General features: G+C 29.1%; 3 protein-coding genes across 6 annotated transcripts; 1 reads left to right on the plus strand and 2 right to left on the minus strand.

Annotated features, from left to right (window-relative positions):
* Positions 1-4,428: 4,428 nt before the first annotated feature.
* Positions 4,429-86,585, minus strand: LOC132924604 (uncharacterized). 4 transcript variants are annotated; one of them, XM_060989029.1, is made up of 9 exons: positions 86,431-86,585; positions 49,574-49,655; positions 16,265-16,601; positions 15,831-16,185; positions 15,550-15,672; positions 15,262-15,400; positions 14,012-14,316; positions 10,516-10,968; positions 4,429-7,360 (listed from the first exon to the last, which is right to left on the minus strand). In XM_060989029.1, the coding sequence occupies exons 2-9, from the start codon at positions 49,644-49,646 to the stop codon at positions 7,022-7,024; spliced, it is 2,124 nt and encodes a 707-aa protein (XP_060845012.1). In that variant the 5' UTR covers positions 49,647-49,655; positions 86,431-86,585; the 3' UTR covers positions 4,429-7,021. The 4 variants fall into 4 exon arrangements, with proteins under 4 accessions (XP_060845012.1, XP_060845004.1, XP_060844997.1 ...); XM_060989021.1 differs by having other exon boundaries at positions 86,398-86,585; XM_060989014.1 differs by lacking the exon at positions 86,431-86,585 and adding an exon at positions 77,460-77,865.
* Positions 86,586-100,908: 14,323 nt separating this feature from the next.
* LOC132932395 (soluble calcium-activated nucleotidase 1-like) lies at positions 100,909-106,608 on the plus strand. Its single transcript, XM_060998756.1, has 4 exons — positions 100,909-101,067; positions 103,298-103,805; positions 104,405-104,769; positions 106,328-106,608. The coding sequence occupies exons 1-4, from the start codon at positions 101,065-101,067 to the stop codon at positions 106,538-106,540; spliced, it is 1,089 nt and encodes a 362-aa protein (XP_060854739.1). The 5' UTR covers positions 100,909-101,064; the 3' UTR covers positions 106,541-106,608.
* A 6,185-nt stretch (positions 106,609-112,793) lies between these two features.
* LOC132932456 (RNA-binding protein FUS-like) lies at positions 112,794-117,105 on the minus strand. The gene is made up of 3 exons (XM_060998839.1): positions 116,853-117,105; positions 115,948-116,370; positions 112,794-113,381 (listed from the first exon to the last, which is right to left on the minus strand). The coding sequence occupies exons 1-3, from the start codon at positions 116,944-116,946 to the stop codon at positions 113,086-113,088; spliced, it is 813 nt and encodes a 270-aa protein (XP_060854822.1). The 5' UTR covers positions 116,947-117,105; the 3' UTR covers positions 112,794-113,085.
* Positions 117,106-126,592: the final 9,487 nt, after the last annotated feature.

The raw sequence follows: 126,592 nt of genomic DNA on the forward strand, positions 1-126,592 counted from the left end.
AAAATACGATGATTACGTCGACCGATGATAGATGTATTATGTTATGAACCTACGCAATGACATAACATTAAACATGTTATGTGGTTTGTAATATTAAATATTATAAATATATTATATAATAGTTTTTTTTTTAAATTTTAAATATTTTTTATTACACAATCTGTTAAAATAAGTAGAACAATAAGTAAATGTGATGAGAGAAAAAATACATGTTACTGAGGAAGCCTCCCAGTAGAAAAACTTATAAGTGTGTTTATATATATTATATAGTATACGAGTTAAATAGATTTATATTAAAGTTGGCGAATTTAAGTTCGTATAATAATTTCAATATCTTCCTTTAGTACAATATTATATTATGCTGTTGACGGTGAGAAAAACGTTTGTAAGAAATTTAGGATTTGCCACGTACCTATTTAATGATATTCAATTCACGGAGGGTTGAGTAACATAAATCTTCCCGGATAAAAGTATAAAACTCAAATAATAATATTATCCTCGAATGAAGCCATATCGCCATATCAGTTGACGTGGTGTATAATATAATAGAGGCTTGTTTTATGAAATTTGCATTTATACTCATTATTTGCCCCCTACTAAATAAAACACGAGTTTTAATAATTTTTGACATTCAATTATTCAAGCCTTAACAATGCATTATTTAAACATTTCATTTTTTTTTTAAATAAGACATAAAAATATGGCAATTGCAATAATTATCATTTTATCTTATTTTTATTTCATAATAACATTAACTACATACATGATACGTCCACGGTAATTTATAAGTAATTACAAATTTATTATTTACTAAATCATGCAATCGTCTTATTTTCGTATAGGTATATGTGCTAAATAAAATATTAATATTAAAAAATAAAGTACTAAAAACAATCCTTAAGGCATTTTATTGAAATGCCAAAAACATTTAGATGTCAATAAACGAATCAAGTTTTCATCCACAAGGCTGAATCAAATTAAAATGACATAATGCTATGTATTGTATAGTATTGTTTCTTTTCTTACTCTCAAACCAAATCAATGGTTTATAGGAAGCCATAAAAAAGGATTAAAAGTAATAATGTGTAATGGGATTTTAATCATAATTATGTTCACATTTCTAAAGGTATGAAACATAAAAGAAAAATAATTTTTAAACAGAATAAAATATAAATAAAAAAAAGAAAATATTTTTTTTGTTAAATATCCTATTCAAAATTATCTTCACGGGTCTTAACGTGATTAAAAATTGTATTAACCTCATTCCGAAAACATATAAACGTTTTATGAAACCATTATTTTATAATACTTTAATATTAACGGTTAGGTAAGTAAATCAAAATGGTATTAAATATTTAAGCAAGTTGAAATTTAATATGTCAAATAAATAAAATAAGTTTTAAAATAGAAGTTGGAGATGTATATTAAGGTACAAAAATTAATATATATTATTTACTGAGATTTTATGAACTATTAAGTTTTATAGTAAATAATATAATATGAAGTGATTATTTTAACGAAAAACAATTAAATAATTAAAACGTTCGAATTGTAAAACATTTGGTTTTTTTCCCTTTTATCAAATTAAAAGTTAAAACATCAATATGAACAATATCATGATTATGAACAAACTGAATGAAATCCGATTGTTGATAAATGCCTTACACATAAATAATCTTTATGATAAACTGTTATTATAATAGTAATATGGTATAATGTATTATTATAAGCAAGAAATAAAAAATTACAGTTGTATGTCAAAATAATCAAAACTATTACATTTTATTTTAATCGTATACTACTACTATTATTATAATTATTATTTATATTACAAGAAACCAACAATTGCAAACTAATTTACGAATTATATTAAATGCTTTTCAAATTACTTCTGTATAATATAGTGCATAAGTTTGACTGGAACTTAGTTACGCCATATTAATATTTCCGGTGTCTTGGATTTGTACATCTGAAACTCTACAATATGTTTGAATGTTTGAATATAATGATGATTCATTTAAACATCTCCGCCAGATACATAAATATATATAAATATAAAATACAAAATCTTACACATTACCTGTACAGTGGACCTTGTTAATTGACAAAAATTAATTTATTAATTAAAATTTTGATTTAAATGTGTAAGAAATAGTATGCAAAAAAAAATGTACTGAATAACGATTTCTGAAAAGATTGAGTCGAGTTAAATTACGAATTGTTTTTAGTTTTTTTTTTAAATGTTTTCATAAAGTTATTTCCTAAGAGTTTCTATCAACGGCGATATAGGCTTTTAGCAAAATAATAGGGTTTCTATGGAACAATAAAAGATTGATTTAGCCACGAGAAGAAAAACTCGCTGCGGTATTATTCCACAATATCCACTAAAATGTGGGTATTCATCAAAACTTTAGATACAATCATATATAATATTTCATTTTAATCAGATTTCGTTTATGTAGGACGTAGGTACTTAAGTGTTCTGCTGTGCTTAAAATAATTTATATTATACGCCGAAATCATAAAATGTGTCTTTCTTAGAATATTTAATTATAATAATACGATTAGTTTTAATAGATCTAAAATAAGATTACACAGTAGTAGCAACCCACTAATACTAGATAGTTTTGATTAAAATCGAATAACTATATTTGTATAGTTTATTATTTTTAATTTAAATAAACATAATTGTTATTTTTAAGAATTAGGGTTGTCACTTTTGATAATTCTCGGGATCGATTGCAAGTAAAGAATATTCCGGGAATAGGCCAGGATTGAGAATTACCGATTTATTTTTTTGCTTTTTTAAAAACAACAATTTTAATATTTAAATGAAATATACTACTGCTTAGAAGTATGGTGTGTAAACCATAATTTATTTCTACAATTATTTCTGCACAGTCCCTGTAAATTCCCACACGTTCTACGAATTTATTTATTATTATTTCATATTATTAACTATTATTATTACAAGAAAAAACTTTTAACAATTTAATACACACTCACTATTTCAAAAAGTTTTAATTTTTTAAAACACTTTTTATATAATTTTGTCATTGCAAAACAACTATTAAGAAAAAAATTACATTTTTGTATCAAAGATTATAACTTTTTGAACGAAAAAATAGGTTTTTAAATCAAATTTTTGTTATTTTAATTAATTATAACTTACCAATAGGTGTTTAAAATTAAGCTAAATCGAGTAAAGTGACTCATGAGTACGCGGCCAAATTTCGATCCACTATTTATTTGTTCATCTCAATTCATATTTAATGCACTTATTGCTTTAGTGTGAGTTTTATAAATATTATCTTTGGCGAGGAACTTTTTGGTATTAGATTTTTTTCATTAATAAATAATGATTTACCATGGAATGAGTTATGGACATAAAAAATTGTTTTTACTCATTAAAATAATATTATTACGTTTTTTTACACGTGTTCGTAATTTGAAATATTATGTTTTATTGTTATAGTGTCTTACACTAATATTCTATTACGTATCATATCGTGAAATCGAAAAATCAAAAATCGTTTTCCAAGTGAAGAACGCGTAGCGACTAGAAAGACTGCAACATATACATACCGGTCATCCCGCTCATATTTTTTTTTTTACAAAGTGGACTTAGGAGTTTACCCTTTACACAACGCTATTGCCAAGCGCACCCCACAGTAGTCAAATTTGTTTACCGAGCCACGTGCCGCATCGAATCTCCTTGATTTCAAGTCACGTGGAGAAGAACAGCGTACGGTCGGAGGGCGATGCCTCTGCGCGAATGTGTTCGGGTTCGATGAAGAAAAGCCGTACGAAATTAATTTCGAGTTTCAAAAACAAATAATGGTATAGCTTTGTTATTATTACTTTTTTTTTTATTTTAATGCAAATAAAAAAATATGTTTAAACAAACCTTGTCCATTCGATTGGGATGAGTTTTTTTTCCAAACAAATGATAGTAAATCCTTTAATCGCTCACTCCGAGCTATGTTTCTTATTCTGTCGTGGTTTGCGTGGAAAAACAACAAGTTTTTAACATTCCCCGAACAAATGTCTGACGCGTCTGTGTGTATATGCGTACATACGAAATTCCACTATATAAATCTTGGATTATGTTTTTAAATTGCATTACTGGTAACCACCACTACCCTCGCACTAACAGGCTAATTTTTATTTCTTAAACCTCTTGGAATTAAAAATACATAGAGAGTAGGAACGAGTAAAAAAGACGGAAAAAAAGGACTGTGGAAAAAAAAGAATTTAATTAAATCGGTGGCTCTCAATTCTTAGCAGCCTTTTTGGATTTATAAACGACCCTCTTTTGTTCGTTCGAATTTTTTTTTTAACATTCATTTTTAACAGACACAATTTGAATGGGTGATAGGATGGGGAGTTATAAGTAAAAGGTTTCTGTTGAATAACTGAACCAACCACTGTTAAAATACATTCGTTGTATTTGGAAATACATATATAATATGACTTTAAAATAAATTAATAATAGTACGATTATTTTATCATTCTAAACTAGTAGAACAAAAAAAAAAATATTATAATCATTAAATAAAATACAAATAATTAATAAATAAAATACAAAAAAAAAAATCAATAATAATAATAATAACGCTTAATTGTTACCAACAAAACCCTAAATTACTATTCAAAACACTTTATTGTATAATGTGATAATATATTGTATTATACAGTTTAATAATATTGTACATAATCGCTTTAAATATAGTTTAAATTAATAAAACAAACAAGTAATATAAACCGTACATAGAACATAAATCTTTGGTTTCGATGATGTAGATAACTTAACATTGCCTATTGAAAATGTTGTGATTTATCCTAAGGCCTTAAACGTTTAGCGCTGATAATAGTCAAGCGTATACTGCGAAGGCGATTCGTAAGAGTAGTCAAAAATTATAATATAATACAAACAAAAAAAAATAATAATAATAATAATAATAATAATATAAAAAATTTAACAACAAACTATAAAAAAAACCAACAAAAACCATAAGCGAGAGATCATATATTGGTCCGATCTACAGATAATAATATCGTTTCTGTCGTTTCTGAAGAGTCGGTGTTACAAAACAAATCGAAAAAAAAAACAAATTAAAAAAATTTTCCATCCTCTGGATAATGTTAGTATAATATATGTGAAAAGAACCGCGATATCTATACAACTGTGTGTTATACGTATATTATAATATTATTGTAACTGTACACGTCATGGACCTAATATCGACAAAACGGACTGGGCTTCATAAGAAATCGTTATGATATTCGTCTGCCTCGGTGACGGGGCAGAGAACCGGACAGTCATGTAAGGTAGAGGAATCATCATCCACGAACAACGGTGCGAAAAATCGATAGTGCGGAGTTGTTGCGCGACGTGTGATATTCAAACCGCCGGAGACCGCGATCTCGGACATATATATATATATATTATATAAATTATTGGGGTCCGCTTAGGAACAATACATTTTTAGTACGTATACGACTATTTATTCCGCCATCACAATGCGCGCGAACCAGTGAAATTCACGGTTCCTAATAATGCATTGGTTTAATTTATGCGGTTAAAAGCTTTAAAATCTAAACAAAAATATGAATATTTAACGGCTATCACAAATAAGACTACGACATATTATTACTATAATACATTATTACCATTATTACACCTATGAATATATCTAATATATTTTTTATGAACGCGACGAAATTTCGACTTGTACCTCTACTATATACGTATGCACTCGTCGGAGGAAAAGCGGTCGAGAGCCCCACCGAAACGTATACGCGTGCCGCCCTCCTCGAGCGGCCAAGAGTCGCCGCGGAGATGACGGGACGCGCGTCCCGACCTCGGGTCCTAAAAGGCCGTTGACCCGTCGACTGTCAAAACCGTTCGAATACTGTGGTGCCGGAACGTGCACACGGTCAGGCGACGGCCGACGGATCGAACGCGTTTACCGAAAACCAATACGTAACTATACATATTATATATTTTCGTTTTTAATTGCACGGCGACGGGGACGGGGGGGCTACGACAGAACGAGCTGCGCATGCGGGCGTTCTCTGTATTATTACGATTATATACTAATATATCATATCATATTATCATATTATTATCATGACGAGTGCGCGTTATTTACAGCGGGATCGCGTCGACGTACGGTCGCGTTCGAGCTCGGCGATCGAAATCCAACGCGAAGAGAGCGCGCCGACGAACGCGTATTATATATTATTGCGAGACGTATACGTATCTGTGTGTGTGTGTGTGTGTGTGTGTGTGTGTGTGTGTGTATACGTATCGTCGTAAATCGTTATATATATATAATATATACCATCTATATAGTATAATATATTGTGTAAGCTTGTACTCTGGAACGAATCCGTTCTCCTCGAAGCGCGCCCAACGGTTTCACGTGAACGGCTCGGACACGTGAACACGTTGTCGAGCCCACAACAGTTATTTACTAAATCTTCGGGAGCACTATAATACGAGTACGAGATATCGAAGATAAAAAAAACACTATTCATCGACATTTTTAACGAGCGAGCGCTTTTATATAGTATGTGTATCATCGTGTGGTTGTGTATATAGGAGGGATAACGTTTTTGACTAGCACGACTAAAGGGACTAAACCGAAAGCAAAATAAACAATAAAAATGTTCGACCGCGAAGACAATCGGCGAGGGTCGTGGAGATCACCACATAATAAAATATTCACTCGTTTTTTTCAATTTTTTTTCTTCTTAAGCACGAAAAATATTAATTTAGTTTAATTTTTTTTTCATTTTTACACGTGATTTAATACTCGAATAATACATAATTATGTCATAGTAGTATCGTATACACGAGCTGCCGCGGTTATACCTATAACATATTATCTTTATCGTATAAATATTGTATATAATTTGTATAATAATTTACAACATTATAATATATATAAAATTATTATAATATTGTTCATTAGTGATTTTTTTTTTCAAACAACAACGCCGGAACGATGCAGCATTAATCGTGATTGAGATACGTGGGCATGGAGAATTGATCTTTCGGCGACATGGCGTCGTACAGGGACATCTTTAACCGCTTGCACTTGGCCCGACGGTTTTTGAACCAAAACTGAACGTTCTTTGATTCGAGTCGCGGGAACTTCTGCCGGTATGGCATCCGGTTCAGCTCGTCCGTGTACTTGGCGATCAGGCTGTGCGATGGGTGCGTGTTGTGCTCGAACCACTGCTCGAGCCGTGGCACCTCGCTCACTGGGTCGATAAACGTCCGGTTCCGTTTCCGGCGTTCCTCGGCCAGCGCCGATAGATTCAGGCCTGCCGCGGTGGCTGCTGACGACACCTGTCAACATACGCAAACAATAGGAATTCATTCGACGTTCGGTTAGGTAGAGGTATGTTTCTAAAATAATATACTGGTATTACGTATACCAGTGTCAAGCCAAATACTATACAATCTTACCCCCCGAAGAACCCACTACGTAATACCAAAAATATTTTACGTTAATATTTATACACCTAAAACTTACATAATATAAAGGTACTAATGCCGTCTTTCAAATGAAGTGAAAAAAAATATATATATATAAATAGTAATAATAATAATAATCAAAATTAAATTGTACAACATTCTACTTTACCGTTGTAATTTTATTTTTAACTCGTCATTAATTTCCTTTGAGAAATTTATCGAAGGAGAAAATATTTATAAATATCTTCTTCCACAAACGCATGTCTTGGTAAATGAAAGACAAATAAAAAGAAAAAGCTTAACCAAGACAATAGATTATGTGTTTTAAATACGTAGATAAAAAGATATTTTTCATTTTTAATTGAAATAATTATTATTATTTCTGTTATTTATAATTTATAAATTATAAGCATAACATTTCGAGTACAAACAATGTAAACAAGTAATTACATAATTCACAAAAAAAAGACGCGATATTGTTTAAAACATATTTTGAAGTACTGCGTAGGCAGTTTTGCTACGTTTTTTTTATACTTTATATGTTTTATCAACTACAGTCGAATAAATCGTGTTATCAGTTTTTGCGATAATCGTTAAAAAAAAATACTGCGGTGTTTTTTTCTGACAATAATCCGTTAGAATATTTTTAATTTTTATTAATTTTCGAATACTAAGTTTTAATCTCGGTGTACTAAAATATACTGTGATTAAGTATTACTATATTATTACTATTTTACTTTTTTTCGAGTATTATATCAATTGCTTTGATTGCTTCAGTTGATAACTTATCAGCTATAAAGTACTTGATATTTTGAGTGAAATTAGTATTATTTAAAGCGGATTCTCAGAAGATGGTTTAACGATTAAAACACTTTTGACTATCTAAAGATTATCCGTAAATAATTACTTCTTGGTTCATTATTTGCGATTTATATAATTTAATTTTATGTTTGCTGATTAAACGCACTAAAACTTATTATTTATACAAAGAAAATAATATATTATGTATTAAACTGGCGTGTGTTTTCACAATATCTAATACTTTTCGTTCGAACCACTGTTATCTGCTAGATAAATGTGGTTCTGAGTGTTCTGACTAATACATTGCATTGAAATACTCATTAGTCATTACCTTTCAAACAAGTAAAATATATAGCTTAGTACCTATCCAAATTTTCATAACTTTATTCAAGAAATTTATATCAGTTTCGTGTAGCGTATCCCACAATAATACAATTTAACTATTCGAAATCCTGTAGCTCTTCGTCAGTACGCTCAGGGAGCAAAGATCACGACAATTGTTTATTTTTTCACTTCAGTAATTATTATTCAATAACTAAATTATTACGATATAAATTCACTGTAAAATATTAAGCGACATAGACTTTTTTAAATAAGTAATCTATAACAGCGTTTCCCAAACCGTAGTCTCAGCGACCGCCGTACCGCAGTAAAGGGGGTTTGCAGACAATATAATAAAATATTAAAATCAAAAAACATAATATTTATAAACAAAATATATATTTTATCGTTTATCTAAAAAATAGGTGTTGTTTGTTTATTAAATATTAATGAGTTGATATTTGGGTGTGTAACTTTGTGAATATTTCAATATTTGTTTTGTTCGTTTCATTTGTTAACTATAGGTATTGTGAAATTTATATTTCACTATGTAGAGTTCATGAATTATTACCAACTTCATAACATACAATTGTTTCGTTTCAAGCACTTGGAAAATTATGTAGTTTATATTATGTCGTCAAGCTTAGGTATACTTTGTTCGGTTTAAGTTAACTATGAGCAAGAATTGGTTGTTACGTTTACTTGTTACTGATATTTTGTATAATCCTACTAAAGAGTTTTTTTTATAATTTATCATAACCACGTCAACCGTATCCCTTATTAGTTGTTTTTATCAATTTTTAAACACTACAAACATGTCAAATTTTACAAATTTCCATGACACGTAATAATAGTAAATCTATTTAAAAACAAAAACTATCAATTATGATTATAATACTTTACTCCGTTACATAGCCGAGTTAGAAGGGCGGTTACTTTGAATATTTTATCGTGACTTACGCAATACCTGTCTTGTTTTAGGTTTCATCTGGGTTATCGTGAAAACTATAATATTGACAATTAGGTTATACCATTATTTTTATCGTTTATTAATATCATTAATAGTGATTTTTTTAAAAAGTATTTTAAAGATAAAATTTAAGTTTGTAACCTGTCAAATAAATGAAAAGTATTTATTAGTGTTGGCGGTCACCGGCAATTCATAATAAATTACGAATTACTGTAACTTTTAATGTAATTTAATATTTTCTACAGTCACCTCATTCTCGTTAGTATTTAAACGGATTAAATAAATAAACATTACATTAAAGTTAATATTAGAATATTATACACAATATAATATAACAGAATATTATTATAATATATATGAAGAAATAAGAATATACAATATGTTGATATCGTGGTAAACGCGATAACCCGGAGGAGTAAGGTGTAGATATTAAAGTGGCAACGGTAACTATAAAGAAGTTACCGGGAATATCACTCGGTATTTGATTCGATTTTGGAGGATTAAATACCGAGTAAGATTTAGTTTTTGCTTAGAATCGACTGTAGCAGAAAAAAAAAATTTGTTTAGTTTTAGTGAGAGTTGTTGTGGATGTAATTTGGCCATCATCTATATCCAAATCGAATACGTCATTGCGATGGTGTAAGTGTTTCTAAACCGTTTGTGTTATGGTGACACTCAATAAAAAATAAGAATAATAGGTAATATTTAATAATTTTGATTGGTAATACAAAATATGTGAAATACATACATATATATATATGTATGATAATGCTCATATTAGAAATTATATCAAATACATATTCGTTTTTGAAAACCGTGTCAAAAATATTTTTATATTTGGTGTCATTTACTTTGTGACACATTTGGACTTATTCGGCGACACATTTGTGTAATAAGTATACTATATTATTATGTTAAGTGCACGATGACTTACCTGTGACTGTTGCGATTGAGGCGGGGGCGGAGTGCCGGTCTGCGGTCGGCGGCCCATATTGAAGCCGGGCAAACATTGGCTCATGTACATGAAGCTGTGGCCGAACATTGAATTTGGCACCATCGAGAACCCGGGCCGGACCAGTGGCTGGTGCATATCGGCGGCGCGGTGGAATAACGGCGGGGGTGGGGGTGGTGGCGTCGTTTGGCGGTGGTGTCCGGTGGCAACCAAGTCGTCCGGGCTGGTGGTGCACGACATCGCTGACTGTTGTTGAGGTAATAACCGTTTGCAGCTGCTGCCAATCACGTCGCGATCATCAGCTCCACCGTCAGACCCGTCGTCGTCTATCATGTCCTCGTCGAAATCCTCTTCATCCTCATAATCGTTATTGTTCAGTCCAGTGGTCACTGTCGTCTTATCCTTATCCGGCGGCTCTTCCTTGATAACCATCACCTTTTTCAGAAATTAAAAATTGTTCGGTTTCAGATTCCGTCCAGACCAGTTTTATACGAGATTTAAGAGTATATTGTCCAGATAGGGCAATTTGAAATGTACAAAATACGCTAATAAGTGTTGTTTATTTTCAAAAAAATATTTTTGGACACACCATTTGAATAATATATCAAATGCAAATGGTATAGTCTAGCTGGATGATTAGAATTTGTCTAAATAATAGGGAGAGGAGGAAATAATATCGTATTTAGGCAAAAGTTTTTATGAAAAATGAAAATGATTTTTATCATAAATATTAAGGTTTGAAAAGTATGTTAAGTAACTTGATTAAACTCAGATTGGCCATCGTTTAAATAAAAGTGCATTACTTCAATTGCTAAAACATGTTACAGTTACGTAAAGTCGAATCTAAAAGTTAAGAGAGGCCCAACTTTGAAAATTGCCCAATAGATTGTATGGTTAGTGTATGATATTATCATGATTAAAACGGCCAATCAGAATGAAATAAAAGCTGCACGACACGATAAATAACGTAGTTATGAACTCAGCTTTAGAGCTAATTTTAAAAAAAATGTCAATATAATTTTACAATAAAAAAATGAAAACAAAACATTTAGGTATACATTGAAAAAAATCTTAACTAGATTTGTGTTGGATATATAAGTAGTCAACCTGACACTCAATTTATATTTTATTCGTGTTTTTACATGTGCTATATTTATGTAGTTAGTGTCATAACTTACTTATTGTACGATAATGAATTAATGAACAATAACAGAATATTTTTAATACACATTAATAGATTAAATATTAGTTTATTACTTAGTGTGTTTTATTTCAAGATTATAAAATTAAGGAGTAGTGGAAGTGTTTTTAATTTGTTACGGTCAGAGGTATTAATGTGAGAAATTACGTCATCGGCCGGGAAATGTTGAAAAACTATACATTGCTCGGCGATTTTCATCAACGATAAGTTGTATATTGGTCATGTAAATATATCCAACCAACGCTGATTGTGGACCACTAACCAGTCCAAGTAGTTAAATCTAAATTTATTTCCGTACAGCTCTATACGTCTCCGACTGATAGAAATTATTAATTATTGTAGTACATAATAAATGGCATACAATGAGATTTAAATAGCAGTGTCCTATTTTAATTTATTAGGAGACACAATAATTATTTCTAGTTTTGTGCAATGATTATTTTCTATATTTTTAGTCTATAGTAAACAAACACGGAAATACAAAAAAAGAGCAATTTGGCGAAGGTTTGATTGGTACGCATCATAAATAAAACAATTGTTTAGAATTAAATAGGTATAACAAGTCATAATTAATTGTTAATTGGTTATAGTGATTTATTATACAAAAATAATTTATTTTATAATTAGTTATGATTTGGTTAATTTATAATATTATAGATGAGGTATAACCATAGTAAAGCCAAAGTCAATCAAAGTTTTGGCTTCTGTTTTACGTGGCTCTCTGACGCCTGCAAGCCAAATTATTTACAACTTAAAATGAACTACCTATATAATATAATTCATATTGCAGTGTTACACATGTATTATGATATGTGATATTCCCATTCCTTTCGTCTTATTAAAACTACGTGCCCGGAATTATTTTACGTGTGTGGAATAAATTAACCAACTGTAGGTCACAAACAAACGTTTAACTCAACGACCGGTATTCGCAATGTTTACCGATAATCATGCCAATAACTTATTTTTTTTAAATTTCGGTAGACGAATAAAAACTAAAAGGAATGTGAACTAGTAACACTTTTCAAATCTGTATGGTCGACAGTTGTAGATATAATTTAATGTTTTTTTTTTCAACTGCATTAATAGATTTCATTTCGGGAATGATTTTTTTTTTTATCAAAATTATACTATAATATAAATGGTATTTAATAAAATATCTTATTGTTTAGCAAATAAATTTAAAATAAATATGAGATATTCACATTTGTATGTTGGACATTTGAAATTTATTAATATAATATTATGATGCATTGATGACATAAGCACCTTCAATAAAAACGATATATTTGTGTTTTTATGAATTTAAAAAAAATTATAATGTTTTATTATTTAAACAAACAAGAATAATAGATATATTATAATGATATGAATATTGAAATATGTGTATATTTGTTTTAAGTAGATAACAGTTAAAAATTAAATTATGTAGAAACTTAACTATATTTATTATTTTTAAAAAATATTTTAACAATCATGTCAATATTTTTTTATTGAAGATCTATTATGACTATAAAATTATAATCTTAACTATCAAATGGGAAATTTTATACATAACAAATATTATATAATAATATAAATTCTTATTCATGTATATGAACTTACCAAAAGAAGTCTTAATATTTTAATAAAAAACATAATAATGATTGTAAGTTTTAACAAAGTACGCGTGTTTGCCATAGCCCAATAATGATTATAACGAAAATCAAAATGATGACCAACTTAGGTATCGAAGTGATAAAATCAAGAACAACCGTGAAAACAAAACACATTATAAAATATTTATCTGTAAATTAAAATGGTCAACAATAGTAAAAAATACGGTCTACTCCGTAAACGAATGCTGAAAAATGTAACAAACTAAACGTGACGTTAAATTATTTGGTGAATGCCATAGTTACTATACATGAATAATGTTTATGCTACTTATTATTATCATTGCCCATTTGATATATTTAGAACTGACTTGAAAATTAATTTTTTTTATCAAAATATAATAATATTATATTGTAATATCGATGTCGATTGTTGAATATTTCTAGTGTTACATTACAGACTGAATGATCCTGGAGTCTTCGGATAATCTCTAAATAATTACAATGATATTTATATTCGATTTAAGCGAAGAGCTACGAACTTAATTCACAAACAGTGATTTTTTTTTTTTTTTTTAATTGAGTACTACCAATATAATATTTTAGTCAGACTGTTATAATAATTGGTATCATTTACGAGACAACGTTTCGTCGGAATAATAATATAACATCAATGGTTTACCTTGTGTTCGGGGCTCTGTTGGGAGTTGCGCGATTGCGGTCTTGGCGACTGCGTTTCGCCGTTACTAAACCGCCCGTGCGTGGTCAACGATATCGGCTGTTCCGCGGGCGGGCTCATCGGCGGTTTTGTGTCGTCGTCGTCGTCGTCGTCCCGGTTGTCGTCGAACTCCTCGTCATCGTCGTCTTCGGCTTCGCTCACCGACCCCTGTCCGCTATACGACTTGCCGCCGTGCTCGCTGGGACTGCTGCTCTTACAGTAACCGTTCACGTTGCCGTCGTTGTTTCCCGAGTTTATGTCGGCGGCGCCTGCAACACAGTCAACCGCACAAATATAATAACACACCGGCAACAATATAGTGCTTTATTATTGTAACGAGAGATAGGCCTTAATGTCGGTCGGCCGTGTCTATAGAAAACACGCAAGCGATGTCGCCAAATCGCATTATTTCACGCGGATTACGGTCGTATTCAACGTAATATTGTATAGGTGTCATAGTTGTTAATATACGTACGTATATATTGAGATATTATAGCACAGTGCAGTAATTGCAGTAGTTTTGTAGACTCACCCCAATGCCTTACCACGGATGTTTTTATACTTTAGTCAGTATAGGTTTTCATACTTCGTACATTGTGATGAAAAATCAACGATTGATTTTACCCAGAACAGTTCAAAGTCCAACATCGTACTTACTATACATTATAGTCGGAGAGTTTACAGAAATGTCGAAACGAAGTACGTATTATTTTAATTTCCAAGAATATAGCCTAAACGATGTATAATACTATTAATATAATATTATGTACTATCATATATTTCAGAAGACGCGTTGTAAACTATGTTATAGAGAAATGATATTTATAATTATTAAGTGTATATTGTGTAGCTATAAGTTTCTAGTGATAAAAAATATTAAGTTGTGTACTCGTGTTTAGAATAGAAATAGCAATACAATTTTCTCATCAAGAAGATATTTTATGAGTTAAATTTCGACGTAGATCGGTATATAGGTATATGCAGACGTCTATGGTAAGAAAATAATATTTATAAGCGTTATTATTATTTATTTTTTAATCATTTATAATAGGGTAGTATTATTGTTAACACCTAAATACAACTACAACTCAAGCAATTAGAAGTGTACGCACGGCAACAAGAAAGGTGTGTTCTGTGGTGCTCGCAGCTTTTTGTATAGAACAAATCTCTTACAACGGTACTGGTATAATATACTGTAGTGTAAGTATACTGACCTGAATTTGTGCCGCGTACTTCAGCCCGTTTTTGTGCTGCCCTGGCGTTTTTAAACCAATATACGACGTTGTTGACGTCTAACGGCTTACGACCTTTACGCGATTCCAAATTGTTCAATTCACTCACGTAGTGGTGTATCTTTTGTTAAAATAATACCAAACATCGACAATTAATATAAAATACATCAAATCACATATAACAATCAAATATTATGTATACGTTTATTATACATTATATTATATTATTATTATTATAATACGTGAAATTTAAATGCAATATACACATACTTGTTGTCTACTTGGATGAGGATTTTCAGCAAACCAAGCTTGCAATTTTGGAAGTTCAAGTTCTGTATCGAAGCTAGTACGCATACGCGTTTTTTGACCTTGGAACTGATTTTGAGAAACGGGCTAAAATATATAATATTATATATTTGTTAATGCGATTCAAATCATATTACTAATTAGTGACAACACAATTATATTCAGATAACACAACTACACAATGTGTTGAGTACGGTAAATATAACACGGGAGGTATAATATAATTATTGTGCGAAATGAATCACCTGGATACTGTGTGTCTTGGGGTCTGATTTAGGAACAATACAATTAGTGGGGTTGTCTTGCATATTAGACTGTCTCGGTGACGATCCGTTACGATAAAACATGTCTCTCACTGATTGCGGCAATACCGATGGCTGTATTTTGGGAACGACATTTGACGATTGCATTATCCACCATTGTTCGAATTTTTTGTACAAGTCTTCTGGGAAATCCGGACAAGCTTGCCCGACCTTCATCATCTGTAATATTATCGCTTCGTCCAGGGGACATCCTGACGCTGTTAACTGTGTTTGGCTTTGTACCAACAGCAGTTTTAACAGTTTATCTTTCAAATCGGAAAATCGGTTCTTCGCTTCTCTACAAGGACAATAAAAATAATATTACAGGTGGTTGTCGTCAATTGCATATTGAAAAACAATAATAAACCATAACATACCTGAACACGAGTATTCTCAGAGTGGCTAGGGTAGTGAGTTCTCCGAGAACATCGTTCACTGTCAGTACCGGATCCTCGGCGATCGTGTCTAGGTCTAATGGTAACCAATTTTTGAGCACTACCAAGCCTTTCGAAGCCGCTGCCGTGTCCTTAGAATAGCCCAGGCGTACCAACGCGGTTTCTGTCAAGTCTCTAAACGCAGTATTATTTGGAATGATAACGAATCTGTCCAATTCTACGTGGCCTTTTGATCGATGTAGTGTCGGCGAGTGCTTTTGGCTCCATTGATAAACATGGTTAATCGATTCCACTACGCAATGCACTGGTATGGATTTCGCTGAAAAAAAAAATAACGGAACGTTTTTTTAAAAATAAAATATGATTTTAAAACAATACGCGATAGTAGGTACACGATACATAACTATTCGGTATACGATACGCGCCTGTGTATATTATTATTATTATTATTATTATGTGTATCAGGCGAAGACGTATTTATAATGTTAATATTAATCTACAGAGTTTAGTTTATAATTCTTCGACTAAGCTTTAAGCCAGTTGAATCTATATTCATTCTAATCTAAAAACGGGTTTCAGACACGGTTCTTAGGCCGGAGTTTAAGGACGGATTAAATTTTCATTTGAAACACTTTGGAAACTATGGTATGTTTATTGTATTCTATCGCTCGAGCTGCAATCTTGGAAACAACACTGATTTTTATAAAATTAATTTTTATTCGGCGAAAGCAATAAAACTATTGAGAGTTAATAATAATATAATGATTAATATTGGCAATAGCTAAACCGTTTATTTAAACCGATAATTTATTTTTAATTAAATATTTTGTAACTATTTAAACATTTTTTTTTAATAAATTGATTATTTTTTAATATATCGAGGTCAACAGAAAACTATTTATATGTACATACAATTTTTTCTAAAAATATTTTACGATTTAATTATTGAAATAACTGGCTTGTTGAATACTTTTTATTTGAAATTGATCACTTATTAGATACAAGCATGGTCGGTATTTTTTTTAGTAATTTTTCCAATAATTAGCAAATATGTTATAATATTTTATAGCTACGTAAAATGAATAATTAATATGTAAATTAAAATTAAAACTAAAAAGAACATATTATTAAAATAATTCAAAGTGTAATGGAATGCGCAAACAATGAACCATCGTCGACGGTGTTGTTTCTATACCTACAATACTACTACTATGAGGTAGCACTAACGGTTCAGATACGTCACTGTAAAGGGGGTACATCGAGCAGAAAATCGAATTGATGCCCAATTATAATTATTAGGGTTCAGGCAGGTATATATCCATTATCCATTATGCACAAGCTACTTAAATATTTATGATATACTATTATATTATTATAACTACACGCATAACGATTTATATTTGATGTATCGTATCGAATGTATCAAAGGTCGTACGTATATAACTGCCGAGTTGAAGATTAAAAAAAAAAATAATAAACAAATAAAGCAGAAACCATCCAGCGTTTCCTAGAGAGATAGCGTTTCGTCTCGACACATCCGACATCTATAATGCATCTACGTCTGCGGTGGCATCCACGACGAGGAGAGTCCCTTCCCCGGATTTTCCGCTAAAACGGAGATGACACTTTGGAAAAACTTTTCAAAACCAAAAGTTGACAGCCCGATAAACAATGCGGTGCTGATGGCGGGTCCCAGTGGCAGAAGTATACCTATCGTGCGTGTCTATCTGACTGGTTGGTGTTTATTATGTGATATTATATATTACGCGGAGGTGTAAAGCGTTTTCCATTATTAGCCGGCGCGGTTTGCTCTCACCGACGGCGTCGACAATAATATAATAATAAGCTCTTATCGGAAGAAACTGAGCGCCGCGTTTGTACGTGTAACACAAATAACCGGATCGGCGGCGACGCACGGGCATCTCTCCACCCTTTTGTGGTGCAAACGGAAATGAAAAACAGAACCGACCGGGCTCGACGGGAGACACGGAGTGGCACGCGGTTAGTGAAAGAGTGAAAAAAATAATAATAATAATGCTATCCAAATGAAAGCAAGGGGAGCGGAAAAAACCTCGTTATCTGTTTTTAAGAAGAAATTTTTACCAGATTTAATAACTGTCGCGTGGCTTTGCCGCCGTGTGAAAAACGTTATCTCTCCAACGCGAAATATTGATTTGTTGAATGAAACGAATACAGGGCAGAACAGTAGTTCTTTATGGATGGTGAAAAAAAATAATAATAAACGAGATACACCGTGTGTTCAGTTTTCGCCCGGTTGGTATTGTGTTAAATGCCACGAAGATTTGATACCGGAAACGCGCGAATCCGGCGCGTAATGTGGAATATACAAATGTTGTCAGGATGTGGTTGTTTTTGCTTTTTTTTCCGAAGGGGATGCTATTTGGTTACGAAGTTGTTTTTAGAATAACACAATCAGCTCTTATTGTTAATATGTATATTTTTCCAGTATAGATCGATACTCTTTAAGTTGGTAAATATTTTTTTTCATTTCGTAAATACGTAATGCGTGTACATTGTACAGCCACTACAACACAAGTAATACGTAGATGTATAACTGTAACATTATTATTTTCAAAAATATTTACATTAAGCTTTGAATACCAACCCGAAGTTCAACTGCGTTAATGTGTAAAAATAGATACATTATTTTTTATTTAAACGCGTAGATTTTTAAACTATAATACACATATTATTTTATAATTGTAGAATAGAAGTTATAACATGGTGTCGAAATACTGTTCTTCTAAGATTTATATATTTATAAATGGCTATTTTATTTTTATCGATCACAAAAAAAAAACAGCGTAAAAGGCAAATTAGTTAAATCTGATTTCGTGACAGCGTTGATGAAATCATTACAATATTAAATGTGGTTGTGGGGGAAGAAGAATACAATATTTTGAGAAAAAAAAATTTTTTTACCTTTAATAAATCATAAATATTATACTTACTATTAAATTGGTACTTTTTTATATACAACATACGATTAGTACTTAGTACATTTTGTTAATAATTTAGTGATTTTTAATTAATATTATATGATTATTTCGTTATCTATCGGATATTCATTGGTGTGTATAAGATTTTGGTCTTATTGCTTTGAATAGCTTATTTGAAATTTGAGTAATGTTTTTTTAACTTTTTTTTCTAAGGTTGTAAGGAAAGAGGCATTATTTTTTTGAGGATTGTTAGAGTGTCGTTTCTTTTTAAACCATATTATTTCAAATCGTTCAATAATCAATATTTACACATCGTCTAAATAATAACGATTTTTTTTGTATTTTTATGATTCAACAATATTTATGTCGACATGAATTTCAAGCTATTGCCAACTTAATCTATATAATTCCTTCCGTAGTGCTAATAGTAAAATAAATTACTGTAAAAGCAATATAAATATACAATATACTTTAATACATAACATAGTGATCACTCAATGATGAAGTACACTCAACACCTACTTTTTTTTTTAAATTTATGTTTAAAAATATTAAAACAGCCTATAACGTATATGATCGTAACTAAAGAATCGTAATTCGTAATAACTTAAATATTATTATTAAAGTGTTAATAGTAATACTTTATATTAATACAATATAGAAATTCGAGTGTAATTGATTTGGATTTCCGTTTGCATAAAATTGTTTATAATATTTACACAACAAAAACGCGATAGGTAAAATTTATGTTTATATTTAAAAATATGTACATACCAATATAAATACAATTAACGTCGATCGTTAATTTTACATTTAAAATAATTTGTTTTAATTCGTTACAATGTGCATTCAATTTATTACAGATTATCTATAATATCAGAATGTCTGTAAAAATCAATTATAATATTAATCAACGTGGATGAAATATAAACTAATATAGATATTTTATAGTTAAATCGTGTAATAATTGTTTACGTAAAATACATTGAGTAAGTACCTATATTTTTATTAAAATGAAGAAAAACAAAATTAAACTTTGATAATTATGTGATAGACGACGAGGTTACAAAATATAATAAAGTCTGAAATTAATAGTTTTTTTTTTTGTTAATAATTTTAATTTTGAACAATAACATTCTTAATACATTACAATATTACATACGTAATTTATACGGTTAACTTGATAAAATGAATGAATGAATAAACTGGCTATTAGAAAAATTTAATTTATTTTGAACAATTTTGAGTAATTATAGTTTTTAAAAATATTTGCCAACAAAGCTACTATAAAGAAGACATTAAAAAAAAAAATAATAATAATAATTAGAGATATAAGCTTGCACGAGTACTTCATATATCAAGGTTCTAAATCTTCTTATTCAAATTAATACAAATCGGATAAAAACGTACTTTTTGTATTAAATGTTTCAAATTATGGACGTTTGATCACAGATAAGTATAATACATATGCGATCAATGTTATTGAAAATAACTGTAATCAATAGTTTTATAGAATAACATAAAGTTGGGTAAGCTTAAATCTGAACTGATGTAATTTAAGATTTTACTGAATCGGATTGAACATAGACATGCTTATAAAATGTTATCGATATAATAGTATTACATAGGATAAAATAATTTCTATGCGATGATCATTATTCATTTTGATAGATCGCCATAAAAAGTAAAAATCGTTCTAGAAATGTAGTTATTAACTTTGTTTATAAAAACGACGATGTATTATTATGATGTATTTAAAGAAAAAAAATATGTATATGCATTGTACTGTTAATTTGCGTAGGTATAATACATACTTTGTTCGAGATTGATTTTAAAGCACTGTGCGTAAGCCGATCATCGGCGTTAAATCGTATTTATGGTTTCCTGAACTCAGAAAACATAGACGATGTTGTATATAATTATACAGGAAAACTGGCAAGAAGACACGTGAAAAGCGTGACAGAAGAGAGAAAGGAAATGGCAAGGCGGCAGGACCGGTGCTGGATGGAGAAACGAAAGGCGAAGAGGTTAGTGGCATCTTGAAATTATGCGATGAGATGGGTTCTTATTAAAACGTATACACTGTGGTGGGATGGAGCGGAGAGGGACCGGTTAAAGCGGATACAAAGAGCTTAACAGGGGCCCGTTTACAGGAGCGAGGTAAGATAGGGAGGATATATTGAGAGAATGGGAGAGAGAGAGAGAGAGAGAGAGAAAGAGAGAGAGAGAAGAAAGACAAAGAGAAAGAGAGATAGGTCGCTAAGTACTCTGATCCTACCGATTCCGTTGATCCCGAACACACACACGCACACGGCCCAAGCCCGCGTGGTACCTATATATATATATATATGTGTGTGTAAACCAAAATTTGCGATGAGCATTATCTCTTCGGTTAGGTATATTATAGAGCGACAAGAGCCGATGGTGCTGTGGATTAAAAATAAGAGAAAAATATACCCGACGGTGGCGGAGAGAGGCGGACCGCGCAAGAGGGAAAAAATTCACGATCCCCCGATGAAAAGAGATAAGTTGGAGGGATTAAATTTACACGCGCGCGTGTGTGAGTAAACAACCTCTAAGGATTATTGTCCATTCATATCGAGAAATGCTACAGTATATACAAATACGGTGTAGCGTAGGTAGGACGATTGGCGTGTGGGACGTTGCGGTGAAGTGGGTAGGAAGCTGCAGGGTGAAGGGGCCTCTAATAATTCTCTGTACCCCCGTGGCCCCGGATGTTTAACACGTTCTCGCAAAATGTCTGCTGGGAGAGGGCACACAGAAAAGGTTGCATTGTTAAAACAATTCCCCGTGTCCCGCCACCACCACAACCACCACCACTAGCCCCATCATAACCTAACCCAATCATTCCCCGTCCGTAACACTGTTTGTAAGTCGCATAAGGTCGTACCGTTAAACTCCAGAGAAACAGGGATTAAAGATTGGGGGTGAAAAAAAATAATCACGGAAACCCTTTCACTTTAAATCCAGAGCAAGTCGTGTGCGGGGCGCGATACGAATAAGTTAATGCACGTCAAATTAATGTTATACAACATTCAATATTATAATTAATGTATACGTTTATATTATTGTGTACGGTACGATTAAAACGATATTTCTGCGCCGTTGTTTATCGGCGAAATCAAATAAAATGGATTAAAATAATAATTCATTAGTTTCCTTATAAGACAATATAATATTATTATAAATTTGATTACGTTAGTGTTAGTCGTCCTCTCTTGGGCTGCTCATATTATCTACAGTGAACCTGTATAATCGTACAGGAGTTGTGTAACGAATCACGACCTGTATTAAGTTACAATTAATAACAGAGCGATACTATCCAAACTGTTTTACAACAGATTTCTCTCTAAACTCCGTATTCTTACCCCCTCCCTCTATTTTCAAACCCTACTTCAGATTATCTAGATTAAAACGGAATTGATGCAGAGATCTCGTGTAAATCGAGGCAAATATGAATTTAATTTTACAATTAATAAATGTCACTGAACACGGGCTCTGAATTATCCCTGCAGTCCCTTCGTCCGGTTATATTAATATTGTGATATTCATATCAAATTACTATAATAAGACTATAGGTAGGAAATAACGTTGTAATTCTTAAAAGCAAAAAACATAAAAAAAAAATACCTTTAAATATTACCTACCCAATCTATAAAAGGGTCATGAAAATGAATAATATACGCACACTCAATTAAAACCCTACAAAACGCGCAATGATTCAAAACCGTAATATTATATTAAATTATTCGGATCAGTTGGTATTTGACAATTATATTAAAATTCCAACTTAATCGTTTTTAAGGCTTGATATTAATAATAAGAAATACAATGTAATCACTTGAAAAATATATATTTATTAATAAATACCAGTTAACCGTGCGAAATGTGATAATCTCAAACGTTAATATTGTAATTTATTGTAATTTCAATCCGTTTTTATTGCGTTATGATATTATATACTCCGTTAGGTTTAATCGAGCTTAGTTTCGGAATGGCCAGTATGGAATTCATAATAAGTATAACACTTTAATATCGAATTACATTCCGGAATGAACACTGAAAACACCCATTTCCCATCAACATTTTTGCATAATATTAGAAAAATTAAATTATATATAATATTAAGAATGAAATAATTTGTTTTGTGGTATATATATATATATATATGTATATATATATAATATTAATTGTTGTTCTCGATATGGCACGTATTTAGAAATGTCGTCAACACCGCACTGCAGCCTGGGCATGTGAGTTAACATATTTATTTTAAGGGAATCTTCTCGCACCAACGTCATAATTATTACAATATTCGCGGTGAACAAAATATTACCGGTTATCATACATTAGATTTGATAGGCGATTGTGACGTACGACGAACGCATAATATATTGATAACCGCTTTGAAGTCATAATATATACTGCTGTAGCGGTGGTGGTGTTGGCAGCGGAATGGTTTAGTGTCACGATGATCGAATATAATATTATGTTTTTAATTTATTAAATTATTTAGTTATATTGTTATTATTAAATTTATATAACCTATTTATACTTTATGGTAAACAATACGTTTGAACATATTTTATAATTGTAAAAAGTACGAATAAATTTATCCATATACATGCAAATTTATTCGTATATCGTGTAAATAGTTTAGATTATTTTAGGTGGATTTTAAAATTGTTTACGAGATTAATTTGGTTGATTTTAATTTAAGCACTTGTTAACGTGTATTCTTTTAGTTAGATCTCTTTTGAAAACCACGGACAACAACATTGTCTCGTCTTAAAATATTAAAACTCAAAAGCCTACTTAAGAATTATATATACCTGTGGTAACTAAAATATGATGTTTATCATTCGTGTTTAATATGCAAATTTGTAAAAAAATATTAAAATCGGTAATAATAATAATTTACTAGAAAATTGTAATTTTATAAAAACTATTAAACCTGGCACCTATATGATAATTGATTGGTGTGATAGATACTTTATCACCTACTTATGAATTAGTTGTGACATCATGTTAACCGTTAAGCACTATTTGCTCACCTCAGTAATATCCTCAGTAGCTTATCGAAACTGTCACTAACTTTATAAATAATTTTTATCAATATTGTTTCAAGTGAAGTTTTCTGTTACAATGGATATTCGTAACAAACAATACGAAGAACATTTATCTATAGTTAAATACATATAAATACTATTTCTTAATAATAGTAAACTTGCAAATTTAATTTATCTAAATGACTATAATACTTACATCGCGTAACTTCAAAATATATTTACGCAATTTCAATGCATTTATAAAAATGTATTACATCTCAATTCAAAACAAACATTGAATGTTAAGATTTATTGTGTACGAGCCTACCTACTAAATGATATTACGTTGCTAAATATAACCACGTTTCGACTGTGCATAATATGATGTACGGTTCACAATTTTATGAAAAAATTACATAAATTTTCGGATTTCACAAACGATAGTTATTTCGAAAATGCGCTTATGCGTGTGGAATTCGTCTCATTTGTTTCACCGATTTGATTTGGCACTATTATAATATAAAAATAATGATGCAGTTAATGTAGTGTTGATGCCCGTGGTGGCGATTTACATAATATTTCGAAATGTTTTTCAATCCGTCGTCGAGGAAGACGTATCGCCAGCTGACGACGATCGATAAAATTATTATCATTAAAATCGGTGTATTATGTGGCCGTCGTGTTATTCTGCTGTGGAACACTCTCGCGGGCGCGGCGGCGGTCGAAGGGGGAAGAAAACACAAAAACGAAACGGACCGCCGAAAAAATGCACCGATGACACGCGCAGTTCCGCAACACGACTTGTCGGAATGATGACGATTCCCCGCCACCGTTTTCTTTAACTCGGCGTCGGCGGCGTCGGCGTTTTCCGTGGCGTTTTCGTACCGGACATTTTCACGGTCACGAGACGCAGGAACGCCAAGGTGAGCGATTCGGCGACGACCTTCCTACTTACCTGGGCCGCGTAAGTACACACAGATATAACAATATTATAATATTATGTGTACTGCACGCGCATTCCTGGCCATCGCGTTCCGGATGGCCTGGAAAAACGACTAATAATTTACGCATTTACCCGCAACACACTGCCGCTGCAGCAGCCGTATAAATATAGGTATACACGTATACATTTACGCATTATCATTTATTATTATTATTGTTATTATTATAACACACTATTTCCACGATCCGAATCCACGGCGGAGCGGACGGGGAGCGGGTGCCCACGCGCATTCCTGGAAAATTGAAATAAACGCGTTTTTTTTTTTTGTCGATACGAATTCCGAATTATCCTCAGTCGTCGTCGGCGGCGTTCCGATCTAATAGCCGTCTCGGCGGCGGCGGCGGCGGCGGGTATTGTTCGACGAGATTTCGGTAGCGATTCTCCATAAAACACTTGTCATAATAATATAATAATAATACTATAGACGACGGCGATGGCTTCGCCGGTTAATCACGTAGGTATAATACGCGTCGGGACCGGCGTGGGTCCGGCACACGGATACGCGAGAGAATCGGTTTTTATTTAGCGGTTTCGATACGGCCGGTATATAGGTATAATACACGTCGTCTTAATTATATGTATTTTTTTTCGCATTTCCACCAAAACACACCGTCGTCGTGCGCGACGGTGATTAGCATTCCTATGTATATTATTATCGTTTTAATTGTGTTCCGACTGCTATTATATTGGATATATATATATAATAATATTAATATATTGCCTGCTGCAGATGCTGCCACCGCGGTATAACTCGTTTCCGGTGCGGTATACCCTCTCTCGTCGACAATCAACCGCTACTAACCGCGTGCATTATGCGTACGTGTTGAAATGGAAAATACGAAGAGAGGTTTTAATTGAAGTTTTTTGCTTTTTTTTTCCCCCCGTTGCTCCGTCGAGCACAAATCTAACACTGTGAGACAGGCAATAAATATTACAATATTATAAACACCGAGAAATCATTTAACCGCCCGAATTTTTCGCTTCTTTTTATATCTGTATAGGTATTGTCGTCGTTTTCATGTAGAATTATACTGAGTGCACGTTTTTTTATTATTCGTTATAATTTTTTAACGAATATTTCAAGTGAAATATGATAATACTCTAGAGAATTTTTAATAATTGAAAAACGTATTTTTACATCTTATTTAAACTATATCAACAATACCGCGATGACACGCGTAATCAGATTTCATTATAGTGAATCGATTTTGAATTATTTTAATAAAACTCCGTGGTAAATCAAAAGTATTAAAAATGATTAATGAATTTATTTTAATTTTCGGCAAACGTCTTAACATCGAATGATTTTAATAACGTAATGAAAAATACAATTTTGAATTTAATTGTACACGTTATATTTTACGCTTCAGCAGTTTCAAGTTTATGTCAAAAGATTTTCCCCCCTAATGAGTAAGGAAAACCTATAATTGAACATTTTTATTCAATTTTTTTTCTTATAATTTTTATAATTAAGTGTTTCGACATAAGTATTAAAAACTACTAAAATAAATTTCTTTTTGAGCGTAACAGTTAAACTCGATTTTAAAGTTTTTTTTCTAAATCGAAATAACGATAGTATAATAAAATGTAGTTTACAAAGTGTTATCGGATTATACACCTATACAGATATAAAGGTAGAAGAAAGGCGACACATTTTTATTCAATATTTCGCGATATAATTTAATTTTTGAAGTGTAAAAACTGTAAACTAAGAGTTAAGAGCTTAATTACTATATTTCTGTGATGTACATACTAGAAACCGTATTACTACTATCATAATTTTGCTTTTGTATTGACACTATGAAATGTTAAGTAAACATTATAAGCTACAATTTGGTTTTTTCTTCTTAAAAATTCTTTAAAATTAACAATGTTATTAATATTAGTGAATGTATAACAATAACTAGGTATATAGAAAATAATAGCGTACACAGTATTACAATACTATTATCATAAATATTTTATATCGAAAAATTATTTCTTCTGAAATTATTTCCACACAATATTTTATCATCGGGAAATATATTTAACCAAATGAATTGTTTTTAACAGTAAGATCCACGCGACACGATAGTTTATTAATTTATTATATCATGATGATGATCTGACTTAATGTTAATTTGTAACTGCAACCGCAGTTATAATACAGTTGATCAATTTACCGGCCACAGCGATGTTGCAATGTAATCGGAAACTAGTGTCTGGATCGATATCGACGTAAATATATACAACTAAAGTCGATAATATGTTATGATTTTTATGACATATACATAATAGTGTGACTCCTGATATGATCAGGATATGTTGTGCGACACTCGGTAAAACGGTAACATCACATGTACAATATCATTGTCCGCAAAGCGCCGCGCCGTTCTGTAATACAACGAAGGAAACAATTCCTAATAATAACGTAGTCGTTGTTATTATTAATATCGTGTCCAGAAATATTAAATGGCATATACTGGCAAGCAGTTTATTAACGATATTTCCACCCCACCCCATCCCCTCATCTAACACCTGGCCGATTGTACAACGTACATATTATAGTAGAAATCACCTAAATAGCCCGTTTGTCCGGCAAAATCCCATTTAATCCAGATCGGCCGGCCTTTGCTAAATCCGAGTAAGACTATTGAAATGAAAACGCAACTGACAACTTATACACAAACACACATACACACACGCACGCACAACGCCATCCACAATCATCCGCCGGGTCCCCGAGTCTGATCTTATACCGATTGCCGCCACCGAGAGTGAGTTTCGTCCCTCTCTAGCCTTCGTTGATGCTGCAAAGGCCGTCTTAGCTTATTTATTTTTACCGCCACCCCTCCACATCACCAGTAATTCGGTATACACACGCACGTGTATGTATACATATATAAATAAATATATATATGTATAACATCGCATGCGCACCACACGCTAGCCTTTTCCCTTCTCTCTAAAAGGTTTTCACGAAGGCGATTATTACGTATGCAACAGTATTTGTATTGTATAATCTCGTTAGCAGAGGTTTGGGTATATATAGGCTCCACGTCCTGGTGAAATCCTTTTACTCAGATCGGCTCTTTGCCGAGTATAGTCTGTGTGTGTGTGTGTAACGAGAATCGCAAGCGCTACACGGTGAGAGAGGCGCTCAGACACATTGCGGGTCTTTCGGTATACGTATACACACGGTGACGTTTCTACGGTTTTATATTCGGTTAATGTTGCTTCTGCGTCTGTTTTTGTTTTCTGGAAATCCATAATCCTTTGATGACACTCCATTTGCATGCAACCACAGCGAACGGCAGAGCTTTGCCCCGCGCCTAAACGGATTTCGGTAATATTTTATTTTAGTTTTTTTTCTCTCTCTCTCTCTTTCTATCCTCTTTCTTCGATTGCTCACCCCACTCGCGTCGTCCTTCGCTCTCAATCAAAAGCTTTCAACGTCGTCCTGTGTTTTTCTCTACCTCTCATCCGTCACAATAAGTGTGTCCAAAAAAGACAAAGGATTATAATACAGTTCTTGGAAATCGTAACATCAAAAATACATAGATGACCATCTGCAGTATCTGCTCAACAGCTAGGGATTACCCGAATGACACATTTTAAATCAAAGTGGTTTTCATTAAACGATCAAACGGAATTGCGGTATCACGTAGTGATTTTAACTAGAATCCGCTATATCAGCCTTTGAACATCACCATAGTACAGTCACGGTATAACTTGACTTATGCACGCAAATATCTATAAAACACGATCAACAAAATACATATATTGAATTGTGACTATTGTGATATAATTAATATTTTAGAATTTAGAAATTTTAACAAAACTATTAAGTTTTATTTTTTCACAGAATTGGTTTTTTTTTTTTAAAAAAAAAAGGATTAATAAAAGTTAGTACCTCAATATTATTCGAATTCATCAGTCATTAATAAATTATGTGCCTTAGTTTTAAATTATAATACAACTGCTGTTAGTAATATTTATCTACACCAGTTTTTTGATATTACCTATATTACGTTGCGATGATATCATAAAAATCAAATATTTTAATATGTAAATTAAATAAAAAATAAAAAAAAACTTATTATTTTTACTGCAAGTACATTTGTAAGACAAATTAAAAAATTTAACACAATCATTTTGAATTAAATTTCATAATATTCTCTCAGAATCTTGAATGGTAAGTTAATATTTTTTACTTATAGGTACATTTTAGACAGACAATATTTAAATCTCAAAAGCCGAAAAAACAAGTTATAATCTGTAAAACTAATGGATTAACAGCTAATGGTAATTTTTATGAAGGTTTTCTATAAATAAATTTCACATTGATTAAAAAGTAAATATGATTTTTAAATTTTATTTTTCAAAAAATCAAATTATTAAATTGTGATTTTTGTTATTTTAATAACGGTTATGTACTTTCATATATACCTACATATTTATTTTTGTTTGTTATTTGAAACATCGGCCGTAATATTACATCGTATATAGAAATACGTATTTTATACATAATATATTGAAATAAGTATATTTTCTTCGAATACTTCATATATTTGTTATGAGACGTCGTCCGTCAGATAGAAATCAATTTTGTATACCAATTTCGCATATCCTTTATTTCCTTCTCGTTGTCTCCGCAAAACAATATGTAGAGGTTAGCGTTTGTCAAACGAACTAGGTCTTATATAATATGGAACGATGGTGTGGCAGCAAGGGAGAAATTTCCAGAAACGAAAAGGGGAGTGGGGCAAGTCAAAGGGATAATATTCTCCCGTGGGGAAACGTTCGGCGGGCTCGTAAGACCTCTCTTCTCGGGGGTAGGATGAGCTTAATCCCTTCGGTCAGCAAGACCACATCTATTTAAGCTACACCGAGGCACGGCTTTCAGGCTTTCCCCGAGCATTTAGCTTTATCCGGCTTTTGGGGCTTTTAATATCGTCCGTCCTTTTGTTCGAGTCGAGTAATACTTTTCCGTGTACACAGACTATTCTCTAGTTTTTATGACGGTTGGTTAAACATATTAAAAAATATATATATACATCTGAGTGGCAGGTACATAGTATTGTATATGAATAATATACGAATTCAGTTTCTTAATTTCACTTGTTTTTGTACAATTAAAATAAATCTTGTACATGAGATATGTATAATAATGTTTTTCTTTCTTATAACAATATAATATATGCATGGCTTTTGTACACTGAACACAAAAATAATGTTTTAAAATCATGATAATATATATTATTATATTTATTCATGCACGATTTTTATTTATCATTCGATTATATAATCCAAAATTAAAACAACGACCGTCGCCGTAATCCAGGATAATTAGATAAACGGATTTCCGGATAATTAATTTTTTTTTCCATAACATTATTCCCTATTATATGTCCTATAATTATATATTATAGGATGTTCTGCATCCGGTATGCATACATACATAATTTAATTAATTGTTCTAATATGCATAGATATTTAAATAGCAATATGATTTTACTTGTCATTTTAATATTTTATAATTTCTATGTTGGTGGATACGCAATAAAGACTATAACTTGTGTAAAATTGATCTATTTTTAAATCTTTTCTTATAAATAATTATAATCGAACAATAATCATAATATTATGTCACACAGATATAAATTTATAATTTTCGGAAGTATTTTTTAGCGTAAAATTGTTGTGAACGATCTGACGTCTGTATGAAAATAACTCTCGTATTCATTCGTTGCCAAAATAGAAGTCATAGCGCGAGTGTCCTAGCAGAAATTATTGAACGGAATACGCGATTGCGAAAAAAAATGTTCATAGGATTTGGATAAAACCCAATTTATCATCATAACGATTTATTTTTGAAATTAAGAATAAAATAAAAATCACTTTATGCATGAAATTATGATCAGTCATCCATTTTATAAAAGTTTAAAAAGTAGAACAAGAAATAGGTTAGCTCTAATATTCTTTATCAAAAATGCAGAATTAATTTCCCACAATATGTCGGACGAGTAACAATTGATTTCGGGTCTATATTGGTTAAACGATCGTCTGAAAATTATTTGCAATTATATAAAGTTCATAAACCTCTTAAATCTTCATCATCGATGTGTAATATTTTGACTTACGAGGTGCTATATAATTACATATTTATTATAATTAATTGTAACTAGACGAGTTTCACATATTATATGCGTATAATGCACATAATTGTACGCGTGCACGACAGTTAAACTTGGAGAGGTTCCAAATCGATAGCGCAAAACCGTGTATCGTATTACTACATGCATTTTATTTCAAACACACCGTAATATTATAATATTATTATTATTTTAAATAACAAAAACACAGAAAACACACGTGTATAATGTAGGTACCAAAAAATACACGCTATATTATACACAAAAAAATGTATACCATACACATCATACGTGTAATATAAACTAAATATATACCTATGGCCTATACATAATATGAGTAATGATTTAATATAAAAAAAAAAATCTGTTTGCAAATCGTCGTTTTGTTTTCCGTGATTTTTTTTTTTATCATCAAGCTATATACATACGGATATTCGGCAGAGTATTATATGATTATAAAATAATAATGTACAACGATTTTATTATGTGGGTTGTGGCTAAAGCTGTGCGTGTTATCTACTTCCTACCGACTATATTATACAACCTATGCAGATAATCCCGTATTGCAGTATTGCGTAGTTATAGTGAAAACGCGACATTTTAATGTATAACGTTTTATTATACCATCGAATTACCTTAATTACCTAATTACCTTTTAAAACGAACGGGGAACGAAACATTTTTACGAACGACATTCAGTATTTCAGTCATATTGTACTTCATCAAACGAGACAGATTTGACTTATTAATATCGTTATAAATGTTGCTCGCATTTTTACAACAGAATCCCGCGGTGAATAAAGGTAGGAAACGTGAATTTGGACGGGTAGCTATATATTATGATAAACAGGTTGATTGACCTATCGTACCCCCCTCCCCTTTAATTATTTATTTATTCAGGTTTTTTTTTTTTTTAAATAAATGTATATATATTATGTACCTATACACTTTCCATGTTTTTAAATACTCTGATACTTCTATACATTTTAATCAGATGGGCTTTTGTTAATTATAATGCATCAAAGTACAATTCAAACGAATAATTTCTATAATTTTAAAATTTAAGCACTAAAAGATACTAAAGATATTAATCCTAGGTTAGGTTACCTAACGTAGTATGACAATGACACAACTGAACTGACAAACGTAATCGAAGCATGCGATCTACCTAAACGACGTACACGTACAATGTATTACCATGGTTATTTTAATGAATATTGTTGTGATGGTCTACTGGAAAATAGTTCTATAAATAATATAGTGGTGTGATAATTCTCAAGTCCGTTCGACGTCGAATTACTGCGTCTTTCGGATTAGCCCGTGATCGGATTAACGATTCCTTATACCTTATACTATTATAGTTATACAGTAATGGCTTAACTTAAAATACAAAATAGATCTAATATTTATGTAGTCTAGCCAGTCTAGGTATTACTGATTGCACGGTTTTCAGAAACTATTTAGGTAATATTATAATATTATTATATAGTCTTCAAATCGTTATAGCCTCCATATCATTAAAACTATATAGGTATTATTATACAGTACATAATAATGAAATATATAATTCAATGAACGCTCGTTCATATTTTAGTTTGTATACCTAGATATTTTTATTTTTAATCATCTACTCAATAAAAAATAAAATCGACTATAACATGCAAATTGCATGTAATTGAAAATAGTATTTTTGTTGTGTACTCAAAAACTCAAAAGTCTATTGGTCAAAATTTGAATGAATTCGTTAAGTATTAAAGGAAAATATGGTGACTGTGCATGTCTGGTGAACTATCCTGTATGGCGATGTATATACAAATTTCGTGTCGAGTTGTATGACGGATACGGTGGTGTAGGAGTTTTGTTAATCAGCAAAAACGCATCTCCGTTGCACACTTGTTGCCTCCGGAAAGTTCAATACACGCGTGCCTAAGACACTATAATACAACAATGATAGTGTTCTAATAATTTCGATTCGGAATTTCTGCACAGTGTATATTATAAAATCGCTACAGAAGTTAAGATCGCTCTTCAAAGTTACACGAGAAATTAAATCGAACAAGAAAATAAAAAATACATATTAATATATTATAATAAATGATGTAGTACAAAACGAAACGTGCTGGTCTTACCGGCGAATTCATCAGGCTGTGACGTAAGCGGCGGTTCTTGCAGCATTGCGTTCGGGTTCCTTTATAGTGTGATCGGACGCACGTGTTCGCATTCAATATCGGTGTTATAATTTTATTTTTGTTGTACTCGAATCGTCGACGTTTAAACACCGCACGACAACGGCGACAGTATACCACGCGGGCCGTTTGACCGACCGAGACTAAAGCACGACCGCGTTCACACACACGCACAAACACACACACGTACACGCGCGCGGTGAGAGTCGAAAACCCGTCCGGCAACGGCGGATGAGGATTGTCGACGACGGGGACGGAGAGAGTCGGTGGCGGCGGCGGGAGGATACCAGAGGGATTATCGTGTGCCGTTCGGGGTGAAACTTTGTGTGCCACTGCAAACGGTCGGCGGTGTGGAGTGCAGGCCGGGGGTGAGATTAGCCGGGAATATAGCAACGACCGTACCCCGCACCGCCGCCGCCACTGACGCGCCCTTAATCCGGATTACGGAGGCAGCGGCGGCGGCGGCGGCATCCCCTCTCCTCCTGTCCTCCGACCGGCACCACCTCAGTGCTGCCGCCGACGGGACGACCGAAACCGAAACGTACAACTGCCGCCGTATACAGCGCACAATAATTTATTACATCATCATTATTATTATTATTATTATTATTATTATTATTAACAGTAGTAGACAGTATTATTATTATTATTATTATCCATCTATTCGTTATTCGTAAAATACGCAAAAATGCAAAAATATTACGAGACGTGTATTACAGTTCGATATTACGTTCAATACGCAAAAGCCCGAAGGAAAATTCATTTGTATCTCGTTTATGCGAACTCTCTGGGTCTCTATATCATATTATATTAAAGCGCAATATCAGTTCACGTTTTGAAGTGGTGTTTAGAAGAGATTGAACGTTTACCGCGCATAAAGCGTATACGAAGAGGGTGACCGAACGACCACAACGGTTGACATTCAATATAATATACTGCAGTCCGGACGGTGTCTTCGAATATTTTATCATCGTTCGACCGAAATGAATTCCTATACAATAATACGGAAAAAAAGGACAGACCCAATAATTGTATAATTCTGCATTCATCATAACATAATAATATAATAGTGTAATATCCTTTGACCACTATATATACACGAATAATATAATATTACGTATAGCAAAGGTATAGGTCATGAATCTGAGCGCACACGAGTGTCATCGGTCACTATTGACTCCATTTTCGACGACAATAATATGTTATAAGATATTGCATTACGGTGACGGGTAGGCAGGTGCACGAGTCCGTTATTGGTTCGGCTCGTACATTGAAACCCTTTTTTTCTTACATCGCTGCAACAGTAAGAAAAGAACGCGCAAACATAAAAACGCCGTTTTGTAAATTATTATTATATGGTGTTTTTCTATATTTTGACGTCGGGTTGTATATTTCGGCGCATTCCGTTGAAAAGACTGTGTACATTTTACACGCGTAGAATATATAGACGGTTCCTATAGAATTATGAAAATTTATCACCCCGTCGCCGTCATATAGCGCATTCACTGCACGTGCGTCTGCGTGAACCCGAACCATGAAATTATTTTCTGACATGACCAAGCAGTACCTAACCTATACCCATCAAAAGTGAATTTTTTCGATGCATATAAAATACGAACATTGTTCTTCTACATAACCTATACTTACGTAATGTGTGCCCGTTCTTCACGCTATTCCGTTTTAAGCTAGTCGACGAGTCATTAACGCGTATTATGTCAAACAGACAGTTCTCGCTAATAGAACGGTTATTCTAATAAATTAAAAAAATTTTAAAATCGATTGTATTTTCACGTAAACTGCACGTGTGTACATCGGCACATCAGTGGGAACGTATTTTTTTTTTTCTGTTTATTCTGACGATTAGTTTTTAAACCGACACGCAGAGAAGGCCATTATAATATGTAAATAATTAAAATACACATATTACGAGTATAACAGCATACGACTGTTGGCCATTTCCAGCCAAATGTATACACTCTATAATTCTATATTATAATTAAATGCCACAATGACTCAATATTTCGCGAATACTGCAAAATAATTCTTGTGTCGACGGCTGCCAACAACCACAGCAGATTAAAATGATATATTAGTATATTACATCATTAAAGATAGAAATACTTTAATATTTACAGAACCTACTCGTACACCTCATAAAGTTTCACATGACTCAATAATTTGAATAATTCGTTCATATTTATATATATATATATAATCAGTGATTGTAAATGTACTACTGCGATCGACTCGACACCTGCAGTGGTTTTTTTTGTCCGCCGTTGCGACGAATTTGACGAGTTTTCGCATGGTCAACAGTTTTTATTTTCGGTGTTACGCCGATCGAAAAGGGTAGTATATTCCACCACGAACGATGACTAACAGGCACTATTATCGCTTATTATTGCATTATTACGCTGCGCGATATTATAGGTGTATATTGTATATAATATGATATAGTCGCGGTAGGCGGTCGTGGAAAAATAACAAAACCCATCGTCGACTAATCCGACGTGGCTTATTTGTATATTTTTTTTTCTCGTTCGCACGCCATAATGCAATGTATATTATTATTATAAATTATAATGTTGTTGTACTCCGCAACGTTATTCGCGGACAATTGCAGTTCGCCACGGTCGAACGTGATATTATTATTGTATATATAATATTATGGTATCCACGCGTATCCGTTTGCGCTCTATTCGCGGCTTGTCGTTCCGCCATTTCTTTGTACTGCGATTAATATATTTTTTATTACGTATAGGTACGCATCACGCAGCGTGTTAAACACGGCAAAAGTAAGTACCTCCTCTAAAAATGGAGTGAAATTGGCAAGCGCCATTAGTGTTTTCTCGATTTTCACAAGCAGTCCGATTGTCACGGAATATCGTATTATTTATGACTGCTGCACATTCCTGACGGATTCCTGACCCTGCGGTGACGATGAGGTAAATCCTCGTGTTTTTTCAAGTCGTGGAAACATTATTATTTTACAAGGATCCGAGGAAATAAAAAATCACCAAATGAAAAACGCGAATAATATTTAATACGCACGCAAGCCAATGATTCAAACAATAGGAATCAATTCAGTAACGGTGATTCTTTTTTTTTTCTGTTTTGTTTTACTCGAGTACCATAAAAACGATTGTCGATAATTTAGAAATCCGGAAAATCAAGTTCAAACGTGTATGGGAAAAACTGTAAAAATAATCGACGCAATAACCGTACCAACGGCGTGGCAGCTGCCATACAACACATGGTATTATTACATTATCAATCCTTATAACAACAAATCAAACCGGACAATAAGCATTAATCGTAATTATACATAGATTCCATCCTTTAAAACTATTGAACCACAATGTGGAAAAGTGAGTCCGATGATATTGTATGGGATTTAAATTTAAAGCTCATATCGTTTGAAAAATAAATCATTACATATAGGTACAAACAATGAGTAGGTATTTATTAAATGCATATCACAATGCATTAAAAATTTTTTTTATTCACTGAAAAACAATAACGCATACAAGAAAAAAAACACATTTTAAGAACGCTTAACAGTATTGTATACACTATTATTGAAATAAGTATTATTAAGTCGTAGTATGGTTAACGTAATAATATAATACATTTCCAATGCTTATTTGCATTGTAAGAAGAATGGCAATTTTAAAAGAATCGATCGATATTTTTAATTTTCTAGGTATTATATACAACGATTATGTCTTAACTAATATATTATTATGATACTAACGTGTAAAATTGTAAAAAAAAAATAATAAGATAGTTGCGTAAAAATACAATGACGACGTGAAAACAGAATTTTTATTTATTTATTATTATTTTTTAGTGCAGAGGATCGTAATGTGAAATAAGAAGAATCACAACAATGGTTGTATGGAACTATTATAATAGGCTAGGACAATGGGTATACTACTTAAATTACTTAGAATATATATATTATGATAAAAATCCGGCTTGTTTGGAAATCGGATTAACTTGGAAACCAAAATAATTCGCCAAAGAAATAAATCTGGATTAAGACTTGGCGTATATATTACGTGCAACAGGATTATAATAATAGTCTGATAAAATGATTCTGGGTTAGTATACTACTGTTTGGATTACACCTACTTAGTATGCATTCAATATAATATTGTTTTTATTCATATATAATATAATATATGTATATGAATATACGTACGGTACGCGTTTATCCGAATCCTCGAGTCGACAACCTGCAGGCGGAGGTTCTTTAAAATCGTCGTCCGGCTGTCACTGAACAACGTAACTTGGCGTTTAATTTATGCGGCACTTACTAATCCGACGTTTAGGCGACCCGCGATATAATATGGTTTAGTGATGACGTAACATAGTGTTTAAATGCGAATGTCGTAGCATAATATATAACATATTGTGGATAATTCACGCGTCGTATGCACTGCAAGCGTAATAATAATAATATATACTCTAACAATAATATATGCATCGATTTCACACACGCGAGATGTCGGCGGTGGATTAACCCGATACAGGTACGCCAACGAACCTCAGAACGACGCCGCCGCGATCCAAATTTGAAACGCAATGACCGAGAAAACGTGTTTTTGAACGCGCGTAAACCACCGGCAGTGCACCTATATATACGGTCGGTCGCCGGTATATACACGTAAAGTGTGCATATAACACACGAACAACTACAACTTACTATCGTTAGCCCTCACGACGTCGTCGTAAAATCGTTCTGTGCGTGGGGGGTATTGGGTATTTAAGGCGATACGCGTTTAGTTGGTCTTTTTTTTATATAAATATTTTTTTTTTTACTTTTATTCCGTTGAATATCTACTACTGACGAAATACACACACCGTTGTATATACGCGGAAAAACAGTCACGTGCTGCTATATATACATATATATACGCCCTTGCACCGGCGAACAGAGATTATCGTCGCCCGGATTACTCGACCGACTCTCAGGCATTTCGGTCGGTCGAGCACACTAGTCCGTGTGCTGTATATCGTAATCCTTATACCGGTCACACACACGCATACACACACACACACACACAGATATTATCGCACAAACATATACACGTCGCGTGTGTTTATGTACGTAATATGTGTGTGTGTGTGTGCGTGGTCTTTTGTTCTACACCAGCAGCAGCAGCAGCAGCAGTATAGTAGTGCAGAGTAGTCTTAAGTGTACGTGTGCGAGTGGGTGAGAGGCGATGTGCGGGGGGGGGGGGTGAGGACGATGGCGAGGCCGAAGGGATTTAAGCCGTTATCCCTAGCGTTCATTAGTGCAGGATTACCGGGTCACCCGGGCAAATACCCGGACGGGCGAGGGCTATTAGGAAACGGATCCAGCAAATCCGGATTACCTCAAGGGCGCTATGACGTGGAGGTGGTGGTATATAGCTGGGTATACGCTAACGTACGGACGTATATGTGAGTGTGTTTGGACGAGTGCGTGTGTGCGTGTGTGTGTATGTGCAAGCGCGCGTGCGGTGAAGAACGGGTGAGCGGGCAAAGTCTCGTTAAATCGCGTGTCCACCGCCGCCGCCGCCGCCGCGATGATTTTTCTTTCCTCGGTGTCTCATTCGGATCTTTCCACCGCGTCTCCTGCTCACATCACCGTCGCCGACACAAACTCATATCTGTTCACTTATATAAACTGCACCAATTACACATTCGAAGACCAATACTATTTATATATACATATGATATATAGTGTATATACTCTAACGCATATATATATATATATGTCAAAATTCGATAAGTCCCCGAGGTATTGGACGTAACCGTATGTCTATATATAGACGTCGGTTTGAACATAACTGTTTTGCTCTTCCGCAGCGGACTTCAAAGCGATTGGTTAGGGTCGTCCGATTTCTATAGAAAATAACAATTTTGAAATTGTAGCACTGTATATAACGGAGAGAAATCTACTACACTCATCTAACGGTTTTAATTTTATGTTTTATTTATTATTATTGTTTTGATTTCTGAGAATTATTTTAATGAATAGTTTCGTTGCCTTTAACTGTCTCAATAATCTCCATCGACTACTGTGTATAGGTATACCTAAATCCAAATGCAGACAATAAAGTATGAATTAATTATCGCTGTTGCGTTATTTATGAGTACCTATCATAGTACTTACCGAGCGTTTTCAAAAAATCAATTATCCATACATAATATTATATTTCCTATACATATATTACATTTATTTAAAACGTAGAAAATTAATATTATCATAAACCATAGTGATTATTAGACAAATGGTATAATATTGTAATAATCTCTAGCTCTTTCGTTTGTACCGTTTCCGTTACTTAGTTAAATTACTATATAGTTTTAATTGCTAATCTCGAGGATAATTGAGTAGGAAATGTATCTTTTACGTGTATACTCCTACTTAGTACTTGAAATCGTTATTTATTTATTTGTCATCAGTATAATATGATATTGAACATTATTGCATCTAATTTTTAATTGTTTCGATTAGCGCATCGACTCCGATAATTGGTTTTAAAATGTTCCTATATTGTATAATGTTATACTTTAACACCTAACTAAAACGATATAATAAAAATGACAGTTATGGTTTTGTATTGATCTACATTACGCATTTTAAATAAAACAAAGTAATGACAAGTTATGAACTCTGTAAAATTCTAATAATTCTTCATCTTTTGTTCTTGCATCCCTAATTTTTCATCCCCTTTCAACTGTTGCTTTATATTTCCATGCAGTTAAAACTCCCGCTAAGTGATTCCACATTATTTTTTACTTCGTTACGACATATTGTTTTTGCAATTGTCATTACAATATGTAATATATAATAATAAAGTATATGATACAATTAGCATACCTACCAAAGTAAATACATGGCGAAATCAAAAATAATTTATGTGTATAATATAACTTTTTGACTCTTAAAAAAGTAAACACTTATTATCTTAGAATACATAAATCTTTTGAAAATTAATTTTATTTTTACCATTATTTTTATTTTTTTGTGTAACGAAAATATATATACCATACAAATATTATAACAATATAAGCATTAAAACAACGCTTTTCTACAGACTTAACATTTAAAATACTGATAATTAAAAAATTATTAATTCTAAATTCAATATTTATGTAGAGTTACTTATATTTTTTGTTATTTTCTGCTTGAAATGTGAAATTAAAAATATTTTTATTTGTCGTTTAATAAAGCAATAATATACAAGCTACATTTTTTTTCTCAAAATATTGATTTGAAATTACTTTAAAGTTAAATTATGTAAAAAAAAATATTTTCGAAATTGTGGTGTTTATACTTTATTGTTCTCCCAAGAATCATCCAATGCACTTCAAACACATTATAATAAATATTGATATTTTGAATGGAAAAACTGTCTATGTATAAACTTATTCCCACGGTTTAAGAAGGATTTATCTAACTATATTGATAATTGTACTTCACATGACACACTTTTCCCAATAATGTATTTATAGTAATATTATATTCAAATATATTACAATATTCTTTTTTCTACTACTAATAAGCGTGATAATGCGCCGTATTGTGACCATCTGTGAGGTCATATGAAGTTTAAATGGGTTTAAAAAAGGGTATAGTTAAATCACTACCCTTTTTTGAAAACTATTGAAACGCTTTAAATCGGGATGACCTAAAATTGAGAAAATAATATACATTTTGTATGTTTAGTGTAAGTTATAATGATAGTTATTATGTTATGTAAGCAGTCAAAGGTCAATAAATTGTATTAATGCCAGTTTTGACGTTATTAACAACGTTATACATTATATAATATATTTCGTTTCGTTTGTTTAAAACATATTGAATAAATCACAATTTACATAAACATCATATTATATTTTATTGAATAGTTATACTATAATAGTGCTTGTAGTATATACTATACATACATCAGTGAAATATTTAGTAAAAATCTAGAAAACGTTATAATATATAAAAGGATGTTAAACCGTGAATTTGAAGATGTATAAGTAATAGGTATCAAGTTTTCATATTTTACATAAACCAAATCAACATGGTATCTTAAGTTGAAATATAAATTGTTTGCCGTTGATAAGATATGGAATCTAAATGTTTGAATTTGGTCTTAAAATCTAACCGTATTTGTATGTATGCACTATGCAGCTATAAAATTTGAATTTTTTTGTATATTAATGATGAATAATATTAGTTGGTAGGTTTCTACAGTTCTACATACTATATCCAGTGTTAACAAAAACTTTATTTTTATTTTTAAGATTGTACAATTTTTAAATATTTTTTTATAACAAACACAACTTGTGTTACACATGCAATATTTAAGATTAATAACAAATATTATCATTTAACATTAATATTTACCAAGAATCGACAAAATAAATTTTTTATAAAATATTATACTGGATTTATAAATACCAAACAGTTTGGAAGAATTGAAAAATCTTTATTATCGGTTCGATTATTTGGTTATTGGTTATAAAGAAATGAAAATGAGAGGCGACTTGATATTTTTGTTCGATACTTTTTAACATTTTCGGGTACTTTGGTTCGATTTCATTTACTCCGTAAATTAAGCACTCGACGACATTGAGATAGATTTAAACCAAAATGCGCGTTCGATGCGATGTGGCCATAATTATATTATTTATAATTTATGTACCTGCTGGTCAGTATGTCCAATATTAATTCAGTACACAGTCACATAATACGATAGTATAGTACCAGGGATTCAAATATATCAAATCATCTACCTATAGTGGCTACGACGGATACGTATAATAATCTGCTTGCCGGGTCACGGGAATAATATTATTTTATATCGATTAGATCAATTCACCGTGCGATGTGAGAGAGGAGACGACGGGTCGCGTTCGTATACTATAATATAATATTATATAACGTATAGGCGCATCTAATAGAGACGATGACAATATAATAATAATATTCGGGAATAAAATAAATATTAGATTGATTTCGTCAGACTTGGCATTTTTTTTCTCAAATATAAAAACACATATACGTAAATTTACTGTATAATATTTTAATTATATAATATTGTCCGGACGCTCAACGGTCACGATATCAGATACCATGGATATATATATATTATATTACACGCGTCTGTATATACGATCGGCGGTCGATCTGATTGTTGAACTCAGGTGTCTACGAGAACACGAAATATACAACAAAACACAACACACACACCCACACATATTCACACTACTTGTAGACGGCGACACAAACAGTGCTTATATATATTATTATAAATATTATATATAGTGCACCCGACGCAGATAATCACATTAAAGTTAATAAGGCGCGCGTTACGGGCACTCGGTTAATAAGTGCTCCGTGTTCCTCGACGGTATAATAATATTACGTATAGTCCGATTGTGTTTTTACTTTTTATTTTTATTTTTTCACTTTGCCCATACGTCCACTACAATATATGGCGGTTACCTACAAACATATATATATACACGTCGTCTGTCCATTATTATTATAATACAAGGCGCCAAAAAACCGTACTTGTGCTCGCGCGTGCGCGTGTGTGCGTGCCCGTGTTCGTATATAATATTATATCGTGTAAGCGTCACACACACACACACACACACACACACACACACACTCACACACGTGACTGAGAATTTTAATACGAAAATTCCACACGAGGAAGTGTCGGCTGGAGCAGAAAAAAAAAATGTATATAAGATGATAATAATAATAATAATAATAATAATAATTGGTCATCGAGAATATATCGCGTCGTATAGGATATCTGCGAGAAATATGCGTACAGGCGTCGGCGGTTTCACGCGGCTAAATGCGAAACAATCGGGTATTATGCGTTATTATTGTTGTGTATTATATACGATTGTGGCGGAGATTTTTTTTTTCTTTTTCATAATCTATAGGTACACGACAGTGGAAAAAAAAAATAAGTAAAACGAAGAGTGCCTACCTGCAGTGTATAATAATATAATGTTATACATATATATAATAGAGAGATAATAATAATCGGTGCACCGCGACGAATGTGCATCGGGCACATTCACATTGTCCGTACCGGCGGCGACGGCGGCATACGGTGAGTATAATATAGCAGTTGGCAGTGGCGGCAGTGGCAAACTGCCGGGTTTTTAGCGCCGCGACGACGTCGGCCGCCGCCCGGACCGCCGTCGCATGCGTATGCGTATGTGTGTGTGTGTGTAAACAATGTGGAATTAACCTTGGCCAGGCGTCGCGCGCGCGAGCCGAAGACGTCTCGCCGGCGAGTGTTGAGGTAATAATATTGTAGGAAAATAGAAAATAGAAAATGAGATGAAAAAAAAAAAAGTGGCGACGGTCGCCGGCTGCGATACGGCGGGCACAATAATAATAAAACGTACGCATTCCATCGGGTGGCGGCGGTCGCAGATACGCACATTAGAATTCCTTATCAGCGCACATCACCTGGGAAACATCCTTGAGTGGCGCGCATTTTTCTCGGGTTTTTGTACCTATTTTTTTTCTGTTTCACTTGAATTTCCCCGGGCCGTTTAAAATATACGCATTCCGCAGTCGGCGACGGCGCGCGTCACGTGTTGATAACTACGCGGAATTTCGGTGTTTTTTTTTTTTCTACTAATCTTAAGGTCGGAAAAACGGAGATTTTCCTCTCCCGACCGCACACATAACAATATTATAATATAGCAATATAAATAATAATAATATTATTATCATATTATGTACACACGCCAACGGAATAATCATTATCATTAACGATTCGTGTGACCCCTCCCCCCACTTAAAGATTTTTCCACAAAGTCGCCGCCGCGGCATCCGTAACCCGACGGTCGTTTGTACGATATCAAAACGAATCGAACAGCTGATACTCCACACGCGCTTATTGTATGTATGATTATTTCATACGTATAAAAATTAATAAACACGAGAAATTGATAGGAAAATAACACTACCACTTTACAAATAAATAATAATATTATGATATGAAATGTATAATATACGTGTAATCGAGTTTTATGCGAACGCAAGTTCATAATAATCAGTATAGAGCGCATAAGATATTACGATTAAACATTAGAAAACTAAATAATTTGGTATTATTTCTGGAGCGTAAAAAACCGTAGAAAAATACATAGTTAATCGATAAACAATATTCTCAGTCGTAGATATTATGATCATATACTTCATTCATATCCAGCCATACTTAAATTTATTGGTCAGTTATTACGATTATTGTGTTGTATTTAAAAATGTTTAAAAAAAAAATTGTTTAATGTTTATTATAATAATAATATATGTATACTTGTATTACGCGTGCATCATAATTTTATCTTTAAATTGTATTTAAATATTTTGAATTGACTTAATATCTTCGTTTTAGTTTTATAATAATGTACCTACTATCGGTCGGACAATTTAGTTAGAGCACTAAACATTTATATTATGGCATGTATATATTGTATTATAATATCGTTACGGTTCACTGATACTATTTTAAGTTAGAATTTAAGGCGATTACAGTAGGCAACAAGAGAACACCAGATCCATACTATTTTTATCAAAAGCATGTTCACATCAAAATATTGAATAAAATATACTATTGTATAATATATTTTAATCCATTTACAAAATAAAACAATTCCCCAGGCGCGATGTGTTTGCATACAAAAATGAATTTAATATTTTTTATATTATTAGATTATAATACATATTTTGATTAATTTTGAATTTTTAAATTTTTAAAAACACATTTTTGTAAAATTGTATTTTTTTCTTAATTTGAATCAAAAATATCATTGAGGAAATACCATATAATACTTACAGATTTTCAGTAATTTATAGAGGCTGTAGCTTATGTAAATGATTAATGGCTAAAACTTTTTAACCATATTAATTTACATTGAAATTCGAATAATCCAAAATAAATAAGTTTCAAAACACAAATTCATCAGATTTTATTAGTAAACAATATACCTATACTAACTTAATAAATAATAGTATGTGATATATTTCTTTAAAAATATCTAAATTGATAACTTTAATATAGGCATATTACATCATAAAATTATACTACGAAATACCAACAGAATTATTTATGGTTTTATTTCTTTTATTTTTCGATTGGATTAATCAATCTATAGAATTATTGTACAATAAACTTAAAAGAAAATATAATTTGGCTTAACATGAAGGATTGACGTGAAACGACACTCGACATAAATTAGTTTTAAATTAAAACTCTAAAACTTATAATTTTAGTTTTATGATTAATATTGTAACATTATGTGCGTTTTTAATATTTCAAGTCGTATAGGTTTGTTGACTTTGAATTAAAATAATTAGAAAACGATTAAAACAGGTTTGAGTTAATATTAGCTCTAATAAATTTGGTAAAAACAAAAAAACGTCGTCATTGGGAAATAATGATTTCGATGTTTGAGTTTTAATTAGTTTTAGTAAATTTAGTGTTATTATTCAATATGATTACCACTTTAATGAGTTATTAGCAAAAGTGGTTGTTATATAATCTATAAAATAATTAGTAAAAATTAAAACACAGTCAATAGAACTGGATTGAGGTGTTAAGCAGTATTAGACACATTCGTATAATAACAAGATAGTATTTAAAATAAAATATGCAACTGCGCCGTTAGGTCATTTAAAAATATTTATGGCCTACATCCCACCATGCCTGCCATATCTCTTAATGCACTGTAATTAATTACTTCGCCAAATATATTTTTAGCTTTATTAAAATTTGTTTATTTTTCATTACTAGATTCATCCGTGTACACTATATTATAATCGTAATCCAAATGATTTATATAATACGCACATTTTGAGAGCAAAAAAAAAAAACGAACATGTTTTCGTTTTAATCAGTTGCTATAATCACGGTTTTTAAACATAATTAGAACGACCGTCGATAATTAAAATAACATCGGCAAGATCGCCGGCGTTGATATCAATAACGTACAATGCATTATAAAGCAGAGACTACTTTCGATATTCCGACTGACGGTAATTGATTAATTGAAAACCGATCGTTATATATGTATATATATAGATTTTTTTTAATTCGCAGAAATAAAACCAACGTTAATTCGAGAAACACCACTGTACTATAATAACTGTGTGTACACACACCGTTCAACGAAATGATTATTTCGTATTTTAGAAATTTGTGAAAGGCGATTACAATATTATTTTACACTAAAACGTTCTCGTTTGACGATATAATTTATTTCGATATTCTTTCGCAAACGCTTATCGATATAACACGCGTATAGCTTTAGCGTTACACGTCGTACGAGCTAGGCGGCGACCGCCGTGTCCGCGTATCTCCGCGTCTACGAATTGCTAACGATTTAATATAGGTATCTGCGCGTAGTAGGTATACGTACATCGGAACGGAAACACGTTGATGTCTTGAGCCACGCGGACTTAGCGTGTCACGACACTTGCAGGAGGCGCACACCACACTGCAGCAATCCCAGCGGGGATATATTATATTTATTTGTATATATATATATATATATATTATATTATACGCGGAGTTGTCATACGACCCGGAATTCAATCAAAACGCCATTGTAACCGCGGGTCGAGTCATTTAAATTCAGATAAGCCTTTTTGGACAAGACGTTATTACACTGTCCAAGAAGACCCGGGTCCATTACGGGCCGTGCCCAGGTCTCTAATTATTTATCCACGCTCGGACCGGCCTAGACGATGAGCTGACCACCGCCACCACCGTCGCAGCCGCCGCGAGACCCGCAGGTGTCAGTTTCCAAAGCCTCAGAGTCTTAACCGGGTGTCTAGAGGTGAAGTCCGAATACACAATAATCCTGTTACACGCCGTCGTAGTCTCGTCGTCGAGGGATCGGATCGTTGATAACGGCTGAACACCGCTACGAGTCCGGCGGCGGCGGCCGTGGAGGCGGGATCACGCGTTTCCGTCAAAAATATTGATATTCTAATAAATCGTCTGTATAATATTATTCGTATACGCTCTATACGTAATATACTAGAGGGCGTACAAGACGTAGGAGTCGTGTGCAGTGCATATTTTTATTTTCGTTTTGTTTTTGATTTCTTTTTTATTATTATTATTATTATTCTACACGCAACAATGACCGAGTTGTTCAGATTTAGATTAAATAAATCCATTGATTACGTTTATTTTATAAAACAGACTGTATGCGCGCGTATTTACGACCACGGAAACGATGCAAACATCCGGTTCCGTATCATCATAAAACTGACACAACGCCATAAACATATTACATAGATTCGATAATAAAGGTCGCTTCGGTATATACGCAGCTATGTCTCCAATGAACCCTAATTCCGTATAATAAAAAATATCGCCGACCGCCAAGCACCTAACCGACGAAACTTATTTTTTTTCCTACACGATTTCACTCTCTGTATATTTATACTCGTTCTATACCGTAATTTTTCTTAACCCGACACAATAATGACCTCTGTATAGCTATTTTAGCTATATATGTAAGTACAGTAGCCATTTGTTGTTTGTTTTTTAAATTTAACATTAACAATATAAACAATTTTCTCCGTATTAAACAGTTAAACAATGTATATCTAAAATAGTAAACTAAAGAGTATCAAAGAAAGAACACGCTTGTTTAGTTTAGACACATTTAAAACCCAAAAAACCTACAGCATCGAAGTGTTGTGTTCATTTACTCACAGTATGTTTTAGTTATTATAAAATACGGTGTGCATATTATAATATTACATATTATATTATTGAGACAGAAATAATAACACCAAATCTTTAATCGGTTAAAAATAATGACGTCGTTAGTTTTTTTAATCTTAGTGGGTTTTTTTTTATTATTGTTAACAGCCATTAAAAACATTCGATCAATGCTTATTTAAGCTATTAATGCTGTCCCATGTTCAAATAACTCTATGGATACGACCTTAAAAATTACACAGTGCCATCGTTTAGTCTGTAACTGGGTGCACAATCAATATAAACCGACCGATTGCGCGTTCACCGACCACCGACGACTTCACCCAACACACCGATCGGTTGACCGGCCAACCGAACAATCTTCGGGATAAGACAATACAAACAGTCTCCACGGTTCGACGACCTAATCTTCGGGTCAGGTGTCAATATGCATTATTTATAATAGCTGAACCACCTCGGAATTTTAAGAGTACAAATATTATTATTTTCACAGTTGGTAATATTGGCATTGATTTATTTATTCTCGGTGATACAAATTTCAAAAAAACATATATATACCGACAAACTTTTGAGATTCTTGGCGATGAATTAAATGAACCAGTATTGGTTATACTGTATATGTTATATTATAATGAAATGTGTCTTTTTGCTTGTAAAGCTGACGTCATCTTTAAGAACAGTATACAAATACTCCAATGATTAACGCCGAAGGTGATTTCTAACAGAAAATTGGATTTAGTTGATATACATTTTTTTATAGTAATTTAAATATATACATTTTTTACAAAATTCGTCAAGATCACAAAACTACGTAAGTTATTTTGTAGTTAAAAATTCATAACATTTTCGATTTTAACGCCTATGCTAAGAAATTTAATACAAGATTTCAAATAATAAAAATGTTTCCATAGTTTTTAATGAGATACAGACATTTTCAAATGGGTTTTGTTATTTTTATGTGATTAAAAAAATATATTAATTATAATAATATAAACTTGAAACATTCCATCATTATTAATTAAATAATCATTTTTTATACACAACGATCTTAACATCAAAAATAGATGCATTATTTTATAGACATTTGAATTTCAAAGTTTTACAACCAGAATACATGCAGAATTGTAAAATAAAAGCATCCCTAAAATAAATTATTATTATAATAATATTGTACCTGGTCCGAGTTGTCCGTCGTTTGCGCTAGAGACCGGTGAAGTGGATCCTTGTAAGTGTGGCGTCAATGACATTGATTGATTCTGTACAAAAAAATCACATTTATTGTTTTTTATTTTATTATTCTTTTTAAAAATCACTTATTAAAATAGGTATATTTATATAAAATGTGAGCACAGGCGCTTAATATACGATACACCGACGACATATTTGTAGACACTCAATTTATGTCGTCCGCAAAAAAAATATTTAGTATTATAATCATAATATAGTTTAGTAATATAACGTGCATAATCCTCAATTTAGTCAATTCATTTTATTAGACTTTATCATTATTAATTATTACTACAACACTACCTATCAGTTATTATTTTTGCTTTTACATTGTTACTAAAATATTGTCTTTATAGCGTACAAACTTCTAATTGTTGGGTGTCATCCCGTAATGAAATATACAAATGTAATAAAATATATATACGACGACGACGATTAGGTCTTTTCATATGCGCCCACTATACGCATATATAAACTCGAACGACAGACGGTTCTTTTCTTTTGCGTTTCCCCTCGGCGGGGTAATTTATTGTTTTTTTCATTTACCGCAACCGCGCTGGATGTGTCGTCTCCCCAACGAGTTCAATCAGTCAAAAGGGAACCGATGAACCGTTGTTTCCTTCCTTTACATTGTCACAAGGATTAACGGCTTCCTCGGCAGTCATTTTTCTACACTCTGGTTTCGATGCAACGCCGGCGGCGGAGTTTGTCACGGTCTGAGGACGACGCCGATTTAAAACCACTGCAGTCCCGTTTCCGGTGATCGGCACCCGCGGTAATATTCGTAGGTACGCACTAAGTCTCGCACAAGTTATAATATGTATTATTGTTGTATAATTGTATATTATCGTACAAGTGATAAAGAACCATATATTTTACGAACATATTTTTCGATTTCGATGTCAATTACAGTAGTTATATTATTTTATATTTTGATTTTATTTATTTTTTGATAGCAAATTCATTTAACGATTTGACCACAGTTTTATGGCTAATAAATTATAAAGTAAATATAAGTGGCCAAATATTATTTAATATTATTCATATTAATTTTATTTCTATAAATAGGTATTTTTATTATTTTTTTTTATTATTAAATATTATGTTCGATAAAATAATAAATACATAAAAAATTGTATTATGAGTGCAAAACAAAAAATCACCAGTAAACTTATTTTCAATGTTATAATATTGATTTTCGTTATCAATACTAAAAAAATATCGTGTTTGCATCACTTTAGTAGGTGTGGAATTTTTTACTATTGCATATTATACTATATTAGTATAAATTGTGTACGTAGCCCAAGTCCGTATCATACGCGTTTCGCCGTGAAAACATAATTAACAAACCGTTAACCGTTGATATATCTAATCACTGCTGTTATTGATAAAAAAAAAAAAAATTAAATCGAAACCGCGTCTGATTCTCGTCATATTAAACACCCTGTATACCTATGGTTTCATACATACATAAGATAGTATTGTATTTTGTGTTCGACGAGCTGCTGTTTTTTCCGACCGTGTAACAATAATAATAATAATACGTCATACACATCATATTATTACGATGTATAATGTGTATATATATATAATATAGTATACGTGCACTGCACAGCGTAATACACATATTATTGTACATAGTTAAACTGTGATAATTTGCAAAAATCGACTGGTATTAAATTTGCATTTGGTCAGCCCAAGTCGTGTAGTATATTAAATATAGAAACTGTGCGCACGAGTGAACCCGCTTAATGAATTCGACCACCATTATGAGACAGCAATAAAAATGAGTTAATAATCCGCGGTCCGCGGCGATAGTTTTCTAAACCGGGGTTAAGTGATGTCAACGACTAGAGGCCGAATCAGTAAGTCTTCTTCTTCTTATTTATTTATTATTATTATTTTTTTTTTTTAGTGGGCTATATAAACGTCGTTAATTCTAAATGTTCCAATCATATGTTGCTTTATTGCCACGTTTTACTCTAACATATTCACCGATATACAGATATATGATATACGTAATATCTATACTTATTATATAAATGTTACAGAAAGAATTTTTTTATGCGAGATGATATATTATCGTTTCTCGAACAGTTTATGTATTTATTGTAAAACACTAAGATTGCCAATATTATAGATTGCAGTAGCATATTAATTGTCTACATAAATATCGGTTATTAAGCTATAACGTCTATACATGGTTTGTTACACAATATATCAAATAAGCGTTAAAGTTAAAAGAATGTAGTTCCAAATGAGTACAATGTATTTTATAAATGTGTAAAGCCTAAATGAATAAAAATTACAACAAAATTAAGCTATAACAAATGTATAATTTTAATTAATCCTTTGTATATTATGAGTAGTTAAAAAATGAAATTAAAAACGAGTGTTGTACGTTAAAAAAATCACAATTTTATCACTATTAATATGTATCTTATTGAGTATTTGGCTTCAATAATCGGGAAATTGATTTTGTTTCATGTTTTGGCTCGTACCTTATAATTATTGTAATGTAATAGGTATTGCACGCGTTTACGTTTTAGTTTCGTCAACATGAAATATAAAATACGCGTGAGTGCTCTCCGTCGTAACAGTTTTGCATTGTGCTTGGTTTATACGCCGTCAATAAAATGAGCGTTTTTTTCTGACAAAATACAAAAGTTTTAATTAGTTTAGATACTGAAATTATATAGGTATATAAAACAAAATACTTTATGTAATATTAATTGTTTTTTTAGGACTGATGTACAGATAAACAGAAAATATGGACTACATCAATACTTAATTTTAATATTTTGCTAAACGAATTCAAACATCGATAATCTTATGTGATTATCTCAAAAACTACACCAGTTAATTTTATATAGAATAAAAAAAACCACTTAAATAATAAAAATTTGTATTACTTTATGGTATATCAATAATATTTTAGTACGTAAATTACAAGAATAGGGAAATTTTAGATGATGCCTAATGCATGCACAATGTAATTAATTATTTTAACAAATCATTAATTATTATTATCATCTCTTTATCTGAATACACTTAATTAATATGCCATTTTATTGCGATGCGTTTTAAACCATTTAAGATGCTCTGCGGTGACTATCAATCGTCAAAATATTAAAACGAAATCGACAAATAGCTATATGATATTTTATTATCCACCCATATTGTGAAATTGTGAGACACCTAGTTTGTGTTTTGTTGCCAGTAACCACGAACGTTGCAATTAAGAATAATATTAATTAAATCCATACCTAAGTATTCAATATCTGAATTTATTGAAGGCTATTTGATAAATAATAAAAACGTTTTATTATTTTAGTTAGTTTTATATTTTTTATAATGCTATTATTCGCTAACACAATTATCAATAAACAATAAAACTACTGCTTTTTAAAACATAATTAGAAATTAAAATATTAAAACGTTTAAAAATGGCTAATAGTAGCTAAGTATTATGAAATTATGCGACCATGATTTTCGTGTTTATACTACTCTGACGTTATACAACACCAGTTATTGTTATTATATAATTTTGTCAAACCTGCGAAGTTTAATGTAGTTAAAACTTCCGATATGTTTACTGTACGCACACGGAAGGATTAAACACTGAAACATCGCTTGATGCTCAATAATAGTGTTATATTAGACTAAACGTGACATTGTAGACCTTACTCTGTTTACACGTAGTATCTAATTATTATAGTTAATTAGAATTTCACGTCTGTAAAGTATCAGCTTAATAATATCATTTTCTTCCTTAGCTCTAATATTTACGATGCCGTATAATTTTATATATTATATATAATTTACATATTAAAAAATAATGTCAAAAGCGTATCCTGACTGGTATTCAGTGGTATTGAACTAATGGTTTTTCGTTTTCGCGGAATTAATTTATTTTCTTTTTTTTTTAATAATACCTATAGTTAATAATACTATACAAATTATAATTAATACATTATATTATTGTTATTCATTTAATGACACAAATCATAAAATCAATAAAACTATGGCTAGTATATACTTATATATTATAATAATGATAATAATTACATAGGTGCGTCATATTATCTGTCCATCTGATACAGTTGTATTATATAAGTTACTAGGTAGGTATTAAATAATAAAACAAAAATAAATTGTTCTTATTTATAAATGATAATATTCAATATAAATACAAAAACGTATCAGTATACAATATACTTACATACGAATATATAGTGCATATTTTTATGGTATTTGTCATACAAAAAGTGGTGAGGTTCGTATGCGAGAACAAGTACCCCCTACACGAGTATCTTTAAGGTATAATAAAAATAGCACCGAAAATAATTACTTATGTTATGATTAAATTAAAACCCTAACTAATGCTATGTAATTATTATTACAAATGATAATATAATATTATAGAGTACAACAATATGACTTGAGAATTCTTATATATTTTTCCCATCTATTCGTAATATTAGTAAGTTTCCAACTCGGCGTGATATCATGTTATTATATAGAAGTAATATACCTACCTTTTATACATATGAATAGGTTAATAATGAAACTGTTGAACTAATATATACTCAACACCGTAACTATCTAAATAGGAATGATTGAATACCAATATGAAATTGTTCGTGTGGTGCGAGTGGCGGCAAAGTCGAATCAAATACACCTAATAATGGGACAGATTTAATTTATTTATTTTTCTAATATTTACTCCCGACAGTCGATATTTTAAGGTGAATACGGAGTTATATGCTAAACTTTAGTGTAATAGTTGAATTGGAAGTATCGAATTAAGCTAAATACAAATAGAAAAAGAAATCCTTAGAATCGAGTTATAGATTATTATTAATATGGTGAAAATTCTTTGTATAATTTATTATTATTATTATTATTTGCAATAGATACCGTAAATTTGTCCTTTGAAACTCGGAACGCATGTTTTAATAAAATATTAAACAAACGAAGAAAAACCGTCATGTATGCGAAAAGAATAGTGTAAAAAAAACGAAAAAGTGATTACCAAACACATTCCGTCGTATAATATTATGTAGGTACGCAAACGATCGATTTTATTTTATGTAACGTCGAGACTCGTTTAGACGATATTATAAGACTGCTTAGTATGACTGCACGACAAATCACGTTTACGTTATAGTATATTATTGTTAGGGAAATGTAGTAAATGTACACGATACATTATATGGGTATAGAATTTGGGACAATATCAATAAGTCGCAGTGTCGAATACGCACCACTGTATACTCGTATTATGCGTCCGGATGACAGCCGTACACAATTGATATAGATAATGCATGTATGTTACGGGCAATATGTGACACACGTTGGCCAGTGTATGTGCTATGCTTTATACCCGGTGTTACTGTGCAATTCATTAATAAACTACTATTTTGCCAAGGCGGGGTAATACTTTTCTCGAGTCGAAGTATACTTTACCGGTATTAAATTGGACATGGCAACTATAATTGTAAAATTAGTTATTTGAACCTATCGAATTTAAAAATATATAATATTTCGCGTAAATGTAATTACTGGTTTTGCTTAAATTATAGTACAGAACTATAACAATTAATATTATCTGATTGTCTATATATTTTTTTCTGTATTTTAGCATATTAAATATACATACACAATATCAAATTCTCGATACTATCTTATCTCGTCATTTCCCGATAGTTTATTTTGGCCGTATCGTATTATGTAAGTACTGCTATTTAATATGGTAGACACATGTGATTTTGAATTTTTGTCAAGAATAATATTTAGTGTCTAAAAATATGTGGTTAAACGTTAACCGGAAGTTTGAATGGTGTAAATAAATTATGGACATTTGTGTTTGGGTATCAGCCTATTGCGGCCCAAAGTGACCTTTTTTTCCTTTTTCATACACCGATTATGGCCAGGTTAGGTAGAAAATTCTGTTTTTAGTGGTTATTAAAACTAAATAAATATCATGACTGCATCTAATGTATTTCATTAATATAAAATATAATAAATAAATAAATGTATTATAAATATAATATAGCTAATTCACACGAGCTAACAATATTTGGCACAAATGATGCTTTCTAGACCATTAAAGATAAAAAATATCAATAAACTACAAGATTTCAAACAAAAATATATCTAATTTTGAGTTTATAAAATAATGAGTTCTTAAAATCAACCTACCTATAACATTAGGTATATTTTTTTCATTGAATGTCTTGTAATAATTTGACTATATGCATAGCATTAAGATTTTTACTTATATTATATTATAACAAGTTGATTAAATTAGAAATAACTATAATAATTTTCATAACTAAAAGTTTATATTAATTATTTATAAGTAATGATGTAAAAAATTAAATTAAATTTTATTCTATTTTTATTTAGCCGTATACAATATTTTATTTATACGTAAATATATTATTTTGAGAACCAATGCATGTTCAGACGCAATTGGGATACTTATAATTGGTACGCAATAGCGCTACCTAAAAATAAAGATAGATAGGTATTAATATTTAGTAGGTATTATTAGACTTATTTATTATACTTTTAATAACCTTAGTAGTTTTTTTACACTTAAAGATTTAAAAACTCATCTCAACTGATATTGAGATTGCTAACACAAATAAGTGGTTGAAAATCAACATTGTACTTATCAATGAGCTGTGCATAAAATGATACAATTTACAAATTCTTATAACTTGTTTTCAAATTAAAATATTGAAAAATATTTCAACAAAATGCAGACGATGTTGCTAATTATATGATATTGTTAAATTCTGTCCAATATCAAAACTAAACATGAACAGCAGAACGTAAATAATGTTGGTATTATCAAGTTTATATGCGCATTGGAGTTAAATTGATTCCATAAGTTAAATAAATAATGAGTACCTATATGATTCAATGCGAATAAAATAATATTATCATGATATTAACCGCGAGTTAATTTAATCTAGTGAGCATTCAATATATTTTAGTTTCTGTTGTTTTATAATTCATAACATTCAGAGAAAGATGTATAAAATATAGCCTAAACAATTATTATTCTAGACCTACAATAAATAGTTGTGGCCTTGTGGGTTGCTATAGTGGACAAAGCTGAATAGTGCGAATAGTTTACGTACAATCGTATATTACAGCTGCAGGCTCGCAGGGAGAGAGCTTTTGACAACAAAAGTAATCAATTCAACAGTCCGTACCTCAACAGCTTAGATGTTTCATATCTCTGCCTAAATGTATACATAAATTCACAATCGTTTTGTAATGGCCATACATCGAGTTTCCTTACTCCGATTCACCGTTTATGCTATTGCATTTTTATATTTATATATTATATTGTACAAACGTAGTTTTAATCAATAATATAAAACACAATTCAATTTATAATATCAGAACATCTATTGTGGATCATCAATCGATATTATACAGAAAAGAACAAGTATCTTAAGTTTGATTAAACTTAGATAAATCATATAAAAATACAATATTATATGAAACAAAATGCAATTCTATTAGAAATAGTCAGTTGGGCTATACATTTATAAGCCTATAGTATCGACAACAATATGCATGCAACTTTATAAAATACATTTTTTATAAAGTCTAATATTGAACAACTATAGACTCAGTAAAATCATTTAACTTTTTATTATAATAGAGTCATGTAATATAGATATTAATTTTAAGTATGGAGTTTCTAGCTGTTATTATTATACTTAGCGTTGGTTATTTTTTTTAATCTGGAAAAAACAAATATTTCTATAATATAATATTAATATAATAATATTTTTTCTACTGATACTACACATGATGGTTGCAGAAGATGCTACGTTGCTCGTACCACTTTAAATAATACGTATATTATTATTATAAACTGCACAATTTCGTTTGGTCAACGACACGCAGTAGCCACGAGTTGGCGAAATAATAATATTATGATATTATATTATTATTACATAAACAGCCGTGGAATTAGAAATAGACGACAGGCGGGGGCGGGCGGTCGAATGTAATAATATTATGTATGTATACCCACGTCTTCACTTATATATTATAGCCGCCCGTAAGAGGTGATTGTACCGACGATAATCGGACGAATATTCTGCCGCGTAGCAAAAATCAAAAAAAAAAAAACAAAAAAAAACAAAACAAAAAAAATCCGACGTAAATCGTTCGACGATTGGCGTGCAGATTGAAAGAGAATAATAATATAATACAAAAAGAACGCCACAACAACAACAATAATAATACTTAGAAGTACGCTATATTATATCCGTAGCCAGACCGGTGCCGGTGGTGTGAGAGGAATGGGCGCACGGCGGCGGATTTCCACGGTCGTCGACGAGTGGATTTCAACGAGGAAAACTGGTTTCCGATTTTTCCCATGGAATTTCCACGGCCCAATAAGATAACCGGATCGGGCGGCGGCGGTAGACCGCGAGATCCGCCCCGCCGCCTCTGTTTGGCCACGCCCGCGCGCACCCAAAATTAGGTTCACTGTACCCGTTTGCGCGGGCCAAACATTACTATGACGATAATAATTTGATATTATTATAAAATACATAAATTTTGAACATACATAATGTGTACAAACCGTGTTTTATGGTCGGATTATTTTTTTTATACGCACAAAGTATAACGAGTATACTTATAAGTGGTTTTTTGTGTGAAACGATGCATAATAAAATATATTATAACGACATAATATATTAGTACAAATTATTATTGAATAAGTAGACTGATAAATAATAAATCAAAATCTTGTTATTTATACGGTATTGAGACAAATTTTGTATTTGATTTGATTAAACCTAATCAGCAGGCTATAGGTAGTAGTAGTCGATGTTACTCTTACACGTAGTATCTATAATATTATAATAATGTGAATTCTAATGTAGACACGTGACACATAATTAAATATTGGCGTAGTAAATAATCATAATGTATGTGTATATATATATCTATCTATATATATAATATCACTAATATTATTCGCACGCAGATTACACGGTTGAAGACTATATTACTACTATTATATTATTACTAAGATGTACCATTATTGCGATAGGCACAAACAACGTTCCTGTCTCTTTAAATTATTCTATAGGCACGTAACGATATTGTAGCATATTGTTATTTTCTATTATAGTATATAGGCTATAGATATCATATTATGTACCTACTCGTGTCACCTAATGAAATCCAAGACTTTATCTGGTTCGTTATTTTCATTAGACAAATAATAAGTAGTACCTACTAGGGCTCTGATCGACCTATAAGAAAGTCTAAAAATACATTCAAATAATATAATTTATTTTTATTATTGGTAATACTATAGAATGATTATTTGATAAAAAAAAATTAGTTGAAAAATATTGAATTAACAACATTTATATTAGCTGTAGCCGCTGTAGGTAAACGATAATGTGATAAAGCTAATACTCATGGTATTTTAAAACTACTCTAAAGGTTATAGAATAAAAATATAAAAATAAATACTAAACATATAGTCGAATTTTTTTTCCGAGCTCTAATTATATTCCATAATGATCTAAAAAATAAAAATGCAATAAAATTTAAAAACTGCTAAATGTACAAGAAATTCATTTTTAGAATACTATAAAAAATATTGGTAGCTTGGAAAATATCATAAAGCAATCAAAAAAAGGAAACAAATACATGGAAATTCAAGCACACTTAAGTTATAATTTATAACACTCTACCTACAATTTGTATTTCTTTCAACGTTTTAACGTCATCTCAGTCGTCATTACTTCGCCTGGTCGCTACCGTTATATACATAGACGTAAGTCCATCACAGCGATTCGACACAACCGGTCGCGCGTTGCAGCGAACGATGATAAAATTTAATATTATTATATTTGTATTCTTCTTCTTCTTTATTCGCCCACGCGTATAATAATATTATAAAACTATGATAGCGAAACGGCAATTGTTACAGCTGCTCTCTCCTCCCCTGTGGTCTCGTTTAATTATTCAATTACAGCAATTCGATATTGTTCTTCTGAGGCTGTTTGTCCAGCGCTTTTAAATCGCCTACCAAATCTAGAAAGTGCGATCCGCTTATCAAGGAATATTTATGCTTCCTCCCCATTGCAATATTCTATAGTCTATACTGCATATTATAGTACATTACATTAGATCATAATTTATGCAGTGACACTCAACTCTATTGGAATTTTTTTATAACTTAACTGTGATAAAAAAAAACACTGAACCTAAAACTGAGAACCAGGATCTTTAAAAAACCACAAACCAAAGCCAAAAACAGATTTTGGTATAACTTGCTTCGGCATTGATTTATTATACGAGTAGCTATATCTCATATAATTCGAATAAAATTACTATTAATTATGTTTTTAGAATTTTAAAGAAACCAAATTAGTATAGTATATCGAATGGAGAATATCTAAACGTATTAAATAATTAGCAGTTATAAAAACTAATTTCACAAAATTAAAGTATTATTTTTTTTATTTCAATGATTTTTTATGTTAGATAAAAGTGATAAATTCGTATTCTATGAACTGATAGAACTAGACTAGGTATTTTATTTTATTATTTTTTTAACTTATCATATACTAGTCATAAATTGTAATAAATGAACGTATATCTACCTCACATTATAATATAAAATATCCATTTGTATAAATAAAATCATAATCAATTACATAAAAATAAAAATTCTTAACGATCTGCAAAGTATAAATAGGTACTTAATTGTGAAAATGCCTTTTACACTAACATTATATGATTGTGTATTGAAACTATAATAATAATAATAATAATAATAAAATATTATATTCCCAACAACCACTCGATCAATATTAAAAACACATTAATTGTTTAATAACAAAAGTAATGTAAAATTCAACTTATTTAATTGTTACTTTTTTTTCAATAATTCAATTAAAAAGTAGTCAGATTTGCAACTTTCAACTAGATTAATTTAAAATATATATATACATTATTGTATAGTTTTGTTCTTTAAATCGGCATTGTGAAAATATAAATTTATATTGATTCATATTAGTTGAATAACATTAATATAATATACGTTTTAAATATATTATAGTAATAACTTGTATGTCATGTTTATAAGATTAGTCATTTTTTGACAAGAAGTAAACGAAGTACAAAAAATGTTATTTTCTTATAATATTGAATTTATTTAAACCAAAACCAAAAAAAAAAAAAACTCGTTAAAACAGTAAAAATCTCCTTATAAAAAATTCGGTTCTAAACGGTATTGTCCTCAAAATGTCACACGACGCTTATTAGATAAAATATTTACTGTGCATTACTCTATAGTGACGTATGTGCAAATCGAAATTCATTCACATTGAAAATGATAGGTTTAATTCGTTGTTTATAGTTACCGAACAACAATTTAGCGTTAAATTTGTTTTTATTGGTTTTTTTCGTTTTGGATCGACGCCAAAATATCCATATCGAATCGCGTGGCATCGGTGCACCGCGGATGACAACCCACGAGCATCACGTATGACACACGATTCGGTTTCGCAGAAAATCTAATAAACATACTTACATGTAGGCACACACGTCTTTGCCATAATCAAATTGTCATAAGACGTTGCACCTACACCATACGCACACACTTACATATTGTATATAATATATATATGCTGGACAGTGTACCAGATATTTTTTCCAACACATTCCGTTACGCGAACTCCACGAATTTAGTTTATTATATTATATAGGTACGGCACTTTTATATATATATATATACACACAGTGTCAGATATTTCGGTATTATTATATATTATTTCTTTATTTCATTTTTTTTCACGTTTTCGCAGCTCGCCGATTCGGTGAAATGGTATCCATTGTTTATCTGTATCGGACATTGGAGGATAATTTTTTTTTCTGCACCTTCTGTCCGTCCAATAGTTCCAAAACGCGAATCCCATGGCTAAATAGGCGTACAATTGAGGACGCTTTTGTGTCGAACAATATTATATGTATATAATGGGTAATGCGTATAATGATAATAATAATAATAATATATAATGTACCAGCTATATCTTCCGCTAGCTTGCAGCTATCGTTTTGCTGGTAGGTTCCGATTCTATATTTTATTTTTTTCGTCGGAAAAGGATTTATGTACAAACAGCAATCGGCTATGGTTTTTACATCTTCGGTTCTTTCGCATTTATTATTATTATTATTATTATACATAATATAATATATAGGTATATATCTTTTTCAGTTTCTTCCTATTGTATTCGCACGGTGTAACGGGACGTCGCTGCAGTAGCAACAGGCGAATAATTGATATAGTTAGTATAAGTGTACCTACACACATTCATATATATATATTTTTTTTATAAATGCCAATCGCACATCATAAAATGGAGCACCATCGTCGTTACCACCGAATCTGAAGACGTTTTACGATCAAATACCGTCCCGGTATCTATACAGTATCTATAATATAATACAATAATATGGCTGTGTGTGTGTATATATATATATATATATATATATTATACGTATAATGCATATACACATTACACACACATTAATTTATAATACTTTTATTATTTACAAAATGATTCTACTATACACAATATTATCGTATAATATGGTCTCACGGTGTAATTTTTAAACAATATTTTTGATATGACCACGTGTATATAACAACTTTAATAATACATCAATACCTACATTGATACATATAGAATATTATTGACTGTATGACTGTACATATAAGGTATAACATATTATATATCTTGCAGTTGAAATAACTACATTATCTCGATTTTTTTTTTTTTTTGTTAATAATAATATTATTTACTACATAATATTTTTTTTACATTTATATTGACGGTCAAAAACTTAAAAATGTTCTATGAGGTACATGCGTATTAATCATCTTACAAATATTGCTTTTTTTATATTAACTAATAAAAAACAAATTTATTTTTTAGATTCAACCTGAAATCAAATTAAAAAAAAATATAGATGTGATAGGTTATTACGTATACTATATTTATTAAAATAATTTAGAACTTAATTATAAATTATTAGTTAGTCCAAGAAGATTAAAACACTTAAATTATCGTTATAAATTATATTTTAATTTAAGGATTAATTAATGGTTAATTATAAATTAATTATTGTAACTCCAATTTTAAAATTAATATATTGTTTGTGTATGTTTAATAAAAAACAAAATAATTAAACTTACATTCATAATATATAACAGTACATTAATTAATCTAACACTCTGGTTTAACTGCGATTTATCTTAAATAAATGTTTATCGGATATATTTTAACAAGTAGCTATTTAAAATGATAAAGAATAATATTTAATTTTATCAAATGAGTGTATTATTGGTTTATACGTTCGTTCGTTATAGTACTATTTTATTTAATACAAATACTCATAATTTTAAACATATATACATGATTAATTGATTAAACTTTGACCTATTAAACTAACAAACGTGTTAATCTGAGAATTATAAGCTAAATAAAAATAATAATGTTCTCAGACTTTTTACTAATTATATACAGAGCGATTCTTTTATCAAACTTTACTTTATTTTTTAAATGACAACATATATTCTTAACTGCATATTCTGAACACTGAAGCAAAATATTTTTGAACTATTTCGATACATAAAAATAGAAATTTGGACGAGCAGTGTATGAGTTATAACTTTATAAGTATTTAGAGTTTATGTGAGTGGAGTGGGAATATCTGCTCAACAAAGCATTAAATACTTATAACTCAATAACTACTCTACAGGAATTCGATTTTTATGTATCCAAAAACTACAAAAATTTTTCTAATTCAGAATATTAATTTAAAAAAAAAAAATAATAAACTTAAAAATTATAACTTTAAAAAATATACTTTTTAAATGTTGTTTTATTTTGACTGGAAATTATGTAAAAACATTTTTTTCGTTTCAAAAACGATAATAGATTTTAACATAATGAGTGTTGTTTGATAAAAGCATCATCAATATATTCTACAGTATAGTATAATATACATACTTCTATGGTGTACATATTATATTACATTATACAGAGTGTGAAAATACATTTTAATAATGTTTAAAAAAAAAAAATAAGTATAATATGTCATACATTTTTAAAGATAGTACCTAGTTATAGTATTGTATATTTTATTTAACCACTATACTTAATGCATACCTAACTTTTTTTTGTAAAACTTCATGTATAATTTAATATAATCGTACATTAAAATATAATTGACACTTTCAAACTATTTTTATGAAAAATCATTTTAATTATTTGATCTAAATTAGTTGAAATCGTTAAACATTTTACATTTTAAAATAAACAGTTTAATACAGAGAATATAATATTATATGACATTACAATTGTATATGATAATACAACAATATAATTAGTTATAAGTAAGAACAAAATTTATTATATAATTAACCTAATCACTCTCAAAAAATTCTTCTAAAAAGCCAATAAATGCCATAAAAAATAAAATGTGATTGCAATAATATTACACTTATAAAAAATAGCAAACATTATTATTTTTATCACAATAAATTAATTTTCTCTTAATAGCTTAATAGCATTATGATATCATTAAATTTTGGCCAAAAAAAAAAAAAAAATGAGTCGTCACTGATGATTTCTGTGAACTACATCATCGAAGGGCATACTATTAATTATTATAAACATGCAAAAATATAAAACTAAGATTATTTTTCTACATTAAATCATTCTTTGAACTAACTGTTAAATAGCATTACATATTTGCATTAAACTCAGCAGAATTTCTTAAAATAATATATTAAATTAGGTACCTTATTTTACAATAGGAACTGGAAATACATATACTAAAAATTAATAAAATTACCTAAATTTTTCTTTAAACTACACTAATATCAAAAAACTTTGATAATAAAAAACATAAGTTACAATTTTTAAATATCCATTAGTTACCTAAGTAGAATTTTGAAGTATTTAGATTTATATTCTAGTGTATCCTACCACAACCCTACAAAAAATGCACTTTTCTTTAAAATTTATATTCTACTTACTTATTTCTGAAGAAGAAAACTTGATACAAAGTTAAATATAACAGATAAGTATAACGCGTATAATCCTATATAATAAAATGAATTATCAATAAATTTAGTTTATTATTGAATTATAGATATTTATTATTCAATAAGAAAATCACGTTGTAATTAAATATGATTCTGATTTTTAATTAAAATGAGGTCTATAGATAATTTTTTTATACAAATTATTGATATAGTTATTATATTTTATAAAACACAGTACGCATACATAAATTATTCTAATAAAATAGTATATTAAATGTTCATATAATTAATCTGATTCTAAAAGTTTAAAATAGGTTGATTGATAATTATTCCAGAATAAACGCGTAAGTATGGCCATCGATTTTTTTTTAGTTTTTATTTTGAATACATACCAAAAATATATAAAATATAAAATGTATTATTATTTATTATATTTAAACTAATTTAATACAGATTATTCAATACCATTTTAAATATCTGTTACAGTTTCTAAATGCAAAACATTAACAATGAAAACGTTCTAAAATGTACCTACCTATTGTAACCATATATATATAATACATAGATATCACGTCATGTACAGCATACTATATAACTGGACAGCACAATTACACAACTAAAGCACTTTTAAGCATTACATTATAAACATTGATTCATATTATTTTTAAAAATACTTAACGTTCTAACATTACATAATCTGATGTCAAAATAAGAACACTATTTATATATTCATTAAAATGATTACAATTTTAAAAATACATAGTGATTTAGGAAATATTCGGTTTTTTATAATAAAAAAAAATTATTTACGATTAAATTTTAAGTGGCTCTCCTTCAGCCTATTTTGATTTAAGAAACATAGTTAAAAATATGCCTATCGAAGTATACAGTAATAAGTCATACATCGGGTATTATTAATATAACCCACGATATAAGTACATTTATAGTGCAAATATGCAAATTATGTTATAATTAAGTACATAAATATATTTTAGAGTTGTTTTATCACTACGTTTGAGGTGTAAAGATGTAATATCCTACATACTTGTATTAATCACTCTTATTAAAAAAAATCTTTGGCGATTCTCACGGTGGTTAATGTTTTACTAAAAGATTATAAAAAAAAATTATAACTTATCCATATAGGTATATAAATATGTATAACAGTGTTATGCTTAATATAAGTAGTTAATACATTATATTATATTGTTGTATACTTGCAGTGTATCAACATCGGCGATTACGGTTCATTGTCGGTTTGTTAGCCTCTCCAAGTAACCATATTTGTTCCGTTTCGTATAATAAAAAATTATTAAAAGTATGTACACGTCCCGGAATATACATATATATATAAAATATATATAGCATTACAAAACACCGCGAATAATCGCCGCCTCCGCGGAAAAGACGATGGCGGTGGAATAGAGTAGAAAAAAATCCCAACTAATTTGTCATTGTACACCGATCGTGTGACGGTATTTTTCATCCGTTGCCATTATTATCTGGTCGTTTTCTCATTTTATTCTTATATATATATATGTATTTATTATGTTATTATTATTATTATTATTATTCGTCATCTTCTTTCTGTTCGCAGTCAATTTTTTTTTTCGCTGCGCTCGTTATAAGGTATTATTTCTCTTCTTTATAGCAGATCATGGTGGACCGATCCGAATCAGCCAACCAAGAAGAGGCGATTTTGAAACGGAATAATCGAATACCGTAAATTGTATTTTTATTTATTAGCGTCGTCCTGTAGAATAAATATCTGTTGATACGTATATATAACATGTATACGTACACCGAAGAACGGGTGCAATATACAACACAATGGTATCGGAAAAACGTTGACACCTTTTTTCCATTTTTACAATGTCACGGTGTTGTTATTTAGTTCTGATTAAGTACCGGGTTTTCACCACCCGCGTACTATAATACAGCCACTATAATATATCTATATACTTATCTAAATTCTTTCCACAAATAAATACAAACATCGATCATTATAAGCTAATTTTCACATTTGCTTTTTCTAGCACTTAATACTATAAAATATCCATGTAGGTATATCGCATACGCTGTATTATATACAATATACATGTAACGAAGTATATAATTTATCATAATATGGCGATATTGATTTTATACGTATGTCACCACGAATAAATATTATTTAAATAAATTTATATGTGAATATCACTGTCCACTATATGTAGTGATCTGGAAGAAGAAGATAGGCGTATTATACGATTTTATATATATATATATTTTTTAAGTACGACATAAGATATAAGACTCTTATCTTACTACAGTAAGATATCCGTTTCTACTTTCTCTATAATACTGTATGATACCTTATTGACATTCTGGATGACTGATAGTAATAAAATACGTATATGTGCACACTGAACAGTTCTCAGTATTCCACAGCTTTGTATGTCATCCTGTATGCTCCGTATAATATAAACGTATCTGATAACTAGGCTTTCATAGAAAAGGTTTTATATTAATCAAGATTCTTTGTGAATTTTAATTTTTACAACAGTTTAAAAAAAATATTACTATAACAAGATTCCGCCGATATAAATTTTGATGAACTTGGAAAAATAGTCTATTTATTTAGTGGATATTTAGTGGAGTTTATCCCCCAAGCGAAATATGCCTTTTATTATATTATGTTATAATATAATATTTATCCGTACGCAACATCGAGAATTTCGTAATGTGTTGTATGTTTTCCAAGCGTACCGCCAGATGTATGATAAATGTATATAGTGCGTAATTAGACTATTTTTTAAAATGTGTTTGGCGTAACCCGTTTATTCGAGAGAAACTTTAATCAATTTTTTTGGATATACGTCATCGTCATAGCTCACCAATTGAACAAACATCGCATATCGAGTTATATAGAACATTATCGATTATTAACATTTGATCCAAACTTAATATTACATTAAACTAGTTTGAATTTATTAAAAATAATTTAAATAATATCATAATAATATATAATATATAGTGTTGGTATACCATAACAACAAATGCAGTGTTTTTGATGAATTTTATAAATGTAATAATATATATTTGTCATCATTACATAGTCATACGTAAAATCATATAACTGAAAACAAAAAGTCTTAGTTTGTTGAATAGTTTTTGACCCCCACTCATCTACAAGAATTCAGTCAGTATATATATCAAGCTTAGGGTTCAATTAAATAACAACAAAAACGTGTTAGGTACTGTATTCACCATAAATACATAATATATTCGGTTAAATACACACAAAATAGATTTAAGATATTTCAGTTATATATAATATAATATTATTTTAAATTTCTTATACGATGGCTACATATCAACATTGTTAAAAATTAGTAATTATAATATAATTATTTTTGTATTTATTGTTAAAATATCTTGTTTTCTTTGCTTATACAAATTGAATGTATTGTTATACGTAAAGGTGCTCCCTTTTTTTAATAGAGTATCAAGTACAAATAATAAAGCAACTGTTTTATAAGGTATGATTAGACATTATTGATGCTCAGTTCAAATTTATATCTCTTTTTTTTACAGTAGTTACTAGATGAATACTTACTTTTTTACGTTAAACTTAGCAACAAAAACAATAACTGATTTACAATAATATATTTATTTTGTAAGAGCAAACTCGAGGTAAAAGTCGTCGTTTATTTTGAAATTACACGTTTGTATCACATGATCCTTGTTCCTAATATAATAATATATTCGCACGTAAATCATAGTTCTTGTTAAAATAATAAAACATGTTGATAAACTATACTTGTCTGGGGTCAACCGTACGAAAAAAACGTACAAAAATAGAATACAAATATTATGTATGAGGACTGAGGAGGGATATGCAGGGACTGGTGACGAGTTTATCTTTTACTCATCGACCGCACGCAGTCCGTGAATTCGTAATCACAAAGACATTTTATTATTGTTCGTATAAACTTTGATTTATGTATGGCGCGCGAAAGTTCGCCGGAAGAAAATCCTTATCTAGTTTAAGAGAAATTTATGACGTTTTACCATATTTCCTCCCCCTCACTAGCAATCGCAGAGTCCAAAAAATAAACTGTATATATAAATATATATATAAGTTGACACGCGTGATACTATTATTATTATTATTTTTTGTTTTTTTCTTCTCCTTGCAAGTATTGTTATACAACATACTCGCGCGGAAATACTATACAGTGTTAAAATAAGATCACGGTGAGCGTGTATGCGACGCAAGAGAACAATGACGGTGACGAAACCCGAGAGACGAAAAAAATCAAAACGTCATTGTTATTAAAGAAACAAATATAATAAATAATAATAAACGGAATACAAACACAGTTGATTTCAATAATCGCATTAAACGTGTAAAATGTTTCGTGAAAATTGGCACTTATTCGAGTGCACTGCTGCAGGCATCCGGCGTGAAAAACCGTCCAACCGAAAAGTTAAACCATTGTCATCATTAAGACACACGACAATTATAATGCCGGTGGAGCAGTGCTTTCGATGAGAGGGTAGCCTAAGTATTTATATTAAATATACAGGTGTCATAATGCGTGAGAACATTGCGGTTTTCGCAAGACATCATCCGGAACTGTACAAAGTGGAATTACAATAAATCGAAAAAAGGAAGAAAAAATAATATAGCCACCAAAATTATAAATACAAATCTCGACACCCAGAGAAACCAATTGTCGTAATAATATTAGGTATATAATGTTGACCAAAAAACCGTTTGCAGCTGTAGCTTATATAATAATATAATATTATGGTAATATTGGTAATATCTAATGTATCGTCTGCCAAACTATAAATTCTCTCAAGTTTTATTATTTTTTGTTACTTTGATTTAGGACAATTTTTTGGCGGCAATCTTTTAAATCTTTGACGTACCCGTATGCACAGATAACCTTAAATTCTATGGGAAATCATCTCAAAAATTAGGAAGTTCGAAGTACTTACATTAAGTATAACATTTTACTCGTATATGTATATTCTATTCGTTGGATATCGTTAACTCTAATTAATATAGGCGAGACCGTTTTCGACCAAAAATGTACCCTTCCTTCCCTTTCGGCCGATTCACTTTTCGACCAAATGTAAAATAGGTTGAATCCCATACACTAAGTATATATATATATAGTGCATGCTATATTGCATAATATAATTAACATACTATTTATTGCATAAATTAATATTATTTTATTTTGTTTTAGCATCAAGTATGAGTGTTTTCGCTGATAATTTTTTGATAACCAAATTAATTTTGTCAAATCTCAACATTGTCAACATTTTTTATCATTGAATAGAGAATAAACTCTATTTGTGAGTGCGATAAACGTATAATATAGGTACCTATATAAAAAGGAATGTATGTTTGTATACGAATCAATTTTCAGCATACTCAAATATTTGGATTTTAAATCAGTTTGAATTGGAAAATAAATAGTGAAAACTTACAAAAGACATACATATTCAACTTTATCGAATTTTTCGCTTCTTTAGAACACTATAATATTGTATATATTTGGAATGAGCACCAAAATAGTGTATTATTCTATAAAAATTTACTTTTTTTATTATTTAGATATTATCATTTATCAATAACAAACACAGCTATAGTCTTACACATGTTATATAGTAGTTTAATAGTTAAAAATCTCGATTTACTTGTATCACGTGACCCGATAATAATATTATGTAAAGCATAGTTAAATATTAAAAAATTGTAGGTTAATTTATTAATATTGTATATTATTATAATATTGAACATTAAACGGATGTATTTCTTCGATCAAATGATTAACGTGGTTTACCTATGTCCTATATATATATATATATATATAATATTATAATTTAAAACGTGCGTATTCATTTTTAAAAACTACTTTATCTCGAAGAGATTAATAGTGTTTTCCTTTATTTATTTTGCTCAAGTTATATAATAAATAGACAATAATGCACACAAGAGTGTGAGGGCGCTTGTGCTTTAGAAACAATAAGTCATCGGATATTAGTTAATCATCAAAAAAAATTATTCTGATTGGCACTATACTTTGTACAATGATTATAGCATACTAAAGTCAGTAAAGTCATAAGTATTAGTCATAAATACTTTACTGCAGTATGCAATGATTTTGTATATCAATCAGTTGTTGATCGAAATATTCGAAATACAATCATTTATTTAGCTTAGATAATACCTATTACTATTCTAAGCAAAACGGTAGGACAAATCAATCTTGTTTCAGGTATTAATAAGAATTTAAGAATCAATTATGATAAAATTAGTTTTACACGTATTTTATTTGAATATTAATAGTTCATAGTTGTAAATATATTATAGCGTGTAACCACCGGTATTTAACACGGCGTATGACGATTCGTGGCATAGTGTTTTACATATTGGGATTTATACGAATACATATTCGTATTACCTATTTACAAATTAATATTAATCTTGTACGTTTTAATCACAATAAAAAAAAAAAATTCCAAGAAAGATTAAAATAAACTATATGGTCAAAAATGTATAGATCCGGATAGAAGGTTTTTGATATACATATTTTTGCGTAAAAAGAGACATTCTTGCATATAAATTATTTTAAGCATAACTTAACGTACTTAGTAGGCCACATTTTATAATTCTTCATCGATCAACATTGTTAAATTTATGTATAATAATATATTTATATTATATTATAATTGTTAAAAATAAGAAAAATATGGTCTGTGCTAAAGATTAGTGAAATCTCATCCTTATTTAATACTACATAATATAAAGTTTATACAAGGTAAGTATTTTTTTATAAATTATTATCCCTACATATTTATTTAGTTATATTAATATTAAATATTTTAAAATAAGAATGTTTTTATTTATAATATAATATTAAGTAAATCGTGTATTCGTGTTAAACTATTACAGTGGAAAATAGAATGTTCTCTAAAAAGTGTAAAATATAAATTTATTAAGTATTATCAATTAAATGCATTTACAGATATTTGTACGAATAAATGTTCAAAAACTAGTGGTGGATGACTTCACGGGCGTATTTATGAACGTATTGCCATTATATTTAATTTGTTTTTGTTGAATTCAAAAAAAAGATCAAAATATTTATATTATATTCAAAAGCACTTACTCATAACTCGCTGGTTGAAAAAAAATTTAAAAGACGTGGCCCTTACACATATACTAATTATAAACAGTGATATAAATTGAAAATCTGTATTAAAATACAGTTTAAACTAAAATAGCAAAAAAGTTACGACCGTAATTTACTTTTTATTGGGTCTTAATGCACTTTTTCGATTTCTCTCTTTCTCACTCAATAAAATTAGCTAGCTAACTTCAATATATCTGGTGTGAAATTTGTTTTTCAAAACGATCAAACCAAATATAACTTGTACTTGTTAGTTGTTACATATATATTGTAAAAAATTAAGTAATAAAAAATTCGCAAGTGATGTGATCTGCAGAGCGCATCATCATCATTAAATGATTGAATTGGCCAATGATTTAATTAAAACATTACAGATGATAATAAATATTTATTGATGTAGATAATTTTTTTACTTGAATATATTCTGTAAGTAGGCGAACTTAATAGATTAGAACAAATAAAAATATAATGAATAATTTAAATATAATATTATTTAATTATTCAACGGAAATATGGCATAAACTCTATTGGTATAACATATAAAATCAATATTATATTATTATGAAATTATTTTAAAAAAAAAATTTAACTATTCATCCTACTATCATAAAAAAAACAATTTAAGAAATTACGATGTAATCAATGAACAGTGAACACACAAACAAAATCGCAATACTAATACACTTAATTATATTAATATCAGTAAGTATTGATGTAACTATAATATAATATGACTTTTATAGCCAGATTAATGAAAAATATCTACTTACTTAAACTTATTTTATAAACATTTATAAATTTTAATAATAAGAGCCTATACGGCTATACAGTTATGTTGTATCATTTTTATTGTATAGTATTTCTGTATAATAGTATTCCTTATGACCCGCTTACTATACGCCTATAATAAATTAATCTGAAAACGTTTTCTCAGAAGCATGTGCAAAATCTCTAGGATCTTAAATTCAAGTATAATAAAGCCTTCTTAAAAACACCTCTAGAAATCAAAATACGACACCTCTTAGTGTACACACGTAACCCCTTTTAAACGGATTATACTTCACTATACTTTACGCAACCCGAACATAATAAACTTAGTATTCCTACAGTAAGTTTCTTTAACCAAGTGAGGCGGGTGGATAAATAATAAACGCTGTCATTCTAGGTGGATCTGCTCTCCCCAGCCCATATGGTGACGTTTTTGAAAATCTAAACCTTCATAATATATAGGTAGTGGCCACATACCGATCACAACAATAAAAAAATATCAATCACAGACATTTCGTGGTGGTCGACGACCACGATTTACCTATTTGTAAAGTGTATGTTGTATTACTGTTTGTACCGGGTGGGCCACTGTGTTTTCGCCCACGTTACCCAATATGCATAAAAAAAAGTCACGATGCACCCAGCTTACAATCTGTGAACACGCGTATACGTATACTTAATATATCAGTCAGGATAATATCACGGCAACTGAATATACATACACGTAAGTACTATATTATATCATAGTGTGATTCAGAATTAGACCGAAGGAATTATTATACATAGATAGTACCAATATACAATATATATGTTTTACAGCGTGGTGGCGGCAGTATCCTAATCTGTAGTGGATCGTGCACAATAATTTCGGAACCTCTGAGGTAATCCCAGTGCGGTGTGCTGGTCAACGTGGACCCTACACCGCCGACGCTATCGAATTATCAACAGAGACGCGCTGTGTCTATATACATACATATGTATATTAGTATATATTATACATTTATACATATGTATTAATATTTCTATGTATATAACCATGTGTATAAATCATCTGTTGGCACGAATTTTCATGTATATTATATAATGTCAGACAGTACCTATATTATATAGTGGTACAGCTGTACGTTGTGTATTACCCACGTGCGTGTATGCATTGTGAACAATATCGGCTGCGAGAAGAGGAATGGGTTCTATCGTATCGAGACAGATGAAGTATAGTAGCGGCGGTGGTGAAATGTGATTGTGGTTGGTGATACAACCTGAGAGATGGTTTTGAATACGTTATTCACCAAAATCCGCGATGTTCCGAGTAACTTGTACATCGTGCAAATGTAATTTTATATGTAATGACATACACACCCGTGGTGTACAATTAATATCATAGTATTGCTAATAATTAATATTTTGGAATATACTATTATTTAAAGGCTTCAATGGCATCGGACATCATTATAATATAATGATTATGCATAGCCGATGTTATTTATTAGGTATATTATTGTATATAGTGCGCAAAAATCGTATCACTGCAGTATTTTAATCTAATCTATAGGTACAGTCGTTTTCAAAAAAATTTGTAGAAGTGATTATTGTTTATTTTTTCCATATTTATAGTTCAAACATAATATCTGTCAAGTCTGATTATAGATAATGTGAAAAATAAATGCGTACACTGTGCTTCACGTAATCGCGTATAATAAATATCATAAATGCATATTAAATAGGTACAGTACAGTGGTTACGATTTTTATGTTTTTTGGCATTGCGCCGTATGCAAATAAAACGGATTAAGATACAGTACATAGTATTATTATTATACTACAACACTTCAATACCGTATCATTCAAATTATTATTCTAATGTACGTTCCATGCCCACTTTATGTTTGTAAATGCGTCAAAAAATGTCTTCGATTGCGATAAAATAAATTGATTCAATAATAAACCATGAACAACTATAAGTTATAACATAATTTATTATTAAACTTATTAAATCAATTGATACGATAAATTAAACGATAATCTGTAGTGATTAGGTATACAACAGTAGTTTATTTCGTTTTCACGTACATCGTACTATATCGTAATATAATTGTAAATACACTGCATGTAACTGTAAGTTAACCAATAATTATCACTGTGAAGAGGATTTCAATAATATTCAATTAAAACTGATTTATATTTTTATTTAGTATGCTTAATTTTTTTATTTATATTATTAAACTGAATTAATATATTATTATTTACGATATTTTACTTGTAGGTACTTTTAGTCTTCATAAAACGAAACTAATTCGTAATAACTTATATATTTTTAATTTATAATATTAAGGAATTAAAAATAAATGATATCACGGGAAATTTTTAGAAATACTTACTGATTATATTATCTATATTAATTTTAAATATTTTTTTATATATTTTTTAATTATTTAACTTAAGTATTAAATTTAAAAAGTAAAATGTATTGTTTTCTAATCCCTAGTTCGTCTTTATATAACATAAAGTTAATTTTAAACACTACCATACTAAATCGTACAAGTATGTTATAAAATATATATAATCTTAAACATTACAGAATTGAGTATTATTTTATGCAATAATATTTAACATCGCGGACTTGTGTTAAACGTTATACAGTATGACTTATACTAATATACTATGTACAATATACAAACATAATGTTCGCATATCATAAAATGTTAAAAACCAATAAAAAAGTATTTTTATATACGATGTTATACTCATTTTGGCTTATTACCCATATGACGATAGTGTATGGTTACTCGATTTAGTAAAACGACGTACTTCGTGAAGAGAACATAATATTATATTGAAAGTCGATTGGTTAGATGTTATAACGGACTCTTGTTTTTTTCTATAACGAAAATAATTTGGTAAAAAACACTCGAAAAGCACAACCAGTTGATCTATTTTTTACCGTTTAAAAGCTTTTTATGGCTATCGTTCAAGTGCTCGCACTTTTATAAAGAAGATACAAAATAGAGATGTTTAACGGGTGAAAATAAATTAAATAAATAGAGCGAATATATAGCCGTCTCGAGTGTTGGCAGGTGGTTATTTCTACCCTACTTCTCATTTTTCTCTCACAATTACGACCTAGTTACACTTACAGCAGATTAGCTTAGCTTTAAACAAATATGTTGCAAAACGAATTTGTTTTCCGAAGTGAAAATATTATATTTTTATACACAGCGACTGTATTTCAAGGAAAAAAAACTTTTAAACCACCAGTTGTTGGATTCTGAATAAAATCCATGGAATTATTACTTTGCACTAACTAATATTCTACTACTACAGATAATTATTTTAAAGTAAAGTATCGTCATTAATTCAAAAGCTATTAGTGTTTTTGAAAAAATTTTTTTTTTACATAATTTAAACAATTTATACCTAAGTTATTAGTAGGTAATACATATTACTTTTCTACTGTTTTGGTGGACAGTTTACATAGACACTGTTTTATATTCTGAAAAATTTTGCTTTGTAATTATTTCAAATTAAGCGAGAAAAATATTTTGAATTACTTTATTATTTTTGAAATAATTAGTGTTTTAATGTTAATTTAAATCTCAATTCGCAACTCCCTTAAATTAATTTAATCACGGTAATCGTATCTAAAAATTAAATATGATAAAAATATTTGTGTTATTAAAATAAAGTATATTGACTTCAAGATGATAGGCGGTAGTTAATTTTGTTTTAAAAACCTCAAACAACAGTAGTTCGTTGATTATCGTAGCTATATAGCTACTTGTATAGGTATATTTAACTTACTATTGTTCAAATATTTATTGTAGTGTTCTAAATTCTAACGGTTGCATCAAAACGATTGTATTATTGTTTTTTTACAATGATTAATTTTGAAATAATTAACCTTGATTAATTGTAAGAACTTTATATTTTTATCTTTGCATAATATGTAAATTATTTTTGTTCGAATAAATTAGAATAAGATAATTTAAACATTAAATGCAATTAAAACTAAACATTTACAAAAAATAATCTAAAAATAAATTTATTTGAGCTAAATAATAATTTACATATTATTCTAATACAATATTTAAGTCCTATTATGAAATATTTAGTATTAATATTACTTGGAATAAAAAAAAAAAAAAATATTAAATATTAATATTATGCACATGCATAATTATATAGTGGTTTAATAAGCTACATACTTTTTTACGAGTTTTAAACGTTGTAAATTTAAGTTTAGGACACTATAGTTAAAAAATTTTACGATTAAGTTGAAAACGAAGATTTATCATTCGTATTACGCGCGAATGTAAAATGTTGAAACAAAATGTTTTACGCAGACTTCGCTTGTACGGAATGAGTAATGAACGTATTTTTTACTGATGTACTTTACGCGCACTTTTGAGATGAGATATACAATTATTATCATATTTAGTTTTTTGGGCCGTGATTAAGCTGTGCTGATAGTTATAATTTTGTAAAACATACCAAATTCAAATAGCACATATTTTGTAAAAAAAAAAAAAAAAAACGTAAAACCGTAAAATACATCGTCGCGGGACGCCAGGGCTGTATTATAATATCTCATCGCCCAATAAGTATATATCTATTTTAAAATGGGAATAGTTTCGCGTTGCGCCAAGGCCGCGAATCGGGTAGTAAATTTATAAAAAAAAAAATTAAACAATATTATATTATTATAAATATAATATTATCGTATACGTGTGACAGAGATGTAATAAGAAAACTGACCTGGAATCCGTTGATCGGTGGATAGGTGAATGTGCCTTTGGCACTGGCGACCACCCAAGCTTCGGCGAACGTCTCCATGGCGCTCTGGAAGTCCATGACGGGGAAATCGTTGCCTAACTTATTGGGCTCGTGACGGCGTAATATTTACAACGAGGACTTTTCGAAAACCGTCCAGCCGATAGTCGGGCCTTTTTTTTTTTGAAAAAAATAACGTTAAACCGGTATCTCGGCAATGTGTGTATTACAATTATTGGCGTTGCGCCGCAGTAGTAGCGATGATCGCATTCGCTGTGTTACGCGCGTGAAGTCGTGTGCGGTCGGTCGGATGAGCGGTACACGACAAAAACGGGACGAGCAGCAGAACACGTGGCCACGCGGTCGCGTTCCGGAGCCGACTGAACTGCGCGACGAAAACATGTGCCGCCGCGACCGCCGCCGCCGCCGTCGTCGGTCGGACGCGAATAATTCGACGACGCCCCCCTCCCACCCCCCCGTCACCGCAACCGTCGTCTTTCGCGCTCGCCCGCCACCGCGCGTCGTCCGCCCAAGCGTGTCCCGCGAAAACCGCGGACGACGACGACGTCTTTTACCGCGCGCGCCGGCAGACGACATAAATACGCCCTCTCCGGCGTTCCGGGACCCGCCTTCGAGTGGATTCCTCTTCGCTTTTGTGATGTATAATAATAATATTAAAACACAGCACAAAACACCTCCGCGCGCGCAAAAGCCCCGACTCGCGTATCCATATATGAACCTGCCGCATGCACCCCCTCCACCGCGCCCCGTGAATCGGGTCCCACGTATTTCTATATTATACGTACCATATAGAGAGAGGTATAGATACCTCGTATTGCAGGACAGGTATATGTGTCGTGATTATGACGTACGTACAACGTAACACAGAGCTCCATACTCCCATCCCGTCCGTTTTACCGAAATCGGTCTCTTACTCGAATGTGATTTATTGTTATAGAGTTACATTTCACATTATGTGTATATCATAATAATGTTACGTTATAGCGAGTATGAAACGTTTTCTTATTTTTTAACGATTTATCAGTGGCATTCTACGCCGCATTACAATAATATAGTGTTAAGGATTTTATCCGGTGTGAAGGTATAAGATTAATCGTCTGAAGAATCATTTATTATTGATTGCATATTATAATATCAAAGTCAATATAATTATATGACATGTAGTTGTCTAATATGTTATATGTTAATTAATTCTTTTAAATTTTAACCATATGTAATTCAATCCATGGTCATTATTTTTATTTTTAAGTTTTAGTCGATAATTGATATGTTTAAATGTTTTAATCATGGTATGTATTATGAACGGACATTTTTTTTTAAATGACAATTTTATTTTAGTGAAATTATATTAGTATATATATATATATTTACAAATTATGATTTATATTATCCTGATTGTTAAATTATTGGTTTGATAGTTATAGTTACGGAATTATAGGATTAAAAAATAGAACCCCGCAGGGATGAAAATTGCCTAGGGCTTGTGATGTTTTCTGAATGTATTTAATATTGTCTCAATTTAGCTACTAATTATAAATTTGTACACAAGTATTATGCAACAAATGAAAAATTGGGGGCCAAGGGGGTTGGTAACTTCCTGTTGTATTATTGGTATCGACTAGTCGGAACTCAAAAACATACAGTCATACAGACCATGTGCAAATGCAAAATTACATAACAAATAATCATATGTAATATTTAATAGTTAATACTTATTAATATAATAAAAGTATATTTTTTTATAATAGGTATTACATTTTGCAAATTAATATATTTTAGAATTTAAAAAATGTTTTCCAGTTTTATAAATAGAAAATAATATAAAGAGGGGCATAGCAAAAAATTAACTCGGCCTCACCAAGTTATTATCTGAATAAAAGGAGTGTTACGTAAAGTTTAATCTTATTTTATTTTTATATTGCACTATAAAATAATTTCTAAATTTTTTGAAATTTTCATTTTCCAAAATTATTATTATTTTCAAATAAAATAGTTTCGGTGATTAGTGGGATGGAAATTTGACGCACGTGTCATTAGATGTACGCATTGAATGAATTCACTCATGACCTAAGGGCTAAGAGGACTTCACACCTACGTTAGTAATATTAGATAATGAACTTAATTAATAATAAAAACAATTATTATATTGAAGTCTTATAATTGTATGTTGCAATAATTATATTTACTATATATATATTACTGTGTATAATAATGCTAACAATTAGCGCCTGGTTAGTAGTATTCGTTATGCTACTGTGGCTGTTTTTGTTTGTTAGGATTCCAGTGAGTATAATAATATAATAGCATACGAAGAGAGGAATATGAAAATTTACCAATTTAAATTGTTTTATTGTAATTGACAAATACATTTTTGATATATAATATTAAATATAAATTATTAATTTTTATTACTAAACTGTAAAAAAATATGAAATAGTCATTTTATAGTGATAAAAAAAATAAATAGGTAAATAGCAATGACATGTTGAAAACAATTTGACTCAAAAAAAAAATTAATTTCATATAACTAAGATTAGCAAATGTATGGTTTATTGGTTTTATTCTATTACTTTGGGCAATATATTTTCAATTGTTGAAAAAATTCACTTTGGTTAAGTGATGCTGATATACATAATATTTGTTTGGCTAATATGACTGGCGTCGGGAAAATGTTTTTATGATTTTTCTACGGTCCACCATAAACATTGATATGCATTATGATTTATTCGTAATATATATTCAACAGTACTTCTGTTAAAAAAAAACATTTTTGAATGTACCATCTCATTAAATCTATTTCGCATATTTTCAGCAAATTCAAATATTATATTTTTATATCTAGGATCGAGTATGCTTATTTCAATAATATTAATTTATCTTTTGTAATATAATTGTCGTTGATATAAATTTGAATAGAAAAAACGTGTTTATAATTCGTGAATAATTGTCTCTTTGAAAATTTTTGAAAATCTGCAGCCGTTTTACAATAAAACTTTTAACAATTTGTAGAGCATGATAATTAACAACAACAAAAAAAAAACGATACTTATAATTTAATCAATGTTTTTTAATCTTAATAATATTTATAACTTTTAATCGACTGACCATTAAGATAGTAATATGTTTTTGATCACCATATAAAACTGTTATAGCTGTTTTTAACTGTTTCAATAAAGTAATGAGAATTTCTATTTTTTCGCAGTCGAATTCGAGTAAATTATTATAGACCCTTTGCGATTTTACAATTAAAATATTTTCGATCAGACATGATAATAACTATAGCTGAATAAAGTTTCAACAGTCGTTCTAGAATATCTATAACAAAATGTCAACGTACTGGACATCTTTGTACTAGAAGACGTTTTTTGCATTATTTTTCGACTAGATAATTTTCTAAGGTGTTACGTTCTTTTAGAAGATTATCGAAAAGTAGGAACGATCGTTGACTATGATTTTAATATTGGACGACATGTACTTAAAAATTTTTTCATAGCTAATTGTAATGTAAGCAGCACAAGGGTTTTAAATATATTGATCATGAAATAGTTTTGCAGATTGTTTGCAGCATTATTATGACTAATAATTCTCATTATTTTACCATTTTAATTCCAATTCTTTATAACATTTATTATAATGTCTTTTAAATTTTTAGTTATATGACTTTTTTGTAATTCTTCAATTGAAAGAGTCTTACTACAGAATTTCCAACTATCATCTAACTTTTAAATAATAAATTCTAAGTATGAACCAATAGCTATTGATGCCCAACCATCAGTTGTCAAAGAAATATATTTAATATTTTCGATTTTATTTTTTATAATATATGATTTATTTTCTTTACATTTTTTGATACATGAAATAATGCTTTTTTCCTGATGGAATATTATAACGTGGCTAAATGTTTGAAATTATGTACAAAAAACTTTATTTGCTATCATACTAAATTGTAGTATATCAATAATAATAATAATGATAATATATTAAATTTTGTTAAATAGATAAATATAAAGTATAAAGTATTTAAAGTTTAAAAAGTATGAGTAGATTACAGAAAGTGAAAAACAAAATTATCGTTAAATTAACATTTAAAGAGAACAACGGAATACATTCTTAATACTAAGCGTCTAGTTTTTAGTGGCTTTAAATCCACAAAGTTAGCCGTCTTATAATTTCATCAATAAATAAAGTTATTTAGTTTTATATGCATAAAACATAAAAAAAATGATTCTGGATATTTTCTAATTTATTAATCAAAAAATCGATAATTATTATTTTGCAAATATTTTGTATGATAATTTCACATTAATTTTTATACAATGGTATTAAATTATTTTACTTGAGTTATCTCAGTGTTTTTCATATTTAAAAAATGGGTCAATTGATGAAGAGGAAGTTGACTGAGGAGAAAGAAAAGTTGAAGATGTACTAGATATATTACTCTTGGTATTATACATTTCTCTAGAAAAAAATATTATGGTATTTCTAATATGAATACTATAATAATATAACAATATTTAAATTATTATATAATAATTAATTAAAACATATGAAACCATAAACAATGTATACGTGTAGTATTAATAATATTCTTAACTATGTTTTATAACGTTCTGTTCTTCATCAATTTAATTCATGGGCTTATACCATCAAAAATAATGATTTCACCAAATAAAGAATGTACCTAACATATTCTACTTCTATTTGATTCACCACGTGTAAAAAAAAACTTGAAATTTTACCACCATTAATGTAAAAATCAATGTTAAAGTTAGGAACACTATTTCTACAGTAATATGTTATTCAATTTTTTTTCGATACCTGGCGATAATTTGTATTTGATAAATTCAATAGAACAGGTTTAGTGTAAATAATTTTATTAAAATAAATATTGGTGTATAATTCGCGTATTGTACTATAATCTGTAGTATAAATTTAACTTATCTTCAAAAAATTAATGATAAGTTAATTGGGTTTAGTATTTTAAACAGCCGCGTTGCGAATGGTCATCACGACGCAACCATTTATATAACACGAGTATTAATTATGAGTCATATATATTATGAAAATTGGGACAATTCTAAAATAAATTGCTAGCCACCTTATTGCACGAATCATTACGATAATTTTTAGTATGTTTAAATATTATATTAAATAGTTCAAATTATTATTATAAATTAATTCGTTTTATAACAACAGACTTTTGGTTAATATTCGTGGCATTCGACAACACTTTAAGTTGCATTCAAAATGAATTAAATAATTTAATAACTTTGTATTTTATTAATTAATAAAAAAATAATAGATAACAATAATAAGATATGATAAGTATTGTAGTTAATAAAAAATAATTATTAATCAAAATATCAAATCATAAAAGCAAATCCGTAATTCCGGATAATTCAAAAAATCTACATAAGAATTTGATTTAAAACCGGATTTAAGTATCCGAATATTCAGATAAATCGAATATTTGGATTTTATACCCACTACTAATATAAATATTAAGCCATGAAGACATTGCAAATTATACCTAACTAACTTATTAGATACATATGAATGTTATATTATACTACAGAACTGGTATTTGAATCGATTATTTTTGAAAATCATCGAATTAAAACCTCCAAATGAATTATAAAAACAAATGGTTTATTTTTTTAATAATAATTTGAAGTCAAAATAAATTTCAAAAACGATATTTTTGAAAAAAAAATTATATTTTTACTAATTCTTAACATTATTTTTTAAACAATTATTATTTTTAAGATTTTACTTTGTTGAATAACATCATACATTTTACTAATATATTTTCAATTTTTTATATACTAAAGTAGAATATTTTAATGATAGTTTTTATATATTATAATTATTAAAAATCGAATTCAAACTAATAATTAATTATTTATAAATATATTTTTAAAATTTAATAACTATTGGATCAACATTTTGCACAGAACCTCTATGCTACTCTCCTCTACTTCTCTATTGGAATATGAATTTAAAAAATGTATTCTGTCATTAAAAATTAAGGTAACTTAAAAAATTATAAAACTAAAAATATAATTTTTCAAACAATTGTTTTATAACATTTTATTGAAATTGTCAAATAATATAATTCAATAATGTAATAATGTGTGTGTTTCCCCGATTCAAAATGTTTAATCATTTTATTATTTAGTTAAAGTAAACATATTTATACAATTAATATGTATATTATTATAATATGCAAATGTATATTTTTTATTAGTAAAGTACATAATATTATATATTATTATTTTAATTCAAATAAAATATGTTATACAATATGTTGATACATGAAAATGGTAGATAATATTATTAATAACGAGAACTGTAACTAAAAACTTAGATTTCTTAATATTTAAGTTATAGAATAATTAAAATTAAGTTAAAAAAATATTATTTAATAATATCAATATAAGAAATATTAAAAAAAAATACTAAAAATGTTATTTTTTTACTTTTTACGTTCTGTCTTATGGTTATACTTCGTTAATTCATGTATGTATACAATATTTGACAAAATAGTATTTATATGAAATATTAAATAAACAATAAGACATGTATGTCTTGTACAGCTATATCTGTATTTTATATAATTGGTAATTACCTATATTAAATTCTATAGATAGGAAATATATATATATTATATTTATGTATATTAAAACATTTATTAAATAAAAAACAATTTCAATTATTTAAAGTTTTAAAATTGTTCATATATTCAAATTCAATACCATAGTGATTAATTATGTAAGCTATGCAAGCTTAACTTTTTATTATTTTAACTTTTTTTTAATGGTTAAAGATTAATTTATAAATATATATTATATTACATTTTTTTAACCTTAACATATAATATTATATATTTATAATATAAACATTATATTTTATACATTGAAATATTAAATATTTTATTTAAAACAAAAATTAAAAAAATTATTTACTCTGAAATAGTTGAAACATTTTTACAAACTAATAATAATATACATTATATAATATAATATAATTTGCCAGTATACCTAAATTAACGTTAAACATGAGGAGTTATGTAGAGCAGCACTGAGTACCTAATATATTTTACACAAATCTATGTCAATTAAATTAATATTATTTTACTTATTGAGTGGATTAGGATATGGAATATGCAAAGAATAATTAAATAGATATAGTTTGCACAATGAAAGATTTTTTTTAAAGTATGATATAAGTAATTTATTTAGCTTTATCATTTGTATACAAATAAGCTAAAACATATTTTAAAGTATATAGTTTATATTATCATGTGAATAAATATAAGTTTTTATGATCAAATTATTCAATAGGTTTTATATAGATACATTTATTAAGCAGTTAAGACTAATATAAAATGTAATTAATGTTTTTTAAGGTACCTACTCGTATCTATATTTTTTTAGAACATGGGCTCATCAACACATAAAAATACAATTTTATTTTGGATTATTTTATCGATTGTGTGCTAAAATTAAACATATTTTTATCACATTGTAAATTTATTTAATAAAAAACCCCCGTCTTAGTCAAATAGTTTTATATGTGATAATTATTAGTTATAAGGTACTTACTCATAATTGAATTTTTTTTTTTGTCGTCAATCCATTAATAATATTATTATAAATGTAACTATAGTTTTAATATTAAAGTTTAGTTGAAAATCAAGGACGATATCAAAAAGAAAGATAGTAATATTGTTTGCTGTAATATTTGATGAGTGTTCATAATAATATATAAAACATAAATATTGCGTAGTTTAAAGGAAAACATAAAAAATGCTTAAATATTAAAGCTGTATAACCAAACTTAACCTGCAAAAAAACGAAAAAATTTAAAATACCAATACAACACCATAATATTTCGGTTTTAGTGTATATTCTCAGTTCATGGAAAAGAAAACAGTCTAGTTTATACCACGATTAAAGATATATATTTAAACGTGGTTTATATTTTAGAGAGGTAAAATCCACTTGTCAAAGAAATAAAAAAAAATTAATACAAAATAGAATTTTTACTTAAATCTAATTTTCGACAAAATCAATTTTTTTTGTTTTGGTGTAACTCAAAAAAAAATAACCATACATACTTCAAGTATTAATACATTTTTATATTTAGAATTTTAAAAATATTGTGACATATTTTAATGACGAATGAAGATGTTAATTATTATTATTTTGTTATAAACCAAAAACAATATCCGCATGGACTAAAAATGTTTACGTATATTATATTACTATGGATTTTATTATACACAATGCATTTTTGATTTCTTTTAAGATATTATTATCTATTTATACTATGAATCTATTTTTGCAATTTTACGGTATTTATAGAAATATGTTATTATATTTTGAGTTCTATAAGTTGATATAATATGATATAAATACATATTATTATAATAATCAAATACAAATAATATAATAAATGCAATATTTTCGTAAAAAATTAAACGTTGGTATACTACTAACTGTATACTAAGAGTAACATAAATTACTTTAATAGGTATGATAAAAAAACATAATATCATAAAATATACTTAGTAGATATAGGCTGTTAAACCGTCACCACTAAAAATAGTTTTTACAATCTAATATATTAATGTAATTATTATGGTTTTAAATGTGTAAATATATTTTTTTCTTATTAAACATACAAAGTGAATTTTGAAACAAGCGCACAAACATTGAGAAAAAATCATAGATATATATAACTTTTAACTTGTTTGTTATTTTTTTTTCACTCGTTTCTGAGAAATAATAATATACAAAGTATAATGTGAATAATTCACTTTTATTTTTATTAAATTTCGGTATTTTGTGTTTTTCTTATTTAGATGTGCGAATAACGTATTAATAATACGAATACCTACACGATATTATGTGCTGTGAAATTTCGTTCTCACCGTTGGTTCCAGTGCGATTGTGTGAACATTGGAAATCCTCGCGGAGACAACAACTTCTGCAGCAAATATGTCATATGTTATAATTATATTGTTTTGATTTGATCGGTGAAGAATTTCCCATGCAAAAATTATCCGCTACATGAACACGAGTAAAGACAAAATCGATCGAAATAAGAACGTCGTTTCCGTTCACATTCGGTGTAGTAACTGTTCTGTGTGCCCATACTCATTGTTTCGCGACATCCATATAAGTCAGCAGTCACTTCTACAACGTATTAGTGCATATTATACATATTATGATATTTATGTATTACGTTATTACATACGCATTGCAATCGCATAGTGCATACTACATACTAGGTACACACATATTATAATATTCTCGTACCTCTGATTGTACATAATAGTATTCGTATTATAATACACACTTTTAGGTCGTTTGTTGTTTTCTTTATTATTGCGTTCGACTTTTAAGTATAGTTTTAACGCTATACATAAAGCAATTGAGTCGATAACACGTTTGCGTCGTCGGTGTAAATCGTGATAATATACGACATGCAATCTTTTTTACACACTAAATTCTTACGTTGCGAGTATCGAGTTTACTCGGGACGTCTGCTCGTAGCGGCGATTACGACTACATTATAGCGTAGTTGTAATAGTAATATAATATCGGTTTCTTATTTCCGACGGTAAGCTAGTACATCGTGTTATAAGTATATAGGTAACGTAAGTCTCATCAATAAATGCATAATTATTATATGATATTATAATATACACAAGTAGGATAGCGTATTATGCACTAAGTACCCTGTGTACAGTAGAAACACTTTTCTTTGTACTTAATGTTCAGCGATTTTTGTACTAATGTCAAAATAATTTGGTATAATTTATTAGTAATATAATATTTTTTATTGCTCACACTTTCTGATATGGACTTTGAAAACAAATTTTCATTTTTTAGCAATTTAACTTTTGATCACGCTTATTACATCGTAGAATTCTTAATTATAACAATAATTTCTTAATTCTGTTTAACTATTACATTTATTTTAAATAAAATCATTTTTTAAAACATGTTTTATTTTAGTATTGGAACAGAAATGATAATGAATTCGATTTAATCAGGAGAATTTACAAAATAGATTATATTATATATTATTCTATAATAATATAATATAATATTATTATACTATAATATACACTAAAATACTACATACGCGATACGTACGCAATAATATATTAACTTTAGCAATAAATTGTAATGAATCTAACTTTTGGAACTACCTTCATTTTTATCTTAAAAACCACAGGTTAAAGATAGTGTTTTACGTTATCTTGGTTAACGATCAGATGACAAAAATCTCATAAATGGTGAAAAAAGTTACCTTCAGTTCTCTGAGTCTTTTGCAGAGAATAATTTCATATCCAATTCTCCCACAAGTACAGTACCTTAATATACCTTGTATAAGTAGATTATACAATTGTACGATCACCACAGTTCTTTCAACAAATATACAGGCTTTCCGTCATTTATTATAATATTATTCTAGTATATTATCTGCTATTTTCGTTATTTGTTATCGGAAAATTGTGTCATTTTTATAAAACGATAAAACCTGGTTTATTTATCGGCTAACTGGAAAGATAATATTATTATGGAGAATACAGTCGCACAAAAATTAATTAGCTTCGAAAATACGCATGCACGTTACTTTAATTGCCTATTTCATACGCCCGCCCGTCGGATATAACTGTAAGCGATTTAATAAACTTGAATTCAGTACTTATTAGTTATTATTATTTATCACTTTATCAGTAACATACAAGTTTGTAAAGGAGTATAATTATGTGGGTGATCTTGCAATGGGATAGTTCTATTGTAATGGTAAGTTCATTTTAATCAATTCGAGAAACAAGTTACAAAGTGTGCATGTGTGACTAAATCTCTAAAACTTTATTCGTAGAAAAAATATTTATGAATAATGTAATTATAACTTACAATTAATAATTTTATAAATCTCTTTAATTGCATTTCGATTGCTGCGCAGAATAATACCATGTTTTCATGATAATAATAATATGCAATAGTATGTTTGTATTTATATAATAATATTAATATTATTAAAAAAATTAAAGCATCTTCCATAAACCGTTTTATACTTTAAAATAAATATACTTTTACTATTATATCATTTATATCACTACATATTATTATGTATCCGTGAAAACATATTATATGATGGGTTCCGATTTAAGGACGAACCGTAGTTTAGTACCTACCAATATTTTATCTTTATCAAAAAACTTTTAGACACTTTTAGTTTGTTGCAAACTATTTTTGTGAGCACATTTAAACAAAGAGTATTGACCTGAAGAATGACAGCCAGCTGGCCATTGTTCATTTTTTTTATAAAACTTTCCACGGAGACTTTTGATTTTAAGTCAGACATATCGTCCCCCAACCAAAACTTAAAGTTGAGTCGATAATTATGTTTACCTTTTATTAATACAATATGATAAATTATCTACGTGTATACCATATACGATAATATAATATACATCGTTATTATAGTACTACGGTACTGGTCACACGTATACGATGAATCTATTTACGTTCGCAAAAATAAAAACCTTTTTGTACTGCCTTGTACTGCCCTTCGCTGATATGGTTAAATATATTTTTTCCTATGGAATAAAATTAATAATTTTTGGTAAAATTATGTAAATATCACAATTAATATAAAGTCTTATAAAATTGTTTTATTCATACTTCTGTCGTATATTGGTATGCAAATTGCATGATGCAATTAATTTTATACTATAATGTACAAAATGTTGATCCAAATAGTCTATAGTAAAGTATAAGAGAAGTTGCGTACTAGTTATAATATACTCTTAAGTATTTTCGGTACTGTGCTATAATTATTAATTTACAAAGGTACGAACACGATGAACATATGTTTTTGTAAAACGTCGTGGTAAACACTTTCGTGGCCATATTATTGTTATGTGTAATACTCGTATATCCCAACTTTTTTTCTAATCATATTTGTAATAAGGAGGGAATTTTATCAATTTAGAATAAACTAAACCTGTAAAATAATTTGAACTTTTATTATTTTTTTAGACTATTATGAAAATTAGTTTTGATATTTTTATTTTAAGTTCTACAAATTATTAAAATATAAAATCCTATGTTCATTTATTGGAATTTTTTTTCAATGTAATCTAGGAACTCAATAATATTATAGTTTATAAATATTCACACTATATCTGTGATATACGTAGTGTTGTAGTCTCAAAACACTAAAAATAATATTATTCGTATTTAAAAAAGCTCAGTGTCAGTATTAACTATTGAGAATATAAATATGGTATAATAAGATTAATAGTTCAATCAGATGGTTTTATAGCTTGAAATATTAATACAGTATGTTTTCGTGACATTGGAAAAATATTTAAAATATTAAAGAATATAAAAAAATGATAGTATTATAATATTATAATATTGTGACTGGCTAGTGGATTGCCAATTATTGACTAAAATAAAGTGCGAGAGTAATCTGGTTGACAGGCGTCGGGTGGCAACTAAAGGTACGGAGACGCCGCCCAGCTAGTCGTCGCGCCACACGAACAGGCGTCATAGGCGGAGCTCAGTTGCTAGTTGCCGGTGGTTACCCATCCCCCCACTCCTTCAAAACCACGAGAGGAGGAAAAAAACTCTAACATGTACCTTTAATAATAATAAAAAAAGAGAAAAACCAAAGACATATAATTTACTAAAGCTCTACAGGTAATAAAACAAAAAGAAAATCAACGATCATAAACGAGTGAATTACTTAGTATTCGACTTATATTTTTTTTTTATAGTATTCGTGAATAAAAAACAAAATAAATTATTAACAAATTTAGTCAAAAACAAAAATGTGTTGAAGTCCTTAAAATATTTAGTTGTATATAAAACATTTAAAATTACTTTTATATAATTGAAAGAGATTTAATTTAGCGAATGAACATAACCGAAAGTACATATTATAATATTATGTAGATAAAAAAAAAATAGAACAATACTTTTTTTAATTTAAAAATATATTAACATTTAAATAAAGATTATGCTTATAGTAAGTAAACTAACTTTATTTTAAAATAGGACAAATTACAACAATTATTGTTCAAACTGTTACATATTATATTTTCGGAAATTGTTAAATCAAATATGTACTTTAATGTGTGTATGTTAATGTGATTGTAGTTTTTAATTTAATTTGTTTTCTTTGATAAACTATTTGTAATTGATTATATTCATTATTATACAATATAAAAATAATAACAAAAAACTTCTGAAATTGTACAAATTATCTTCATCAGCTATAATAAAACTTAGAATAAAATTAAGAAAATTACCAGTAAAACGAACATTTATTCTATATTTTATATTAATGACATAAATGATAACATTATTTATTGTAATAAATATATAGTGTGTCATAATAAGTTAAGTTGAGTTATATTGAATATAGACATTATAAATATAGTCTAATAATATACAAGTCTTAAGTGTTCAGTAATCTATAATATATTATGAGTTATGATAGTTGTTAAGTTTTTATTTCTTGAAAATAATGCGTCATATCTTTCAAAATTAACTGTCTTTAGACTGCTGATATTATACATATACCATGATGCAAGTTCGTTATAATACAGATTGGGTACCTACATACAAAAGAGTTTTTACTACCAATCAATGTTAATAGTCTTTTTTTATAAATTTAAAAAATGAAAAGTATGTAGTTAATCACTTTTGTATGAAAATCATGGAATTGATAACCTGTGAAAACCCTTATTTAATATGTTTAAGATGATCATATATTTAGAGGTAAGGACATTTTCAGTTTTTATTTAAGATTTATTAGTAATATTTTACCTTAAAAAATACGTATATAAAATATCGTTATGTCTCTAGTGATATGGAGCTCTGTCATACAAAGTAAAATGACAATTATTTTTAATTTTTATTAAATAAGATAACGGCCGTCCGCTGTATCAATTGCAATAATTATTTTGTCGGACGTTTTTATATTTTCATCGTTTCATATAGGAGATGGTATTTTGTGTCAATTTTATTACTTTGATTTGCGTCACCAATAAATGCATTTAAGTAGGTACGTATGTAATTTGTGGCAAAATATAAAAGTATAACATGTATTTAGCACCACATCCAAAACTTAATTTAGGTAATTTGCGACCGAAAACGAAACACAATATATAATCTACTCCACACCTTCAATTGTTGAAATATTTATAATTTATATACATTTATTTATATAATATGACTGATTTTTATATGTTTTTTTAATTACCAGAATTTTACTTATTTAATACTATTTTAGTCCTTTTTTAAATAATTTTCCAAAAATGTAACTGTTAAAATGATTGGAAATACAACATGTTAATCTGTAAAAAAAAATGATTTAGTTATTTTAAAGTTGCGTGAATTACAATTTAAATAAGGTGAATAATGACGCAGGTAAATTACAATTTTTGAAGGTATAAGATAGTGCAGATTACATAATGCCCTTTTATTTAGTTTTAAGTGGCGCAAGCTACAACCTTAAAAAGTAACGCAAATTATCAAAATTAATTTTTAAATGTGGCACTAGCCTCAAATTATATATGCCCTCTCATGTAGCTACTAGGTACATGATGCAAAATATCTATACGATCGTTCTAACATGTACTATCGATATATAAATAGATAAAATAAAGGATGCATAAGAATAAATATTATTAAAATGAAAAATCTATAGCCATCACAATTACGGTTATATAAACATACAACTAATAAATATAAAAAATAATAAAATCAAATATTCACACGATTATGTTTTTACATTATATAAATTTTCATACATTTGATTGATGTTTGGATATACCGATATAAATATTTAAAGCTTAAAAAGTTAGACAAGTACTTCTATTATATATGCGTAACCGAAAATAATAAATAATTAAATCAAAAATAATAGTAATAACTAATAATACACCTCTGTTTCCAGATACGATATGCGTACGTAATATTATATGAAATTTTTTTAATTAGCTGCCAAAAGCCGACATTTTAATTTAATTTGTCTCTATAAAATTATAAACTCGTTTATAAGTATTTGTAAGAGCATATCGATAATTTGTTAGTTCTACCATTTTAATTTATCAAAAACATTTTATTCTACGTATAATGTTTTTGAAACTTAGCTGTCTAATTATTTTCGTATTTTGATCCAGTAAAAATGTATTGAACAATTTGTTAGAAAAAATTCAATACGCAAGAGATAAATACCCTCAAATTATCCTAAAACTTGTCAGGAGATTCAGCTCACCATTTTATAATGATCAAATTCTCTATAAGGCACTGACAATTTAATTTTTAGGAAAAATGTTAATAACTTACACATTTGTTATTTGTTTTTACTGTTTTCAAAATACTTACACACAATATTTATACGGGGTTAAAAACTTGGAAATATTCCAAAAAGGTAGGTTATGATATTATAAACTGGTACGGTTTAATGAAAATAGCCGCAGAACTTACAAATTATCAATTTGTGCTTATAAATAAGTGGTTAATGATAAAATGCTCGAGAAAACTTGAATAAAATATTTAGATTTTGTGTGATTAGCTTCGTGGACATTGGAATACGTTTACTTTAGTGTTTTACAGTATGATTGCTTTGAAATCGACTATAATAACCGACGACGATAGTAGAGATTCAGCAACATGTTTAATAATAATAATAATAATAATAATATGCATGAATAATATGATTATTTTTTTTTCGTTCGGCGTTGTTTTAATTTATATTATTCGAAAGAAAGCAATTTCCTCGGCCACGTTATAATCCCCAAGCAAAGAATTCAGTGCCACCGCGGATCAGAAATAAATAAAAAGAAGAAACGTTCGCGAGGGTGGTGGGAAATATATAACAATATAGTGTGTGTGTGTGTGTGTGTGTGATACAATATATATATATATATATTTATATTTTAGCGAGACGAGATTTGCACGGCGGACGGCGTAGCGAGCGGGCAAAAGCGGGCAAAAAAAAATATCTGTGAAAGCGAGTCTGCATGTATTTCGAATTCACCGGGATTATGAAATGTAAAGAAAGGGAAAAATGCGTCTGGTCAATTAACGATGCCGAGGCAGAACACGATTAAAACGGAGACTCATCAACCGGACGGAAGGGAGGAGGACGGGCGATGCGGTCGTGTGGATCAGGGCGGCGTGAGGGGTGGTGGTAAGGATGTCGAGGGATTTTCCATGTTTTTTTTTTTTTGCACGCTCGGAGAAAATATTCCCCGGCACAGACACACCACTATGTTGCAATAACATCGACGTCGCAAATTAAGTGCCGGGATTAAAAGCGAAGAAAAAAGTGCGCGGGGCAAAGATGACTGTAATATTGTATACGCGTTTAATAACGTTGCGGACGAAGGGACCGGTGTGCGTCGGCGGCATGGCGGGGAGGGAAGAAACGAAAACTACCGGGGTTTTTAAATTTTTATTTTTATTTTTATTTTATTTTTTATTTATTTATTCTGCCGGGAAAATCTGTATACATTAAGTGGCACCGGGTCGGCGGTGGAAGGACATTTTTTTCTTCGTTTATTTTCTTAATTATCGGGTTAAGACGGGGATCACTGTCTCATTTTTTCCTCCCATCAATGAGCACGTACAACACTGTGCATAATTCACCGTTAGGTCACGTGCCCGCCCGTATACTTTTGCATGTATATAAATATAATGTCTACGCTGCACCCGAATCCAACGAGCCTCGAAACTTAAGTATGCGTACACGTCTAAACCAAAATTAAGTGGGGCCATTCGTTTTTTACTGCGTCGTCTTATAATATTATAATCACCGAGTAGATAATTACAAAAAACAAAAACCGACAATAAACGAATAAACTCTCTGAACAAAGACTATGGGTCTATTATCTTCAAATTTTTACATTGTAACAAACCATACGCGTTTAGTCATTATGATGAACAAAATGTCTAGTCAATAATATTTAGGTAATAGTAATAAAATTTCTATTTGCATTTCATAATTTAATAAAATGATTCATTTTAAATGTTGTACTATTGTGAACGATTATGTAAGACTACGAGAAAATTAGTCATTTGATAATATGACACCACTGTAATCACATGGAAGAAAAACCATTTTAAAGATTTAAAGCTTTGTTTGAATTAGGTGTATGACACGGTTAACTATAATAGTTTACCAAATTATATAATGTTTGTTTTAATGGGACGACGAGATATTTTGTGGTCTTACATAGTCATATATGTCATATGTATTATGGTTTTATCTCATTTTCGCGTGCATTTTAAAGTAACTTGCTAGCAAATGTATAATATGTTATTAGAAGTATAATTTTTTTAGATTTTTAATCATCTTTTAAGGTTATTTTCTCAAACTTCATGTTTATTTAAAAATATTATTTCATTTTGACTCATTTGATACTATTCATAAACAAAATACAATTTCTTAATTAATTTTATCCATCGTATTGTAAGTACATACTAATTACCATGTTTTGTATACCGGGTCACTGAATTGAAGATGTTGTTTTACGAATTGGATTTTCTAGTTTGGGGTTTTCATAATGAGTGGACATATTATGAACGTTATCCAGAAGTTGTAGGTAAATACTTTTAAATATTAAACTATTAATAGTGTATAAAATTATTGTTCTAACAAAAATTGTAATGAAGAATGATTATATTATCAATATATTTTAATTTTTACATGTAATAATCGTATTCGTTTAAGTATCTTATAGAAAATAAAATATAATAGTTGGTTACCTGTAGTAATTATAAATTTAAACTTTGCCTGAATGAATAAATAATAATAGCGAGATAGATGATATTATGAATGTAAAAATAAAAATATTTTTAAAGTTATTATGAACAGTTTTAATTGATAAAAATTCAATAAAATTTTACATTTCTTTATTGATGAATATAATTTGTACCGAGTAATTTTAATTTTTAAACAAATGTTTTTAGTTTAATCGATCAATATTTATACACATTATACATTTTCAAATTTCTAGTTTTTTTTTTCTATAAATGTCGATAAAAATTATTTACTGTTAAAAAATGAATAATAAATCAATACAATAGTTGATCCCACATAAATTAATCTAATATTTCTAAAAAAAAAAAATTTAAATAAATAAGCACAGTTAAGTTTTAAATTTTTACATTCGTCAAAGTCAAATTAATATGCAATTTGTTAAACATACTTGTTATCTATTTAATAATTCTTTAAGACGTTATTACTTCTATTTATCATGTCAAATAAAATGTTCTTTGGGATTATTTTATGTTAATTTATTTTTATTTGAAGTTATGGCAAAACAATATCATGCAAATATATTTTTAGAAGATAAATCAATTCTATAAATACTTAAACATTAATCATATTATACTATTGCACTTCTATCAACAAGGGCAAAATTTAAATCATCAAAGAATATTAAAGTATTGATTTTTTTATTAATATTTATTTTTAATTAAAACTATTAATTAAAATGGTAGGAGTCCTAACTTAGGCCACTTGATAACTCTTTGATTAAGAGTGTATAAGAACGAATGTATAAAACTATAATTAATGTACGAGTATTCAGTATTCAACATAGATGACTAAGCAAAAACTATAACTACTTATTATAATATTGAACGAAATATCGAAAATTATTCTACTGTTAAGAAAAAGGCCAATTTATGTAAATCGAAATAATAGATATATTTACTTACTACCTATAGTATAATATTTTTATATTGATATGCATTATACATTATTCACCATCGTATGACGTATATGTCTTATTAATTAATATACTAACTGTAGATATCATATCAATATCATTCTTATCAACACACTAAATATTATAAAAATTATATATGCATATCACAATACTAACTAAAAACATTATAATATATCCATTAATTAAAAAGTTGGATTTTTAGACATTTTATTAAATTAAGTAATGCTACATGTTATTATTATTTTTAAATGTTTAAATAATCAAGACTAAACAATAATAATAACCTACTCCCATAAAAAATATGTGAATGGATAAAAATTCTTGAAAATTTAATGCAAGATATTTCCTTTCGTAAGTATCGTAGTTCATACTGAAACCATAAAATCAAAAAAATGCAAGAAAATATTTATTTTTTTTGTAGACATTTTAACTTTTAAGTTCAAAATTACTTATTTAAACGATAATTATTTTGATATTATTTAAAAACATTATTCGTGGGAACTTAATTTTTTTCTTTTACTAATGTTAGTTAAAAATTATTCACTGGGTAGAAATTCTCTAACATTTATTATAAGATCCTAAACTAAGAAATTCTTAGATCTATATAAAATTATTTGAAACATATAGGCACAATTTGTAATTATATGTGAATAAAAATGTATGTTCAAATATTTATAAAATTTGTCAAAATCATACACATTAAACATTATAATAAATACAAACTACGAGTATTTTGTAGTAAAGACTATGTAAAATCTTTTTATTTTTATATCTAAGATTCATAATACTCGTTTTTCTCATTAGTATTTGATACTGGAATATAAAAAAAATTAAAAAATATTCAAACACAATAATTTTTTTTAGACATTTGAGAACTTTAATTTTGAACAAAATTACATATTTTAACGATAAATGGAGATATTCATATATTATTATTTTGTTATTTCAAAAACAACAATATTCGTGTGGACTAAAAGTGTTTACGTATATACTATATTATATAATATTATTATGAGTTTTATTTTTTTGATTGATTTTAAGATATTGTCTATTGATATTACGAACCTATTGTTACTATTTTATTGTAATCACAGAAAGATGTTATTAAATGGCATAAATTTATATTATTAAAATAATTAATAGCTACTAATAATACACTAAATATATTATTTTTGAAAACATTACATTAACCTATGATAATACTAAAAGTAAAATAAATGACTTTATTAGTTATATCAAAAAACACATCATGAAATATACTTAGTGATATAGGCTGTCACTGACAGAATGTCTCCGCTCAGAAATGTTTTTTGTATATAACAATATAATATCATAATATCATTGAATTCAAATTTAACAATCCTATAACAGTAACGCACTCGAATCCTGATTAAGTACAGCAGTGTAATATCTTCTTGCTCATTTTTTTTTTTTATTGAATCTATATTTATATTATCTATATTTTGATATATTTTAAAAATTGTTTAAAATTATTTTTCATTAATTATTTATGTTGAATAGAAAAATTATCTTAAAATTAATGTACTTACAATCTTTTTGTAAAAAAAAAAAATACGACTAAAAATATTTTTCTTGCAATTTTAGAATACTATTATAAAGGTCTTTATGTGATGTATACTGTATATGCATTAGAACCAAACTGTTTATGTTGAATTTGGAAACGGGAATAGAAGTGTGCATGTGGGTCGAATGAAAAATCATAATCTATTTGCTGAATGCATATTCCGAGGGATCACTTAAGATAAAGAGTTTCACTAAATAATAATATAATAATAATATATATCTTCGGTTTGATATGGTGGTCCTTTGAAGTGGACCTTTTGGTCAACCGAATTCGATTACACTTTAGATGAGGAGTCTCTATAGACGTATGAGAGTAATGTAATCGCCGCTACTGTTGAGTAAAATCGGGACGGCTAATTAGATGGTCCATTAATCACATCACCCAAGCAGTAGGTAACTCTATTAAAAGCTCTACCGGTGTACATAATAATAATAATAATAATAATAATATGATTTCTCCGAGACCTTTGATTTAAAATCGAACTACGTATATGTACTTATAAAAAGAGATGTTATAATTTTATTGCGGTGGATGACTTATGTTGATTATTTGATCAGTTTAAAAGACAAACATTGAAACATTTACGTTATTTTAGTGGAAAAGCTCTTTTGATCTTAAGTGATTAATGGAAACCTTTAACCGGATATTGAATCCACGGGGTTATAAATAAAGTAGTTTAAAATTATGAGGAGGTACAGCTTGTATATAGAAATACACCAAGTATTAAATGGTAACTCATCGGAAAAGTTAATATAAGAGTCAATGACGATATTGCATATAACGAGTTGAGTAGATATTAGTCACAGTCCCATTTCACCGTATTTCAAACCAAACTCGAAGGGCAAAACAAATTATATTGATTATATATTTTTTTCATTTTCGATATGAATGAAAATTTCAGAACAATATTTAATATCGATGTATCGCATGAAGGATTGGTGGCATAACATACCACCTACGAATAGCAACACGAATATTTCTATGAATATCCTCCATACATTTTTTTAATAGTTTTCTTATTATAATATTATGATTTAATTCGGTAATATACATGGCCATTGGTGAACAGTGAAAAATTTAAACACGTATACAATTAATTTTATATAGTATTAAACAATAATAAAAAAAAGTAAAATATATATTTATATTTGTCTATAGTGCTGATCTGATTAGTGGGTATTTTAATTATTATTATACTTGTTGAGTAGAAAAATTTCAAAAAATTGATTTTAATTTTCGCGATAGTAAGTTGTTGGTAAAATGTATTAATAACCGTAAATAGTTTATGATTCAACTTAATATCAGAAATAGTTTTTTAAATTTTATTATTGATTATTAATTTTTGATTTATTATCATTAAAGCTGTGAATTTATTGCGCTAAGCAAAATAGAAAATTTGCACGCACATATAAGCTCAAAAATATGCCCTAAAAATAGAGTTAAAAATTCCAAAATATGATAAACCAAGAAAAATAAACTAAATAAAAATAATTTCACAATTTTGCTTACTTATTATATTTCATATAACGTAAAAATACTTGAAGTTAATATTGTTTTATGATAAATAAGATAGAATATTTGATATCTAATAATCTGTGGCAACATTATTAATCTAAATTGGTAGAATATTCATATATTTACATTTAACGTATAAGTAGTTTGAATTAGTGCATCATGGATCATCAAAGGTCACTACTAACTAGTCTAAAAAGCCTTAATTAGAATAATATACTTACTGAGTAACGCGAATTACCAGCACCTCCACTTATTTATGATTATTGATATTTAGTTAAAACATATAAATAAGTTGATGTTCTTAATAGAAAACAGTGTATTAAATATAAAATGTTAGCCAATACACCATCACTTATATTATCCTTTCTTATATTTAATGAGATTTCCAAAATATGTAGACTTACTTTAAGCTATTTATAAGTTTTGATATTTTTAAATAAAAAAAAATAATATATTTTATATGTATGTTGATAAAATCATTTTATGTTCAGTCAAAAAACTAAAATTTATTATCAACATTTTTTCACGAAAAAACAAACATTTAAAAATAAAATAAACGCAATTTATTTTTGTAGACATCTCACATCTTAAGTTTTAATTGTGTAAACAATTGGAATAAATAAAAAATAATAAATTTCAGTTGTACTTTAAAAAATTTGTTTTAGAGACTTGAAACATTTTACTATGCATATGATATTATTATTACGATATCATAATCAAAATATGTTAATAAATTTTAAACTATTTAAACTAGTATTGACTTATAAATTAATAAGTAATATTGTATGGAATAATATTATAATTACTATTATACAATCTATACGATTTTTTTTTTGGCAAAAACTAATTCAACTTACTCTTATTACTAATATAAAAATAAATTACTAATAGCATTATAAATATATAATACTATAATAATATATACCTAATATCATTAGAACTGTAGGCTGATAAATGGTCTCTGCTCATAGAATCGTTTTTCATACAAAATGATATATAGTTTAGTTTAAACTTAAAATATCCCATTACGATTAAAATGACCTATTCATTTATAATGAACCAAATAATGAAGGACACTCAAAATTAAAACTTAATATACAGAATATAGGTATAGAAATGCGGTGAAAATAAAACCAGCTGTTTGCTATTTTTCTAATAAATATATTAAATGACTATGTCTATTATTATTATTGTTCACCACTAGAAGATCATTTTAGATAACTTATAAAAACAATCGTGCTTTATTTAGTATAATATCATTTATACTTTTTACGGTTCATCATATAACATATATGTGTCTAATATTTATTTTGTGATATAAATGCAATACAATTGATATAATATATTAATTGAATAAAATCCAAATAAATGTAGGTTATTATATTTATTTTATAGTTTTCAGTACACTAGAAAATTGCACGAAATCATTTTTAATTGATAATAATCTAAATTATTTAGTTACAGTTAATTAAAAATAATCTTTGTAACTTCTTTTATCAAATTGATTGTTAAAAAATTGTTTAAATGGAATCCTTCCACTTTCTTAACTGTTTTATATTAATATATGTAGTATTATGTATTTATTCTATATCTACTTCTTCTACTTTAACAATATTTTCATTTGAATCAAGTTCTCATTTTTAAATTGTGTTATACCTAAAATACTATCAGTAATTTATTGGAAAACAAAAATGGTAAGAATCAAAATGATGCATATTTTTATTAATTAATTTAATAAATTAGTATATTAGCAATATACATTTAAACTTAATATAGTTTGTATAAAATATTATTTAATTTAAATCTAAAAAAAAAAATATGTATATAAATTAAAAATATATTTATTTTACAATCATATTGTGTAGTATTATTGTATATTCTGAGTGGAGCGATTTATTGATTTTGCAATAATGTGTTTTTCTATCTGTATTTTTGCATTTCAATTTTCGGGGGTAGTTTCTGATTAAAAATTGTATCTAGTTGAAATTTTAGGAGTCAAAGTAAAAAATAATTAGTACTTTTTTAATCACCAAGAAAAAAAAATAAGGAAAAACAGGAATTTATACGCTAGACCAGTTTTTTAACAAAATTTATAACTATATTTTGTTATAATTCAAAAACAAAAACATTGTAGAAACTAGTTGTTTTAACCGAGTGTTACTATTATTATTCTCTATACATATTATGATATTATTTTCAAAATATTTTGACACTTTTGAACTACAATTATAGACATTATAAAAATTAAAAATTTCGATTGATTATTTTTATTTTTATGATTAAATATGTATTAAAAGGTAAAAGTTCTTGAATGCATTATTTTTAAAAAGATGTTCATTTATCAATTAAAAATATTGAAAGTTTAAAGAAACAATATTTTTAATTGTGCATTTAAATTTAAATTGTGATTAACATTACAAAAATATAAAAGTTATTTTAAAGTTAAAAATGTATAAAGACATTTTCTTTTTTCATTTTTTTATTTAAAATTTTAATTCCTCATTAATTTCATTACTTAAACTACTCTAAACTTAAAATTTATCAGAAATTATTCTTTTTATAAGAATAAAAATCAATTTTTATCACATTGAATATTCATTTATGTTTTAAACAATGTTTGTTTTTTTTTTTTGAAAAATGTTCATATTAGCATTTCTTACACTAAGTACAATTTTATAAATATTTTATCTCTTTTTATGCTTTTATAGAATTTTAATTTTTGTATTTTGTAGAAATAGACAATTGTGTATAAAACTTTAATTGTTGTCATCAAGATTTATACAATTAAATATAGTTTTTTTTATAAGTATTTTCAATACTGAATCTAAAAAATCTAAAACATATACAAACTCAATTATTATTTATAGATGTTGACAAATTTATGTTTTTAACGATAAATTACTTTATTATGTTATAATTAATAAAAGATATTCATGTGATATAAAACTTTTAAGTATTTTATGAAATTTACCATACACAATGCAATTATAAAAATATGTTTATTAATTTTATGACCTATTCGAACTATTATACGGCATTTGAGGTAAGGAAATTAGTTTTTGAAATGAAAAATAACGACTCGATTTAGTTGTTTTGTTCTGAATTTTCAAATGTTATTTACAGGGACTTTAATTTTTACATAAATTACCTATTATATTTTAAAAAGGTATAACAATTTAGAATAATGTATTATATAAAATGTGTGCTATTATAATAATTAATAATATAAAATTGTGATTTTTTGACAAGAAATAATTAAATCTATCGTTTGATTATAGATTATAATTTATTCATATACATATAAGTTTTATTAATTTATCTATAACCAATGGTATTAAGAAATAAATTATTTATCATTGAAGCTAAATTGACCTACTTAATTACGATGGGTACATTGATATCGACTGTACATTAGAACGGTAACCGATTTTTGTTTTATACTTTTATTATTTCATATAATGATCATATTATTCACACAAATACTACTTAAACATTTATGAAAACTTTGATAAAAGGTACAGAAATGAGTTTTGATTAAATTTTAATTTGATTCATACAACACTTATAATATTGTTATTTTATTTTTACTTTAATAATAAAATAATAATGTATAACTGTTCTAGTCCCAATAATATATCTAAAATTATATTCAATTTGTTTTTCTTATTATTGTATACCTTTAGAGTTATATAATCAATAATAATTTTCGTTTAATAATAAATAACTTATAACCACGTACAATACTAAAAATATCCAATCAGCCATTATGCCGATTGGCTGATACTTTATTATACAAATTAGTGCATTACACTACCACATTTAATTCAACATCATATTTTATTTTATGTAATTATTTATTTGTATTTGGAGGACTATTTCTTGTTAATAATACAACATAACAAAGTTGTCAATGGTTTGTTTCAGTCCATTAAGTTAACTAGTTTAGTGATTTTGGCTGCCATAGCCACCGATATTGTGTTCGGTGCCCCAACACCCTCAGACATAAATACTGTGACAAATTCTGAATGCATTTTGATAACACAACTCATAGATAGCAAATATCCACTGACCGACCCAATAGTGTTGCCTGATGGCAGTGTCAAGTACCGCATAGCTATTATCAGTGACTTGGATGGCAACTCGGTGAGCCCAAACAAGGCTTTAACGTGGATCAGTTACTTCAAAAAGGGGTATTTGACTTATAATTCAGCCAACAAAAATGTCTCGATTGAATGGGATTCTACGAATAACGGTCATCAATTCAAATCGAATTTCGCAACAAGTGGACGAGGCTTAGAACTATCAGAATTGGTTACCTATAATGGTAATTTAATAACACTTGACGACAAAACTGGTTTGGTTTATATAATTGATAACAATGCTTTGATACCTTGGGTATTGGTTGTTAATGGCAATGGACGAAAAACAAAAGGTAATAATGCACATATTATATATTAGGTATATTATAATTAAAATTTCTGTATAGACACACAAGTACTGAAATAATAAAAAAATTATAAAATATATTATACGAGTATATTATATTTTATTTTAAAATAATATTAAGATAAAACGAGTCTTTCAACATATTTTGTGCATTTTATTCACATTAGAAAACATCGGATTGCATTTTGTTTTTTTAGGTTTTATCCCATTAAATTTAATGCATTAAAAAAAAAAGTTTTAAATATACAACATTTTATTGTCATTACCGTTGGCACAACTAAAAAATATAATTATATTTTTATATATTATATTGGATAGGGAAGCTAGGTAATATTAATAAATTGCTCATAAGTGGAAAGATTTATTAATATAATATATAAGCTTTTTTAATTTGTTTGAATATATTTAAAACCAAAAAAAATAAATTAAAAATTGCTATAATTAGATTTATTGGACATAGTTTTTTTTTTACTTACATAACAGCTTTTAAATTTAAAAAAAAAAATTGAGAGAGAACAAACTCTATTTGTGCGTTTTATCAATATACTCAGTGTGATATTGTTTGATGTTTCGACAATACTGTAGTAATGAAGAACGAATGGGCCACAGTCAAGGACTCGAAACTCTACGTGGGCTCGCATGGCAAAGAAATGGTGTCATCGGATGGGCTGACTGTCACCGATCGTGGATTAATGTGGGTGAAGATCATCGACAAGGATGGTAGTGTACAGCACTTAAACTGGACGGAAAACTTCGTCAAAGTTCGGGCGGCTATCGATATACACTTCCCAGGGTACATGACCCACGAGGCGGTTGTGTGGAGTGACATCCATCAACGCTGGTTTTTCTTGCCAAGAAAGGCTTCTGTAGATCCTTTCGACCCGTCGACTGACGAACAAAAGGCAACGAACGTACTGTTGTCGGCCACAGCGGCTTTTGATGACATTAAGGTAAAGGCAATAACATACAATTGTACTACATTTTTAAAAATTACGATAAACCTAAGTCGCATATATTATTAATTATTACCTATTTGTTTTCAACATAGAAACTATAAGTTAAATATTTACGTGATATATATTTTAACTTTGAGTAAAAATGTAAGTTCACTTATTTAAAACATGTGTCCAAGTATTACCAAAAGTAGCTACATTTATACGTTTTAATTTTGAATTATGCAATTATTATCATTTTATACATTGTAAAATATATATACAAGGGGGGGATGAACAATGTCGGGCGGAATCGATAAAAAATCGACGAAATCGATATACTTCCATGTTAACAGCCCCAAGTTATTATCAAATGTAAAACGGCAATATTATGTAATCCGTGCCCAGGTAAAATTTAAAAAAAATAATGACTATATTTTTCAAATTCAAAATTTCACTCTTTAATTTATATTTTGTCCGTTATATTTATTTATATAATATGAATAATAAATAGAATAAAATTAAAAATTAAAAAATACATAATATTTTAAAAATTACAATATTAGGACAAATAATAATATATTCTTGATACAATATATTCATCAATTGTAGTTTCACCACTATTATATTTATTAATTTAACTTAGTAACATATCATTTTTTTTTTTTTTTTTTTGTTACAATTTTGACATTTAACGGTTTATTTATACTTTTTAATTTATTACATGTTTCTATTTGAATTTTTATTAAATTTTCTGAAAACATAAAGGTATTTTAATGAGTTGTATAAAGATTAGAATTAAAATGAGATTGAAATAACTTGCATGCATTCGTGGTTAACGTTTGATTTGTAGCTCATATTTCAATTGGACACTGAGGCTATTTACTTAAATATATATATATATGTATTAAATAATCTGCAAATCGTGTCACTCTTTTGTCGCCAAACTTTTACTTCATTAAATAATTTACAAAATATTCAGATAGACTTTGTGGGCTTAAAAATAGTACACCGTAACATTGAAGAGCGCAGTTTACATAATTATATCTTTCTAACATACATAAAGACGCAGCTTTATAATCAAAATGGTCATTTGGACGCCATTTATGTATGTTTAATAAACTTAAATTTAATCACAGTTCATACTTTGAAATCTGACCTTTTTAAAACGTTTGAGCTAGTCAAAAATGAAACAATTTCATAGTAAAATTTCTCCGAAAGTTTATTTAATAAATTAAAAAATCTCAGTAGCATTTTTAAACAAAATTAAATACACACGCGCAAGTCCGTGGTATTATTCATCGTTAAATCACAAAACAAAAACTATCTAATTTCAAACGTGCACAATCAATGACTGGTTTGAGATAATGACTTAAATCATGTATTAAAATAATGAAAAGTATCCCTATACTTTATTTTTGTAAAATAAGATTACCGATAACATAAAAAGTTCTTCTTTAAGAATTATGGTCTTGGTATCATCTTATACACACTTTGTAGGTATACCTACCAGCTATACACTATTCTTTTAGAGCAATACTTTATCATATTTTATTCTTCTATTTTGTGTTTATAGGTGGTACGCATTGGCCAACTGGTACCTAACCACGGTTACGCAAGTTTTAAATTTATTCCTGGAACTAATCACAGCGCGATTGCCGCTATCAGTACACTAGAAGAAGGCGACACCACAGCCACATTTATAACCGCGTTCACCACCGATGGACAGGTTCTTTTCCCGGAAACCAAAGTTTCTGATCTTAAATTTGAAGGATTTGAATTTATATAAATTTATTGTTATATTATATTAATCATTTACATTTGTTTTTGCAATATATAATTTACATGAATACACAATTACATTGTACATAATATTACAGATACCTATAAATATTTAATATCTGCTGTAAAAATGCCATAGTAAAGTAGTCGTATTGTACTACCTTATTTATGTTGTAGTATTATATTAGAGGAATGATATAATTATATAATAGAAAATCTACGAATACGGTTAGTCTTTATTTAAATGTGTGTCATTATTAGTGCAGATTTTATTATAATATAAAGGTAGCGAGACTATCATAGTACCAAATGTCAAAATATTACATTTAAATAATATAACTGGCAAGTTTACTTCACTAATTAATGCTGCGCCATACAGTATGTATTATAAATAGGCTATTCTATTATATTAATCACGTATTGTTTTAAATAAAAACTAACCATTTAATTATTTAAGAATGCAACAGGGTAAAAGTGTCATATTTTCAACAATAAAAAATAGCAATAGGTAACAACTTTGCTGTACATTAAGCGTTGAGTGTATCTTAACATTGAGTAACTTACTGTAATATATTAATTTTGAATTTTAAAGTATATAATAGAAATTTCAAGTATCCACAGTCATTAGATTTTTAATTATAACAAAATAAAAAAAAACAATTTTATTGAAAACTAGTTTTGCATAAAAATTCCCTTTTTTACTTGTTTATTTATTTTTTCCAATAAACTAGCAAGAAACTTGGAATTTTCAATCTTACTCTTTTAAAAAGTACCAGTTAAATTCAATTTTATATCAAAAACTACCCTCAAATTCAAAGTCATTTTCAACTTTATCGTCTATACGACATACACACACACACACAAAAAAAAAACATATCATTGTAAAAAATATATTGTATTAATATATTTTATCGATTCACTCAGAATCTAAAATGTGTATATTATTAATTAGAAGATAATATTATACGATTATTAAAATAAACTCTTGAAAAATAATATTTTTCAAAAACGATTTTTCTTAACTTACAGAATTTTAGATTCTTCGTGATAATATGCATATGCGTTATAAGAATATATACATATTGAATATGTATAATTCGTTTAACTAATAATGAAATCCTAAAGTTTCACTCTGCAGTCAATTAACCTTTGTCTGAGAACACGCACAGTGATTTCATTATATCTCCGTGCTTTCTTCGTTCGTTCTTTGGTACCATATTCAAAGGGTCTGACTCGATTACCTGCTCTTGGTCGGCTTTTAACGTCCAGTCTTAAATTCATCCTCCACTGTAATGGAATTTACTGTGCATTTCACGATTAATATCTATAATAAAACTGCATAATTGGCGTATTGAATTCGTTTATATATAGAAAAATAAAAAAACCTAACTATTAAAAGATACACCGACACCACCCAGCAACCTAATACTTGATGCATTTAAATTAATTTATGTATATTACTGTATTAGATTATGAGTGACGCGATGTAAGTTTTTGTTATAATTTATAACTATTAATATTATTATTATTATTGCATATTTAAATTCAAAAAAGTATTTATACTTATATAATTATTTATAATACTATAAATACTGAGAAAAAAACACAATGTAGAACAGTTGTGAATTATATTTATAAGTACATTTATAATTTTAAATTGGTTATTTAATAACTAGAAAACCCACAGTAGATATGCAAATACACGTAAATATGATCAAAAATAATTTTAATTAATGGAACTCAGAATATAAGTTTATTTCTGGTCCCAATAAAAATATTTTCATCGCCATAAACAAATATATATATAATATTAGTGTAGTGCAGCTTGCACTTTATTTTACTCGTAATGTTTATTAACAGCTACAAGTAAATGTACAACTGATGCCTACATTAAATATTTCCATATAATTAAAATTTAATTATCTTTAGCAATAATTAAAGTTTAAACAAAAAACCTTTGTTGACACATTTGTCCCTAAAACTAAGATTTTTACCCTCCTATTTCTCCCTATCATCGGGCGTTATAGTATTTATTTTGTACATCTCAATATTTGTATTAAACTTCAAGTAAACCGATAGTTTGAGAGCAATTATATTTTTTTTTTATTGTATTATATTATCAAGTAGGTATACTGACATATTTTACTTCGGTACATTGTATAATGTCTTGCTGATAATTACTATATAATATATTCAGTCAAATTAAATTCATCAATCAACACTGCTAATGTATATTATATGTATCGTACAGGTTATATAAATTTGGCTTTAAAAAGTTAAAAAATTTAATTTTTCTTTCTAAGTAATATACTTTACTCGAGTCAGCCTTCTATGAAATAAATTCTGGCACTGTGCCTGCATTTGACACTATATTGTAACATTAGTAACTTTATAAATTTTAAATATATATATATGTTTAGGAAAATCAGATATCATCAAGTATAGATATAGTAGTAGCTATAGATATTAAATCAAGATGAATACCGACTAACTTTTACTCTATTTTGAATGCAACTTAAATCAAATAAATATAGAAAATATTCTGATATAGAACTGTATCAAAAAGATTTCAGATAAATTATTCTTCCAGAACCTCAACATTAGAATATTTATAAATTAACAAGACATAAATTGTCTGACACAAAGTTGTTATGAGCTAATCGTACCGAAGTCAACCTTAATATTGTATTTTGTATTAATAAGAAGTTTTGTTACTGTTTACTTATTATATACATGATATAGTTGCATAATATTAGTCTCAAACAAATTATTTTAGTAGATAAGAGTATTATCACGGTAGTATAATTAATGTAATAGATAATCACTTTTGTGTTTTAATAATATTAAAATAATAAGACATCAAACAAGTTACATAAATAAAAACTTAAGTAATCTAAGTTTTCGTCTATTTTAATAACAATTGTATTAAAGCTAATATTCAAATAAATTAAAACAATGAACTAAATGTAATAAATTTGTACATAATATAATATTATAATATTCGACAAACAAGTGTTCAGCAATCATAGAATATTGGTAAGGGCATGGAACAATTGCGCCTAAAACAAAATTTTTATACTTGGGTCAATATACCAATTGCGCTGCATATATTTTAGGGTCAGTTAACCAATTGCGCCTCTTATATTTTTCGGTTTGTGTACCAATTGCGCTCTTTATATTTTACGGTCAATATATCAATTGCGTTTGTATTCAAATTATATTATTTTAATTGCCATGCTCAAATTATTATTTAAAAAATTATTATTATTCTTAAAACGTGCAAAATACAAACATCATGATTACCTTAAACTCAAAATCGTATTATTATTATTATATATTTATGATTTAACCACCTAGTCTCTTATTATTATTAATATTATTTTATTTTAATTTTCATTAACTAAACTGTATAAAGCCTATACGTTTCACCGACTTGGAAGACTTTTACTTTTAACTCGCAAAAAAATCGGTTATTAAGTTTTCCTTATAGGTAATGTAAAATGTATTGAGCGCAATTGGTCATCGACCCTAACATTTTTAGAGCGCAATTGGTATATCGACCATAAAATGTTTCGAGCACAATTGGTATATGAAAAGGTAATTTTAAGCGCAATTGGTAAACTCCCATTGGTAAATCGAATTCGAAAAAAATATATAAAAACGTTTCGTTTATTTTAAAAGATGTAATCTATTATTTAGTATATTTAACAATATTGTATGATAATATAATACCATTTTTTATTTATAGCCATGTATAACAATTACAAAATATATACTTATACTAATTAATATCAATAATAACCTGTTAGTATAAAATATAATATACGTTTGTAGTCTTAAAATTAAATTTCATCGATGACTTTATTTTAAAAACCTTAATCGTTAATACTTCTTCGCACCACTATTGCACATCATAAAAGAAACTATTTTTTGACATTTATATCTTAACAAATTAAATATATTAAATCCATTTTCTCGGTAAGCGTATTGTGCTGTGGGGTGTCGTATTGTTGTAACGCGCTCACTTAAAAAAAAAAAATAATAATTTTTTTTTGGCTGGCTACGACCGCGACGTGGCTTATTTCTGTAATGGCCAATAAAGATCCGTGGTCGTTAATATATCGTTGTTGTCGCTTGGGGCTGACTTAAATTCTTATATTGCGCACAAAAAGAATCTCGAGGGGCAGACGGTGTGGCACGGCAGAAAAAACTCTGCTGTAGCCTTTTCCCCTCGTCCCGTTCACTCGCATCATATTGTTATTATGTATATAATATAAAAATGGAGACTGACATTAATGAAATTTAAACGACATTCTTCATCATCAACCCCATCCTCTAGTATAGTAGTAATCCTACTTCATAATTGATCCCTTCGGCGCCTCTCCTGTGCATCGTCTGTTCAAATCTTTTACTTGTTAATATTTTCCGCCGTTTTCCATCACAAAAGCTCTAAACCCACGTCTCTTTTCTTTACTCCCTCCCACCTATATCCTCTTCTCACCAGGACGTTTTTCTTCCCACCCGTTCTCTCGGCCGCGCATTCATAATTAGAAGCGCGTGACTCCGCCACCGCGTCATCTCCTCCTCAATATATATACCTGCTGCCGCGGCGGCGATGGCAGATCATAATTTAAAAAGGTCTCGGAGCTTAAGGGGACTCGATCTGTCTATTAAGAGCACCTTTATGTATGTATATACATCTGTCTCACTCTCTTCTTCTTTCGCGGGGCTTAGCGTACCGAGAGATACCTGACAAAAGCATCTCAGAAGTTAAAAGGGCTTGTGTCGCTTTTGTGTGCTTAATGCTGCTGGGCCAATGTTATTTTCTTCTTTCTCGAAAAAATCAAAACGTCTTATTATTATTATTATTACTACTACTATTATAAAACGAAAGAGAGTATTATGTGCTATGATGAATTGACTTGGACTTAAGTGTTGGTGTGACATAAAAGTCGTTTTTGAAATCGGTTGCTTTTGAGTAAGCGCAGCTTAACTGCAAGAAATAAAAGAAATTATATTTTGTTTATTTATTTATTTTTTCGCCTTCAGAAAGTTATAGACTTGATCGTATGAATATATTATAATATAAATATATATCACTCCTAAACTTGTCTGCGTGAATATACAAATATTTATACAATTCAAAACCATTTTATTTAAGTAAAGAGTATTGTATAACGTCATTTTGAATCATATTTCCAATTATGTATGCGATGAGTTGTATAAAAGAAAATATGATTCCAATTTACACGTGAATTAAATTATCTTAGCGACAATAAAAATCTGATCTTTGACATTTAATTATTATATAAAAAAAATAAGAATTAAATGAAACCCATTCATAACTAAGCACTCTTTTTGTGTATTCCATTTATTTTCAATCTTCACATTAAGCTCCTTAATTATTTTATTCGTGTCGTTTTACTGAAATAATGTCATTTTAGTCGATACGATAGTATCCATCAGATTTTTAGATGAAAGACAAAATAATATACAGAAGTACAGAACGCTTAAAATTATATGAACATTTTTATCGTTAAAACATTTTATACGAACTACTTAATATTATTAAAATATTATCTATAAGATGAATACTCTATATCAGTTTTATAATTGTTAATAAATGTGTTTCGAGTGAATTAATTTTAAATAGTTAACATAATAAAATTGTTTTATAATACTATTAGTTATATTATACTATTTAATAAATATACGTTTCTATTTTTCTGTACAAAAGTAAGATGTAATATATAAATATAGTTATTACTCTTATGGCAACATAATTTTATATAATTATTCATAATAGTTAAAGTGTTATGTAAATTAGTTAAATGTTCTACAAATGAAATGGTTAACATAACCAAACCTTTATACAACTAATAAGGATATTATTTTTTTCGAATATTGCTTTTATTCATTTAGTAAAACCTAAGTTAAAATATTAAATAAAATATAAATATAATTGCCTCATCAGAATTTCAAACCACAAATAATAAACTATAAAATCTATGGGGGGCCCAGAATAAAACTAATATTTTATTATAACACTCGTTTGATAAAAAATAAATGTAAATTTATTTTATTGTAATAAATATGTATTTTAATGAAGTCTGGTAATAATGATGTTGTTTGTGAGGATAAATAGAAATATGGGGCATGCAAGTTTCAGGACTACATTGTTCAAGATACTAACAACGCATGTAATACAGAAGATTATCGTAATATCTAAGACATAAATGAAAAAAATGATTTCAGGTGAATACGTTCATATTTAATCGGTTTATTGTGTCAATTGTTACAAAATACCGCTTAAAATATAATATACGCGATTTTTATAAGCAAAAAAAAAAATATATATAAATTATAATTTGAAAATATTTTGTAAGTATAGGTTTACATATAGGTATGCGGTCAACCTATTTTACGGTATCTAACATCGTAATATATATATATATATATATATCGCAAAAAACTAGAAAGGCTTTTTAATTCTATACAAAATCGTTAACTGGTGGCCTTTCTAATTCCAACAATAGCGTTTTGTCGCGTTCATTATTGCGATGACCTGGGATTGCCGTAAGCGATCGCGTGACTGGTGGCCACACCGTGTCTGCCGTTGCTCACGCTGTTCGCGATCACCGTCGTGCCCGATGACCTCTCGTAACCGTTGCCCCCGTACGAGTTACCTTGGTCCTGACCCTGGCCCTGTCCTTGGTTGTTGTTACCGCGATTGATCGGGTTACCCGATTGACCGTTGCCGCTACCGGCGCCGTTGGGGAATACGCCGAACATTATTGGAAACCAGGCATTGAACGAAGCTTCCGCGTTGCTGCTCGGACCATCGCGACCTGCAGACCACCACGTTAAATGTAACTCATTATCATTATTGTTATAGGTACATATTATATTATACAGTTATGCTACACACGATGACATTATAGTATTAAAGTAGGCCCATCGAGCGCAACCGATTTGTTCCGATTACAAACGTAATTTTATCATCTAAAAACAAACTTCGAATTAACAGGTCAAAAATAAATCATATCAATTTTATATAATCTAATATTGTGACGATCGCCAAATCGCGAAAAAATCAAAGTTATAAATTATTTATCGGATTTCAGGTGTAAATGTTTACAGTAATAATAGGTATAAAGCCAATGTTAATTTGTGGCCATTCGAATATTATTTTATCTATTAAAAACGACCTGGTTGGATGTGTGGGTATTGGCAATTTTATGAATGTACCTATAATTAAACCAAAACCTATATATTATTGTACACAAAATATTTTTATAAAAATAAATATTAATAATAACATAATTCGAATATTTGGTATTTAGTAGGTACTTGCAGGTAATTAGTACATATATAACTATACTAAATATAAATTGCTTATAATAATTTATTTTATTTCCTTCAAAATATATTTATTTAGTCAAAAATCCTGTCAGATCTAGTATAAGTATTCATAAAGAAATGGAGAGAGAGACGTCTTGTAAAATTATAGCTGTAAGTATGTTACTATACTAATAGTTCCGTATAATAAATTTAGAAACGTAAACCGTATCTGTTGAGGAATATCAAAATAAAAATAATATATAATAATAATATGATGTTGGTATTATTTTAGTGCAGTATTTCCATATCGAATTTATACTTACGTATCATACTATAAAGTTAATTAAATAAACGTTAATTAAGTAAAATATGCTTTACTCATCTTAGACCTATTGTATAACTGCCGAAAAGGGAAAAAGAAATTCCATTAGCAAACGATTATTTTAATCAATGTCTCGAAATAAATTAGTGAAATAAAAATGTTCCGTATTCCGGAACTCGTTCAAACGGTTTTTATAAACTATTATGAATCAAATAATATAATATACTAGCTATTTGTTAAAACGATAAGTATTATATTGCGTATATTGTTATTCGTCTTTGATAAATGAACTGTTCTCGGTATATATTTTATGAATGCATATTTTAAACTGATAATCTGATAATGAATTACTTGAAAACATATTTTTATCGATAAAACAATACATATTATCTAAATTACGTAGAGAATCTTTAGTAAAGTTTTAGTGAATTCTTTTTACAGAAAACAGTTTCAATTTAGAAAAATTATTGAACTGGATAATAAGAATAATATAGGACTAGGTATAATGTATAGTGTTCTCGTATATGCTACACAGCTATGTTCTATATAGTAGCTATAATATTATTAAAATACCCAGTGCACACATTATGGTATTATACTAACGGCAATGACCTCAACGACGTGCTTAGGCGAACAATAATAAGAATATAGTAATATTATCATATCGGATAAAACTATTATATTTGGTATTTTACTTTAAATACACTTCTATATTTGATATCCCGCGTTTGTCATCAGTAGCATTCGCCCGCCTAATACTTAAATATTAAATATGAATTCTTGTTATTATCCTTCTTCTTTCAAGACTGTAAGAGTTACAAAACCGTTTTATTTAATACCTACTTAATGGAAATCAGTAATTCTACTTTTTAAATATTTACATAAATAATTCAATGGCTCTACGAATTTAAAGGAACGTGAATACTTGGAATACATTTTTTTTTATATCCAGCCGGGAGATCGTAAATGGAAAAAAAATATTACGAATTATATTTAATAAATTATTACGTACGCCTTAAACCACCGTGGCTACTGTATTAATATTGATCAGTATTATATATTCATATAAGTCGTTAACTTGATCAGATACTCTGAACATATAGGGTAATTTATCTAGCCAGTTCTGTATTTAGGAATTTATAAGTATATTTAAATATCATATTTACAGATCCTTAAATTGTTTGTACCATTTTAAAAGTGTCGTATGGCAATACAAACTTATTTTTTATACATAGATACCCCCTTTATTACCGTAAAGAACGTGGGTTTTTTTTTTTTTTTTTTTAAATAGGAATACATTTAAATCAAAACTAGAACAACTATTTTTTGAGTTATTGCACTGTATACAATAAGAATAACATTGTTTTAGTAACGATTTTCATAAAATATAAAATATATATGTAAAATGTGTTTAGTCTAGTACCTATACTTATAATTCTAATCAGACAACTTTTACAAAAATAAAATGCTAATGCATTAATATTAGTTAAAATCATCGTAGAACCTGTATATTCAAACCTATTAGCATTGACTATTTTTAGGGCATGTGATATAGTAATTCAAATACTTACTACTCTTTGAATTTCGATTAAATTGAAAAAAAAAATGATTCGCTTAATAATGTGCGGTAAAAAGAATGTTTGGAAAAACCAAGTTTGTATATCGATATAGGACAACCCTTATAACAAATATACAGTTTTTGAAAAATCCGAATTACTGTTATTACTGTCGTTATCAACGTGCGTGCTTACCTCTGTACTGTTTCTTGTTGTCTCCCTGTTCCACGCTGTTGTTGCTCTGTTCTTTGGAATCGGCTGGCACGCCCGATTTCGGTGGTCCGTACTCTTGCGGTTGCTGTTGGCTGCCCGAAGCCAATGCGCCGCCGTACTGTTGTTGTTGTTTGTTGGTCGAGTCGGCGGCGGCCGGCGTTTGCTGTCCAGCGACGCCCGACGGCGGCGGCCCGTAGGAGTCTTGAGTGGCCGCCGGCGACCCGTAAGAGTCTTGTGTGGCCGGCTGCGGCCCGTAACCGTACGGACTGGCCTGTCCGTAGCTGCCGCCGAACATCGGATATTCGGCCAGGCCTGTGAACGCGGACATCTGCCCGTTGGGATTGAAACCGCTGTACGAAAACGAGCGCATGGGTTCTGGGTTGCGTTTCACCCTCATCAGGACCACTGCGAAAAAAGTTAAAACGTAAAATTTAAACCGTTCAGCACATATTTTCCGCTCCGATATGATTAGAGAAGAGCCGATGACGGCGCGTTTTTATCGAAATATAATACGAAAAAGTGTCCGTATAAGAATAACAAAAATGTGACGTGTTTCGCGCTCGCCGAAGACTTGTACACGGTCAATTATATATTAATAAAAGCAAACATGAGGCATTTTAAAATTATCTGATTTTTGGGGATTTTCATGCTGATGACTGATCGGTTCTCTTAAAAAATATACTGTTTAACAGATGATTTTTATTTTATCTAGTATATATATATACAAGTACAAAGTACATACGACAGAAGAGATTATCGATAATCGGAAAACACGGTCTCAACTTTGATCGAGTGGAGACGGGAGAGGGGTAAGAGGAATTTGTTTTTTGTAACTTAATAGACAATTACGCGCCAATCAACCGTTTTTAGATTTAGAGAAAACTTACCTTCGGGCACCACGTAAGCGGACGTGGCTTGGAAGACGGTGACGGCGGCGATGACGGCCAGCAAAGCGGCGACAGAGACGGAACGGTTAGCCATTTCGTATGATATCTACAGAGTACGCGTAGACTTAAACTGGACTTGTGTGCGGGCGGTGTTGAGGGGGAGGTTCCAGTCTAGCGTCACACTTGCAGGGCAGAACGGCGAGTGTAGTGGACTGCTCGGCGACCGTCAGTGGAATGGGACGAGTGACCGATTGCGATCCCGTAGATATAGTCCCCCGGGGAGTCGTCCACGGGGTTGCCAGTGGTTGGAAGGGGGAGCGTTGATTTACCATTGCAAGACGGTGGGGAGGGGTATCCGCCGAGAGTCCTCCGGGTACACCTGATACGTGGTCTGGACGCGTAATCGGGCTGAATTAGGCGCGCGCGCGCGATTTACCAATTCGCCGCCGCCCGTTTTCCGCAAATTTCAACGGTCACCATCGCCAATACAATAATAATGCGATAGTTGAAAAAAAAAATTATAATAAAAACATCGTCGCCGCGTGCATTATTGATATGCGCCGCCCGCCCGACGATCGGCCGTGTCCGGGTTCGCGCGAGATAGGCGAGTCCGCAGTTGCCAAAATGCCGCGCGAAACCCATTAACAATGCGTGTGCGCGGACTGCGGTTAAAATATTATTATGTCGAAATGACGTACAGAACCAGTCGGCCGATACCCATAACAATATGCACATAGGTATACCATCGACTACTTAAAACAAACGATTATTATTATTATGATAATATTGTGTGTTGTATTCCCGTTCGGTCAGTATAATATTGGCACAATACCCGCGACGATATTAATATCGTGAGGAGGAAAAAACAAATGGTTTGTCCGTAAAAATTGTAAACCGTGTGCGATGATCGGTTGCGGGTTCTTTGCGGTTTGACTAAAATACCTAATGGTGACGGCCCTGACAAATGTGATCGCTTTAGGGCCAGTTGTACCGTCTCCGATTAAACTCCGATAACGCTTAATCACTGATAACAGATTTTATGACCGGCCTAATTCGGCCGATCAAACTGTTTAAAAGATTCGAAACGATTTTCTCAAATTATTATTATCTCCGCGTAAAACTTTATTGTGCCTACTCTCCCGGAAAAAAAGATAATTATTTTCGCGGGGACCGTTGGTAGGAATATGTCTGAAAGGGTCAGGAACGTGCACACGATGTGCGGGCGCTGTAAACGCGATATTTCTGATAGTCAAATTATTTACAAATTACGTCGGTTCCTCGGCGTCTTACGTGTCAATGAACTCTTATGGATTTATTGGTATTAAATTCATATTTATATTCCACTATTGTAAAAATTATTGTCTCTGCACGCGTTACCCAGCATAAAACACCTGATTATTTGAAACAAAAGTGTTTATAATAGTATATGTATAATAACGCGTTGTTTTTTAGCCAATGATGGTGGTCGTGTTGCGCAAGGTATATTATGTTGATTATATTAAAATAACATACATCCGACCTATTTTCACTACTGTAATAAAGATTGTTTTGTTAGATTTTAGGTAAACGTCTATTTTGTTTTTCACTTTTGTATTCACGTTTATAGAATTCCGTTGAGTTATTGGTATTTGTAACATTACATCTCTATATTTTATTTATACTACTTATATAATACTATATAATATCATACATATTGCATACTTTAATTTTTGCTACAAATTTTATCGGATATACGCCAGAATCTATAGATCACTTTATTTGAAATTAAAATTACTTTTCATTTGTGTAATAATCATACTATTTTCTAAAAATAAAATCTGTTAAAAGTATAAGTATTTGTATCAAATATGATTTTGGTTACAATACAGTAGAGTAGGATATTGTTGTTTAAGATATGAAGCGAGTTGAAGAATATTTTATTATTATTATTTTATTTTTTAAATTTATTATATAACAATAATCTATACGTATTATTATAACTTAATGTTATAATTTACACTTGAAAGGATGCTATCTATATTTTTTGTCTACAATGTAGACTCTACGTATATCGTGCAAAGCAATTCTACACTTACGAGCTTACATTTAACAACGGTTGGCTTTAATATTAGAGCGAATTGATCAATTATGAAATTTAATGGTAAGGACTTTATTTGTTTTCGTTTTTTACGATAATTCAATTTTTTATCGAATTTTACATATATAAAATAGCGCTCAAAATAAAATGTTCATAATTCAAATTGAATTATCATAAAATATAACATACGAACACAGATTAAATTATTACCATTAAATTTCAGCCTAATGTGGGCACCGGTTAATATGGGCATCCACTTAATATGGACAAAATGGCCTGGTTCCAATATAAATGTATATTAACAAGGTTAAAAAAAACCGCGTAATATGCACACTCGATTCGGTTTATGTGGGCGATTTTTATTTTATCATAGTGTTAGAGTATACACATAGACATATGTATTTAAAAACGACTAATTTAATCGGGTTTCGTCATATCTATTAGATTGGTTTTATCGAAAGCACGGTTATCTACTCTAGATAACCGCGATCGAAAGTAATAAAAGCATTACTATCATTTAAACCTTAAAACCCTTTTCTGTATATTGTACAAAATCGGCACAAATTAGTAAAACTACCAACTTACAACAATAACAATTTGATATTAATGATACTACCGATCTTAGGTAAAAAAAAATACTATCTTTTAATACTTTTTGTCCGGAATATTTTAAAAATAAGTATAGATTTTCAAGTGTAATACTTATTGAAATGTATCATAAACTAATTTTGTGCCCAAATTAACCCTTGATCAACTTTTAGGGGTTTCACTTGAATATTTTTTTAAATATTTTTCCCATCATCCTGCCGGTGTTTTTTTACAATAAGTAAATTTTAATCGGAAAAAAATAAAAATGCATGCAGAAAGGGATTTTGTTGAATTTTGTTGATATAATTTTTTTTTTTTTAACTAATTTCGGTTTTTATGGGCAACCGCTTAATGTGGGCAAACAGGGCTGGTTCCAACGTGCCCACATTAAGCGGAATCAACTGTATGTCGATTCATTCTGCTATTAAAGCTAACAAAACTAAACATGAACTGCTGAGTAGATTTGCTATGTTATGTACTTGTAAGACGAAGGTGCATCATCCTTCTAACTATTTGGCCAAGGTCCTTATAAGATGCCTACTTTTTTATATTATATATAAAAATATATATAAGTATTAAAATATTTTCTTGATGATTTTAAGTTTAAAAAAGAATATCATCTATTGTACAAAATAAGTCATAATATAACATTTGAATTACTTATTTAAAACAGCTGTATAACCTGTGGTAAACCACTATACAAGTTTTAATCTTCTTTGACATACTTAAATTATAATTATAACAAAATTCTATATTAAGAAGTACATTGAAAATTATATTGCATTGGGTTTTAAATCTTAAAAATCGCAAAGGTTAAAAGGTTTCTCAGATAATAACTTGTTGAGTGTACATGATACTTTTAAATTAATATTATTCATAATACAATGGCAAATGAAATCAGTTAATTTATTTGTAGATACCTAATTTGGATTTAATTCTAGAAATATAAAGAAAATTATGAGTTCATAAAAAAAAAAATTATTTTGTAACTTTTGAGACTATCGTATAAACAAAACTTGCTATGATTGAATATTCTATAATATAATTATTATCATTGAAATGTTAAAATATTTATATAGGCCCAGCTTTTATAGAATCCAAAAAAAAAAAAATAAATAAATATATAGATAAATATTAGATACACGCTAATAAAAATGCAAAATGCATACTTCGTAAATACAATATAATATTATCATATAATATTATGCTCGAGTGATGTATCATCGTAATATATTTTATTCGCGAAGTACATAACATTGTAATGTAGTTTTTTAAACAATTTTTTTTTTCAATCGCAACAATAATAGCAGCTACCGAGTGCAGTATATAAACTAGGCTCAACGTGCACGTCTTCGTCAGTCCCGAGGCAGATATGTTATCTGCCCATTGTTGTCTATATAATATTATTATCGTAACACTATTACGTCAACGGCCGACTACAGTAGGAGCCCGCCGATGTCTGTCGGCGAATGGTCGCGAATACGCAATGATGCACAAGCTCGTTTTTCCGGGCGAGATGTGTCACACTAGTATTCGTATCTCTCGACGGTCGTCGCTGCTGCAACTCTGTACGATTCATATACTCGTATTATTATTATTATTATTATTAGCAGCAATATTATATCATTATTATTATTAGTGTAGTGGTGACGCTCATTCATTATTGATGAACGACACCGTGTGACGCAACGCGAGCCGAGCACCTGGGCGCAGCGGCAGGACACTAGTCCGGCTCGGAAGAGGACCTCGTCTGCACGAGACACCGCGTCGGTTATCTCGGAGCGACGGACACGTCGTCGATGACACACACGCACACCCACACGCAGGCACACAGCACACGGCGTACGGTCGGCACACGAGTTTGCGTTCGGTTGCCAATACATTTTTTTCCTTTTATTCATCTTTCGCATTGTACACGCAGTCGCTCCGTTGACGGTTTTCACGGCACGCACACGCACACACACACACACACATACATACACACACACACACACGGTCGCGCGCGCGTCAGACAATAGGCACGTAAAAATAAAAAAATAAAATTTCAGACAATTTTTTTAAAAAATTATACACATTAGCAAAACGCGCGTCACGTACTCGCCCAACTCTAGTCTCGTAGTGCACGCTGAGCCGTGAATATCTTATACGGGTTTTCGCAGCCAAAGGACAGGCCGGCCGCCGTGGGAATAAACATTATACATTATTTTATGTGCGTGTGCGTAAATATAATAATTGACCAGCTCTATCGCCAAAGTACCATAATAATATTAATGCCGTCTGTTCGGTTCAATAGATGCCACACGAACGTTTGTAATCTGATCGCTCTGACGCCGAACGGACCTTCTATAAATAATCGTAAAACGATTTGAGAGCTAAAACCTTAAAACTATGTAATCTCTGTAGGTATATATGTCTATAAAATAAACTAAATTATCAACACGACCCCTTAGGAAACGACGCCGTATTTTTCTTTATGAATTTTACGTGTTTCGTAATATTATTATTAGTTTTAAAATCATTACTTAATCATTTAAGACCGATCTGCTGGTTCGTGTTTTTGTAGCTATAAAGTGCGCGTGATAAAGATAACAACTGTTGTACTTCATTTACCTTCTTTCCAAAGCTAAAGCTCGGTCTTTGCATATATATATATATATATATATATATATATAAATGTATATAACACTCTGCTTTACTTCTGAAAAATATTGTAAAAGTATATAATATACTATAGGAATTACCATATTACATAATATATACCTATTTATCTGAGTTTGTTTCCTGAATTTTTAGAACAAAACTAATTTAGGGAGACATTTTTAATGTAAAGTATTTCCCTTACTGTGTCAAAATTAAAAGCTTTAATATAACTACTTCAGTATAAATACATTATTTCAGGTTTTTATGTGAACCTTATGCGTGGGATTAGCATTTGTTCAATTGATGTTGTCCAATAGCTATTAAGTCTACAATATTATGTCCAAAATATTTTACCCACATTTTCAAGTTTAAAAAAAATTAGTACCATATGAGTACTTCTTATTTTTTTCAAAAATTATTTATATCTACATACGGACAATTCGTAGGTAAGTGTTTAAATTTGTGTATTTAGCTAAGATTATAATATAAAGCATTGATTATTATTTATTATACACATTTTTATAATATAAGTACATAGGTTACGATTAAGGAACAGATTTAAATGCAAAATGCATTTTTTTCTGAATATCCGAAAATATTACTTTCCAAGCACATACATCAAGGAACTAAAGAATTTAACTTTTATTTTGCATGTTTTGACGTTTTTAGTGCATTTTTGATGTTTTCAAGTTATTTTTATGAATGGATAAAATTCGATAAAAATTAATTTAAAAAAAAAAATATTATTTATCGTATAATAACACAAAGTAAAAGTATAACGAATTCTAAGTTGTATATTCATTTTTTGGAAAAAAATTTCAAAGTAAAAGAAGATGATGAAAATTATAAGTATAATAATAATAATGATTAAAAAAATGTATATAATTAAACAAATTTTTTCAATGTTAAAAAATATTTTAAGAGCATTTTTTTAGTAAACTTTTTTTTAAAAATGTCTGTTAGAAGTACATTCATTTTTTTTTTTTTGTTTTTAAGAGAATTTAAATCTGTTCCCTAGTTATGATAATATTCGGAAATTCGTTTAGTCGTACTTAGACATAGGTAACTGTGCTCCGGAGTATAAGACTATACTGCATGTCAAAAACGTTTAAATTTTATCCGAAATACCTATATGATATAATAAACATTATTTAATGTATAAAATAAAATATAGAAGGATATCTGTTAGATAAACTAAATAAAAATAATCATAAAACAATTATTAAACAAAACATCCTTATATATTTTAAAACATTCTTTTGAGCTAATATGAATTATATTTTTTTTAAATACACCACCAATAGATTTTTTATCTACGAAAATAGATAAATTATTTAAAACAAGTATAGTAAGTTATTAAACTTCACTAATAACAAAATCTTAAAAATATATTTGGGTAGAAAATGTAGTAGAATTGTTTTTTTAAATTCAAAGATGTATTGTCACTTTAAAAAATTCTAATACAAAAACATACGCATCAGCCAACTTAAGAATCACCATTTTTTTTTTTTAATTATTCAAATCATGTGTTATATTCTATGCCAATATGTTTTAGATTCTGAGCGGGGCGATGTATGTATTTATTTTATAATGATGTATGAGTGTTTTTTTTGTGTTTGACACCTACTTTTGAGTGGTAAAAATGATTAAATCATCAAATTTTAGTTGGTACTTTTGGTCGCCAAAGATAAAAATGCAATGTAGTTTTCAAAATAATTGAAGGGAAAATAAATATATTTTTACGCAAGACCAGGTTTTGAAAAAATCTAAAATTGTATTTTATTGTTGTTTTTCAAAAATAAATTAATATAACCAAAATTATAACCAAATTTTCATATTAACAATCACTAATATAACACTATTATACACTGATATAAGTCTATAAAAATCAAATTATTTCAAAATAGTTTGACTCATTTTGTGATATTTTTAGATATTTGAAATTTATACTTTCAGTATTTTTACCAAAAATTGTTTTAATGATTTTTACTTAAAAATAAACCTTACAATTTCTTATAAGTTATTCTTAAACTGATTCAAAAATATTGAAAATACATATGCATATTTTTTTTATACAAATTTGAACATCTGATTTTGACAAATTCCGTCAATTTTATAATGACTTGCAAATTATAAATTGATAGGTAGTTAAAAATTAATAAAATATTCAGTTTTACTATCTAAGGCTTTAAAATTTAATACATGGTTGTTCATAAGCTATATATTTATATGAACTGTAACATTTTGAAAATAGTTCTATATACATGTTTTTTATAGACATTTAAAATTTAAATTTTGTCGTAATTAGTGATGGGAAAATCCGAATTTCTCGGATTATTTAACATAATTATGCTGATAAATGACTCTTTTTTTTTTATTGCAATAAATTTAATTCTATATCATATTTATTGAACATATTATAGTGTATGTACCATATTTATTTATTTTACCATACATTATAAATAATTGTAAGTCACATAAAAAGCAAATCCGTAAATCCGGATAATCCGGATAGTTTGGCAAATCCGGATAAGAATTTGATTCAAATCCGGATTTCGATATCCGGATATTCGGATAATTCAGATACTCGGATTTCATACCCATCCTGAGTCGTAATTCGATATTCAAACAAAAAATAATAAATTTTTATTATTTTGTCTTAAATCAAATATATTATTCATTGGGATTTAAAACATTTGTAGACTATTTATAGAATTTTTTTATATTAATAAAAATATTGACGTCAACGGTTTTGGTTAAGCGATAATGAATCAATGAGTCAGGACATGTTATTTTATATATACATAAATAGATATTATAATCATTATTCATTACTATTTAGTTTTTGCTATTTGTTTTTGTCTATAATTAATTCTACCAATTGCATTAAACAATAGAAACAAAATACTATAATAATAATTAATTAATCAAAAAAAATAATAAATAAAGATTAGAAATATATAATGACAAATTGTCTCTACTCAGAATCGATAGATGAATAATATTCATATAGTATACGATGATCGAATTAAATAAATTTAACATATTTATTAAAGTCACCTTTTCAATGACACGGGACAATGAACATCTAATATAAAACAAACACAGAATTCCCCAATCGTTTTTTTTTCGGTGTAATAACATTTGCATTGTTTAATGTTTATTTATATTTATGATAATATTATAATATTTTTTTTCTCCAAATATCGATGTGATAATGCAATTAGCTGATTAGCTGTAAGACCTAATATAGCGAAATATAAAATAATATATTTTTTTTATTTTACTAGATTAAGTGTTTGCTGAACAATAGTGTATTATTTGTTGTATGCTGGTCTCCATAGGCTTATAAATATTATATTATTTAAAGAATCCACAAAGAGGAAAATAAACTGAAACGGCGGTAGAATTTTTAATTTGAACGATCTGATCACTATAAGGCACGTAAAAGAAATACAAGTTGTTCAACATATTTCAACGTTTTGTGCGAAGACCCATATCATGAATAATGTATTTTTACAAAAGCAATTATTACAGTATACAACATGGTTTTTAATTGAATACGATGAACCAATATTATGCGTTTGTATTAATTTCACTATGAAATTATTAATAATAAATTTTAGTATTTAATTCTCTATAGTTTTATAAATATTAATTATGTGACGAGTGTTCGTCAGTGTGTATAAGTTCATTGTTTCTGTTTGAAATTAATAATAAGTATTGTAAATTCATATAAAAATATAAAAATTAATTATACACTCGAATCCGATGGATCTAAAACAATGATAGTTGTAGAGATGTAAAAAGTATTTAGAATAAAAACTCCAAAACTCAAATCATTGGATTGAAAATATAGTAAAATATCCGTTCGTACACCTCGGTTATGGTTCAACTAAACGTAATTTGGTGGAACTATGTTGTATATAGGTATTAGTTAGGTACTGAATATCAATATAGTCTGTTCATGATGATTTTACCATTTTTCCTTCAAAAACGGTGTTTCCCTTTCTCTTTTATACGTTCGAAAAATTAACATTTTTTGTAATCTCATACTTACGCACAATTATGTATGTAAATTATTCTTTGTGAAGCCATCGTAGTATTATCCAGAGTTCACCACCAAGAGACAAACTCTAAGGTTATACAATATGATCTCGACTATGTTTTGAACGACTACTACGCAACCACTAATATTCAAAACATATCGTCGATTATAATCCTTACTAATATGGTATATTATTCGTCAACTATCAGTCATCACATGATATTAAACATAGGTGCTCATAATATTATGTATACATTTTTTCCAATATTTTTTTCTATCGAGGTATAAAGGCCGGCGGAGACGAAGTCAACAACCGCATTTATAATATATCATGGCTTATATCGTTGACCAGACGACGTTCACCGAAACTGGTTTCTTGTGCATTCC

The sequence above is a fragment of the Rhopalosiphum padi genome, chromosome 1 (assembly GCF_020882245.1).
Source record: "Rhopalosiphum padi isolate XX-2018 chromosome 1, ASM2088224v1, whole genome shotgun sequence".
In the NCBI taxonomy this organism is placed as follows: Eukaryota; Metazoa; Arthropoda; class Insecta; order Hemiptera; family Aphididae; genus Rhopalosiphum; species Rhopalosiphum padi.

Bases quoted from the DNA above. Each gene is read 5' to 3' on its own strand.
- LOC132924604 (XM_060989014.1), bottom strand. From the start codon at position 77,555: ATGGACTTCCAGAGCGCCATGGAGACGTTCGCCGAAGCTTGGGTGGTC. The intron at 14,317-15,261 runs GTCAGTATACTT...ACTGTGTTGCAG, and splicing joins AGTACGCGGCACAAATTCAG to GCGCCGCCGACATAAACTCG. The intron at 7,361-10,515 runs GTAAGTCATCGT...GTATGTTGACAG, and splicing joins CTCAATCGCAACAGTCACAG to GTGTCGTCAGCAGCCACCGC.
- LOC132932395 (XM_060998756.1), top strand. The intron at 103,806-104,404 runs GTAATAATGCAC...ACAATACTGTAG, and splicing joins CAATGGACGAAAAACAAAAG to TAATGAAGAACGAATGGGCC. The intron at 104,770-106,327 runs GTAAAGGCAATA...TTGTGTTTATAG, and splicing joins CGGCTTTTGATGACATTAAG to GTGGTACGCATTGGCCAACT.
- LOC132932456 (XM_060998839.1), bottom strand. From the start codon at position 116,946: ATGGCTAACCGTTCCGTCTCTGTCGCCGCTTTGCTGGCCGTCATCGCC. The intron at 116,371-116,852 runs GTAAGTTTTCTC...CTTTTTTCGCAG, and splicing joins CGCTTACGTGGTGCCCGAAG to TGGTCCTGATGAGGGTGAAA. The intron at 113,382-115,947 runs GTAAGCACGCAC...GGTGGTCTGCAG, and splicing joins CAACAAGAAACAGTACAGAG to GTCGCGATGGTCCGAGCAGC.